The sequence below is a fragment of the Microcebus murinus genome, chromosome 17 (genome assembly GCF_040939455.1).
Source record: "Microcebus murinus isolate Inina chromosome 17, M.murinus_Inina_mat1.0, whole genome shotgun sequence".
In the NCBI taxonomy this organism is placed as follows: Eukaryota; Metazoa; Chordata; class Mammalia; order Primates; family Cheirogaleidae; genus Microcebus; species Microcebus murinus.
In genome coordinates, this window is record NC_134120.1 from 60,209,542 (window position 1) to 60,351,451 (window position 141,910).

The 141,910-nt window shown below is 39.9% G+C and overlaps 1 protein-coding gene across 4 annotated transcripts; it reads left to right on the top strand.

Annotated features, from left to right (window-relative positions):
- Positions 1–25,432: 25,432 nt before the first annotated feature.
- On the top strand, positions 25,433–117,058 carry CNOT6 (CCR4-NOT transcription complex subunit 6). Of its 4 annotated transcripts, XM_075993738.1 has the most exons (12): positions 25,433–25,797; positions 57,084–57,197; positions 82,802–82,988; positions 85,237–85,322; positions 104,267–104,371; positions 104,453–104,521; positions 106,255–106,412; positions 107,205–107,359; positions 108,049–108,203; positions 109,820–110,050; positions 111,672–111,874; positions 114,187–117,058. In XM_075993738.1, the coding sequence occupies exons 2-12, from the start codon at positions 57,086–57,088 to the stop codon at positions 114,397–114,399; spliced, it is 1,674 nt and encodes a 557-aa protein (XP_075849853.1). In that variant the 5' UTR covers positions 25,433–25,797; positions 57,084–57,085; the 3' UTR covers positions 114,400–117,058. The 4 variants fall into 4 exon arrangements, with proteins under 4 accessions (XP_075849853.1, XP_075849854.1, XP_075849852.1 ...); XM_075993739.1 differs by lacking the exon at positions 57,084–57,197 and having other exon boundaries at positions 25,435–25,797; XM_075993737.1 differs by lacking the exon at positions 25,433–25,797 and having other exon boundaries at positions 56,091–57,197; positions 104,267–104,356.
- Positions 117,059–141,910: the final 24,852 nt, after the last annotated feature.

The window sequence follows — 141,910 nt, forward strand, 5'->3', positions numbered from 1 at the left end:
ACTTCCTGAATCTGTCCTCTCCTCCCTTCCTTCTACCACACCTGAGTTCAGGTTCCACCATCTCTAATCTGGACTTTTGCAGCCACCTCTGACACACCTTCCTTTGGTTAACGTTGCTGAAGGGTGTTGCCAGCAGGAGCCAGGTGTCCCATGACAGGTGCCATGTGCCCAGTCGCCTCTCCCCGTGGGCTGCAGGGTCCAGGCTCCCCGGAGGCCGTTCGTGGGGCTGGAGGACGTGCACAGAAGCCGCGTCCTGAGGTACAGCGGAGACCAAAGCCAGGAAATGGACTCGACGGGGCCATTCCATCCATCCCAGGGCTTGTCCAGTGGGGCCCGGAGTGTCCTGGGCCACAGCGAGGACAGCCGGGGGCAGAGAGGGAAGCCAGTGCCCGCTTGGTGCTGAGTCGGCAGCTCTCAGATTTCATAGTCGCTTGTTAAAATGCACATGTTTTAGCCCCAGCCCCAGAGATTCTGTTTCTGTCTCCCTGTGGTGCCATCGTTTTAAAAGAAAAACCACAAACAAAAGCAAGCAGCAGGGGCTGCAGATGCCCGTCGGAGTCGGCGCGGCTCGCCGTCGCTGGTGCCATCGGCGCCGCCTGGCGGCCTTCGCGCGAGTTACAGCGCCGTCCTAGAGGGCGGTCGCCGCGGCCTCTGCCCGACCCAGACGCTCTGCAGACAGGGCCTCATCCCCATTTCACTGACGGGGAAGCCGAGACTCAAAGAGTTAAGGTGACGTCTCCCAAATCACACTTCTGGGAAGTGGAAGAGTCTGAACCCCGGCGTCTGTGTCCATGCCAGTGACCTGTAAATAAACGAGGCTGGCAGTAAATCATCCAGGAGCCCTTGTGAGCTAGGCCTGAGGCCATCAGGGTCACCCCATGCACATGGCTTCTCGCCCCCCCACGAGGGCGACACTTGAAACAAAGTCAAGAAGACTTTGGCCACCCAGGACCAAGACTGGCCCTGGAGCTGGCGGGGTGTGGCGGCCCTTCCCTGCTGAATCGGGCCCAGCCCCCTCAGCTGCCGGACTGTGGATAGTGGGGGCCTCTCCCGCGGGGGCTGTGGGCACCTGGGGCTCGGGACCCAGATATGGCAGCATTTCTTTTCTTTCCTTCCTTTTTCTTTTCTTTTCTTTTCTTTTCTTCTTTTCTCTTCTTTTCTTTTTTGTGAGACAGGGTCTTGCTCTGTTGCCCAGGCTAGAGTGCAGTGACATCATCACAGCTCACTGCAACCTCCAACTCCTGGGCTCAAGCGACCCTCCTGCCTTGGCCTCCCAAACTGCTAGGAATACAGGAGTGAGGCACTGTTCCCAGCATTTTAACAACTGTGTGTGTGTGTGTACACATACACACACACACAAACTTACAAGCATGGGAAGAACAGAAGAGGGAACAACAGCAATATGAACTTGGAAGCTGGAGGGCAGACACTGGAGTGGCAACTGATGTGGCCGTGGCTGCTGCCACATTTGTTGAGATTCCGCTGTTTCCCCAAGATGCTGTTAAAATGAGAGTAAAGGAATGAAGGCCCTGTGAACCCCTAACACAAAGAAAAGGGGATGTTGGCAGGTAAAGGCTTCCACAAAGGAGCAGGGCAGTGGGTGAATCGGCTGGGGCAGCACCCCTGGGGCCCTCAAGGCCACCCCCTTGAGCAAAGAGTTCGGGCACCCTTCCAGCTGCCTGGCCGGGCAGACGGTGCCGGCTCGTCAAGGCTGGGAGAAGAGGGTTTGCCATCAATGGTTCTGGTCTCCAGGGACAAAGTCAGCTGTGGGTTGACAGCTGTCAGTAAACAAGTGCTACCCCAATATTGTAGTTGTTTCTTCCACACACGTGTGAACAGAAAATGAGAGCCCCTTGACACTTGAGGAAAGCCAGCTTCCTGAAAGGGAAAGACCAAGAAAAAGAGACCCAACCTGTGGCTCCCACAGACACAAGAACAATTCTGGGAATGGAAAAGAAATTGCAAAATAAAACTCTAATCAGCATCCTCAGAGAGATCACAGGTGATATTGCATATTTTATCCTCATCTGAAAGATGTCTGCAATTTGCTTTTCTCTCAATGTTGTTTTTGATATTTATTCATCACAGATAAATCAATAATAAATCAGTTAATTTGTTCTACATTCCTTTGTATATATGTTCCACAACTTATTGAATGACATTTGGGTTGATTCCAGGTTCTGGGTTTTTTTGGTTTTGTTTGCAATTACAAATTATGCTTAATAGCCCTGTGGCTTTGGAAAATTACTTTTAACTCACCAGGCTTTTGTTCATGAATACTTATTCTAGGCTGGTGCAGTGGCTCATGCCTATAATCCTAGCACTCTGGGAGGCCAAGGCGGGCAGACCGCTTGAGCTCAGGAGTTCGAGACCAGCCTGAGCAAGAGCGAGACCCCATCTCTACTAAAAATACAAAAATTAGCCGGGCATGGTGGCGCATGCCTGTAGTCCCAGCTACTCGGGAGGCTGAGGCAGGAGGATCGCTTGAGCCCAGGAGTTTGAGGTTGCTGTGAGCCAGGCTGACGCCACGGCACTCACTCTAGCCTGGGCAACAAACTGAGACTCTGTCTCAAAAAAAAAAAGACACATCATTATTAAGCTTCTAAAAACTGAAAACAATGAAAAAAAAGACAACCTTTAAAACAGCTAAGGAGACAGGAGGTACTGCCTGAAGAGCAACAGTGGTTAGAACGACCTGTCTGAACCACGGGGGCAGGAGGGAGCTGCGGCAAGAACTAGCAACTTGGAAGCCCTCTCTGTTAATGGCGAAACTGCCTTCAGCAATGAAGGGGAAATAAAGACATTCTCAAATGAAGGGAAACTAGGAGAACTTGTTGCTAGCAGAAGGAAGGTCTCGAGCAACAAAATGATAACGGAAAAAGGGTGGGACTTTCTTCTTAAAAAAAGAATACCAGAGTGGACAAACAGAAGTAAATATGCTAGACTAAACTCGAGTGCTTTCTTAATCATATTTTATGGTTGAAGCAAAAGTTATAGCACCATCTAACATGGTGCCCAATGTATATAGAACAATTATTTATGAAAATTTTTATTTAAAAGTGTGCCAGGTATAAGGACCTAAATGGAAGTAAATGTTCTACACTTTTCTCCAAGTAGTAAAATGTCACCACTAAGCCGAGGTAAGTTACTTAGGTATATGATAATGCCTGGAACAACCTTTAAGGAAACTTTACAAAGTGATACACTAATAAAACCTTATAAATACATCAGAATGGAGCCCTAAAAATTGTTCAAGTAACCATCAGGAAGGCCACAAAAAGGAAACAGAGGAATGACTCACAGAGGGAACAGGCAGAAAACAAAGTGGCAGACTTTGTCCCAACATATCCACAGTTGATTTAAATGCAAATAGTCTGAATATAGCAATTAAAAGACAGAGATTAGAACAGTGGAGAAAAAAGTCAAGATCCAACCATATGTTTTCTATAAGAAACTCACATGGAACATAATGACATAACTACAATAGTTGAAAGGAAGGGGTAGAAAAAGATAAAGAGCCTCCGAGACAGGATGGTTTCACTGGGGTATTTCACGAAACATCCAAAGAATGAACACCAACTTTACCAAATCTGTTTCAGAAAATGGAGAGGAGGGACACTTCCCAACTCATTTTATGGGCCAGTATCACTCTGATACCAAAACCACACAAAGACAGCACAAAAAAGAAGACTATAGATCAATATCCTTCCTGAACTTAAATGCAAAAATCCTCAAGAAAATCTTAACAAATCAAATCTAAGAATGTATAAAAAGAATTACGCACCAAGTGGGATTTGTCCTAGGTATGTAATGCTGGTTCAGTATTTGAAAATCAAGAGAAAAAGTCATATATGATTATATTGATTTATTCAGGAAAAGCATTTGACTAAATGTGGGAGCTATTTATGTCATAATAAAACACTCATGATAAAAATTTTCAGTACACCTGGAGAAAGGGGGACTTTCCTAAATTTCATAAAGAGCATCTCCAAAGCCTATAGCTGACATCATACTGGATGGTGAGAACTGAATGCTTTCCTTCTGCAGTTGGGAACAGGGAGAATTCTACTCCCACCGCTCTTACTCAACAGAGTGTGGGAAGTCCTAAGCACCGCACAAAGACAAGGGAAAGCTCAAGAAAGCACAGAAACAGTACAAGAAAAAACAAAACTGTTTCTATTTGCAGATGACACCATTGCCTACATAGAAAATTCTGAGGAAGGTACAAAAAAATCACCTAGAACTAATAAGTGAGTTGGGTAAGGTAGTAGTTTATGAGATTGTGATAGAAAAATCGATTATGTTTCCATATTCTGACAACAAACAAGCAGAAACCTAAATCAAAACTACCATTTACAATTTCTCCAAAGAAACAAAATACTTAGGTATAAATCTAAAACACATATACAAGATCTGTATGACAAAATCTATAAAATGCTGATGAAAGAGATCAATACATGCATAAATAATTAGAGAGACATACCCTATTAGAAAGACTCAACATGATAAAGATGTCAGTTTTCCCCAAATTGAGCTATAGGTTTACCAAAATTTCTATTAAAACCTCAACAAGATTTTAGTAATAAATATAGAACAGCTTATTCCAAAATTTCTATGGAAAGGGAAAGGCCCTAGACTAGCCAAAGCAATTTTTAAAAGAAAGAATAAAGTGGGAGTACTCACTCTTCCAGATGTTAAGTCTTCACCATTAGCTACAGTAATTAAACAGTGCAGAGAGACAATCATACAGATCAACAGAGTAGATAGGGGCCCTAGAAATAGATCTATACAAATATATCCAATTAATTTTTGATGAAAGAACAAAAGCCATTCAATGGGGAAAGAGATAACCTTTCCAATAAATGGTTCTGGAGTAATTATACATCCTTAGCAAACAAGCAAACAAACAAAGAAAAAAAAAACACCAAAACACCCTTGACCTAATCTCATCTTCTACAATTTTCAACTCAAAATGGATCATGGACTTACATGTGAAATTATAAAGCTTCTAGAAAAAAATGGGAAAAATCTTTAGGACCTAAGTCTAGGCAAAGAGTTCTTAGACCTGACACCAAAAGCACCATCTGTAAAAGAAAAGATTGACTAATTAGACCTCATCAAAATTAAAATTTTTTGCTCAGTGAAAGACTGTTAGGAATATGAAAAGACAAATTACAGACTGGAAGATAATATTTGCAAATCACATATCTGACAAAGCAATTGTATCTAGAATATATAAAGAACTCTCAAAACTCTGCATTTAAAAAAACCCAAAAAACAAAACTTTTTATCGGGCGGTGGGCAGGCGGGAGGGGGGAGGATGGGAGGGGTGTGTACTTACATAATGTGTGCGGTGCACACCACCTGGGGGTTGGACATGTGTGAATCTCTGGCATGTCGGGGGGAGGGAGGGGGGCAAGGGCAATATGTGTAACCCTAACAATATTTGTACCCCCATAATATGATGAAATAAAAGGGAAAAAAACTCCGCATTTAAAAACCCAAGAATCTTATAGAAAAAGTGCAAAAGACATACATAGGAATTTCTTCAGAGAATATACAGACAGCAAATAAGTAACTGAAAAGATATTCCAACATTGTTCACCATTAGAAAAATACCAGTTAAAACCACAAATGAGGGCCAGGTGCAGTGGCTCACATCTGTAATCTTAGCAGTCTGGGAGGCCAAGGCGGGAAGATTGCGCTGAGGAGTTTGAGACCAGTTTAAGCAAGAGCGAGATCCCATCCCTACTAAAAAATAGAAAAATTATCTGGATGTGGTGGCAGTATCTGTTGTCCCAGCTACTTAGGAGGCTGAGGCAGGAGGATCTCCTGAGTGCAGGAGTTTGAGGTTGCAGTGAACTACGATGATGTCACCGCACTCTACCCAGGGCAATGGACTGAGACTCTTGTCTCAAAAAACATTTTTTAAAATAAGTAAATAAATAAGCAAATAAAACCACAATGAGATGTCACTGGAATGACCAAAATAAAAAATAGTGATAACACTCACTGCTGGTGAGGACGTGGAGAAACTGTTTCATGCATGCATTGCTGGTGGGAATATAAAATGATACAATCTGGAAAATAGTTTGGCAGTTCTTTTTCAAACTAAAAATGTAGTTGCCATACAACCCATCAATTACATTCTTTGGCCTTTATCACAGAGGAATGAAACTTATTTTCATGGAAAAACTTGTACACAAATTTTCATAGTAGTTTTACTCATAGTAGCCCCAAACTAGAAACTACCCGGCTGTATGTCAACAGGCAAATGGTTAAACAAACTGTGATACATCTACACTATGGAACATACTCAGCAAATAAAAAGGATGGAACTGTGATACACATAAAAATGTGGCTAAATCTCAAGGAAATTATGCTGAGCCAGTCTCTAAAAGATACAAGCTGCATGCTTCCATTTATGTAACATTTGTGAACTAACATAATTAAAGAGATAAAATTATTGATTAACAACAACAAAAAAATTATTGATTAACCAGAGGTAGGGATGGGTTGTTCTGGCTATAAAGAGGTAGCACAAGGGAGTCTTGAGGTGATGCTACAGGTAAGTATCTTGATTGTGGTGGTGGATATATGAAGCTACATGTAATAAAGTTGCATAGAGAGTGCGCACACACACACACACACACCAATGACTGCATGCATAACTGGTGAAATCTTAATAGGCTCTATGGTTGTACCAATGTCAGTCTTCTGGGTTTGAGATTGTGCTCTAGTTACACAAGATGTTAATATTAGGTGGATGAAGAGTGTATAGAACCTTTCTTTACCTTTCTTCACAACTTCATGTGAATCTATAATTATTTCAAAATGAAAGATTTTTTTTGAGAGGAAGGGGACTTCTGAGAAGCAAAATAAAACCAAAAAAAAAGAAAAAATTTCAAAATCTTCAAAGATCTCAGAAATTGTCATTACTTATGCCTGCAATTGAGAGTTCAGTTAGGGAAAGGCTAAAAATGAAAGAGACAGAAGAAGCACTCGGAGAGGAAATCAGACCCCCAGGCCCCTCCTCACTCTGCTGGGCCAGGCATCTGCCTTGCTCCATTCTATGAGGGCAAAGCAGAATGCAGTCATTTGTTTCCACTCAGCTCCAAGAACACTGGCAGGTAAAGGGAGACTAGAAACTGCATCTTTGTTCTGGAAGAAGAGTTCTGCAGTCCTGGTACAACCTACCCTTTGGCCTTGTCTATGTCCATGCTCAGCCTTCTATCCACACACCACCCATTCTCATCCTCCCCTACCAGGCCACACAAAGGCCTGTGTCCTAGTATGGCATCTGTGGTCCAGAGCATATGAACTAAAAAACTTTCATCTGCCTGCATCACACACAGTATATGATTAGCAGCAGGAATAGAGAAAACGTAGCAAAAAAAACACACACAATCTCATTCAGAAAGTGAGAAGACGGTAGACACACGATAGTCACTAGTCGCTGCCCATCCAGTTTCTGGGAACACTGCAGTCCCCTTCTCTGGAGTTAGACCAAGTTATTGGTCAGCCCATCTGGGAATTCTTTGTCCGTGGCCTCTGTAGGCTTTGTTCTTGCTTGCTTACAGAAGGTATATTTTCTTTCATGGTCACATTGGATTTGGGAATTAGAGCCCCTGTTTCTTACCGGCATAGGTTTGGGAGATTGGGCATTGCATTTGAGGTTAATAACTGTAGGCCATATTTGTGGTTTCTCTGGCAATACATTTCCCTCCCAAACCTAGTAGGCATCTAGTCTATTCTCAGCGTATCATTAAATAGTTCCATGTGAAAGAACCCATATCCAAAGATCTTGTCTGAGCATAGTTTTTAAACTGTGAGACTCAGATCTTTTATTTATTTGCCTTTGTGTTCTGTTCATTATCCAAATTTACAACTTAATGAATTTGAGACCATTTTTAAAATAATTAACTTGTTTTGGAAGACAACACCTTCAATTTGCTTTCTGCCAGCAAGCTTTATGCATGGCAAGGCATCAGTCATGTCTTCTGCCACATCCACAGCTCGATTCTGGAGGAGTTGGCCTAGAGCTGGAGTGGGGTCTCCACAGCACCGGGTGCTGGCCCCTCCAGTGCCCGCTCTCCTGACACCACGGCCTCATGTTCAGGGGCTGGAGGGCAGCAGGATGGAAGAAAGGCCAAGGTAAAGGGGGTGGAGACAGGAGGTGTTTCCACTGACCACAGGAAGAAAAGGTTCCACTTGTTGGAAAGAGCGTGAATAGGGATATCTGGCAGCCAGATGGGAAGACTGTGGCAAAGATGTTCATCTGTTCAACAAAATTCCTACTGTCCCGTTTATTGTACAGATCTATTGCTGGAAGCAGGTGCTCAAGCAGAATTGAGCAAGTGATTTCCAGACTTGGGGAAATCTTTGTCACATCTTTTTTGCATTTGGTGGGGATATATGCCTAGTTCTTGCTGGTGGTTTTTGAGAGGGAGTGATGTGAGTGACTTCAGGTTGAGCTGGAAGGAAGCACTGTGCTCTCTTCTTATCTCTTCTTTCTTACCCAGCTGGAAACAGAGGGCTCCAGAGCCTAGGACAGAGGGGTTCTTGACATTTTTTTATGCCATGAGCCCTCTTACAAGTCTTGTGAAGCCTATAGACCCCTGCTCAGAATAATGTTTTTACAAAGCACCAAATAAAGTACAGAGGATTATAAATGAAACTAGTTATATTGAAATACAGACTCAGGTACTCAGGAGGCTGAGGTGGGAGGATCACTTGAGCCCAGGAGTTGAAGGCTGTAGTAAGCTATGATCATGCCACTGTACTCCAGCCTGGGTGACAGAGCGAGACCCTGTCTCTAGAAAAAAATGAACACATAAATAAAAGAAAAAGAAAGAAGGCGGGCGTGGTGGCTCACACCTATGATCTTAGCACTCTGGAAGGCCAAGGCGAAAGGATCACTCAAGGTCAAGAGTTCGAGACCAGCCTGAGCAAGAGTGAGACCCCGTCTTTACTGAAAAATAGAAAGAAATCAGGTGGGCAACTAAAAGTATATATAAAAAATTAGCCAGAGGCCGGGCGCGGTGGCTCACGCCTGTAATCCTAGCTCTTGGGAGGCCGAGGCGGGCGGATTGCTCAAAGGTCAGGAGTTCAAAACCAGCCTGAGCAAGAGCAAGACCCCGTCTCTACTATAAAATAGAAAGAAATTAATTGGCCAACTGATATATATATAAAAAATTAGCCGGACATGGTGGCGCATGCCTGTAGTCCCAGCTACTCGGGAGGCTGAGGCAGAAGGATCGCTCGAGCCCAGGAGTTTGAGGTTGCTGTGAGCTAGGCTGACGCCATGGCACTCACTCTAGCCTGGGCAACAAAGTGAGACTCTGTCTCAAAAAAAATAAAAAACATAATAAACATCTTTCAGACTCCCTTCCTAGGTCAGCCTTTTGTGATCACTCCAACACCTCATATCCCACAATAAGTCGCAAGGTAACTCAAAATATTTTCACCCCAGGGGATTATTGGTGATTAATCTGCCTGTTGGTGCCTTGTGATGTCTGAGTGGGAGGAATTGCTAGGCTCTCCTTGGAACCCAGCAAGGCTGAAAGAGAGTTCCACCCCAGCCAGCCGTGCACACAGCTGGTGCCAATTCACCTTCCAGCTGCTGATGCTTTGGTGCCATCCCTAACTCCCACTGCCTCTCATGCCACACACCCAAACTGTCGGGAAATCCTGGAAGTAGTGCAATTGCTGTAATGTAGTGTCCAAAACAGTCTGGAGCTTTGTGTCGTTTTTTTTCCCAGATCAACAATGGGACCCACTGGTTTAAATTTAGAGGTTAATTCATCTGAAATAGCATATAGTAGTTGAAGAAAAAGATACAGAGCATACTATTTGAAATGTGATTAACATACTGTTTAAAAATAAATTTTTCCCATTTCTAGACTTTTTAGAGGCCGGATTAAGCCTTAGGTCAAATAGCCCTAAAGGCTGCCCTACATTTGGACTTGTAGTCATGGGAGTCAGTACAGCAGGGTTGAGGTTTGTTCTGTTTTGTCTATTATTTAAGGCCAAGGCATTGTAATCAATTCGAATGCTTGTCTTTAGTGAGGATGGCTGGGGCAGGGACAGGGATGAGACATTCACTTTCTTTTTCATGCTTTTTAAATTTTAATTTTTTTAAAACCATGACTACAAGTTATTTTTTTTTGTTTAAAAACAATATATCTTTGTATTATATGTCTTTTAAAACATATTCAAGTATCTGTGTATCTGTGCATATATATATATATGTATATATATATATAACAAATATTTTTTTTTTAAGATTATCTATTTTTTTTTTTACAAGTTATTTTTATAACAATAAAAAAGGTGGTTTAGGCCGGGCATGGTGGCTCATTCCTGTAATCCTAGCACTCTGGGAGGTTAAGGCAGGAGGATCCTTTGAGCTCAGGAGTTCAAGACCAGCCTGAGCAAGAGCAGGACCCCTATCTCTACTAAAAAAATAGAAATAAATTAGCTGAACAACTAATATATATATATATATATTAGCCAGGCATTACTCCTGAGGCTGAGGCAGGAGGATGGCTTGAGCCCAGGAGTTTGAGGTTGCTGTGAGCTAGGCTGACACCATGGCACTCTAGCCTGAGGAACAGAGTGAGACTCTGTCTCAAAAAAAAAAAAAAAACAAGAAAAAGATAGTTTAATCTTTTAAAAAGTAACATATACTTAAAAACAGAAAGGGATTTGCTGCCTTTGTCCCTTCCCCAAAATTCTCTAAGATAAATCTTCAGGGAGTGCGTTTGAATTCTGAATGGGAAGACCCCTCTGTCTCCCATGTTCTAAGATGCTTTTGTTAAGATGTCTCCTCCAGACACCACATGCTGGGAGTGAGGCCAGGAGAAGACAGTGCCCAGAGATGCAGCTGGCAGGAGGTCTGTCACATGCAGGTAGAGGCTTGATGGGCATGGAACTCAGGCCTCTGCCTGTCATTCTGTTTCTATTCTTCTTTCTTCCAGTAACAGCAGCCTCAATTTCTCTTCCCCCAGCCCCTACTTTCCATATATGTTTTGAGGTTGAAGACAATCCAGCTGCAGAAGTGGGCATGTGACATCTTCCTGGCCAGGTATGACATTCCCTGAACATTGTGTTAGATTCATGGATGGAAATGAGAGTCAGGCCCAGGAGATTTATTGACTCTTGGGGGAAGCTCTCTCTCTTCCCTGCTGGGCTTGAACATTGAAGGATCTGGTGGCACCTGATAATAAAGTCACCATGGAGGTAAGCAGGCTGAGAGTGGCATTACTGCCCTAATCAAGCCTCACCTGAAGTTGATGGACTCTTCCTGGTCTTTTAAAGCTATTTGAGCCAGTAATAGAGGGAATGGCCTGGAAAAAGTGGCAAAAATATTTTCTGTTTCTTGAAATCATCCTCCACTCCTTTATGAGAACTAAAGCCTGCATCCCTGCCTCAGGCCAGGGGCCGGAGGGGCAGGGTAAGCCTTTTGTTTATTTGTGCAACAAATTGCCAAGTTTATTTGTGCCCAGTGCAACCTGGTAAAGGGAGATCCTGGGCGGAGGTCACGAGATTGTCTTTAGGGGAGATGGGATGATCAGAATCATCAACTGCAGTTGAACAAAAATTGCCTGAAGCTGAGAACTCATCCTTTAAAAGCTCTGTATTTCTGGAAACGTTCAGGAAAATTTGGATTTGGAGATGAGAATGTCTACCATTTTTCCTCCTTTGCCTGCAAAGTAATAAAATTTCTCTTTCCCCCTCCCCAAATTACTTGTCCTCGTTCTTCTGATTTGGCCTCATAGACAAGTGCCAAGTGTTTGGTAATAAGCCAATTAATTCCTTTTTGTTTCCCTTAAAGCTGTTTAAGTGGGGTTTTCAATAAATTGCAGGCTAATACAGTGGAGCCAGAGACAAAGGATAATATAGGGAAGATATGGTTGGGATCTGAAACTTTATCTATTATACCAGAACCTGTCTGAGGAAAACAGACAGGTTTTGTGGTGTGGTGTGAAGCCCAGACAACCAGAAACAGACAGCCAGGACGTGTACATATCTTTGGCAACACACAGGAGTAAGAAACTTTGGTCATCAGCCCTGGTCCTTGGCCACCAAGCCTCCAGCCTTTGAGAGCCTGAATGGCTTATCACAGCTGAATGGCTCCACAAGGCCCATATTTCAGGCTCACCAAACTTCCTCTGGTATAGCTTATCTTTCCGTGCACTTTCCTACTGGAAGAGGATTCACAGATCTTCCACTGCAAGCTTCCTGGTCATGTAGTTGTTCAGATTGTCTTGCAAACAAACCTTGGGACCTGTTTCATCCATCAGTCTCCTGTGAATTTTAGTTATTGAAGTCAGTTTGATCAATACTGCCCATCTCTGGGGACCCTGGCAACTCCAGTTGCTAGACCCATAAAGTTATAGCCCACATCTGTTTAATCTGTTTTCTGTTTCTTATAACAGCATACCTGAAACTGGGTAATTTATAAGTAAAGGAATTTATTTCTTACAGTTATAGAGACTGAGAAGTCTACGGTTGAGGGACGACATCTGGTGAGGGCCTTTTTGCTGATGGGAACTCTTAGCAGAGTCCTGAGGTGACATGGGGCATCACGTGGTGGGGGGCCGAGTGTGCTCATATGCCAGATCAGGTCTCTCTTCCTTTTCTTATAAAGCCACCAGTCCCCCTCCCATGATAACCCATTAATCCATTAACCCAACAATTCATTAATCCATGAATGGATTAACTCATTCATGAGGGCCATGACTCTTCACTTATTTATTTAATTTTTTTATTACCTCATATTATGGGGTTACGGATATTGTTAGGGTTACATATCTTGCCCCTGCCCCTCCTCCCCCACCCCGCTATGCCAGAGCTTCTAGCGTGTCCTGCCTCCAGGTGGTGTGCACCGCACCCACCATGTAAGTGCATACCCTTCCCTTCCTCCCCCCTTCCACCTGCCCACTTCCTGATTACAGATTTTTTTTCAGACATTTTGGTTATAATGTATATCTTTGCCTCTCCCTAAAAAGGGATAGAGGTAATCCCTTCCCCCCCTATAAAGCTCACCATTTCCTTAAGATGTGGGTCTGCCCCCCCCCAACTCCCTGTTGAACACTACCGTTTTTGGGGCACCGTAGTTTTAGTCAGTCAGTACCAATTTGATGGCGAGTAGATGTGTAGCTCATTTTCCAGATCTTGTGTTGTCTCGCTTTGTATTACGGGCTTAAACTTAATCCAGGATAGCATAAACGGTGCTAGCTCACCGTCATTTCTTAGGATTGAGTAATATTCCATTGTGAGCATATACCACATTTTAGTTATCCACTCATGAATTGATGGGCTCTTGGGTTGTTTCCATGATTGTGCAATAGTGAATTGTGCTGCCATAAACATTTGGGTGCAGATGTCTTTATAATAGAGAGACTTATGTTCTTTTGGGTAGATGCCCAACAATGCTATTGCTGGGTCGAATGATACTTCTATTTCTAGCTGTTTGAGGTATCTCCAAATTCTTTTCCACAGAGGTGGCACTAATTTGCAGTCCCACCAGCAGTGTCAGAGTGTCCCTGTCTCTCCACATCCTTGCCAGCATTTGTTGTTTTGGGATTTCTTGATACAGGCCATTCTCACTGGGGTTAGGTGGTATCTCATTGTGGTTTTGATTTGCATTTCTCTAATGATTAGAGATGTTGAACTTTTTTTTATATGTTTGCAGGCCATTATTCTGTCTTCTTTGGAGAAATTTCTGTTCATTTCCAATGCCTATTTCTTGATGGGGTTGTTTGATTTTTTCTTGTTTATTCTTTTAAGTTCTAGATAGATTCTTGTTATTAGACCTTTATCAAAAGTATAGAGAGCGAATATTTTCTCCCACTCTGTGGGTTGTCTATTTGCTCTAATGATCATTTCCTTGGCAGTGCAGAAACTTTTTAATTTGATCAGATCCCATTTGTTTATTTTTGATGCGGCGGTGATTGCCTTGGGCGTCTTCCTCATGAATTCTTTGCCTAGACCAATATCTGATAGGGTTTTCCCAACATCTTCTTCTAGGATTCTTAAAATTTAGTTCATTAGGTTTAGGTCTGTTATCCATCTTGAGTGAATTTTTGTGACAGGCGAGAGGTTGGGATCCTGATTCGCTCTTCTGCATGTTGCTAACCAGTTTTTCCAGCACCATTTATTGAAGAGAGAATCTTTTCTCCATATTATATTTTTGTCTGCTTTATCAAAGATTAGATTACTGTATAAAGATGGTTTCATCTCTGAAATCTCAGTTCTATTCCAGATATCAATGCTTCTATCCTTGTGCCAGTCCAGGCAGATTTAACTATTATTGCTTTATAGTTCAGCTTGAAGTCAGGAAGACTGATGCCTCCTAGTTTGTTCTTTTTACTTAAGATTGCTTTGGCTATATGTGGTTTTCTCTGGTTCCATACAAAGTGAAGAATTCTTTTCTCTAGATCTGTTAAGAATGCTGGTGATATTTTGATGGCGATTGCATTGATTCTGTAGATCACCTTAGGTAATATTGACATTTTAACAATACTGATTCTACCAATTCATTAACATGGTAGATTTTTCCATCTGTTTACATCATCTGCAATTTCCTTTTTTAGTGTTTTGTAGTTCTCCTTGTATAAATCGTTTGTATCTCTCATTAAGTATATTCCTAGGTATTTAATTTTCCTAGGTATTTTTTTTTACTAGGTATTATTTTTCCTAGGTAAATTCCTAGGTATTTTATTTTAATTAATTCCTAGGTATTTAATTTTGGGGCTATAGTAAAGGGTATTGCATTTTTTATTTGAGTTTCTGCTTGATGGTTCTTGGCATATACGAATGCTTCTGATTTGTGTATATTGATTTTATACCCTGAAACTTTACCAAATTCATTTATCAAATCTAGGAGTCTCTTGGATGAGTTGGATGTCTCATGGGTTTTTCTGGATATAATATCATATCATCGGTGAAGAGTGAGAGTTTGATCTCATGTGCTCCAACTTGGATGCCTTTAACACCCCTCTCTTGCCTGATTGCTATAGCTAGGACTTCAAGTACTATGTTGAATAGGAGGAGAAAGTGGGCATCCTTCTCTAGTTCTGGTTCGAAGAGGGAATGATTTCAATTTTTCCCCATTTAGGATGATATTAGCAGTTGGTTTGTCATAAATGGATTTGATAAATTTAAGGTATGGGCCGTCTATGCCTATTTTGTTAAGAGTTTTTATCATAAAGGTATGTTGGATTTTATCAAATGCTTTTTTTGCATCTATTGACAGAATCATATGGTCTTTATTCTTGCTTTTATTTATAAAGTGAATTGCATTTATAGACTTGCATATGTTGAACCAGCCTTGCATCCCAAGAATAAATCCCACTTGGTCATGGTGAATTATTTTTTTGATGTGCTGCTGAATTCTATTTGCTAAAATTGTATTTAGGATTTTTACATCTATATTCATGAGGGATATTGGTCTGTAATTTTCTTTTTTTGTTGCATCCTTTCCTGGCTTTGTTATCAAGGTGATATTGGCTTCATAGAATGAGTTAGGCAGAATACCATCCTTCTCAATGGTGTGGAATAGTTTCTGTAGTATGGGTATGAGTTCATCTTTGTATGTTTGGTAGAACTCTGAAGTATAGCCATTTGGCCTGTGACTTTTCCATTTGGGGAGGTTTTTAATTAATGCTTCAATTTCTGAGCGTGTGATTGGTCTGTTCAAGAACTCAGTTACCTCCTGGGTGAATTTAGGGAGGTTGTTTGAGTCAAGGAATCTGTTCATTTCGTCTTCATTCTGTAGTTTTGGGGCATATAGATTTCTATAGTACTCAAACATAATGTTTTGTATTTCTGTGGAGTCTGTTGTGATCTCTCCTTTTTCATTTCTTAATGAGTTTATTATAGTCCTTTCCCTTTGAATTCTTGTCAGCCTAGCCAGAGGGCTGTCAATTTAGTTGATCTTTTCAAAAAACCAGCTTCTGGTTTTATTGATCTTCCATATAATTCTCTTGTTTTCCATTTCATTTAGTTGAGCTTTGATCTTAGATATCTTTTCTTCTGCTTGGATTGGAATTGGTTTGCTCTTTTTTTTCCCAATTCCTTGAGCCTATTCATTAGGTTGTTGGTGTCTACTCTTTCTGTTTTTTGGATGTGAGCATTTATTGCTATTAGTTTTCCTCTCAGATATCCTTTGCCGTATCCCACAGGTTTTGGTAAGATGTCATTGTCATTTTGTTCGAAGAAATTCTTGATATCCCTCTGAATTTCTTCCTTGACCCAATAGTTATTCAACAGTAGATTGTTTAATTTCCATGACTTAGTGATGTGGTGTGTATTTCTGTTAGAATTGAACTCCAATCTTATACCACTATGGTCAGAGAAGACACATGGTATTATTTTTATTTTCTTGAATTTTTTGAGATCTGCTTTGCGGCCTAGTATATGATCAATTTTGGAGAAGGATCCATGGGCTGCTGAGAAGAATGTAAATTTAGCTTTATTTGGGTGGAATGTTCTGTATAGATCTGTCAGAACTTTTTGGTCAATAGCTTTGTTTAGGTCCCTTATTTCTTTACTTAATTTCTGTTTGAAGGATCTATCCAGTTCATTTAGTGGTGTGTTGAAATCCCCTGCTATTATGGTAGTATTGCTTAAAGTGGTATTTAGTTCAGACAAGGTTTGCTTTATGTAATTGGGTGCTCCTGCATTGGGTGCATATATATTAAGAATTGTTAGATCTTCTTGTTGGATTTTTCCTTTCACCATTATAAAGTGGCCGTCTTTATCCTTTTTTACTTTTGCTAATTTAAATCTAATGTTGTCTGAGAATAATATAGTTACCCCTGCTTTCTTTTGACTTCCATTTGCCTGGATGATAGTTTTCCATCCCTTGATCTTCAGCCGGGTGGCATCTTTATGGTTTAGATGTGTTTCCTGTAGACAGCAAATACTAGGCTTGTGGAATTTTATCCACTTTGCCAGCCTATGTCTCTTCAGAGGACAGTTTAAACCATTCATGTTGAGAGGATTGAAATTGGAGTAAGATTTCCGTGATTGATGTGTGAAGTCCTGTTGCTTTGTCTTAGACCTTGAGCCATCATGAAGTCCAAGGTCTAGACTTTAATTCTTTGAGGATTTTATTTTGAGGAATGTCTATTGCCCTGTTCATCATGGAAGGCAGGTCTGAGAATTTCCTGTACAGCTGGTCTGGTCTTTGCATATTCCTTCAGTGATTGCTTGTCTGAGAAGGATTTTATTTCACCCTCATAGATGAAACTTAATTTTGCTGGATAAAGGATTCTAGGTTGGGCTTTGTTCTGTTTTAGAAGATTAAGGATAGGCACCCACTCCCTCCTGGCTTGTAAGGTTTCAGATGAGAAGTCTGTGGTTAGTCTGATAGGCTTTCCTTTATAAGTTATTTGTTGTTTTGCCTTGCTGTATGGAGGATTGCTTCTTTCACATTTACTTTGGTTAGCTTAATAACCACATGATGAGGCGATTGCCTGCTCACATTGTGTCTCCCAGGAGTTCTGTGCACTTCTTGTATTTGGATATCCAGAATTCTAGCTAGGCTTGGCATATTTTCCTCCAGTATGCCGCAAAATAAGTTTTCCAACCCTTGTGAATGTTCCTCTTCCCCTTCTGGAATCCTGATCAATCTGAGATTTGACTTTTCAACATAATCCCCACTTCCTGTAAACTTTCGCCATGTCTCTTGTTTCTGTGTATCCTTTCTACTTCTGATTTGTTTAGCGTGTAGGTATAATTTTCAAGCTCTGAGATTCTTTCCTCAGCATGATCTATCCTGTTTTTGAGGCTTCCCATGTATTATGGAGTTCCTTGAATGTTTCCTTCATTGCCAAAATTTCTGCTTGGTTTCTCTGAATTACTTCTATATCTTTGGAGAATTTTTCATTCATTTCCTGGATAGTTCTTGTGGTTTCTCTATGTTGGTATTCTATTTTCTCTTCAATTCTGTTGAGCTTTCTAACAATCCATATCTGGAATTCTTCCTCTGTTAGTTTAATCATATCATGTAAGTTGGTCTCAGTTGGTGGAGAATGAATATTTTCTTTTGGAGGTGACTTTTCTCTCTGATCCTTCATGATTCCTGATGTCTTTCGCTGGTTCTTCCTCATCTGAATACTTTGCTGAGGACCAGAGGTGCTGGAACTCAATTATGGGCTATGTTCTTGAGTTCCAAAGGAATGATCCTTGGAAGAGCTGGGGAGTATGTGTTCTGGTCCTGTATCATCTAAGAGGAGTTTTAGCCTGTTGTGTTATCTTTGACCTATCTTCACATTCCGTCCACAGAGTTTAGTGGGTTTGGGTCCCTTGCTTAGACACCCAAGGGATCATTCAGTCTAGTGAGATGGAGACCAGTTTCCATCACTAGGTTGAAATGGGAGGCACTGTGTTAAACACTGGGTTTACTCTTTCTTTTGATCTTTGTGGTTTGTGGGAAGGAGTCAGTTATCAATGTATCCCAAGATCTTTATATTGCATGCTAAGCCGCTAAATAGGATATACAGGTATCTCAGTGTTAAGTGAATGTCTTGCCACTCCCAAGGGCTCCTTGAGTCCTTAGGAATAGCAGCCTCCTTCGCTACTCTGCCTTGCTACGATAGGCTCTGCTCTCTGGGCACATATCGCAAACAGCTAAATGCAGCAAGAAACCATCCAGGTTCTAGCTTGCGAGATAGCCAGTGAACAAAATACCACTCTCGCCTTTCCACCCTTTTAAATTCAGCTTCTGAGTCCACCTACTGGGTTAGGGCAGAGGGTAAGACTGAGCTCACTACCAGAGCAGGCCTCCACAGCATTTCCAATCTACGGGGTGGTGGTGGTGGCACGCTTTGGTGGCGCTGACGCTGTGTGTACCCTGTTCGGCAGAAGACTGGGTTGGGTTTGGCAGGCTGGCTTCAAATGACCACTGTACTCCCTAATTCCCCCGCTCGCAGAGACCCAGTGGTTTATGTGTGGGGAACTCTGTCTACCCAGGGCCAGCCAAAGCTTCAACAGCATCCAAAGGACAAGCCTCCTTTAAGGTAGAGTCCCCACTTCCTGGACCTGAAAGCGTCCAGAGGTGGAATGCCCAATTTGGCACTCGTTTCAGGGGTACGGGGAGGCAGCCACTGAGTTCAGCCCCTGTAGGTTCACCTCCTATGCCTGCTTCAGCAGATCGCTGGGAGCTTGAAAAGCTGCCTTCTCCAGAAGCATGAGCAGTTCAGCTGGCCTAGGGTAGTGGGGGTGCCTGAGAAAACGCCTCTCCCGCTGCCCTCCGCTGCGTCTCCAAACCACGGGGCGGGGTGGTGGGGCTGGGAAGCGGCTGCAGGGCTCGGGCTTTTTCACCACTGACTACCGCTTCAGTGGAACACTGTGAACTCAAAGAGCAGCCTCCTCCAGAAGCGCAAACAGTTCGGCTGGCCTACAGTAGTGGAGGTGCCCAAAAAACGCCTCCCGCGGCTCTCCGCGTCTCCAAGCCATGGGACGCAGCGGGGCTGGGATGGGGCGGCTGGGTTCAGACCCTTCCTGCACCCGCCACTGCTTCAGCAGGACGCTGCTGAGAGTTCAATATGCTGCCTGCTCCAGACCCCCCTCCACACCGCTCGTCTGCCCACGTCGCCACCTCGTACCACCTTCAGGCAATTCCCTGCCTGCGTGGGAGTGGGAATCGGTGGGGAAGGGATCGTCTCCCTGTGTAGGGGGGAAGGAATGCCTCCTCCGGCCAGCCCATGGGGCGGCAGACGTGTGAACGCACTCCCTCCCCATAATTTTTCCGACTCCCAGGGTTTAGTGGAAGAATTTTGGTTCACCTTTGATTATTGTCCACGATTTCTGTATCCCACTATCTCTTTGCAGTCTTGCGAAGCTGATCCAGAGTAGGTGCAGATGACTTGTGTGTGGTTGTCTGTCCTCTTCACCTCTCACCCTGAGAGCCAAGAGCCAAGAGGTCAGCCCTATTCCGCCATTTTTCACAATCAGGTGATGACTCTTCACTTCTTTTTTATTTATTTATTTTTTTTTTTGAGACAGAGTCTCGCTTTCTTGCCTAGGCTAGAGTGAGTGCCATGGCGTCAGCCTAGCTCACAGCAACCTCAAACTCCTGGGCTCAAGCAATCCTCCTGCCTCAGCCTCCCGAGTAGCTGGGACTACAGGCACGAGCCACCATGCCCGGCTGATTTTTATATTATATATATTAGTTGGCCAATTAATTTCTTTCTATTTTTATGGTAGAGACGGGGTCTCGCTCAGGCTGGTTTTGAACTCCTGACCTTGAGCAATCCGCCCGCCTCGGCCTCCCAGAGAGCTAGGATTACAGGCGTGAGCCACCGCGCCCGGCCTACTCTTCACTTCTTAAAGGCCCTACTTCTCAAAGCTGCCACATTGGAGTTTAAATTTCAACATGAATTTTGTAGGGGACAAACATTCAAACCATAGCATTACACCCCAGTCCCCCAAAACACATGTCCTTTTTACATACAAATACATTCATTCCAACCCCATAATCCCAAAGTCTTCACTCGTTCCAGCATCAACTCACAAGTTCAAAGTCTCATCTATGAGCCTGTGAAATCAAAACAAATTATCTACTTTCAAGAAACAATGGTGGGACAAGACTAGGGTACACATTCCCATTCCCAAGGGTAGAAATAGGCAAGAGGAAAGGGGTAATAGGCTCCAAACAGATCCGTTTGTTTCCTTGTTTGTGTGTGTGTGTGCTTTGAGACAGAGTCTCATTATGTCACCCCAGGTAGAGTGCTGTGGTGGAGTGCAGTGGCGTCATGATAGCTCACTGCAACCTCTATCTAATTCCTGGGCTCAAGGATCATCCTGCTTCAGTCTCCCAAGTAGCTGGGACTATAGGTGCATGCCACCATGCTTGGCTAATTTTTCTATTTTCAACAGAGACGGGGTCTTGATCTTGCTTGGGCTGGTCTCAAACTCCTGCCCTAGAGTGATCCTTCTGCCTCAGCCTCCCAAAGTGCTAGGATTACAGGTGTGAGCCATGTGCTGGGCCCCGAAACACATCTGAAACTCAGAGCAGACTCCAGAATTATCTCCTTTGACTCCAGAGGTTGGGCCTCAAAGCCTTGGGCAGCCCCGCACCATGGCCTGGGTGGGCTCAGTCCATCCAGCTCTCCCAGGCTGCATGATTAAGACAGGAAGAATTATTGACTGGATTGTTCACGACTGAATGTCTTCTCATCAGGCAGACCTATTGGCTAAGATCAGAAGTCCGAGAGCTGTAGGCTGGGCTTGGTGGCTCACGCCTGTAATCCTAGCACTTTGGGAGGCCGAGGCAGGAGGATCACTTGAGCTCAGGAGTTTGAGATCAGCCTGAATGAGAGTGAGACCCCATCTCTAAATAAAAACCAAAGAAAAAACAAAAAATAAGTCAGAGAGCTGGTCTGTATGGCCACGTTGCTGACAGGCAAAGGCCTAAGGAAAAGGAAGAGGTGAAACGAAGGGGAGGAAGATAAAGGAAAGAGGAGGAAAGGAGATAACAGTGGGCAACCTGAGGTGAAGAAAGAGCTAGATGAAAATGGAGGAGGGTTAAGAAGAGGAGAAGCTGGGCGCGGTGGCTCACGCCTGTAATCCTAGCACTTTGGGAGGCCGAGGTGGGCGGATTGCTCAAGGTCAGGAGTTCGAAACCAGCCTGAGCGAGACCCCGTCTCTACCAAAAATAGAAAGAAATTAATTGACCAACTAAAATATATATATACAAAAAATTAGCCGGGCATGGTGGCGCATGCCTGTAGTCCCAGCTACTCGGGAGGCTGAGGCAGTAGGATCGCTGAGCCCCGGAGATTGAGGTTGCTGTGAGCCAGGCTGACGCCACGGCACTCACTCTAGCCTGGGCAACAAAGTGAGACTCTGTCTCAGAAAAAAAAAAAAAAAAAAAAGAAGAGGAGAAAATAGAAGTAACAGACACCACAGCTACACCAGTGAGCACAGCTGTCACCTGAGTGCTCATCTTCATTATTCATCTACCCGTCCATCTATGCAACACATTCACTGAATCAAACGAGAATTATTTTGATTGTAAGTGACAGAAGCCCAAGTCAAACTAACGTAAGTAGAATAATAATGATCATTTATCAGTTTATATACCTGGGGTAGGTTCTGGGAAAGGTCACAGGCTTAAAGGAAAAACTACCAAAATCAGGCCGTCAGCAGCCAGCACTGAGACTCCACATCTTCATCACTGTCTCATTAACCCAGATGGTGGGGAAGACAGTGCTGGCTGCCACCACTGTATAAGGTCCTAGCTTAGCACAGATCAATCCCAGGCTGGTCCTGCTTGGGTCACAAGCCCACCTCCGGGGCTGAGGGACAAGATTCTCTTAATAAAGAAGGAACATAAGAAAGCCTGTAAGACTCAAAAGCAAACCCAGTTGGTGCAGAGACAGAAACAGGAGTCAGAGCCAGCAGCCTGGCAGGGGAGGCAGAAAAACAAATGACAACCACGCTGTTTGGTAAGTGTGGTTAGAGGGGAATAGAGCTGGGGAACCTGGAGGAGACTGTGACTAATGTCAGGGAAGCCTTCACAGAGGAGGGCTAGGTGTCCTTGAAGAACATCCCTTCCCCCATACGTAGGTTCACATGGGGTGGCCCTCATGCCCAGCTACAGGAGTAGAGACAACACCCACGCCAGGTCAAGGAGAGCCTGTGCTGGATTTTTTGCTGGAACTATTAGGGAAGAAGTACTCTCTGTACCTAAGTGGAGAAGCTGGTGGAATCCAAGCTTACATCTGCAAAAAGGCCAGTAGAGACGAGAGCAGAGTGGAGGGTGGGGGAGTGAGATTGATTCTTGATGCCATCTTACCATGTTTGAACATTTCAGTTATGTAACACCTGAATAGATAAATTACCTCTTTTTTGCATAAGACTACTGAATTAGAGTTTTATGACTTGCAGTGGGAGGTCTTGCCTAACATGAGGGGCACTTTGATCTGGATCTGAAAAGGTGAGCAGACATTTTGCAGGATTCTCTTCAGATACACAGAAAGAACAGGACATGCCCAGGCAGAGCCACTGTTAGCAAGTTGCTGGTGGCAGCTAATCTACTGAGTTGGCTCCAAACAAGCCCCCTCCCTGTGTGTATGTGCAGCTCCTCCATAGCTATGTCCTTGCCTCTTGAATCTGGATTGAGCTTGTGCCTCTTTTGAGGGAAAGAACACAAGGAAGTAACATTTTTTTTTCTTGAGACAGAGTCTCACTCTGTTGCCTGGGCTAGAGAGCCATGGCGTCAGCCTAGTTCACGGCAACCTTAAACTCCTGGGCTCAAACAATCTTTCTGCTTCAGCCTCTCGAGTAGCTGGGACTACAGGCATGTGCCACCATGCCCGGCTAATATTTTCTATATATTTTTAGTTGGCCAATTAATTTCTTTCTATTTTTAATAGAGATGGGGTCTTGCTCGGGCTGGTTTTGAAATCCTGATCTGGAGCAATCTGCCCGCCTCGGCCTCCCAGAGTGCTGGGATTACGGGTGCGAGCTACTGCACCAGGCCGAAGTAACATTCTTTGAAAGGCCTGGTAGCTTCCACTTCCTACCTCTCGGAGCTCTGCGTTGCCATGTAAGAAGTCCCGGCTAATCTGCAGGAGAGGGAGGCCACACAGAAAGCCTGAAGGATGAGACACCACAAAGAGAGACCTTATGGGGGGCACTGAGGTGCCAGATGTCCAACACCCAGCCATCACTTGAAGCACAGGCATGAGACCCCAAGCGAGATCAGTAGGACTGTCCAGCCAAGCAGCTGTACCATGAGACATAATACAATTATTGTTTATGCTACCAGGCTTTTTGTTATGCAACCAGACTTCTCACATTGTGTCAATCACAGAAAAGTAGCTCTGTCCGGGCAGATGAATTACAAAAAGGCACCTCTTTCTCCAGGTTGGAGCAGAGGCCAGGGCACAGCACTCACATGGGGAGGAGAGGCCTGGCCGGATGTCGGCCCCGGCCCCTAGCCTGGCACGCTCTACAGCACAGGGATGCACGGCTCCAGCAGCCTAGGGCTGGGCTGTGGAGGGAAGCCTAAAGTCTGCACTTGTTCTTACTAAGTGCTGGGCTTTTGTGTAGCCTTGCCTTTGTCCAGTGTCCTATGGCACCAGAGGCCTGGCTGTCATGCTGATGCCATGGCAAATGGCAAGCAATGACCATCCAAGGCCATGCTGGGGAGAGGCAAGCACAGAACTCTTGCCCTGGCTAGAACATCTTGATCTTTGAACAGCTTTGTCCCTTAGATGTTCTTGTCCTTCCAGCTCTCCTCTGTCCCATGCAACAGCTACTTTTCACACCCCCAGCTCCAGACAGCCTTCAGTGAGTGTATGTGTCTCATTTTATTGCTTATTAGTAGTCCCTGAAACCCATTTCGCTCTCATTTTTTCAGGGCTGACTTTCTGGGAAGGAGCCAGTAGCTCATCCTAGTTTGTTACACTAGGTGGTGAGTAGCTATTTCTTTTCCTTCCAGCCATACCCTTTAGTGTAATCCCTAGTGGAGTTTGACAGTCTGTTGGGTGTTACTCTTGCCCCTAGACTGTGAACTTACTCAGGGCGGGGTGGGATCTGATTGATTCTGTGCCCTGACCACCAGTCAACTGATACTTCCTGATGTCAGCATCGGGAATCAGGCCAGTCATTTCTCTGCTCATCTTCGATCACCACAGTTTATCCTGAATAGAACATCTTGATAGTTTTTTATTTTTGTTTGTTCTCCCAATGACAAAATTGGGAAGAACATCTTGATCTATGAACGCGGCCTGTGTAACTCCACCACCAAAATTGTCCATTAGTTTACTGGGCTGAATTACCATTAAGGGACTAAAATGGGCCATTAACTTATTTTTTTCTGTGTAACTGAGGCAGGAAGAATATATATATATAAATTAGCCGGGCATGGTGGCACATGCCTGTAGTCCCAGCTACTGGGGAGGCTGAGGTAGGAGGATCGCTTGAGCCCAGGAGTTTGAAGTTGCTGTGAGCTAGGCTGATGCCACGGCACTCTAGCCCGGGCAACAGAGCGAGACTCTGTCTCAAAAAAAAAAAAAAAAACAAAAAAAAACTGGCTAAGGGCAAAAGTGAGAGCTGGCCTGTGTGTCCAGGTGACTGGCAGGCGGAGGCCTAAGGAAAGAAAAGAGGAGAAAAGAAGGGGAGGAAGATCAAGGAAAGAGGAGATAACCGGGAGCAGCCCGAGGCAAAAAAAGAGCTAAATGAAAATGGAGGAGGGCCAGGAAGAGAAGAAAATAGCAGCGCCCAGGTAGGCGCGGAGCGCGGGAAGCGGGCGCGCGCCGGGCCGTCTCACCGCGGGCGCGGGGGGGAGAGGGCGGGGCCCGGGCCGGATGGTCGCGCCCGGCGGCGGCGGCCAATGGGCGGCCCGGATGTTGGAGCGGCGGCGGCGGTCGGGGCGCTCGCTGGCTGGGGGACGGCGGCCGCCGCCATGATGCTTGTTTGCTTTCAATGAAAACGAAGGGGGCGCGGAGGAGGAGGCGTCGGCGTCGGTGGCGGCGGCGGCGGCGGCGCGGAGGCGAAGGCGGCGGTGGGCGCGGAGAGGAGGGCGAGGCTGGAGGCCGAGAGGGCGGGAGGGCGTAGTGGCAGCCCGTCAAGGCGTCTGAGGCGGGCGGCTGAAGCGGTGGCGCTCGGAGGGGGAACAAAGAGCGGCGGCTGAGGCGGCGGCGGAGCGGCGGCGGCGGCGCTGCGGCAGCGGGCGGGACTGGTATGGTGGTTCCACAGGGCAGACCCCGCTGCACTCAGAGGGAGGAGGCGGCGGCGGCGGCGGCGGCGGAGGAAGGCGGCGCACCCCGAGAGGTGAGCGAGACGGACCTCCCCGCCCAGGCTGCGCGCGGACCACCGGTTGGTCGTGTCCCCGGGACGGCGCGCCGGGCTCGGTCGCAGGCGGCTTTAGTTTTGTGGGTGGCTGTCCCGCTGCTTGGCCGAGCTGGCGGCTGTTGGGGGCCGCCCTCGACGCGCCGCCGTCGCGGCCCCGCGCCCTCCGCGCCCCGCGCCGAGTCGGGGGGCTGGGGCGCTGACTGACGGCGACGGCGGCGCACAGGGGGCGGGGCTGGCGCCTGGCTCTCGGCCCGGGGCGGCCCGAGGTGGCGAGTCCGTGTCCCGGGACTCGCGGCCAGGCTGGGTGGCAACTTTGCGGGAGCGGCTCAGGGGCCTTGCGCGCTGTGGAGTGCGGAGCTTCGCACGCCGTGGTCGCAGTTACCGCCAAGCGGAAAACTGTTTACTCTCTGCCTCCACATGTCTCTAAATTCGTTTAGCACCAGATGAACAGATTTATGGTATTGCAAAGGACTCAGAGATAGAACCAATTTCTTGAAGCAGTTTTCTCAAGTAACCCGAATCACGTCTCTGATTTTTATTTTTCAGCAGCAGTCTTTATTTTATTTGGAAACTTATTTTTCCTTTAAATCTTTTTCTCCTTTACCTTCCCCTAAGAGCCTGCTATCAACACCTGTGACTTTATTTTCTTTAACTGTTACTGCAAAGGACAACATTGTGATTGGTCATCTTGCCTTGACCGTTTTGATTTGTGTTATTCTGTTCAGCTGACGTTGTTTAAATGACCTTCAATTTGAGCCTCCCCCCCCACTCAACCTGTTTTGCAGGTGGCTTGTCTCGTTATTGCTACTGCTGAATCTTCTTACCTATTTGTGTCTGAGAATTTAACTTTGGAGAGGAAGAGAGTGAATATGAATAAGTGAAAAATAAGGTGGTGTGTAATGGCACTTTGTATTTTTCACAGTACGCTAGAATTTATCACTCCAAAACAGTTTTATAGGCTGTGGGATCTCATGTGGCCATTGATCAAAAGATTTTGAAGGCTTTTTTTTTTTTTGGTAGTTGCTGTTAAGACAGTTATTTAAGTCGGTGGTAATCACAGGCTTTAGAATGTGATGACTTTTGGAATAAAATTTAGAGAAATTGCTTGGTACCTTATGACCAGCGATCTATTCCAGTCATCTTGCTTTAAACAAAATATATGAACAGATGCCGATGGGGAAACAGCCTTTTCTAGGTGGAAGTGGCTTGCTGAAGGTGGTACTACAGTTGTGAGGGAAAGTACCGGGTTTCACATGCATGTGACATTGCAGTGCTGAGAGTGTGATGTAATTGCTGCAGATTGGTTGTTTCGGGAGTGTAGGGGATTTTTTTTTTTTTGCTTTGGTATATGTATACAATGGAATGGGGATGTTTTAATGGTAGAAGTTATTTGAGGTAGTTGAATCTGGTCACTTCTCAGGTGAACAAAATGCTTAATGAAATTGTCAAAAAGAGTGACAAAAGTCAGAAATTTTCTTGTGAGACTCTGAAGATTTTTTCTGAAAGTCAGTTCTTACATAATTTTGAAAGTGTCTTGATCAATGGTGATGTAGCCAAGAGGCTCATTTTGAATGCTTGTCCAATTTGTAGGTATTTTTATTAGTTTTCTTAAGTCTTGTTGGCAAAGTAAAACTACGATTATTGGGAAATTTTAGGCTTTTTATTTTAAAGACATGACGTTGGTTTATAGAACTTGGTCCTGACAACAAATATGGAAAGGCATTATGTAAATTTGCCCACTGTACTTATAGTTTATAACTGTGTATTTTGGTGGCTAGGTGGGCAATGCATACACATCCTACTATAACTAAATATTAGCTTAGTCTTTAAAGCATAACCTTTATCATATCAAAGTGTAGCAAAAAGGCTAATATATGTATGGCATGCTGGAATAAATGGTTAAAGCTGCCCGTAGCTGTAGCCTTTGGGCCATGAGAGGTGAACGGTCAGTATCTCCAGCACATTGACAACCTATTCTCATATGCAAGGTCCACTGGTTTGGGAAGCTCTGCTTTAAAGCATTTATCACTTTGAAAAAGTTCTAATAGGTTCATCTAAGAATGTATATTTTATTGGAGAAAAGACTTTGGATTGGGCTGGGTGAGGTGGCTCACGCCTGTAATCCTAGCACTCTGGAAGGCTGAGGCCAGCAGATCACTCAGGAGTTCGAAACCAGCCTGAGCAAGAGTGAGACCCCGTCTCTACTATAAATAGAAAGAAATTAATTGGCCAACTAATATATATAGAAAAAATTAGCCGGGCATGGTGGCACATGCCTGTAGTCCCAGCTACTTGGGAGTCTGAGGCAGCAGGATTGCTTGAGCCCAGGAGTTTGAGGTTGCTGTGAGCTAGGCTGACGCCACAGCACTCACTGTAGCCCGGGCAACAAAGTGAGACTCTGTCTCAAAAAAAAAAAGACTTGGATTTGTGGATATACAGTGCTTATATACACTTTTGTTGTGATTGAAACTTAATGTATTATCTAGAAAAATTCCTGTTTTGGGAGGGGACAGAGTCTCATTCTGTTCCCCGGGCTAGAGTGCCCTGGAGTCAGCTTAGCTCACAGCAACCTCAAACTCCTGGGCTCAAGTGATCCTCCTGCTTCAGCCTCCCAAGTAGCTAGGACTACAAGCGTGTGCCACAACGCCTGGCTAGAAAAGTTCCAATTTTAATTTTTAAATCCCCTAGTTTCTTTTCTTTTTCTTTTTTTCTTTTTCTTTTCTCTTTTCTCTTTTCTTTTCTTTCTCCCTTCCCTTCCCTTCCCCTTCTCCTTTCCCCTTTCCCCTCCCCCCTCCCCTCCCCTCCTCCCCCCTCCCCTCCCCTCCCCTCCTCCCCCCTCCCCTCCCCTCCTCCCCCCTCCCCTCCCCTCCTCCCCCCTCCCCTCCCCTCCTCCCCCCTCCCCTCCCCTCCTCCCCCCTCCCCTCCTCCCCCCTCCCCTCCCCCCTCCCCTCCCCCCTCCCCTCCCCCCTCCCCTCCCCTCCCCTCCCTCAGAATCTCACTCTGTTGCCTGGGCTAGAGTGCTGTGGCGTTAGCCTAGCTCACAGCAACCTCAAACTCCTAGGTTCAAGCGATCCTCCTGCCTCAGCCTCCAGAGTAGGTGGGACCACAGGCATGCTCCACCATGCCCAGCTAATTTTTTTTATTTTTGGTAGAGATGGGTCTCACTCTTGCTCAGGCTGGTCTCGAACTCCTGAGCTCAAATGATCCTCCCACCTTGGCCTCTGGTGTGCTAGGATTACAGGCGTGAGCCACCGTGCCTGGCCCTTAAATTCCCTAGTTTCTACAAAATATTTTACTGATGTCCTTTTTTCTTTAACTTTACTCACTACTCTAGGAAGGTAGCCATTTTATAACAAAATGTGATTAATAAAACAGTATACATGAAGTTAAGAAATGCCGAATAAATTAAACTGTAAATATATTGTGTGCATAGCCTGTGTGCATTAGAGTACAGTGGAATGCACCATGTTTAGATATTTAAACAATACCTAATTTGAGTAATTAATGAGAGGAAGGAGGGTTATTTGGATCCAAGATGAGGACTCATTTAGGCTGCCTTAACTTTACCCTTCTCCGGGCTTTACCTCTCCCTCATTCACTGATATTTTCTTGATAAGTTATGTGTCAAGGAACAGCATATGCTGGCCACATGTAGAACACTGAAGAATTCAAAGACAGTACTCAGTTTCTGCCTTCTCGTTGTGTATATGCTTAATAAGTGCACAAAGTGCTATGGGAGAACAGAACAGAGAGTGATTAAACTTGTGGAGGTTATGGGAGCAATTTACAGAAAATAGCACTGAATAGGAGTTTGCCAAACTGGGGAGAGTGGGTCATTTCAAACAGCAGGAACAGTGGGCGCACGATGGTGTCAAGTGTTGGGGGAAGGCCAGTGAGGAGGTGTTACTGGAACAGTGGGAGTGACTTGAGATGAGCCTGCAAAGGTGTGTCCGGTCTAGATTTTGAAGGCCCATCCGTGCTAAGCTAAAAGTAAAGTTTATATGCCTGTATCTTATAGCAAAAGACAAAGCAGAAATATTTTTGGCAGAGGAGCAAGGTGATTTAGAGATCACTTTGGCATCAGTGTGGAGAACAGAGTGGAGGCCCTAGAAATATTATATAAATAAAGTCACATTTGAGATAGTATAGTGACTCTGAATATGTTTTTAACTTGGATATGGTCTTTCTTGTGTCTGTGGTCACTTTTGTTGGGGGCTTGAGGGCTCTGCCTAATACCTCTGTAATACAGGGTCATTTAAAATCAAAATGTCTATTCTGACCTTTGCCTTTAAAAAAAAAAAAAGAAAAAAAAATCAAAATGTCTATGTTTTGGAAGAGGTTAAAAGCAAACAAAACAGTGAGAGCCATAAAATGGTACACATGAAAATAAAAGTTCAATTGTTGAGAACTTGTCTTTGGAGTTAGGCTTAGGCAAACTACAGAGCTTAAACTGGAAAAATACACCATATTACCAGAAGCCACCAAGCTTAAAAGTTATCAGTATTCTGATGGCCTGCTAAAATGTGGGCTTGTAAACATTTTGTGAAATTTTGGGGCAAGGCGGAGTTTTCTCTCCAGTAAATTATTGTGGTCTGAATATTGAAACTTTTCTAAAGTCTAAGAACTCCTCATACAGCTGTTAAATTATATAGTCATTTCTGTGGTAAAGCAACATACAGATTCCTAAAAATCACTGTACTATGTAGAATTGTACAGTAGAAATGACAGGCCTTAGGGGAAAAATGGGATTGGGGTACCTCATTTAAAAACTTTGTTTGTGGATGGGTACCTGTAATCCTAGCACTCTGGGAGGCCAAGGTGGGCAGATCGCTCAAAGTCAGGAGTTTGAGACCAGCCTGAGCAAGAGTGAAGACCCTGTCTCCAATAAAAATAGAAAGAAATTAATTGGCCAACTAAAAACATGTATAGAAAAAATTAGCCGGGCATGGTGGCACGTGCCTGTAGTCCCAGCTACTCAGGAGCCCAAGAGTTTGAGATTGCTGTGGACTAGGCTGACGCCACGGCACTCTAGCCTGGGCAACAGAGTGAGACTGTGTCTCAAAAAAAAAAAAAAAAATTTAGTGACACATTAAAAAAAGAGCCAGGTAGTTATGGTAGGACAATTTTATTATACATGTTAAATGGTTAAAAATATAAATATGACAATAAAAAGGGTATACCTTGAAAAAGACCTGGTTTGCTTGTGGAAATGTACATTTGGAAGGATTGCAGCTTGTGAATTACTATGAAGTGGTGAAAAGAGAGTTACCTGGAAATGGGTGGAAACTTGTAACACCAGAAGTGAACAGGTGTGGGCCATGACACACAAGGTAACTGACTTAGCTGGTAGGTTTTGAAGTGTATACTTTGTGTATTTCCACATAGCTCAGTTAAGCTGGGTGTAGTTTTTTGCTTTCATCTATCGCATTTTGCAAACAAAATGGCACATAAATAAATGGGAAATTTGCACTATACTCAGTTGTTTCCTAATATATTTATCAGTCATGTTGGAACAAATTCACATTTTCAAAACAAGTGTTATAGCAGAACTGATTATATTTGAATACAGCATTTTAAAATAGTGTTAAAACTCAGTTCCAAAAATACTTGTTGAGTAACTCATGTGTCAGGCACCTTTGCTTCCCTGTGGGACTTACCGTCTTTTGTCCCAGGTGGGTTTATAGGGGTGTAGGAGAAAGACAACCAATAAAACATTCATCAGGTTATATAGTAATTAGGCATACACAAGGCATTTTGGGCATGCTAAAGAAGGAGCACCTCATTCTGTTTGAGAAACCTAAGGGAGTCATCTCAGACATCTTTAAGCTGAGCTTTAAAGGATGTACAGGGATTTGTTGGGTTGAATAAGACATTTCAGGGAGAAAGAACATGTCCAAAATCAAGTTATATACAACTTGGACTTTGAAGCATAGGATGCAAGGATGAGAGGGACAGGAAGAGTGATCAGAAACAGCTTGTGAGTAGTTTTAGGCTTTTTTCCTAAAGTGTTGGGACTTCCACCTGTATATGGTGGGGATCCATTGAGAGTTTAGGTGGATGAGGTGGGCAAATGGTGGGTGTGACACACTTTTCTAGGAAGCATACAGTAAAAATGAGGATGCTAGCTTAAAGGAGTCAAGATACCAGGGTCATAGGGTTCATTTAAATCCTATGAGAGCTCAAGGATATCAGCATAGGAGATAGAAAAGCATAGAATAACATTGAAAGATACCAGAGTTTGGGACGGAGAAGCAATGAGCTATAGAAATAAGAAAGTTAAGTGTGATTCAGAAATTCTTTAGCTTGGGGAACTGTTGGTTTGATTTAAGTTGGGAAACAGAGGTAGAAGAGCAGATTTGGGCAAGGAAAGTGGAACAGTTTTATTTTTTATTCTGTTATGGTTGACTTACCTCTTAGATATTTAGGTGGACATGTCTAATAAATAGGCATCTGGACCAGAGAGTTGTGGGAGATTTGATAGATTTGGTAATTATATAGTTGGCATTAGAAGTTAGGAGAACACTCAGAGTGTATGAATAAATGTTTTTTCACCTTTTTGGCAGAGTTAAGATCCACATTTCAGAATCGGTTGACAATTATGGACACTGCTGAAGAGAATGGAAGTATGCACATACACAAGTTTGACACTCATGGACCAGGTCTGTAGGATAGGAAGGGGAGAGGACCTTAAGGGAACCTTAAGGAACAGCCAACATTTCGTTTTAAACAGGATTGAAGTAAAATAGTTAAGGAAATAGGAGATAGTAACAGTACAGATATAAAGAGAGGTAAGAGTGCCAAGAAAGAAGGGGGCTTTTAGTGGTGATAAGTGGTGCCCAGATTTAGGGTAGGATGAGGAGATCTGAAAATGGGTCAGTAGGATTTGGTAGGTAGGTAAATATAAGCAGAGCAACTTTTATGACACCAGGGAAGTAGAAGTCATGTTGTAGATTGGACTTGGGAGCAAATGGGAGGTTAGGAAAGAAATTTCTAATATATATTACGTGTGTCTTTTTCAAACTTTTTTTTTTTTTTTTTTTTGAGACAGAGTCTCGCTTTGTTGCCCAGGCTAGAGTGAGTGCCGTGGCGTCAGCCTAGCTCACAGCAACCTCAAACTCCTGGCTCAAGCAATCCTCCTGCCTCAGCCTCCCAAGTAGCTGGGACTACAGGCATTCGCCACCATGCCCGGCTAATTTTTTGTATATATTAGTTGGCCAATTAATTTCTTTCTATTTATAGTAGAGACGGGGTCTCGCTCTTGCTCAGGCTGGTTTCGAACTCCTGACCTTGAGCAATCCGCCCGCCTCGGCCTCCCAGAGAGCTAGGATTACAGGCGTGAGCCACCGCGCCCGGCCTCAAACTTTTTATATTGGCTGAAATGATTGTGTTTTGGTCACAAAATTATTTTATTTGAAATTTTATGTGATTTCAAAAACAGTAAAGGAAATTCTTCCTCATTAAAGGTGGAGATTATCTGATGTAAAATCATAATATTATAACTTTCAGTTACTAAAAGAATAAGATTTGCTTTCATACCGTCTTTGCTAGGTTTATACTTAGGCTGTTCTCCATAGCCCAAAGTTCAGTTAAATATTTGACCCAGTTTTAAATGTAGAATAGTAGCAAGGGGGGGAATTGTTAGACATAGTCATTTTCTTTCAAAATTATTTGCTACAAACGTGGAAATGTAACAAAACAGAAATTAGGCAGTGGCTCTTTATATCCAAAAAGAGTGTTACTGGTTATTCTTTTAGGTACATTGAGTGGTTGTGTATGGTTTTACGAGGCAGATTTTGTTTATGAGGAGATGTATTTAGGAGCAAATGGAAATGAAGATACCACTTACTAAAATGAAATAAAAAATTTTATTTGTACTCAGCTTTTTGGGAGGTGAGTTTTTTTCTTCCATAAGATTATGTATAGCAAGTAAACACCACAACATCATAAAGTAGTGTCTGATGAAGCTAACTGCCATGTTTAGACCAGTAGTTTCTTTCATTCATTTTAATCTAAAATTACTGAAAATGAAAACTTGTTTATTTGGCACCAAAGAATTGTCATTTGGTTTCTAGTTTTATGGAACTACAGAAACTCAAAAGATTTAGAGGTTTGCAGTCACGGAGAAAAGGGTATTGAATGTAGTGATGTGGCAAAACCCTGCCGACTATGCCAAACTGCGGGGGAGTAGTCGAGGCAGGCCCTGAGGAGATAGCTGCTTCTCCCCACAGAGCCAAGTTTTTAAGATAGGGGTTGCCACAGAGGATAAGGAAATCGATAGGCAATAGAGAGAAATAAAAGAATATATAGAGACTAAGATATAGTTTATAGTTTTATATATATAAAAAGATCAGATATAATATAGCGAGGTACTTAGGAGACTTGGCGCATCCCCATAAATGCCAGCAATATGGTTATAATCATAGGCATCAATTACCAGTTGTCAGGGCAACATATTTGCATATCAAGGAATGTAGTTGCTAGGGGATATAGGTAGTCGGTTGGGATCAAAAGTCCTCTCAAGAGGCTTTTAGTTTATCTAGGTGAACAAACAGGTACAAAGTCTTTTAGGGGCTAACTTCTAAGTTTTAAGAGGTAGTTGTCAATTAACAAAGGTATAACAAAAGAGGTATAGTGACTCTATATTTCTTTGATTAGTTATGGTGGACTTAAAGGTAGACAGACAGGAGAGAGCAAGAAACCCATCTCTAATAAACAGGTTGTTTATAACTACCGGGGCACATCTCTGGGCAAAGTGCACTCATTGTCTCTGACTCCCATCCTGTGAGCCATATTTGCCGTGCCTTGTCTTTCAAAACACAAAACAACTCACAAATTTTGAGATACCAAAAAGCCTTCCTAAAAAACATCCTTACTGGAGATTTAAGCGCTCTCTCATAATAGCAACCTCTAATAAATAAACCATTGAGTCTACACATTCCTTCAGGGCAAAAAAACCTACAAACTCCTGTGTCTGTCTTTAATATAATATAGGGCAATACAATAAAATAATGGTCTTATGAGCTACATTTCATTCATTCCTCAATCATATTTTCCCAGCAGTGATGTGGTGGGCACATGCTTTATATGTGTTGTCTCATTTAATCCTCACACCAGAATTGTGAGGTAGATATCACCATTTCATAAATGAGGAAACTTAAGCCTTAAAGATGAATGTAAATAAACCCATTGCCAGCTAGGACTTGATATAGGTCTGTCTGACTCCAGTTTGTATTCCTATTGACACTGTGCTCTACTTCTCCTTCTTTCCTCTGAACACTTTTTAATGATATTGTGACTTGGAATGGGCTTTCGATGTTTATTTAATAATATAGGGAGACCCAACTGCTGTCCCAGATTTATAACCACTACACTAGTGGCTGATCATGTTGACATAGTAGAGCGAATTGGCAGAATCTTTTAGTTTTTGTGATTCTCTTTTTGATTATGGATCCAAAAAGTCCTTAGAGTACACATAAGAATATTCTTCATGCTGGTCAAAAATCCAGTTGTCATTTCACTATTTTGGAAAAGAGAGTCATTTATACATTTGTAGTCAAAAAGTAGTGTATAAGCTGATGCAGTGTCGTGTGCCTGTAGTCCTAGCTACTCCAGAGGCTGAGGCTGGAGGATCAAATCCAGCCAGGACAACATGGCGAAAATGGTCAATGGAAGGAAGGAAGAAAGGGAGGGAGGGAACACATACAGATGCTTTAGAATTCTTATCATATGTTATCATGTGGTGGCTTTAGGGTAAGATTCTAGTGTTGTTCAAGGCTTCTTAATGCCCTGTAAGATCAGCATTTCATAAATAATTTTCTTAGTTTTAGGGGGAAAGAGTAGTGGATCAAAACTGATTGCTAGCCTGTTAGGACTTCTCAAATGATTGCATATGTGAATTAGCAGCTAGAATAAACATTGAATGTCTCAAAAGGTTAAAATTCCCACTAGATAGTAGTAGTTAGAATATTACGATTCATCGTGAGGAGGAAGCAAATAGATTTTGGGAAATTTGACAAAAGATAAGAAAATGAAAAGATTTATGTTGGCATAAATCTTTATTAAGGTAGTGGAGCTATAAACAAGATGATTGTTGCTTGTCTTTTTTTTTTTTTTTTTTTTTTTGAGACAGAGTCTCGCTTTGTTTTCCAGGCTAGAGTGAGTGCCGTGGCGTCAGCCTAGCTCACAGCAACCTCAAACTCCTGGGCTCAAGGGATCCTCCTGCCTCAGCCTCCCGAGTAGCTGGGACTACAGGCATGCGCCACCATGCCCGGCTAATTTTTTTTTTTTTTATATATATATCAGTTGGCCAATTAATTTCTTTCTATTTATAGTAGAGACGGGGTCTCGCTCTTGCTCAGGCTGGTTTTGAACTCCTGACCTTGAGCAATCCGCCCGCCTCGGCCTCCCAAGAGCTAGGATTACAGGCGTGAGCCACAGCGCCCGGCCCTTGTTGCTTGTCTTATGCTAAGGGAACAGATTTGGGATTAATGGCCTTCCTCACTTTTAATCTTCCTCACTTTTTAATCTTTGGTGAGATTTTACTACACATCATGGCTTTGATTCAGTACCCTGCATGTTAGTGGGCAGACTTTAAAGATATTTGCAAAAATGTAAGACACTGTCACTATTCTTTAAATTTTACTTAGTTTTTTAAATAGTTTTCATAAAAATGTCATTTGTGATAAGTTTATTTTTATTGAGTTCATAAATGTTTTAAAAATTCTCAGTTTTTCACTCATCACTCTTCCTGAAAAAAAAAAAAAGTTCTCAGTTTTAATTTGATTGTGATTGATTATTGATAGCTAAAACCTAGATAAACAAAAGCTGTTTGAGGTACTGGTTAACTTTTTTTTTTTTTTTTTGAGACAATCTCACCCTGTTGCACAGGCTAGAGTGCCGAGGCGTCAGCCTACCTCACAGCAACCTCAAACTCCTGGGCTCAAGCAATCCTCCTGCCTCAGCCTCCTGAGTAGCTAGGACTGCAAGCATGCACCACCATGCCTGGCTAATTTTTTCTGTATATTTTTAGTTGGCCAATTAATTTCTTTTTCTTTCCTTTTTTTTTTTTTTTGAGACAGAATCTCATTGTGTTGTCTGGGCTAGAGTGCTGTGGCGTCAGCCTAGCTCACTGCAACCTCAAACTCCTGGGCTCAAGCAATCCTTCTGCCTCAGCCTCCCGAGTAGCTGGGACTACAGGCATGCGCCACCATGCCTGGCTAATTTTTTCTATATATATTAGTTGGCCAATTAATTTCTTTCTATTTTTAGTAGAGATGGGGCCTTGCTCTTGCTCAGGCTGGTTTTGAACTCCTGACCTTGAGCTATCTGCCCGCCTCAGCCTCCCAGAGTGCTTGGATTACAGGTGTGAGCCACTGCACCCGGCCACTGGTTAACTTTTAAGTGTGTAAAAGGCTACTGAGATGGTAGTTTGAGATTTGCTGTTTTAGTGTAGTACAGAGGGTTTGGGAGTAGAGAGGATAGGTGAGAAGGTTAATTTGGGGAAAATGATAACATCTGAGACATAAACTAGGGTTCATAGGCCCAGCAACATATTTCAACAATGAAAACGAGATCTTGGATTTGTCAGTGATACAGATTGTAGAGTATGAGGGTAATAGAATAGGAAAACTACAGCTTTGGAGCTAGATTGTCCTAGGTTCAAATCCCAGTTCTATTACTTATTAAAAGTGTGTGATCTTGGACAAATTATTTAAACTTTAAGTTTCAGTTTCCTTATCTATAAAACGAAGGTACTTCAGGGGTTGCTATGGAAAATATATTGGGATAATACAGGTAAATTTTTACACAGTAGTTGAAAGGAAGCACAGACTTGAATCTGACTTCGGTTATTAATACAATAACAATTGTGACATTTAGTATCTCTATAGCCTCAGGCAAGTTATGTTCTCTGAACCTTCCTTTCTTTATGTATGGAGTAAGGAGGATAATAGTGTCTACTTACAAGAATATTGAGAGTTAAATGAGATAATGCATGTAAAGTGCCTGGTAGGCCTGACAGATAGTGTGAATGCTCAAAAAATGCTGGCTGTTATATGCTTAGTGCAGTGCATGGCAGATAGGTGCTCAGCACATTTTTTCCATGACTCCCATCTGTTTGATGTTTGCTCTTATTTTGCCATAGCAGGTCACTAAGATTAAGTTTATACAGTTTAACCTTTAAGTTTGTCCCCTTGCTGCTTATCCCAGGCTATCCTAGAATCAGTATTCTCAGTTCTCTTGGATACTAAGGTCCTTTCTGTCTGTTCTCTCTAGATTTTGCTTTCAAGATTGGAAGCCTAAATGGTAGTTTTTCTTATTCCAAGTAAGATAGTCACTGCTTCTGTCGCTTCTTTTGCACTCTTATGTTTGTTTTTTTACTGTCACAGCTTCTCCTCTTGAGTTGATATAAGCATCCCCTGAGTACTTACTATTTGCCAGATTCTGGAGTTACAAAAATATTTAAAGTATAAGCGCAAGGACTCTGTATGGTAGAAGGTGAGTGAGATATGAAAAAAAAATTAAGATGGGATTAATGAGTACAACAGTTGACGTTTTTCAAGCTTTAGAATAACTCAGAGTGGGCAACAGTAAACTTCTATGTTTGGGAGGGATAGGGAAGAAGGTTGTAATGGCCTTTTTTGAAGTTGCATATCTGAGTTGGCATTCGAAGGATGACTTAGGGGCCTTTTGGTGTCTGGGGCATTTCAGGCAGAAGCAATAACATATGCTTAGGCAGGGAGGTTTGTGAGAGGTGAGTGGGCATTAGTGAAATCCATGATGGTACTGGAGAGGTACACAGGGGCAGGTCATAAATCCACCTTATTTATTTTGTAAATGAGCCTGGGTTTCCTCCATTTCCTTAAAAACATATTTGAGCCCCCGCCCCCCTTTTTTTATCTGAACATTGTTCCAGATTGAGGCTTTTTATATTGGGTTCAGTGCCAGATTCCAAGGGTACTAAGAAGAACGAGATGTAGTTTTAGGACCATGAAGTAATTAAGTACTTGTGTTTTTGGGATAGTCACTTTGGACAGTGTCTAGGGTGGATTAGAGAGACGAGTAGTAAAAGAAAGAACAAGGATCTGAGACTGTTGAAATAGCTGAGGGAGTTGAGTCAGTGTGGATAAGAGATTTAGGAGGTAAAATTGGCTAGAATTAGAGATTGGATGTGAAGGCTGGGATTAGATGGGAAAGAATCAAGGGAAATATTTACACTTTTGGCTTGGAAAACTGGGTAGGGATTATGGGAAGGTGGGCAGGTTTGAAAACCAAGATGATAATTTTGTTTATTTATTTATTTATTGACAGAGTCTCACTCTGTTGCCTAGGCTAGAGTGCCGTGGCTTCAGCCTAGCTCACAGCAACCTCAAACTCCTGGGCTCAAGTGATCCTCTTGCCTCAGCCTCCCGAGTGGCTGGGACTACAGCAACATGCCACTGTGCCTGGCTAATTTTTTTCTATTTTTAGTTGTTTAGCTAATTTCTTTCTATTTATAGTAGGGATGGGGTCTTGCTCTTGCTTAGTTAGGCTGGTCTCAAACTCCTGAGCTCAAGCAAACCTCCCACCTCGGCCTCCCAGAGTCGCTAGGATTACAGGCGTGAGCCACCGTGCCTGGCCGATAATTTTGTTTTTTAATAAGTTCTTTTTGATGCCTTATTTTTTTGCTAGCTTTTCTTTCTTTGTTTCTTTCTTCTTGTTTTTGGAGATGGGGTCTTGCCATATTGCTCAGGCAGGTCCCTGGCTCAAGCAATCCTCTTGCCTCAGTGTCCTTAGTAGCAGGGATTATAGGCATGCACCATCATTCCTGACTCACTAGCTGCTTTTTATTCTGTTTCCCGTCTGTGCAATTCAAATACTTTGCTCTGAGAGATTATCATGGGTTGTAAGAAACCTGCCATAGTTTCATTGGCTATTATGATAATAGTAGTAGTCTCAAAATTTACAGTTAGGATTTAAGTTTTAATTTTAGACAAGAGCAGTCTTCTTTTGGAGAGGTTTTTTGTTACTTTGTTTCCCACAAGGACACTAGTTAGTGAAAGACATTTGCCACTAAGGACAGTGCCTGGATGAGGTTTATCATGTGTAAACTTTTTTTAGAGACAGAGTCTTGCTGTTTTGCCTAGGCTGGAGTGCAGTAGATACTTACAGGTGTGATCATAGTGCTATAGACTCAAGACTCCTGGGTTCAAGCACTTCTTCTGCCTCAGGCTCCTGAGTAGCTGTGACTGCAGGTGCATGCCACCCCATGCCCAACTGTAATTTGTAAACTTTCAATTGTCTCATATGTGGTGGAAACCTGGCTGGAAAGAGAAGGAAACAAATGTGATGACATCGAGAGGCAGGATGCTTTGGGAGTACAAGTACCTTAACTGAACTGAGGCTATGAAAAAGGCATAGGACTGTAGTCCAAGGGAGCCAACTGGTTCTGTTTATACTAGGATCACATCATATTTTTTTTTTTTTGCTTTTTTTTTTTTTTATTTCGGCATATTATGGGGGTACAGATTTTAAGGTTTCAATAAATGCCCTTCCCCCTCCTCCCCCCACAAGTCTGGGTTTCCAGCATGACCATCCCCTAGATGGTGCACATCTCACTCATTATGTATGTATATACCCGCCTCCCTCCCCCCTCCCACCTGCCCAATACCCTATTACTGCAGTACCTATGTGTCCACTTAGGTGCTGCTCAGTTAATACCGGTTTGCTGGTGAGTATATGTGGTGATTGTTTTTTCATTCTTGGGATACTTCACTTAGTAGTATGGGTTCCAGCTCTAACCAGGAAAATATAAGATGTGCTATATCAACGTTGTTTCTTAGAGCTGAATAGTACTCCATGGTATACATATACCACATTTTATTACTCCATTCTTGGATTGATGGGCACTTGGGCTGTTTCCACAGCCTCACAATTATGAATTGTGCTACTATAAACATTCGAGTGCAGGTGTCTTTTTTGTAGACCGTCATTGGATCTTTTGGGTAGATGCCCAGTAATGAGATTGCTGAATCAAATGGTAGATTCACTTGTATCGCTTTAAGGTATCTCCATATTGCTTTCCACAGAGGTTGAACTAGTTTGCAGTCCCACCAGCAGTGTAGGAGTGTTCCTCTCTCTCCGCATCCACGCCAGCATCTATGGTTTGGAGACTTTTTGATAAAGGCCACTCTCACTGGAGTTAAGTGATATCTCATTGTGGTTTTGATTTGCATTTCCCTGATGATTACAGATGTTGAGCATTTTTTCATATGTTTGTTGGCCATTCTTCTGTCTTCTTTAGAAAAATTTCTGTTCAAGTCCTTTGCCCACTTTTTAATAGGGTTATTTGATTTTTTTCTTGCTGATTTTCGTGAGTTCTAAGTATATTCTAGTTATCAGCCCCTTAGCAGATGCGTAGGATGCAAAAATTTTCTCCCATTCTGTAGGCTGTCTGTTTACTTTCATGACTGTTTCTTTGGCTGTGCAGAAGCTTTTTAGTTTGATCATGTCCCATTTATTTATTTTTGTTGCTGCTGTGATTGCCTTTGGGGACTTCTTCATAAACTCTTTGCCTAGGCTGATGTCTAGGAGAGTGTTTCCAACATTTTCCTCTAGAATTCTAATAGTTTCATACCTTAGGTTTAAGTCTGTTATATAGCATGAGTTGATTTTTATGAGAGGTGAAAGGTGTGGGTCCTGTTTTAGCCTTCTACAGGTGGCTATCCAGTTTTCCCAGCATCATTTATTGAAAAGGGATTCTTTTCGCCAGCGTATGTTTTTGTCTGCTTTGTCAAAGATTAGATGGCTATATGAGGATGGTTTTATATCAGGATTCTCACATCTGTTCCACTGGTCAATATTCCTATTTTTGTGCCAATACCAGATTGATTTAATTACTACAGCTTTGTAGTATAGTTTGGTATCTGGCATATTAATACCTCCCATTTTGTTTTTGTTGCCTAGAATTGCTTTTGATATTTGGGGTCTTCTTTGGTTCCATACAAAGCGTAAAATTATTTTCTCTATATCTGTGAAGAATGCTGATGGGATTTTAATAGGTATTGCATTGAATCTGTAGATCAGTTTGGGTAGTATAGACATTTTAATGATGTTGAGTCTGCTGATCCACAAACATGGATTTCCATCTGTTTGCGTCCTCTGCTTTTTCCTTCCTCAGTGTTTCATAGTTCTCCCTGTAGAGGTCTTTTACCTCCTTGGTTAAGTATATTCCTAGGTACTTTAATTTCTTTGTTGCTATTGTGAAGGGAATTGAGTCTTTGATTTGGTTCTCAATTTGATTGTTGTTGGCGTATATGAATGCCTCTGATTTCTGTGTATTGATTTTGTATCCTGAGACTTCACTAAATTCATTGATCAGTTCCAGGAGTTTCTTGGTTTAATCTTTGGAGTTTTCTAAATATAATATCATATCATCAGCAAAGAGTGAAAGTTTGATCTCTTCTGCCCCTATTTGGATACCTTTAATTCCACTTTCCTGTCTGATTGCTGTAGCCAGGACTTCAGCACTATGTTGAATAGAAGTGGAGATAGTGGGCAGCCTTGTCTGGTTCCAGTTCTAAGTGGAAATGCTTTCAGTTTTTCCCCATTCAGTATGATGTTGGCTATGGGTCTGTCATATATGGCTTGTATCATTTTTAGGTATGTCCCTTCTATGCCTATTTTCTTAAGTGTTCGTATCATGAAAGGGTGTTGAATTTTGTCAAAAGCTTTTTGCATCCATTGAAAGAATCATGTGGTCTTTGTTTTTGCTTCTGTTTATGTGGTGAATTGCATTTATAGATTTATGTATGTTGAACCATCCTTGCATCCCTGGGATGAAGCCCACTTGGTCGTGATGGATTATTTTTTCGATAAGCGTCGGGATTCTGTTAGCTAGGATTTTGTTGAAAATTTTTGCATCTGTATTCATTAGGGATATTGGTCTGTAGTTTTCTTTTTTTGTTGCATCCTTTGCTGGTTTTGGTATCAGAGTAATATTTGCTTCATAAAAGGTGTCGGGGAGGTTTCCGTTCTTCTCGATGTTGTGGAATAGTTTCTGCAAGATAGGTACTAGTTCTTCTTTGTAAGTGTGGTAAAATTCGGGTGTAAAACCATCTGGACCAGGACTTTTCTTTTTAGGGAGATTTTTAATTGCTGTTTGTATTTCAGCTCTTGAGATTGGTCTGTTCAGGAAATCTATTTCTTCCTGGTTGAGCCTAGGGAGGCTGAGTGTTTCTAGAAATTTGTCCATTTCTTCCACATTTTCCAGTTTGTATGCATAAAGATTTTTGTAGTATTCATAAATTGTATCTTGTATCTCTTTGGGATCAGTTGTGATATCTCCTTTTTTGTTCCTGATGGAGCTTATTAGAGATTTCTCTTTTCTGCTTTTCGTTAGCTTAGCCAATGGTGTGTCAATTTTGTTTATTTTTTCAAAGAACCAACTTTTTGTTTAATTAATCTCCTGAATAGCTTCCCTGTTTTCAATTTCGTTTAGTTCTGATTTGATCTTGTTGATTTCACTTCTTCTGCTGGGTTTGGGGTTGTTCTTCTTTTTCCAGCTGTTTGAGTCGTTTCATTAGATTGTCTATTTGTGGTCTTTTTGACTTTTGGTTATAGGCATTTATAGAGATAAACTTTCCTCTCAGAACTGCTTTAGCTGTGTCCCAGAGGAGTTGATACCTTTTCTCTCCATTTTCATTTTGTTTATAGAATTTTTTTATTTCCATCTTGATTTCTTCATTTATGAAGTAATCATCTAGTAGGAGGTTGTTTAATTTCCACGTTTTTGTGTAGAAATGTGTTTCTGTTAGGGTTGATTCTACTTTTATTCTACTGTGATCTGAGAAGATACATGGTATGATTTCTATTTTTTTAAATTTCTTGAGGTTTACTTTGTGCCCTAGGATATGGTCAGTCTTAGAGAATGTCCCGTGAGCTGATGAGAAGAACGTATATTCAGTGGATTTTGGGTAGAATGTTCTGTAAATGTCAGTCAGACCCAATTGTTCTAGAGTTTTGTTTAAGTCCATTCTTTCTTTATTAATTTTCTGTTTGGAGGATCTGTTTTGTGCTGTCAATAGGGTGTTGAAATCTCGGGTGATTATGGAGTAGCTATTAATCCATTTGCTTAGATCCAGTAAGGTTTGCTTTATGAATCTGGGTGCACCTAAGTTTGGTGCATATATATTTAAAATTGTTATCTCTTCCTGTTGAACTGAGCCCTTCACTATTATATAATGACCCTCTTTGTCTTTCACTACTTTTGTTGGTTTAAAAACTAAATTGTCTGAAATTAGAACTGCCATGCCAGCCTTCTTTTGGCTTCCACTTGCTGGAATGCTGATCTCCACCCTTTTACTTTTAGTCTATATGCATCCTTGCAGGTTAGATGTGTTTCCTGAAGACAGCATATACTTGGCCTGTATTTTCTTATCCATTCAGCCAGCCTATGTCTCTTGAGTGGAGAGTTTAAGCCATTCACATTTATTGAGAGAACTGATAGATAAAGTAGATTACTGATCATTCTGTTGTGTTGGATGTTGGTAAGGTAGATTACTGATCATTCTCTTGGGTTGGATGTTGTTGCTATGATTTCTGTCTTGAGCCATTGTAATATCTGGCCTTTAATATCTTTGGGTTTTGGTTGTTTTTATATTCGTGAGTTTTTATTATGGTGTTCTGTGCGTAACACTGTTTTCAGTACTTCTTGTAGGGCTGGTCTTGTCTTGGTGAATTCTCTGAGACTTTGCTTATCTGAGAATGTCTTGATTTCTCCTTCATATACAAAACTTAGTTTTGCAGGGAATAAGATTCTAGGCTGGGCATTGTTTTGTTTCAAAAGAGTGATAATGGGGCCCCAGTCTCTCCTTGCTTGTAAAGTCTCATTAGAGAAGTCTGGTGTTATTCGAATTGACTTTCCCTTGTATGTTACTTGCTTCTTTCATCTTACAGCTTTTAGAAGGACCTCTTTAGTTGATATTTTGGTCAGTCTGATGACTGCATGTTGTGATATCTTCCTGTTTGCATTGAATCTTCCAGGGGTCCTCTGAGCTTCTTCAATTTGTATATCGAGATTTTTAGCAAAGCCTGGGAAATTTTCCTCTATTATATCTTCAAATAGCTTGTCCAGCCTTGAGTGTTGTCTTCTTCCCCTTCTGGTAACCCTATGACCCTCACATTAGGTTTCTTCACATAATCCCACAGCTCTTGTAGGCTTTGCTCTTTTCTCTTGTTTCTCTGCTCTATCTCTGTGACTGATTTATTTAATTGTAGGTTGTTATCCTCAATCACTGAGATTCTTTCTTCTGTTTGATCTACCCTGTTTTTGAGACTTTCCACTGTATTTTGTAGTTCCCTGAATTGATTCTTCATTTCCTGGAGTTCAGTTAAACTTTTCTTCATTGTGTCGATTTCTTTAGTGTACTTTTGTTTTAGGTCCTGGAGGCTTTTTGTGGTTTCTTTGTGTTGGTTGTTGAATTGTTCTTGTAGGTTGTTGAATTTTCTTATGATCCACATTCGAAATTCCTCTTCTGTCATTTTGGTTGCCTGATTTTGGTTGGTGTCTGTTTCTAGGGGGCTGGGGCTCCTCTCTGGGGGTGTGTTTTCCGTTTGGTTCTTCATATTTCCGGAGTTCCTTCTCTGATTTCTTCCCATATTGAGCAGTTGTTATTTCTTTCCTTGAGTTTTTGTTTGAGTATTCACACGCCTTGTTTAGTTTCTGAGCCAGTAGGCGGTATCTGTGGGTGAGATTCGACCACTCCCTGTATAATGAGTCAGCAGGTGCCGTGAAAATGGTGTGCAGGGTGTCCTCCTTGTCAGTAGGTGGCGTTTGCTTGGAGGAACAGGCTACGCTGTTGTTTTTTTGTCCTGTTATCAGCTCTTGTTCCTATAGAGAGAACTCTAGTGCCTCAGGTGGTGGATGGGGTCCTGGGGCATCCAGGTGTGCCCTTTTCTACCCCTCAGTGAGGGCTGGTCTGGGAGTGAGTCTGGGCAGAGCTGGGTTGGGTAAGCCTGCCTTTAGGCACCACCAATGCCTTTAGAAGGGGTCAAAGTTCTGTTCTCTGCTTCCAGGAAAAGCTGTCATGGAGGGGCCGGAATGCCCTGCTCAGTTAGAAAGTCTGCGTGTGGGGGTGGGGCTGTCTGAGTCTTGCAGTCTGGAGTGGGCCTCGCTTCTTTCCACCCTCCCCAACTCTGCGGCTACTTCTGGGCCTCTGCCAGCAGGCTAGACCCCACGCCACTGGGCCTCCCCTGGCTGTGATGCCGGCGGGGAGGTTCCCTGTGCAGGAATGCCACAGGGCTGGGCGCACGGCCTCCCTGTGGGAGGAGGGTTGCCCTCTAGGACGCTGATCTGCCCCTGAAGGCACACACACCTCAGTAGGCTGTTCACTGTATCCCTTCTGTGCCCCGGGCAATGTGAGACCTGGGTGCATGGGATCTGGTCTCCAGGTCTGACCTCTGGGCCCCAGAGTTCAAACTATATCCACACCAGGGAGAGGAGTGCCAGTCCCAATTCGCCTACAGGGAACCCAAGCTGGGTCTATGTCTCTCAGCCTCAGGGTCTGCACCGTCCTCCTGGGATCACCGTGCCAGCAGCACCTGGGAGGGCTGGTGGGTGGGGAGCTCACAGTCTGAGTTTCCCTTAGTCAGCTGTAGGGCACCAAAAGGGAAGGTCCCGTTCCCTGGAGGTGCCTCTGGCTGGTGGCTGTATTGTCTGTCTGGGCAGCAGCGGGTAAGGTCGGGGGAGGGGAGAATGAGGCAATATGGCACCTGCCACACGGGTTGGGTCTGTGCACACGGAGGTGCCCCGTGGGATTTGGGAGCCTGGCGCCGTGTCCGCTACTGGCTTACTGCTCACTGGCGGCGGCTGTCTCTGGGCTGGTGTCTGCAGATCTCTCCGCCCGCTGGGGAGCCCACCATAGGTCCGAGATGCAGGGGAGGGGAAACTTGGCCGAATCACCTACCCTTCCCTCTGGTCTCTGGGCTGCTCCGGCGGTCTCAGGTTCCAGTTCTCCCACATCATATTTTTGATTTGTGGAATCCAACTAATACACTTGGCAAAAGCAGAGGGTTTTTTTTGTTTGTTTGTTTCTTTGTTTGTTTTTGTTTTTTATGAGACAGGTTCTTGTTCTGTTGCTCAGGCTGGAGTATAGTGGTGCAATCATATTTCACTATAACCTTGAACTCCTGAGCTCAAGTGATCTTTCCACCTCAGCCTGCCCAATAGCTTGGACTAATTAAAACAAAGTTTTTTTTTTCTTTAGAGACAAGGTCTCAGTATGTTGCTCTGGCTGCTTTGAAACTCCAAGCCTCAAGTGATCCTTTCCACCTTAGTCCCCCAAGTGCTGGAATAATAGGCATAAGCCACTCTGCTGGGCCCAGAAGGTGAATATTTTAAAGAGTGGTAGGCTTGCCATCCCAGCCATAATTTTAATTTAAAATTCCAGAATATTTCTATTCATTATTGTGTTTATATGATATTTCAAATGTCTTACAGGATTGGTAGAGACAGAATACAATAAATTAGTGTTTGTTGTTACCTAAAATTGTTTTAACATATCTGTGAGTGAATTGTCATTTGGATCGTATTCAAAAAGGGAGTAATTTGGACAGGGTGGATTTATTGGCTTGGTTTTTTTTTAATATTGGAAAATGGGGGGATTGGTATATGTAATTTGATTTTTCTCTCTTTGAATATTTCCTTGTCCATTTTAAAATATCACCATTTTCCTGCTTACCTTTCCACCAAAAAGCATGGCTTGGAACTCATTTCTGTTAATCTACTTTGAAATTTGTAGATTTCTTCATTAAGTTCTCTTCTCACTTTAAGGTATGAAAATAATGAGCTGTAATGAAGACATCAGATTATTGGAAACATGAGTTGCATTGTATTTTAGTTTACTACTGAAAGCTGTGGATTTCAGAATGGTCTTTGAAGAACATTCAATAAAACTCATTGTTTTGCCTAATCTTGCTTTGTTCAGGCATTGATGGCTCTAGTGTTTTGGGAAAACTGCTTGTGAGCAGATCCACTATGGGGTGGGTAGGAGACGGATAATATTTAGGCTTAATCTTGAGGTATGAGTAGAATTTCAATGGGAAAATGACATAACTAATGGCTTGGAGTTAGGGCAGTGTGGAGCATATATGAAGATGGCAGTATGTCTGGTATTTGCATCAAAAGGTACAGAGAAGTATTGGGACAAAAGTCCCAAAGGTAGGATATGTTGAGTTCTCAACTATGGAGTTTGAGTTTGTTTTCTAAGCAGGAGAGATCTTAAGGGGAGAATAGGGGATGACATCATTTTAAAGCTGATATATTTTATAATTTTATAGTCAGAAGTCTGCTCTACAAAGGATGGCTCTTCTTACTGAGTTTTGCAGTATAATTAGAACTTGGCCTTAGGAAGAGTAATTTGAGGTAGTATATAGGGTAGTTGTAATCTTAAAAGCAGAAGTACCAAATAAGAGCCCATTTTCATGGCTGAAAAAATGTGAATTAAAGTCCTAAATTAGAGTGGTGGCAGCAAAAATAAGAAAGATTTTAGTATGATTATATGGTTGTGAGATTTTTGTTTGCTCCCCAATAGTTTAAGCTGTAAGGGTATGTATTTCTTATTTATTCTTTATTCATAGCATTTGTCAAAGTGCTGGATACATATAGTAGAAGGTGCTCAGTAAGTATTAATATTTGTTGAATGAACAATTCTGTAAAGAAAGCTCCCTTAAAGCGTAGTTCTGCTTATCAAATTGCTTTGGGATTTTTTTAAATGAAAACCTGATTTTGAGACCCGAAGGAAAGATAGACCCATTCATTAGTGTAAGATGCTAGGTATTATATTACATAAAATACTGGGAGATACAAACTGAGGGTGTTGTGGGGAGGTAATGGATGCTACAGTAAACATGTGGTGTGCGAGAGCAGGGAGTACTGAACCTGTGTCTTCTTTGGAAAAGGTGTATAGAGGCTGTAACATGTTGTCATAGTTCCTGTGAAGGGTGAATAGGAGTTTAGGGTGAAGGTTGTCTTTGGTAAAAGCATTAGCATGTATTGAAAGACTATGTCTTAGAAGAAGATTTACTCTAATTTAGGGCTTTATAAGGTGGCATCTCTGGAAGTGGTTTAAGATGAGTGAGGAAATAGTTAGCTAAGTCCAGGTTGTAAAGGACTTTGAGCTTTGGATTTTATCTAGGCAGCCAGGAAGGGCCATTTTAGGGTTTTCCCAGGACAGTGGCCTACACAAGCGCCAGTCAGGGAGCTAATCTACGGCCCTGCAAAGGAAGTTGTGTGACAGTTGATGTTGAGAGATGAGGAAGAGTGTATGTTACCTTCAATAGCAGTGAAAATGAGGAGACAGGTTAAGAAATCCTGAGGAGGTAAAAATAAATAGAATTTAGTAAAAAATTGGATAAAACTTAGTGAACAATTGTATTAGAAGAAATAAATTGGCACCAAGATTAGTTTCACTACTTTCAGATGTGCCCTAACTTGGTAGCAGTGAGAGGAGCCTAATCAATAGAAGAAAAGGGTCTTTCTGCAATTGACTATTTCTTCCTGCTTCTCTCCCTTCTTTCCTTTGTAGCTCTTCTTTTTTTTTTTTTTTTAAGACAGAATCTCACTCTGTTTCCCAGGCTAGTGTGCCATGGCATTAGCCTAGCTCACAGTAACCTCAAACTCCTGGGCTCACGCAATCCTACTGCCTCAGCCTCTGGAGTAACTGGGACTACAGGCATGTGCCACCATGCCCGGCTAATTTTTTATATATGTATTTTTAGTTGTCCAGCTAATTTCTTTCAATTTTTTTAGTAGAGATGGGGTCTCACTCTTGCTCAGGCTGGTCTCGAACTCCTGAGCTCAAATGATCCGCCCACCTCAGCCTCCCAGTGTGCCAGGATTACAGGCATGAGCCACCACACCCAGCCTAATTTTTTCTATTTTTATTAGAGAGTGGGTCTCACTCTTGCTCACGCTGGTCTTGAACTCCTGACCTGAAGTGATCCTCCCGCCTCGGCCTCCCAGAGTGCTAGTATTACAGGCATGAGCCACCACACCTGGCCGGATGTCTTTTTTATAGAATGTCTTTTTTCTTTTGGGTAAATACCCAGTAGTGGAATGCTGGATCAAATGGTGGTTCTACTTTGAGTTCTTTGAGCTATCTCCATATTAATTTCCATAGAGGTTGTACTAGTTTGCAGTCCCACCAGCATTGTAAGAGTGTTCCCATCTCTCCACATCCATGCCAACATTTGTTGTTTGGGGACTTTTGATAAAGGCCATTCTCTCTGGAGTTAAATGATATTTCATTGTGGCTTGATTTGCATTTCCCTGATGATTAAAAGTGTTGAGCATTTTTCATGTGTTGATTGGCCATTAGTCTGTCTTGGCCAAAGTCTTGTCTTTTGAAAAGGTTCTGTTCTTGTTCTTTGCCTACTTTTAAATGGGGCTGTTTAATTTTTTTCTCGTGGATTTTTCTGCATTCTGTATAGATTCTAGTTACCTTTATTGGGTGTGTAGCTTACAAATGCTTTCTCCCATTCTGTAGGTTGTCTGTTTGCTCTAATAATAGTTTCCTTGGCTGTGCAGAAGCTTCTTTATTTGATCAGGTCTGATTTATTTAGTTTTGTTGATGCCATGATTGTCTTTGGTGTCTTCTTCATAAGTTCTTTGCATAGGCCAATGTCTGTAAGAGTTTTTCCAACATTTTCTTTTAGAATTCTTATGGTTTCATGCGTTAGGTTTAAGTCTGTTATCCATTGTGAGTTGATTTTTGTGAGAGGTGCAGATCGTTTTTCAGTCTTCTACATGTTTCTATCCAATTTTCCCAGTACTATTTATTCAATAAGTATTCTTTTCCCCAGTGTATGTTTTTGTTTGCTTTGTCAAAGATTAGATGGCTATATGAGAATGGTTTTATATCTGGGTTTTCAGTTGTGTTCCATTGGTCTATGTCTCTGTTCTTGTGCCATTTCCATGCTGTTTTGGTTACTATAGCATTGTAGTATGGCTTGAAGTCTGGTAAATTGATGCCTCTCAATTTGTTTTTTTTTTTTTTTTTTTTTTGCTTAAGGTTGCTTTTGCTATACGGGATCTTCTCTGGTTCCATACGAAGTGTATAATTATTTTTTCTAGATCTGTGAAAAATGATTTTATATTTAATAGGGATTGTGTTGAATCTGTGTAGATCACTTTGGGTAGTATAGACAATGTTGATTCTGCTGATCCATGAGCATGGTATGATTTTCCATCTGTTTATATTCTCTGCTATTTTCTTCTTCAGTGTTTTGTAGTTCTCCCTGTAGGTCTTTTACCTCCTTAGTTAAATATATTGCCAGGTATTTTATTTTCTTTGTTGCTATTGTGAAAGGTATTGAGTCTTTGATTTGGTTCTCAGTTTGACCTTTGTTGGCATGTATGAATGCTGCTGATTTGTGTACATTGATTATGTAACCTGAGACTTTGCTGAATTTGTTTATCAATTCCAGTAGTCTCATGGCATAATCTTTGGGGTTTCCTAGATATAAGGTCTTATTGGCAAAGAGATATAGTTTGACTTATTCTGCCCCCCATTTGGATGTCCTTGATTTCCTTCTCTTGTCTGATTGCTCTGGCTAGTACTTCCAGCACTTTGTTGAACTGAAGTGGTGATAGATGGCAACCTTGTGTGGTCCAGTTCTAAGCGGAAATGCTTTCAGTTTTTCCCCGTTCAGTATGATGTTACCTGTGGGTTTGTTGTATATGGCTTTTAACATTTTGAGGTAAGTCCTGTCAATGCCTCTTATCATAAAAGGTGTTGAATTTTGTCAAATGTTTTTTCTGCATCTATTGAGAAGATCATATGGTCTTTGTTTTTACTTGTGTTTATGTGGTGAAGTACATTTTTAGATTTGCATATGTGTAAACCATCTCAGGGTTGAAGCCCACTTGGTCATGATGGATTATTTTTTGATAAGCACCTGAATTCAGTTTGCTAGGATTTTATTGAGAAGTTTTGCATCTATATTCATAGGGGATATTGGTCTATTGTTTTCTTTTTTTGTTGAGTCCTTTTCTGGTTTTGGTATCAGGGTTATGTTGGCTTCATAAAACATGTTGGGGAGGATTCCTTCCTTCTCAGTATTGTGGAATAATTTCTGCAGGATAGGCACCAGTTCTGCTTTGTAGGTCTGGTAAAATTCAGGTGTCAAACCATCTGGTCTGGAACTTTTGTTTTTTAGGAAGCTTTTTCATTGTTGCTTCAATTTTGGTGCTTGATATTGGTCTGTTCAGGAATTCTGATTCTTCCTGATTGAGCCTAGGGAGGTTGTGTGTTTCTAAGAATTCATCCATTTCCTCCACGTTTTCAAATTTATGTTCCTAGAGACTTTCAGTGATTTTTATTGCTGATTTGTGGGTCCAGTGTAGGGACTAGTCATTGCGTCTGGTTATGTCCCTTCATTCTCTTCAAATCTGGGCAGAAGACCAGTTGACCTGCAGAAAGGTCAACTGGTCACATCCTCATTTTGTCCGATTGCTTCTTTGTTATCATCTGGCTGGTTTCCTCTAGTTTTTTAATCAAAGTATAAACATTAGTGATATGTGTTTCATACTCCATCACATTAAGAGATCCAATATCTGATCTGGTTCTCCCACAATTAGTCTTGGTAAGATTGGTGACGGGAATAACAAGTTCTACCTTATGATCAGAAAGTAATGTGTGGTGGTGTTTTCTTAGCGTTTCTGTCAGTGCCAGTGATTCATCTAATGCTTTTAACCTGACTGATAATCCTTGCTTAATGGTTGATTAGAAATTACAAAATGCTTTTAAAAAAATTATTTCATACTTAATTTATTACCTATTGTTCTTTTGTAAAGTAGGGCTTTCCTTCAACTGGGCTGTTTGATTACTCTGAATATAGTTCCTACTGAAAGGGTAACACTTAAATTTTTCTCTTTAGTTACTGATTTTCATAGTCTATTAGCTGCCTCAGATGGTGGCTGGCTTGTAGGCTGTGTGTGTTCCAGGCACTCTCCCTCTCTCCTCCATGCCTTGATTACTGTAGTAGTTTCATCTTTTACATCACTGCCAGCTCTTTCAGCAGCACAGATATGATGATGTTATCCCTCTTTTGTTTTGGCTTTCTTTTTTTCAGGTACTCATAGATTTTTATTGATTCAATGTGTTTCATTCCATTATAATTATGATTCTTTTTGCTCAAGTTGTCCTTGAGGCAACTTGTCACCCTTCTAGCTGATTCCTGTATCATTTTGACATGGTGAGCCCGTTAGACTTAGCTTTGGGGCACTGAAAGATGTCCTAGGCTCATTTTAGGCACTTCCTGCCCCAGACTTGTAATTGGCCATTTAACAAAGTACTTTGCTTTCTTGATTTTTGAGCTCAAAATTGAGGATTAGGAGTGCTGTTATTCCACAGGTAGCATTGCTTCTAGAAGACTTCAGTGAATAACTAGAAATAAATTAAAAATCATGAGTTTATGTTAATAGTCTCAAGTTAATTTTAGTATTTTCATTTAATTTCCTTGATTTATAAACATTCTCTTACCCTGCAAATCTTGGTTCCTAATGTCAACCTGAAATGAACAAAAGAAAGACTGACTCTGCAGAACAAAGAATTTATCTGGGAATTGCAGGGGATCTAAACTCAGCTGAGATTGGTAAATCAGACCAAGAATTCAAATGATTAATAGGACTAAAATACTATTCTCAGTTGGTCAGAACAATTTCTTACCATTGTTAAATTATATTTAGGACAGCTAATGAAGATTACATGGTTGTTTTTTAAGTATTAATAGTATCTGATCAGAATAAGGACATTTGAGTTATCTTAAAGGAATGCTTGTCATCAAGCTCTAGTAGCCTTATACAACATTTTATATTTCCTAGGTGTTTACTGGTATATTTATGTCATTCAGAAAGGGCACTTAACTTTACCATTGTCTTCTAGACAGCATGAACAGTTCTTCACTGTATATGTAGCTTTTTGTGTTGGACATTTTGTATCAGTCTAAAGACTTCAGTTATTGGATTTTTATACTAAATAAATTGATACATAAGAGAATATTTTATCAGTAATACTTAACAAAACCATATTTTAGAAGTATATTTCTTGTGCAGTTTGCCTCACCATTAATATTCTTATTTCAAGCAGCTTCTTAGGATTACTTACCTCCTCCAGTGTTTTGTCAAAGTCCATGTCTGTGTTTGAAGAATAGTTCTACTTTCCATCAGCAGGGAGGCAGCATAGCATAATTAAAGTAACTTTAACTTTTAAGCAGACACATTCAAAGCCTGACTCTGCTATTTCCCAGCCTTGTAATACTAGACAAATTGCTGAAACCTACAATCTTCAACCCCCAGGCCATGGTCTGGTACCTGGTCCATGGCCTGTTAGGAACCAGGCAGCTCATCACCTCTTGAGCTTCCCCTACATACCCCATCCCCTAACAAAAAATTGTCTTCCATGAAACTTAGGAACTGGGCCACATGCAGCATTCGGGTGAGTGAAGCTTCATCTGTATTTACAGACACTCAGCTCAGCTGCCTGAGGTTGGCATCAATGCCTGAGCTCTCTCCCCCGTCCATGGAAAAGTTGTCTTCCATGAATCTTGTCTCTGGTGCCAAAAAGGTTGGGGGCCGCTGGTTTAAGCCTTTTGGAGCTTTAGTTTTCTGGTGGTAAAATGGAGATAATTCTAACTCTGCAAGAAGAACTAGCAAGAGACTAAATCTAGAGAGATAAGAGGAAAACTAAGAGAAAAGATATTCTGGAAGCCAAGTGAAGTTAATGTTTCTAGGAGGTAGTTACCATCTACATCAAACGCTGCTCATAAGACAGGTTAAAAAGAGGTTTGAGAAATGACCATTGGAGATAAGAAGGTGAGGTCACTGGCTTTCTTCTTGACAGTTTTTGGTGGAATGCTTAAAACACTAATTTGAATGGGTTTAGCTGGCAAGAGATGAATAGGAGACAGTGTACACAACTCTTGGGGATTTTTTGCTGCAGAGAGAATGAGAGAAGGGTAGTAGCTGGAGGGAGGAATGGGGTTAAAACTTTTAATAGAGGAGATAATACCATATATATATGTGTGCTAAAGGTTTTTTAGGAAGGTGCAGCCGGGAGGGATAATGTGGTGAGAGAAAGAAGAGAATTGCCAGAGTCATGTGCTTGAATAGACAGAAGGGTGGGAGGCTTTGAGTGCACAGTGGATTAAGTGCTGAGAGTGCAGGCCATTGGTCTTCAGTAAGAACGTGTAGATGGACACAGGTGGCAGTTGATATAAAGGGCTCTGGCTTTCTGTTTCACTGGGAGAATAGAAGTAAGGTTATCAGCCGAGAGGGAAGTTGGAGGAGTAGGTAGGTGTTAGAGGTCCGAAGAGAGAAGTCATATAGGAGAAAGGGATAGGCTAGGAATTTACAGTGTAATTTCTAGTAAATAGTCCATTGAGGTGAGTCAGTGCTGACTGACTCACTTTAAATTCAGTCACAGGTTTTCTTCATCTATGTTTAACTGCATAAGTATACAGAGTAGGTGCAGTATAGGTTAAACTAGGGTTATAGTTTATTTGAAAGAGTAAGATAAAGTGAGATAGGGACAGAGGCTTTGAGAGAATACGCATGGGAGTGATATTTCATTTTAACTAAATATTTCAGAAAGTTATTTATTATATAACAGACAAGGATTAAAAATAAATGTAGCCACAAGCAAAATGAACAAAATACTTTAAAAATATTTACCTTCAAATTTCTCTGGTTTTCAATAGTGTCTTTTTACACTTGATTGGTTCAGATTGGAACCAAATAAGGTCAGTACATCACGTTTAATTGTTGTGTCTTTTAAATCATTTATTCCATGTCAGTTTCCTCTCACTCCCCTTTTTCAAGCCGTTAATTTGTTGAAGAAATTAGATATTTTGTCATCCAGAACTTTCCATATTCTCCAACTGGCTGGCTGTATTTTGTGTTATATTTTTAATTGCAAAATACATGTAACATAAAATTTACCATCATATTCAAAGGTACACTTCTGTACTATTAAGTATATTCACATTATTGTGTCCTGTGAGTATTGTTTTTAACATATTCTTCTAGGCCCCTCCCCTCCCCTCCCCTCCCCTCCCCTCCCCTCCCCTCCCCTCCCCTCCCCTCCCCTCCCCTCCCCTCCCCTCCTCTCTCTCTGTCTCTCTCTGTCTCTCTCTGTCTCTGTCTCTCTCGACAGTCTCACTCTGTTGCCTGGGCTAGCATGCTGTGGTGTCAGCCTGGCTCACAGCAACCTCAAACTCCTGGGTTCAAGCCATCTTTCTGCCTCACACTCCCGAGTAGCTGGGACTACAGGCATGCACCAGCATGCCTGGCTAATTTATATATATTTTTTTCTAGTTGTCCAGCTAATTTCTTTCTAAGTTTTTAGTGGATGGGGTCTCACTCATGCTCAGGCGGGTCTCGAACTCCTGAGCTCGAATGATCCTCCCGCCTCAGCCTCCCAGAGTGCTAGGATTACAGGCATGAGCCACTGTGCCCAGCCCTTACTTTCTGTAATTAACACTGATGCCAGATCTAGAGAGGTTTGATTTGATTCCGCTTCAATTTTTTACTTTTTTGGTGAAGGGCCAAGGGCATAAATAGTGTGTTGGTACTTCATATAGCATCTCCTCAGAAGGCACGTAATGACTTGTTGTCCTAGTGATGAGCTTGATCATTTACTTTAGGTCTTCTAGCCTAACGATCCATTTAAAAATTTTCCATTGATTTTTCTTCTCCTCAGTGGTTTTATTAACCATTGATGATCATTGCTCAGATCCATTATTTTATTAGAGCTTATAAAATAATTATTTTCTAATAGCGTAACTCCTTTTGCATTTATTAGCTAGAATTCTGTTAAGAACATTTACTCATCTAGTTTCTGCCAGAAATGCAGGATAAATGCTTGATTCTTTTCTATTACTTTCAAGTTATCAGGTTACTAAGTTGGTTAATTTTTAGTTAAAATTATGAATTCATGAAGTTCAGAATGACTCAGTGAATTATAGTTATTCTTGTGATGTTCAAATTGTCTTATTATTGGCCAGTGGAAGCTTAAAAGCTAGCTCCTGCCTCCTCCATAACTGGAGCATCCTGGATAGTGCCTAAGGTTGTTTGTGTTTGTCTTGTCCTGAACTTGAAATCATCCATTTCTCCAAGGAGCCCTTAGTTCCTTTCAGTGTGATTCATAATATGGGTGTCTACTTTAAAAGGGTGGTGTTATTTTTATTTGGTTCTTCAGAATACCACTTGGTTTCTTTTCTTGATTCAACAGGCATGCCCAAAGAAAAATACGAGCCCCCTGACCCTCGGAGGATGTACACAATTATGTCTTCTGAGGAAGCAGCAAATGGAAAGAAGTCACATTGGGCAGAGCTTGAAATAAGTGGTAAGACTTGGAAGCATGAATTTATGGTATGGAAATTAAGATATGGCAGAAAATTAAGTTTTCTAATGCCAGTACACAAAAGAAGCAATGATTGTGTTTTACAAAAAAATGCTAGTTTATCTTAGAAGCAGGAGGGTTCAATGAAAAGAACATGATTTGAGTCAAAGTTCAAGACCCACTTGTTGCATATTCTCTCAGTATCCAGGTCCTGTTGTAAAGTAGGGATAATAGTGACAAGGACGAAATGAAAATAACACAAGTGAAATGCTGGTATGTTAGCTAACAAACCAGTGGTTTGTTCTGATACTTAGTTCTCTGATAAAGTAGTATTGAGCTTTTGCTTTATCAAATAATAGATTTTCAGTGGAGTAGGAAATGGCTGGTCTTTATAGATTTTGGAGTAGATTTGTTTCTCCTAATTATTTGCTTTTCAGTTTGTGTGTCTCTGGGGACAACTTTATCAGAAACTCAAAATCTTAAGAGTTTGAATCAGATCTCAAATTTCCCCTTCACCTTGAATGCCATATTCTAAGACATAGACATTTTTATAGAAATACATGAGCCTTCAGACACAAAGACATCCTTTTCCCAGCATCCCTGCCAGTGGGCATATAGTCTCTTTCTAAATATTTCAAAGGTGGTGAAGGGATATTATTACTTTTCAGGGTAAACAGTGCTAAAGAAATTTTGTGTTACTGTTGACCTAATATGCTCCTTCCAGTTTGTCCTGATTTTTGCCTTCCGAAATAGTACAGAACAAATTTTTTCTTCTTTCATCTGACTGCTCTTTATTTTTAAAAATTTAATGCAGCAAACATACTGAGCATATGGTACGTGTAAAATATTTAATCTGGTGCTAGCCCAGGCGTATGGAAGATACATAGATGAAGAAAAACCCCACAATCCCTGTCCTTAGGGAGCTTATGACATATTAGGAAGTGAAAGGCATGTAGTACACAAGTGTAAATAACAGACAAAATAGAACTACCAAGTCTAGGTATAAAAGTGCTATAGGAAGCAGAAAGGAAGTAATGATTCCTCCTTTGTTAACTCAAAATTTCTGGTTAATCTCTTAAGTAAACTTAAATGCCCTCCTTTGTAGCCATAGAAGAAGTCAGTACCCACGTGGGTCTCTCCTGTTTTTCCTCTTCTGATTTCTAGGATGTTGGACTTCATTAAACCAAGTTCAATTCAGTAAAGTAGGTGTGGTAGTAGACAGTGAAATTTCTTTCTGTTTTCCTCTCTCCTGTTAAATTTGGCCTTTTGTGCTAGGAGCCCAAAAAGAAGTACACTCTCTCATTTAGTAGTTACTCTCAAAGCACATGACTCTCACTTTTCCCTTTTAATTTCTGCAGGATTGGTATTTATCTGTATTTTTCTCTATTTTTGTCAGCCTGAATTAGCAGTTTGTGAATTATAAGTCTTTTGCTTGGTAAGAAGTTTCCCCTTTTTTACAGCCTCAGGATAAGCTAGTTTAGGCCATTGAGATTTTGTCTTTGAGGCTAAGGGGATTCTTCTCTCTCCCTCCCTCCACTTCATTCTAGGAACTCCTTGGCGATCTTGAGTCACTGTTCTCTGCTTACTCTGAACTTTGGGAAGAGGTTCTGTAAACAAGATACAAAGGAAAAGAGGAGGTTCCTCTAAAGTAACCTTCTTAACACTTAGTCATCTTTAACAGCTATCCACATGGAGAAAACTATTGGTTGACTAGGTCTATACAGTGGGATCTTGTAATTAACAAAGCCACTTAATACATAAGCTCCTATGTGTAGAAATTGTCTAGGCTGAATTCATTTTATGCTAAAACTATTATTTCATATAGATGATTTAGAATCAATTCCTTAAGATCCTGTGATTTAAAAAGTTATCAGGATCTGAGATCATTGAATCCTAAATCTGCAGTTAGCTCCTGTGCTGTTCTGGTTCCAGAGCTTGGGGGTGAGAGTTCTTTGTGCCATTTGAAGGTAACCAGATAAGCTGGACCACTCTCTATCATTTACTTTTTAAGGAGCGTTTTTCTTTTTTTAACTAAAATGAAACAGAGATAAAGAAAACCAAGCAATATTTTAATTATTATAAGGCCCAAAAGCCTTGTAACCACTATCCAGGTCAAAACTAAAGCTTTTTCACTTTCCCCAGAACCCTCTCCATATGCCACAGCCAGTCACACTACCTACCCTGCTCCCAAAGTAACCATCATCCTGACTTTAAAGTAATTGCTTCCTTATGTTTCCATTACTTGTGCTTCCATTCCTTGTGCAATTATTACCTCTGCTGATACTTAAATTTTTCTGTTGTTGGCTAAGAGAGAACCTCTTTAATTGACTACTGAGTTCTTGGACAGAACCATAGTTGTTTTTGATAGCTCCTTACCATGTGGCAGACAAGGTTTTCTTGGCTCATCTTGTTTATTTCCTGCATCAAAGCTGGAATATGCCATTTTCCCAAGAAGTCTTTTTTTTCCTTTTAATTTGGAAATGTTATTTCAAAACCATAATTCATGTGCCCCAGGGATGCTCTTGCTACTGGGTGAATCTTCCTATCCATGAGCATGGCATATCTCTTCCTTTATTTAGTTCTTTGATATTTTCATCAGCGTTTTGTAGTTTTTTTTCCCCCCAGCATATTATGGGGGTACAAATGTTAAGGTTACATATATTGCCCTTGGGCCCGCCCCCCCCAAGTCAGAGCTTCAAGCATATCCATCTCCCAGTTGGTGCGAATCACACTCATTATGTATATGCCCACCCCTTCCCCCCCACCTGCCCGACACCTGATAAATATTGTCCACTTAGGTGTTGATCAGTTAGTACCAATTTGCTGGTGAGTAACTGTGGTACTTATTTTTCCATTCTTAGGATACTTCACTTAATAGAATGGGTTCCAGCTCTATCCAGGAAAATACAAGAGGTGCTATATCACTGTTGTTTCTTATAGCTAAATAGTACTCTATGGTATATGTATATCACATTTTATTAATCTACTCATGTATTGCTGGGCACTTCGGTTGTTTTCACATCTTTGTAATTGTGAATTGTGCTGCTATAAACTTTCGAGTGAGGGTGTCTTTTTCATAGAGTGTCTTTTGTTCTTTTGGATAGATGCCCAGTAATGGGATTGCAGGATCAGATGGTAGATCCACTTGTATCGCTTTAAGGTATCTCCATATTGCTTTCCAGAGAGGCTGTACTAGTTTGCAGTCCCACCAGCAATGTAGGAGTGTCTCTCTCTCTCTCCCCACATCCATGCCAACATTTATTGTTTGGGGACTTTCTGATAAAGGCCATTCTTACTGGAGATAAGTGATATCTCATTGTGGTTTTGATTTGCATTTCCCTGGTGACTAGAGATGTTGAGCATTTTTTTTTCTTTTTTTTTTTTTATTCCAGCATATTACGGGGGTACAGATTTTATTGTTGAGCATTTTTTGATATGCTTGCTGGCCATTATTCTGACTTCTTTTGGAAAGTTTCTGTTCATATCCTTTGCCCACTTTTTGATAGGGTTGTTTGATTTTTCCTTGCTAATTTTCCTAAATTCTAATTAGATTCTATTTATCAGCCCTTTATCAGATATGTAGCATCCAAAAGTTTTCTCCCATTCTGTGGCTTGTCTGTTTGCTCTCTTGACAGTTTCTTTGGCTGTGTAGAAGCTTTTTAATTTGATCAGGTCCCAATTATTTATTTTTGTTGATGCTGTGATTGCCTTTGGGGTCTTCTTCATAAATTCTTTGCCTAGGCCAATCTCTAGAAGAGTATTTCCAACGTTTTCCTCTAGAATTCTAATAATTTCACACCTAAAGTTCAAGTCTGTTACCCAGCATGAGTTTATTTTTGTGAGAGGTGAAAGGTGTGGGTCCTGTTTCAGTCTTCTGCATGTGGCTATCTAGTTTTCCCAGCACCATTTATTGAATAAGGATTCTTTCCCCCAGTGTATGTTTTTGTCTACTTTGTCAAAGATTAGATGGCTATATGAGGATGGTTTTATATCTGGGTTCTCTGTTCTGTTCTGGTCAATGTCTCTGTTCTTGTGCTAGTCAAAGCTGTTTTAATGACTATAGCCTTGTAGTATAGTTTGAAGTCTGGTAAGTTGATACCTCCCATTTTGTTTTTATTGCCTAGGATTGATTTTGCTATCCGGGGTCTTCTCTGGTTCCACGTGAAGCGTAAAATTATTTTTTCTATATCTGAGAAAAATGATGATGGTATTTTAATAGGGATTGCATTGACTCTGTAGATCACTTTGGGTAGTATAGGCATTTTAACAATGTTGATTTTGCTGACCCAGGAGCATGGTATGGTCTTCCACCTGTTTACATCCTCTGCTATTTCTTTCTTCAGTATTTCATAGTTCTCCCTGTAGAAGTCTTTTAACTCCTTAGTTAAATATATTCCTAGGTTCTTTATTTTCTTTGTTGCTATTTTGAAGGGAATTGAGTCTTTGATTTGGTTCTCACTTGTACTGTTGTTGGTGTATATGAATGCCTCTGATTTGTTTGTATTGATTTTTTATCCTGAGACTTTAGTGAATTCATTTATCAATTCAGGAAGTCTCTGGTAGAATCTTTGGGATTTTCTAGGCATAATATCATATCATCAGCAAAGAGTGAGAGTTTTGATCTCCTCCCATTTGGATGCCCTTAATTCTGCTCTCTTGTCTGATTGTTATAGCAAGGACTTCCAGCACTATGTTGAATAGAAGTGGAGATAGTGGGCAACCTTGTCTTGTTCCAGTTCTGAGTGGGAATGCTTTCAGTTTTTCTCCATTCAGTATAATGTTGGCTATGAGTTTGTCATATATGGCTTGTATCATTTTTAGGTAACCTCCTTCTATGCCTATTTAGTTAAGCGTTCTTATCATGAAAGGGTGTTGAATTTTGTCAAATGCCTTTTCTGTGTCTGTTGAGAGGATCATATGGTCTTTGTTTTTGCTTCTGTTTACATGGTGAATACATTTTAGATTTGCATATATTGAACTATCCCTGCATCTCTGGGATGAAGCCCACTTGGTTGTGATGGATTATTTTCTTCATAAGCACTTGGATTCGATTGGCTAGGATTTTGTTGAGAATTTTTACATCTGTATTCATAAGGGATATTAGTCTGTAGTTTTCTTTTTCTGTTGCATCCTTTCCTGGTTTTGGTATCAGAGTTATGTTCGCTTCATATAAAATTTGTTGGGGAGGATTCCATCCTTCTTGATGTTGTGGAATAATATTTGCAGAATAGGCACCAGTTCTTCTTTGTAAGTGTGGTAAAATTTGGGTGTGAAACCGTTTGGTCTGGGACTTTTCTTTTTAGGAAGGTTTTTTATTGCTGTTTCAGCTTCAGTACTTGATATTGGTCTGTTCAGGAATTCTATTTCTTCCTGGTTGGGCCTAGGGAGGCTGTGTATTTCTAAGAAATTGTCCATTTCCTCCACATTTTCCAGTTTGTGTACATAGAGGTTTTTGTAATATTCATAAATTATATCTTGTATCTCCGTGGCATGCGTTGTAATTTCTCCTTTATTGTTCCTGATGGAGCTTATTAGACATTTTTCTTCTCTATTTTTCATTAGTCTAGCCAAAGGTGTGTCAATTTTGTTTATATTTTCAAAGAACCAACTTTTTGTTTTATTAATCTTCCTTATGGTTTCCCTGTTGTCAATTTTGTTTAGTTCTGATTTGATCTTAATCATTTCACTTTTCTGCTGAGTTTGGTGTTGGTCTATTCTTTTTTTCCAGCTCTTTGAGTCAATTCATTAGGTTGTCTATTTGTGGTATTTTTGACTTTTGGATATAGTCATTTATGGAAATAGACTTTCCTCTCAGGACTGGTTTAACTGTGTCCCACAGATTTTGATAACTTGTGTCTCCTTTGTCATTTAGTTCAAAGAATCTTTTGATTTCCACATTTATGAAGTGATCATTCAGCAGAAGGTTGTTTAGTTTCCATGACTTTGTGTAGAAATGAGAGTTCCTGTTAGAGTTGATTTCTACTTTTATTGCATTGTGATCTGAAAAGATACATGGTATAATTTTATTTTTTAAAATTGTTTGAGACGTGCTTTGTGTCCTAGGATATGGTCGATCTTAGAGAATGACCCATGAGCTGATGAGAAGAATGTATATTCAGTGGTTTTTGGCTAGACTGTCCTGTAAATGTTAGGCCCATTTGTTCTAGAGTTCTGTTTAAGTCCATTATTTCTTTGTTGATTTTCTGTTTGGAGGATCTGTCCTGTGCTGTCAGCGGGGTGTTAAAGTCTCTGACTATTATGGTATTGTTATTTATCCATTTGTTTAGATTGAGTAGAGTTTGCTTTATGAATCTGGGCGCACCTAAGTTGGGTGCATACATATTTAGAATTGTTATGTCTTCTTGTTGAACTGTACCCTTCACCATTATATACTGACCTTTGTCTTTTATTATTTTTGTTGATTTAGAATCTAATTTATCTGAAATCAACACTGTCACGCTAGCTTTCTTTTGGCTTCCGTTTGCTTGAAATATTGTTCTCCACCCCTTTACCTTTAGTCTAACTGCATCATTGCATGTTATATGTGTTTCCTGAAGACAGCAGATAGTTGGCTTGTATTTTTTTATCCATTCAGCCACCCTGTGTCTCTTGAGTGGGGAGTTCAAGCCATTCACATTTATGAAGAGAACTGGTAGGTGGGGCAGATTTCTGTTCATTCTGTTGGGTTGAACTTTGTTGCTTTGTTTTCTCTCTTGAGCCATTGTGGTATCTGGCCTTTGATCTTTAGCTTTTGAGTGGATTTATATTTGTGCATCTTTATTGTGCTAATCCGTAGGTGACACTGTTTTGAGTACTTCTTGAAGGGCTGGTCTTGTCTTGGTGAATACCCTCAGTCTTTGCTTATCTGAGAATGTCTGTATTTCTCCTTCGTGTATAAAACCAGTTTTGCAGGGTAAAAGATTCTAGGCTGGGCATTATTCTGTTTCAGAAGAGTGAGAATGAGGCCCCAGTCTCTACTTGCTTGTAAGGTTTCAGTAGAGAGGTCTGGTGTTATATTGGCTTCCCTTTGTAAGTTACTTGCTTCGTTGGTGTTACAGCTCGTGGAAGCGCCCCTTTAGTTGATACATTGGTCAGTCTGATGACTACATGTCGTGGTGTCTTCCTGTTTGTACTGAATCTTCCAGGAGTCCTTTGAGCTTCTTGAACTTGTATATAGAGATTTTTAGCAAGGCCTGGGGAATTTTCCTCTATTTTATCTTCAAATAGCTTGTCCAACCCTTGCTTGTTTTCTTCTCTCCCTTTTGGAATCCCTATAACCCTTACATTAGGTTTCTTCACACAATCCCACATCTCTTGTAGGCTTTGGTCTGTTCTCTTATTTGTCTGCTCTATCTCTGTGACTGACTTATTTAATGGAAGGTGTTATCTTCAATCTCTGAGATTCTTTTTTCTGTTTGATCTACCCTGTTCTTGAGGCTTTCCACTGTGTTTTGTAGTTCCCTGAATAGATTCATTTCCAGGAGTTTGGTTTGATTTTTCTTAATTTCAATTTCTTCAGGGAATTTTTCTTCCAGGTCCTAGATGTTTTTGTGGTTTCTTTGTCTTGGTTATCCATTTTTTCTTGCAAGTCATTGAATTTTCTTACAATCCATGTTCGAAATTCTTCTTCTGTCATTTTAACGTTCTGATTTTGGTTGATGTCCTTTTCTAAAGGGCTGGTGTTCCTCTTTCAGGGTGTGCTTTCCGTTTGAGTCTTCATATTTCCGGAGTTCTTTTGCTGATTTCTTCCCATCTGGACCAGTTGTTGCTTCTTACCGTTAGGTTTTCGTTTGGATGATTACATGCCCTCTTAAGTCTCTGAGCCAGTAGGTGGTGTTTATGGGTGAGATTCGACCACTCCCTGTATGATGAGTCAGTGGATGTGGTGAAAGGGTGCACAGAATGTCCTCTCTGTCAGTAGGTGACGCCTGCTGGGAGGAGCAGGCTACAGTGTTATTTTGGGGTCCTGTAGCCAGCTCTTCCTCTGGAGAGGCATTCTAGTGCCTCAGGTGGTGGGTGGGGCGCTGGGACTTCCAGGTGTGTCTTTATTCTCCCTCTCAGTGAGGGCTGGTCTGGGAGTGAGTCTGGGTGGAGTTGGGTCGGGTGATTCTGCCTTCAAGCACCACAAATGCTGTTAGCAGGGGTCAAAGGTGTGTTCACTGCTTCTGGGCAAAGCTGTCAGGGAGGGGCTAGAATGGCCCTGCTCAGCCAGAAAGTCTGCGTGTGGGGCTGGGGCTGGGGCTGTCTGAGACCTGCAGTCCAGATTATGCCTCGCTTCTTTCCACCCTCCCCAACTCTGTGGCTTCTCCTGGGTCTCTACTAACAGGCTGGACCTCATGCCAGGGAGTCTCCGCTGGCTGTGATGTGGGTCGGGGAGGTTCCCTGTGCAAGATTGCAGCCTGGGCTGGGCACATGGCCCCCTTTGGGAGGAGGGTTGCCCTCAAGCATGCTGATCCTCCCCTGAAGGTGCACACCCCTTAATAGGCTTGTTCACAAAAATCCCTTCTGTGCCCTTGGGCAATGCGAGACCTGGTGCACGGGATCTGTTCTACTGGTCTGACCTCTGGGCGCCGGAATTCTATCCCTGACCCCACCAGGGAGAGGTGTGCCAGTCCTAATTCCCACGGGGAGCCCAGGCTGGGTCGATGTCTCTCAGCCTCAGAATCTGCCCAGTTCTTCTGGGATCACCGTGCCAGCACCACCCGGGAGGACTGGTGGGTAGAGAGCTCACAGTCTGAGTTCCCCTCAGTAAGCTCTAGGGTCCCAAAAGGGAAGGTCCCATTCCCTGGAGGTGCCTCCGGCTGGTGGCTATATTGTCTCTCTCGGCAGCCAAGGATAGGAAAGGGGGAGGGGAGAATGAGGTGATATGGTGCATGCTGCGAGACTGGGGTCTGTGCAGGGGGAGGTGCCCCTAGGGTGTTGGGAGCCTGGTGCCAGGTCCACAGCAGGCTTACCACTCACTGGTGGTGGCCGTCTCTGGGCTGGTGTCCGCAGGTCTCTCCACCCGCTGGGGAGCCCACCAGCAGTCCTAGATGCAAGGGATGGGAAAGTTAACCACTTCACCTAGTCTTGCCGCTGGTCTCCAAGCTTTTCGGCAGCTTTCTTTTTCCATTTCTTCTCCGCAACTACCTCCCGTGGAGTCTCCCGTGGTCTCAGGTACCCCTCCTTCCGATCCTTGTCCAATGTGTGGTTGTCTGCTTGCTTATTTCTTCTAAAATCTATCTTTTTTTGCAGAGACACTCTGGCTGGTGGTTTTTCTCGTCCGCCATATTGCTCCTCCTCAGAGTTCTGTAGTTTTCCTCATATAGTACTTAACATTTGTTAGATTTATACCTAACTCTTTCTTGTTTGTTTTTTTTTGTTGTTGTTGCTAATGTAAATGATGTTGTGTTTCTAATTTGAAATTCCATTTTTTCATTGCTGGTATATAAGAAAGTGATTGACTTCAAATCTTTTAACTGTTTAATTGTAATTTAAAAAAATGTCCTCTTATTTTTCTAAAAGCATTCTTTTTTTATAGTTATTCATTTTTAAGTTCCTTGTAGTTTTTCTTTAGTGAATTTTTCTAACAGTTTTGTTCTTTTATTGCTTCTATGATTTTCTTAGTATTTTTTACTGCATTTTGAAACAGTAGGTAATAGTTTTGGGGGCATGTTTGTGATATGCTTTTGTCTGTAGGGAGTTATTCTAGTCCGTATGCTGTTCTTTTTATAATAACTTCTTGAAATACAACTTTTATGGATTTGACTTAAGCACTTTTCTGTTGCTCATTTTTATTTGACTTTAGTTTTTCAGAACTTTTAGAAGGAGGCTCCAGGTAGGTTTTCTAATATCTGAGCTCCTTTTTCTGTTGTTTTCATAGACGTGGTCACAACTATGGGAACTTATTACTGAGACTTTGTGGTTCTATTCCCTTTACTCACTTAACATTGACCTTCTTTTTCCTTCATCTCTTTTATCCCTGCCCTACTAATTTTAAATCCATTCTTCAAGCTTTTTTCTCAATGTGGGGCCTTGGCTGATTGGTGCAGGGGTCCTCAAACTTTTAAAACAGGGGGCCAGTTCACTCTCCCTGAGACCATTGGAGGGCCATGGGAGAGTGCAGTGCACATTCCACACATGTGCACTGTGGGCCCGGGACAAGCCAGCTGCTAAGGCAGCTGCGGCAAAAACACCCGGCGGGCCGGATAAATGTTTTTTTTGGTGGGCCACATGTGGCCCTCAGGCCATAGTTTGAGGACCCCTGGGAGATTCCTTGGGGCCCAGACTGATCCACCATTTCATTTCAGAGTTACTATAGACACTGTATATTCACTTGTTACTAACTTGGAGTGAATCCCTCCCAGTTGCAGTGGTGTTTTCAAATTGGTGCTGTCCAGTGTATATCAGTTGCTTTCTCTTTTCAGTTCGTTCCATTAGGCACATTTGTGCTCAGTGTAGTTATTCAGCAGTTCCCAACCTTTTTGGCACCAGAGACCGGTTTCATGGATGACAATTTTTCCACAGATGGGTGATTGGGAGAGTGGGAGGCAGAGCTCAGGCAGTGACCTGAGCCAGCAAACGTTGGGGAGCTGCTATTAAATACAATGAAGCTTTGCTCACCTTCTGTTATGTGGCCGGGTTCCTAAGTTTTACGGCAGACAGTTTTTCCATGGGACGGGGCAGGGGCATGGAGCTCAGGCAGTGATGCATGGTCCAGTTCCTAACAGGCAATGGACTGATACCAGGCAGGGTCTGGGGGTTGGGGACCGCAGTAATTATTGATACGATTAGGTTTAAGTCTGCTGCCTTGTGACTTATTTTGTATTCCTTCTGTCTATTCTTTGTTGCCTTGCCTTTTTCTTTTTTTTTCCCCCTTCTTTTGGATTAAGTTGGCATCTTTTTTTTTTTTTTTTTTTTTTTTTAGACAGAGTCTCGCTTTGTTGCCCAGGCTAGAGTGAGTGCCATGGCGTCAGCCTAGTTCGCAGCAACCTCAAACTCCTGGGCTCAAGCAATCCTGCTGCCTCAGCCTCTCGAGTAGCTGGGACTACAGGCATGCGCCACCATGCCCGGCTAATTTTTTCTATATATATTAGTTGGCCAATTAACTTCTTTCTGTTTATAGTAGAGACGGAATCTCGCTCTTGCTCAGGCTGGTTTTGAACTCCTGACCTGGAACAATCCACCCGCCTCAGCCTCCCAGAGTGCTAGGATTACAGGCGTGAGCCACTGTGCCCGGCCAATTCGGCATCTTTTTTAAAGATTCCAGTTTATCTTCTTAGTTGACAAGCTGTGTTGTTTAATAAGTGGTTGCTTTAGAGTTTTTTTTTTTTTTTTGGAGAGTCAGAGTCTCACTCTGTTGCCCGGGCTAGAGTGCCATGGCGTCAGCCTAGCTCACAGCAACCTCAAACTCTGGGCTCAAGCGATCCTTCTGCCTCAGCCTCCCGAGTAGCTGGGACTACAGGCATGTGCCACCATGCCCAGCTAATATTTTCTATATATTTTTTGTTGACCACTTAATATCTTTCTATTTTTAGTAGAGACGGGGGTCTTGCTCTTGCTCAGGCTGGTCTCGAACTCCCGAGCTCAAACCATCCACCCGTGTCGGCCTCCCAGAATGTGAGGATTTCAGGCGTGAGCCACCATGCCTGGCCTGCTTTAGAGTTTATAGCAGGCGCCCTGAAACTACAGCCCATGGACCACATGTGGTTGTTTTTGCCCATTTGTTTTTTTACTTCCAAATAAGATATGTGCTGTGTGCATAGGAATTTGTTCATAGTTTTGTTTTTTTTTTTAACTATAGTCCGGCCCTCCAGCAGTCTGAGGGACAGTGACCTGGCCCCCTGTTTAAAAAGTTTGAGGACCCCTGGTTTATAGTATAAATCTTTTATCATGTAATATATCATTTCACATATAGTATAAAAGTCTTAAAACAATATACAGACATAACTTATTATGGTTCAACTTAAGATTTTTTTTTTTTTTACTTTACCATGGTACAGAAGCACTACACATTCATTAAAAGCTGTACTTCAGGTATGCATACTACCATATTGTTTTTCACTTTCAGTGCAGTATTCAATAATTATCTAAGATATTGAACACTTTATTAAAAATAGGCCTTGTCGGCTGGGCGCTGTGGCTCACGCCTGTAATCCTAGCTCTTGGGAGGCCGAGGCGGGCGGATTGCTCAAGGTCAGGAGTTCAAAACCAGCCTGAGTAAGAGCGAGACCCTGTCTCTACTATAAATAGAAAGAAATTAATTGGCCAACTGATATATATATATAAAATTAGCCGGGCATGGTGGCGCATGCCTGTAGTCCCAGCTACCCGGGAGGCTGAGGCAGAAGGATCACTCGAGCCCAGGAGTTTGAGGTTGCTGTGAGCTAGGCTGACGCCATGGCACTCACTCTAGCCTGGGCAACAAAGCGAGACTCTGTCTCAAAAAAAAAAAAAAAAAAATTGGCCTTGTGTTATATTATTTTGCCCATTTGTTGGCTAATGTAAATGTTCTTTCCATAGGTTTAAGTTGCTTAAAAAAAAAAAAATAAAAAAAATAAATGTTCTGAGCACATTTAAAGTAAGCTAGGCTGAGCTATGATGTTTGGTAGGTTAATTATATTAAATGCATTTTTGACTTAGGATATTTTCAACTCATGGTGAATTTATTGTGACTAACTCTGTGATAAGTTGAGACGCATCTATACTTATGTTTCTTCTCTGCTGGCCTTTGTACTATCATAGTCATGTGTTTTACTTCTACATATGATATCAGTCTCACAATACATTGTTATTTTTCCTTTAAACAGTTGAATGATGGAAAAAAGTTGTTTTTTATTTCCACTTGTTCTTTATTCCTTTGTGAGTGTAAGTTTCTGTTATTTTCCTTCTGACTGAGGACTTGTAATGGAGGTCTGTTGGTGATTTTTTTCTTTCAGATTTTATGCCTGGAAAAGTCTTTATGTTGTCCTCTTTTGGAAAGATAGTTTAGCTGGGCATTGAGTTTTTAGGTTGGCAGTTTATCTCTTTCAGTACTTTAAAGATGCTACTCCACTGTTTTCTTGCTTGCATTATTTCTGAGAACTCTGCTGTCTTTTATGTGTTCTTTTCTGTGGTTACTTTAAGATTACCTCTTTATCACTGGTTTTAAGCAATGTGATTAAGATGTGCCTTAGTATAGTTTTATTTTTTGATTTTTCTTGTGCTTTGGTTTTGTTGAGCCTTTTAGATCTGAGTTTATAGTTGAGCTCACTATTTTTTTCAAATAATTTTTTCTGCCTCCCTTCCCCTGCCCTTTGGGAAGTACAATTATTTGTATTTTAGGCTACTTGCAGTTGTCTTATAGCTTACTAATGCTATGTTTGCTTTATTCTTATCTTTATTTTTTTTATATCTTACACAAGTTTTATTGCTATGTTTTCCATTTTACTAACATTTTTCTTTACAGTATCTAATTTGCCATTAATCCCATCTAGTAATAGTATAGTTTTCTTTCATCATTATAAGTTAAATATAGGTTTTTCAAAATATCTTACATGTCTTTACCTAACATTTTCCCTCTACTTTTTTGAGAATATATAATACATGTATAATACTTTTTAATGTCCTTATTTACTAATTTTGTCATCTTTTCAATTTCTAGGTTGGTTTTTAATTCATTTCTCTCTCTTTTTGCATGCCTGATAATTTTTGATTGGACACAGTACATTGTGAATTTTACATTTTTGGGGTGCTAGATATTTTTATATTCCTAGAAATACTCTTGACCTTTGATATACAATTAAATTATTTGGAAACAGTTTGATTCATCAAAGCTTACTTTTAAGTATTACTTTCCTGACACAGGTTCTGTGAGTTAAGCGGTTTTTCTGCTTTGAATTGTCAGTACAAACTATTCCTGACCCATGTGATCTCCAAGGATTGTTCCCTCTGCTCTTTTTGATTGTCTCCACTAATTTCTCACATGTATTTTTAAGACTTGGCAGAAGGAGGTTCCATCTTCATATCTCTATATCTTTCTCTCTGTATAGCCCTGTCTTCTTTGGCCCTCATGTGTACATGCATACCCATGGTTTCTTTTGCATCTCTCTGGAGTTCCTCTGTGCATGTACACATACAGATTCTTATTCTGTTCCACACCTCTTATTTTTAGTACAAAAACTAGTATATCGTATATATCCCTACATTGTCCTTTTTTTCACTGAACATTTTATTTTAGAGAGATTCTTAAGTAACTATATAGCTAGCTGCCCTGTACTTTCTAAGCTGCATAATATTTCTGTTACATTTGTACTGTAATTTATTTATATTGTGCTTATTGATGGTCAGTTGTCTATGACAAGCAGTGCTGTAGTGTATATAACTTTATAGATTATTATATCTTTTTTTTTTTTTTTTTTTTTTTGAGACAGAGTCTCACTTTTTGTTGCCCTGGCTAGAGTGAGTGCCGTGGCGTCAGCCTAGCTCACAGCAACCTCAAACTCCTGGGCTCAAGCGATCCTCCTGCCTCAGCCTCCCAAGTAGCTGGGACTACAGGCATGCACCACCATGCCCGGCTAATTTTTTGTATATATATTTTTAGTTGGTCAATTAATTTCTTTCTATTTTTAGTAGAGACGGGGTCTCGCTCAGGATGGTTTCGAACTCCCAACCTCGAGCAATCCGCCCGCCTCAGCCTCCCAGAGTGCTAGGATTACAGGCGTGAGCCACCGCGCCCGGCCTAGATTATTATATCTTTGCTAATATATCTATAGGTAAAAGGCTTATATGCATTTGTGATTTTTTTTTTTATTTTTTTTTTAAGTCAGAGTCTCACTCTGTTCCCTGGGGTAGACTACCATGGCATCAGCCTAGCACACAGCAACCTCAAACTCCAGGGCTTAAGCAATCCTTCTGCCTCAGCCTCCCGAGTAGCTGGGACTATAGGCATGTGCCACCGTGCCTGGCTAATTTTTTATATATATATATATTTAGTTGGCCAGTTAATTTCTTTCTATTTTTATGGTAGAGACGGGGTCTTGCTCTTGCTCAGGCTAGTTTCGAACTCCTGATCTTGATCGATCCGCCCGCCTTGGCCTCCCAGAGTGCTAGGATTACAGGCATGAGCCACCACGCCTGGCCTGCATTTGTGATTTTGACAGATGACACCATGCTATTCTTTTTTATTTATGATGAAATTCAGAATCAGCTTATCTAGTCCATGACACTTTATTATGCTATTTTATAAATTAGGATGATTTATGATTTGTCTTTCCATGTGTTCTTTTATATCCCTCAGTCTAATATACTTACTAGATTTATTCCTAGGTATTTTATCTTTTTGTTCATATTATAAATTGGGTCTTCTGTTATTTTATCTGATGGTTATATATGAAAATTTTTGTCTACTGTATGTGAACATGTTCTGTATGTTAACATGTATGTTCTGTATATAACATAACAAATATGTTTTATTGAGATATAACTCACCATACAATTCACTCATTTAATGCGTACAATCCACAAGTTTTGTATATTCACAAAGTTGTGCGACCATTAGTACTGGCAATCTACTTCATCTATAGATTTGCCTCTTCTGGACATTTCATGTAAGTGGAATCATACATTATATGGTCTTTGAAACTGGCTTCTTTCTTTCAATTTGCATAATATTTTCAAGTTTCATCTGTGTTAATAGTGTGTATCAGTACTCTATCCTTTTAATAGCCAATAGATATTACATTGTATGACTATTCTTATCTTATTTATCCATTTACTAGTTGATAGACATTTGGGCGATTTCTACTTTTGTGCTTTAAAGATCGATGCTGCTATGAACACTCATGTACAAGTATTTGTGTGGACATATATTTTCATTTCTCTTCGGTATACAATTAGGGGTAGAATTGCTGGGTCACATATACACACACACACATATGTAAACTTTTGACAACAAAAAATTAATGAATAGATGAAAGGAAGTATAAAATAATATCTTTTTTTTGAAACAGGTCTTGCTTTGTCACCAGGCTGGAGTGCAGTGGCCCAATCTTAGCTCACTGCAGCCTTGAACTCCTGGGCTCAAGCAATAAAATGAGAGTCTTTTTTTTTTTGAGACAGTTTCACTTCGTTGCCTGGGCAAATGCCGTGACATCAGCCTAGCTCACAGCAACCTCAAACTGCTGGGCTCAGGTGATCCTCCTGCCTCAGCCTCCTGAGTAGCTTGGACTACAGGCATGCACTGTGACACTGGCTAATTTTTCTATTTTTAGTAGAGACAGGGTCTTGTTCTTGCCCAGGCTGGTCTCAAACTGCTGAGCTGTCCTCCTGCCTCAGCAGAGTGCTAGGATTATAGGTATCAGTCCCTGCACCTGACCAATAGTCTTTTTATCTTTCATTGAGGAAGTTATTAAAACTGTGAAGATTGTAACCTTTAATGGATAAGTTTAAAGATAGTTTCATCATTTTTCATCCTTCTGTTACATTAAAGAAACATAGTTTACTGCATTTTTATTCCAATTTAGTTTTTATATTGCTGTATATGTTGTCCCCTAGAATGATGTAGTGGTAATTATATCTAAGTAGTAGAATTTTGGTGCTTTAAACAGTGCTGATCAGGTGCAGTGGCTCATACCTGTAATCTCAGTGACTCAGGAGACTGAGGCAAGGGGATTACTGGAAGCCAGGAGTTCAAGTCCAGCCTGGGCAATATAGCTAGACCCATCTCTAAGGAAAAAAATAAGAAAAATTATCCAAGGGTGGTGGTGTGGAACCTGTAGTCCTAGGTACTCAGGAGGCTGAGGCCCAGGATTGCTTGAGCCTAGGAATTTGAGACACCAGTGAGCTTATGATGGTGTCACTGTACTCTAGCCAGAGTGACAGAGTGAGACCCCATCTCTTAAAAAAACAAAAATCCCACCAGTCCTAGATTATTTAATAAGCATATCCATTTAAAGAATAAGTTCTTTGGACTTTTTAGAAAAGTACAGGATGGTGTAGTGGTTTAGATGTTAGTTGCTCTGCTTTCTAATTTCCTTTTCCCAGGGTCAAACAGTTATTAAATGCTAGAGCTACTTGGTGGTAGAGCACAGACTAAAATGTAAGTTCCCTGATTGAAGTGCATCGTTTTTTTCTTTGCATCACACTGCAGTGTTCATTTATTTTAACATAATATTCTCAGTTTTCTCTTCTTCGTGTACCTTCGCCATTGTTTTTGCCTTTATGGATTGAAACTTCCATTTGTTAACACACATGCTTTGGTGCATTAAGTATGTTTCCTTACCCATCAACTTTACTATTTTTAAGTGAAGCGTTATTGTGGTATATAATTTGCCAAATGGTCTGCAGAGCCACTCAGGAGCTGGCTGGCTGGGGTGGATCTGTCCTCTCAGCATGTGCCAGCCCCGGCTGATAGGCTGACAGGAACGGCTGACAGGAACCGGCAGGGCGAGGGGCAGGCCTGGTGAGGGCGGGGGAAAGTGCTGTGGCCAGTGTGCAAGGGGCCCGGGTTGTGGGCTGCTGCCGGAAGAGCTGGATGGGATCTCCGGGATAGGGGATCTGGGACGGAACCAGTTGGCCTGGGGAGAGTGAAGTGGGGTCCCTGTGGGGTGAGGGCTGCCCAGGGGAAGGGTTTTAGAGGTCTGGAACCACTCCTGGCGTGGTGGTGGTGGTGAAGAGTCGAGGGGGACGAGGCTGCCCAAGGAATGTTTTTAGGGGCCAGGGGACTGAGGAAAGGCTGCTTGAGTCAGGGGCGCAGAGCCCAGGAGCACCAGGCCTGGGAGTGGGGTTTGAGTTGCCCTAGGGAGCGAGTGGGTGAGGGGTGGGCATGGGCTGGGCTTACGTGGGGCCAGGGTGAGCTGGGCCCTGCGTTGGGAGGGATGAGGGTGGCTGCCTGGCGTAGGGGTTCCCTGGCTTTGGGTGCGAGGCCAGCTATGGGCCCTGAAGGTCTAGGTTAGGCACCAGGCAGGTATGGAAGGCGGCCTGGGAAGAAGCTGAGCCTGGTGGAGGGAGCACTGGGCTGAGACTTGGTTGGGGGGATGTTGGTGAGAGGAAAGCAAAGCAGTAATGCTGCAGGGTTTGCGGTCTGAGGCATCCCAGTGAACTGGGTGATTCAGAGATGTGTTCCCCTAACAGCAGGGCAGCTGGGGAGGGACACAGTAATAAGAAGCTAGGTGCAGGTGGGCTGCCATTGCACTGAAATGACTGAGGATAAGATCCGATGTTGAAGGTGAAAATAAAAAAAAGTAATAATCTGCCACATGTTCTCCTTCATGTCCTTCATGTAATTTAATCTGATCTCTCTTTTCTCCCACTTGATCCAATTTGCAGATCTCAGGACACAGTCTTTCCTGAGGTTGTAGTTTCTCTTGCTAGGAGCCTGAAATCAGGAATTGTGACTTAGGAAAAGTTCAAATTGTTGCCTTTTCCAATGATAGTTGATTTACTTATTTGCAGTATTATGTCCTGTAAAGTCACTGTGAACACTGAATTAGTGAAAACTGAACCATTGCTCCCAGGGGAAATACAGGATTAAGTTCTGTAAGCCTCTGGTCATAACATTTTTGTCATCTGATCAATACATGATCTTGTTTTATGATTGTTTCTGTTTACAGACACCCAGTTTAATATGTATCATTGACTTATTAACATTTAACTCATAGCCAACTGCACTGTTACTTGGTCCAGAACACATCTTCTCTCACACTTGTATATTCTGCATAAGGTACATCATAATGTTCTGGTGCTCAGGAAAATAAGATACCACTTCAGCAGTATGCTTGGGGGCCAATTTGAGTATCAACATCACCAACAGAAAGTGCAAAATGCAAAAAACATGGCACTTAATAGACAGTGAAAAGAATACTTGTTTATGATATGAGAGCAGAAACAAGGAGGCAGAGTGTTGCCTTCTTGGACTTCAACTGGGAGCATGTGCATTGGGCATATAAACATTTTTGCCACTTTTCGTGTGTCTGTAAATGACTGATTTTGGAGTTACAAATACATTTTAGGGAGTAGTTTAATTCTGAAGTACCGAATTGGCAAATAATGAGAACAACTGTAATTCCTCTGTTTCTTCTACAATGTCAAGAGTTTTTAGACAGTCTAGATGTTTTCCTTCCTGGTTTTTTCTAAATCTTCAAATGTAGGTAGGTACATCTAGTCCTTTTAGTGTTTGCTAATCACTCCTGTGTAAATGCTAATTGATTCCTCCTGTCTCCTAGTATTTAGCACTAAAGAATTCTGGGTACTTTGAATGAAATCACTTTCAAAACAGGGCTCTTACCTTAGGTCAGGCTAATCCCAGCCCTGCTCAAGCCACTAAACTGCTTAAAAGTGAATGCAAATTTTGGGGTGTTTATGTATATATACAGTTTTATGGGGAAGAAGTAGATAGATACCAACAGATTATTAAAAGGTGGCTTTCTTTTGCTCATTGACCTTTCCCAGAAAATTAGCAACCTTAATTTCTTGTATTGCATAGTTCTACTGATAGAGATTTATCTTTCTTTAGTATGCTATGTTCTTTTACTCCTGTAATTGATCTTTTAGACTGTAATTTGTTTTTTTTTTACAGAGATGGAGCACTTTAATATTTTGAAATTTGCTTTTTTCTACATCTTTCCACATTGGTGTATATAACTATTTCATTCTAAAAGACAATGGCTGGAGAATATTGTGAATGAACCATAATTAATTATGCCATATTAATGAAGATTTATGCTCTAATTTTTCCCTACTACCAACATTACATATCTTGGCATACCTGAACAAGTATTTTCATAGGATAAGTCACCAATTATGAAATTGTTTTGGGGAAAAGAATACTGTGTTTTTTTTTTTTTTTTTTTTTGAGACAGAGTTTCTCTTGTTGCCCAGGCTAGAGTGAGTGCCATGGCGTCAGCCTAGCTCACAGCAACCTCAAACTCCTGGGCTCAAGCAATCCTGCTGCCTCAGCCTCCCAAGTAGCTGGGATTACAGGCATGCGCCACCATGCCCAGCTAGTTTTATATATATATATATATATATTAGTTGGCCAATTAATTTCTTTCTATTTATAGTAGAGACGGGGTCTTGCTCTTGCTCAGGCTGGTTTCGAACTCCTGACCTCGAGCAATCCGCCCGCCTCAGCCTCCCAGAGTGCTAGGATTACAGGCGTGAGCCACCGCGCCCGGCTGAATACTGAGTTTTAAAATTTTAGTAGATATTACCAGTTCGGCTTCAAATATAGTTGTATCTTCTCCATAATGAATGTTTCTTTCCCCTTTAGCCTTGTCAGTATTGGGTATATATCTTTTTATTTTGCTGTTCACATAAGTGAAAATTGATATTTTATTGTTTAAATTTGTGTTTTTCACTACTAAGAATGACCTTTTTTTTTTTTTCATGTGGCTAACCCTTTGTTTTTTAAGTGATCTGTTCTTATCCATTTATTTTCCTGTTGATTTTTTTTGTTTTGTTTACTTTTATCTTTCATTATAGAACTCACATAAAAAATCACATAGGCAGAGTCTTCATGTTATTTACCATTCTATTCCCACGCCAGCATGGTAGATGCTGAAAGTTGACTGGATTAATGGATGTTTTCTCTTTGGCTTCCATACATGTTGCTGGCTCCACCATATAGAAATTTTACTTTTTAATGAATTCAGACCTGGCAGATATTTCCATTTTTTGGGATTCTGGGATTTGAGTTATTACTTTTCTGGTTTTTGGTATTTAGAAATTTACTCCAGTTTTTGTTTGTTTGTTTGTTTATTTTTGGTACATAGTAGGGATCTGAGTCCTCTCTGTCCTCCTCCCTCCTCTACCCCATGTATGATTTATTTATATGTGAATTCTTAGAGTTGATTTTTCCCTTCCTTTCCCTTCTGCACGGACTTTCTGGTTCTCTTTCTGGCTACCCTCTACCTTATCTTCTTGTGGAGATGCTAGCTTGTTCTTCTGGCAGATGGAATTGTGATCATTCTGTATGGGGAAATGTGATATATAAATTTGCAGGTTTTTAAAATGAACCTTCATAAGTCCAGAGAAGTTATGTTTCCATTTAGAGCATCTATTTTGCTTCTGAAGTCATACCCTTCTCCTCTCTTGTGTGGAAAGGGCTGAAACACATACAAAACATGGTAGGCACTTAATAAATAGTTTTTATGTATTAACAGTTTGTACTCGCTTGCTTTTTTCTTGATTCCTTTATTCTACTCGGGATTTAATTTTTTAAATGCCCCAGATTTTACAAAGCACTGCAGTAGAATAAAAAACTGGAGTTTCTTCTCATGCAAACTTATTTATTTGGATTTTTTAATATTTCAAATTATTGATACATTCAAAGAATAATTTTAATCTCTAATTTTTCATGGTGTGATTTTTTGAAACATTCACCCACATGAAAACCTGGTTTACATTCAAATGTTTCACAAATATAAATAATCTCTCTTCTTCCTCCTTTGATTTTTCTGTTAGAACAAACAACACGGTCTTTGTGTTTTTTGTTAGGGTGAGGTGTGATTATATGGAGCTTTCCATCTAAACGTTGCTCTAAGTTAGTGGATAATAATCTACTCCTGGAAGTTAGTGTACCATCTCTGCATTTACATTTTACTTCTCCTGTCATGCTAATGAAAACAAGAAAAGATACTGGAAAAATAGACAAAAACCCCCCATTCACCCGTGAAAAGAATACATATTCCGCTATTATTGGGTAGAGTATTCTAATAAAAATTAGGTCTGGTTTATTGGTAGTGGTGTTCAAGTCATCTTATATCTTTTCTGATTTTTTTTTCTTATTGTGCATTGAGGAAAGGGTTCTGAAATCTCTTAACTGTATGGATTTGTCTGTTTCTCCTGTTAGATTTTGCTCAAGTATTTTGAGGCTTTATTTATTTATTTTGAGACAGGGTCTCACTTTGTTGCCCAGGCTAGAGTGAGTGCCATGGCGTCAGCGTAGTTCACAGCAACCTCAAACTGCTGGGCTCAAGTGATCCTCCTGCCTCAGGCTCCTGAGTAGCTGGGACTACAGGCATGCACCACCATGCCTGGCTAATTTTTTCTATGTATATTAGTTGGCCAATTAATTTCTTTTTTATTTATAATAGAGATGAGGTCTCGCTCTTGCTCAGGCTGGTTTCGAACACCTCACCTTGAGCAATCCACCTGCCTCGGCCTCCCAGAGTGCTAGGATTACAGGCGTGAGCTACCGCGCCAGGCCTGATGCTTTATTATTAATTGCTACAGAAACATTTAAGATTTAGGATTGTATATCCTCTTGATGAGTTGACTCCTTTATCAGTATGAAATTACTTTCTTTATTCCTTTATTCTTTGCTGTGGAATCTACTTTGTCAGGTATTAATGAAGCTATTTCTGTCTTTTGATTAGTATTGGCATAATTTATCTTTTTTCATACTCTTATTCTACTTGTCTTTATATTTGAAGTACATTTTCTGTAGGCATTGTATAATTGGGTTTTGCTCCTTTTTAAATGCAAATTGTCAATCTATTCATTTTAGTTGGATTGTTTACACCATTTAATTTTAATGTAATTATTCTTATGGTTGGATTTTAAATCCACCATCTTGCTATTTGGGGTTTTGTTTATTTGTTTTACTGAAGTCCCTTTATCTTCTTCTTCTTCTTTTTTTTTTTTTGAGACAGAGTCTCACTCTGTTGCTCAGGCTAGCGTGCTGTGGCATCGGCCTTGCTGACAGCAACCTCAAACTCTTGGGCTCAAGCGATCCTTCCTCAGTTTCCCTAGTAGCTGCGACTACAGGCATGTGCCACCATGCCCGACTAATTTTTTTCTATATATTTTTAGTTGTTTGGCTAATTTCTTTCTATTTTTAGTAGAGATGGGGTCTCACTCTTGTTCAAGCTGGTCCTGAACTCCTGACATCGAGGAATCAGGCCTCGGCCTCCCAGAGTGCTAGGATTACAGGCGTGAGCCACCGCGCCTGGCCTAGTATTTGTTTTTTGTTCATACCATTTATTCTTCTGTTTTTTCCCCTGCCTTGTTTCAAAAAAATTGAGTGTTGTATCTTTTCATCATTCTGTTTTACCTCATTTGTTGGCTTTTTTTTTGCTATAATTCTTTGTTTCATTAGTTGATTCAGTGTACTTTCAAGGAATGTTACATCACTTCACATACAGTATAAGCACCCAATACGCTTTTGTTTTCTCCTCCCATCCTTTATTCTTTTATCGTGTCACTTCTGCATGTTTATACTTGACACTATTTTGTTGCTAATTTTTTAAAATAGTGAATTATCTTTTAAAGAGATTTAAAATATGTAAGAAAGTATCTCTTATATTTACCCACATAATTTACTATTTCTGGTGTTCTTCATTCCTTTCTATTAATGTAGATTTCCCATCTGGCATTCTGTTTCTTCTGCCTCAAGAATATTCTTTAATTTCGTGTCATGTAGGTCTGCTCGCAACAAAATCTTTAAGCTTTCCTATGTAGGTTGAGTATCCCTTATCTGAAATGCTTCGGACCAGAGGTGTTTCATATTTTGGAATTTTTAAATTTTGAAATATTTTCATATACATAATGAGATATCTTGGGGAGGGGACCTAAGTCTAAACATGAAATTCATTTATGTTCCATGTATACCTTATACACATAACCTGAAGGCAATTTTATACAGTATTATTAATAATTTTATGCATGAAACAAGAGTTTGTGTACATTAAGCCATCAGAAAGCAAAGGTGTGGTCACCATCTCATGTCAGCACTTAAGCTTTCAGATTTTGGAGATTTTGGATTTTGGATTAGGGATGCTCAACCTGTATCAGAAAAAATATTTAACTTGCCTTCATTATTGAAAGATATTTTTGTTGAGTTGCTAGGTTGGCATGATTTTTTTTCCCTTTGAGTACATTAAAGATTTTGATCCACTGTCATCTCTCCTGCGTTGTTTACAACGAGAAGTCGGTTGGCATCTTAACTTTGCTCCTCTGTGTAAAATGCAGTTCCCCCGCTCCCGGCTGCTTTTTAGATTTTCTCTTTTTAATTTGTTTTAAGCCATTTAATTAAGACATGCCTTTGTGTAATTTTCTTTTTATGGAATTTTCAAATGTTTGATGGATTCATTGAGCTTTTTGTACCTGTGGATTTATAGTTTTCATTAAATAAGGACACTTTTCTGTCTTTCTCTCTTTTTTTGTAACAGCTTGAGATAGAATTCACCCAATTAAAGGGCACATTTAGTGTTTTCTGTATATTCACAGGGTTGTGCAACATTTACCACAATCAGTTTGAGAACATTTTCATCATCCCAAGAAGGAACCATTAGCAGTCCTCTCTGTGGTAGATGGGAATACATCTAGCCTTGGTTCTTTGTGAACTTGGGGATTATTGCCCAGCAGTCCTTTTGGGTGTTTCTTCCTCTGTCTCAGGCAGTTTCTCATATGCATGTGCTGATTATTATTACTCAGTTGAAAACTTGAGGAGGACCATCATCAGACATCTCTGTCTATCCATTTCTCTCTCTGCTACTGTGCCTCTTGAACTCCAGTTACCTTGATTTCCCTGGACTTTCTCTGTCTCACATCTCCGTGGGGAGATCACGTGCTCAACCTGGGCTGCCTCCTGCAAATGCTGTCTAGGAAGTAAGGTAGGCAAATGTAGGGCCCACCTTGTTTGTTTCCCACCCTTTAGGGATCACTCTCCTCCAATGGTTGGTGTCTGATCTCTGAAATTTGTTGATTCGTTTTTATTGTCTAGTATTATAGTTGTTGCAGGTGGGATAGTAAATTTTGTTCCTGTTACTCCATCATGATCAGAAGTAAAAGTCTCCAAGGGATGCTTTTTTCAGCCAATAGAAAATCAGTTTTCAAAGACTGGCATATTTTTATTACATCTGTTTATTTTATTGTTTCAGATTAGTTCCTGAACTATTAGGGGACTATGGGGAAAGTTCTTAAATGGATTGTAGAAACATCTTATCAAAAAGTGCCAAAGTACAGATTGAATATTGCATTCACGAGTTATTACCATTCTATTCTTAGTCACTGAATCCTGTGCCTACTACTGTTTGATTATAAAGTTATGACAATATCTGAAATATTTCTTGGCAAGTATTTTTACTTGTATAATGCATATACAGTACAGATTTTATTCAGTTACATGGTTCTTGGTACAGTTATCCCTTGGGTACTCTGGTCATAAAATGCAACTAAACAGAATATCTTGTTTCCTTTTTGCTTTAAGGCAAAATTCTTATTTTCTGGTGTACAGATATGAACAGCCTCTGAGATACTAGAATTTGTTTTTGTTTTGCATAAATCCAAATGAATCATAATGTTCAAATATTGGATTTATCATTACTATAAATTACTCTTACCTTTTCTCTCATATTTGAGGTCCCTTAAAGGTTAAATTCTTTCCCATTGTGCTCTTAAAAATAAAGATGCAATCTAAATATTGATATATTAACTTAAATTTTTGGTTTAATCTGCTAAGAGTTTATAACTTAATTGTAGCAGTGAATTGTTCAAGAATAGGTAAGATGTCCCCCATTTGCGCCTTCCCACAAGTTTGTGGATAATAATTTAAGTTACTCATCAAAACATCTGAGTCTTACGTAATCCACAAAACAAATTGTACAGAACACTATATAATCCTTCCCCATTTTTATCTTATTTTACAGGAAAAGTAAGAAGCTTAAGCTCATCTTTATGGTCACTAACTCACTTGACAGCTTTGCATTTGAGTGACAATTCCCTGTCCCGCATTCCTTCAGACATTGCGAAGCTTCACAATCTGGTGTATCTGGACCTGTCATCTAATAAAATCCGTAGTTTACCGGCAGAACTCGGAAACATGGTATCACTCAGGTATGTAGATTCAACTTAGTCCATACTATCTATATACCTCCTAAAAAAAAATTATAGCCTTTGTTTTGTTAGGAAACAGCACTGTTTGTTTAATAGTATTTAATAAAAGTAAACATAACTATATGCTTTATGAAAGGTTTTTGGGAAAATCGAATGTCAACTAATAAATAATAAATTAAGTAGATCCACTGCCTGAAATTTTTATTGCTATGTTTTGTGTAATGTACTTATTCTTGAACCAAAATTTTTGGACAAAGTAGGGATAAACAAATATAAAGCACTTGTGTTATCCCACATACTCACCTGTAACAGACAGTTGGGGTACCATACCATCCTTCATAGCACTGTGTGGTCCAGGAAACCATTGCCAATTGGTGAAACCTTTTTTGCCATCCAGGGCTTGTATGTATGATAGCACAGCTTGGACCTGAAAGAAGCCAAGTTATTAAATTTGGAGGATTATAGGGCTATGTATAGGATTTAGAGTCACATGGAGTTCAGGTTGGAATCTTGACTTTGCCATTTACAAGTTGTGTGAGCTTTTTTTTTTTCTTTTTTTTTGAGACAGAGGCTCACTGTGTTGCCCGGGCTAGAGTGCAGTGGCGTCAGCCTAGCAACCTCAGACTCCTGGGCTCAGGCAATCCTGCCTCAGCCTCCTGAGTAGCTGGGACTACAGGCACATGACACTATGCCTGGCTAATTTGTTTTTCTATATATTTTTAGTTGGCTAATTAATTCCTTTCTATTTTTAGTAGAGATGGGGTCTTGCTCTTGCTCAGGCTGGTTTTTGAACTCCTGACCTTGAGCGATCCTCCCACCTTGGCCTCTCAGAATGCTATAATTACAGGCATGAGCCACCGCACCTGGCCAAGTTGTGTGATCTTGGGCAAGCTTCTTAACCCAGGATTAGGGATATTTGAAATAATGAGTAAAAAGCCACTAGCACCCTGTCTAGCAAGTGATAATTACTTTACCTCTGTTTTATAAGGTGAATAATATCTATTCAAGTTAAATACAAATCCAAATTCCAGCTCTTATGTTAATCACGAAGGAATATCTTACCAATTTTATAGTACCTGCCTTTTCTCCATGGTTCCACTGGGTTTTCTCCTGCCTTCTGCCATGAGCTATGTAGTAAAAATGAATAAAGACTTTGTGAAAGTTCCTTTGACTTTATTGCTCCCAATCCAGCCTTTTGACATTTTTCTAGGATTAACTATTGAGGATATAATATAATCACTTTTAGTCCTTTGAAGCAAATTTACTTGAAGACCTTTCTTTCCATGTACATATTTGGAGATTAAACAGGATTCCCAGTTATTCAGAACTAGTTTTTCTTGTTCATTTTATGGCCTTACAGACTTTTGGTTTTCTCAGTAGTGACCAAGATTGACTTAAATTTCAAGAACCAAAGATTACAGAAATAGTTTTCCTTTGTACTTAAAAATTGATAAATAAAACTTAATTTAAGAAATTGCGAGTATCTCATTGTTGGCCCCCCGGCCCCATTGAATATTTCTTTGATATTTATATTATGGTTATCTATATAAAACAAATTACTAAAATGATCATGAGTAGTTAATACAGCTGCTGTTTTTTCTAAAGTGAAACTTTAGTAAATACTAATTATAAAGTTAATTGTACAGCTATCATGAGCTCTTTTGAGTTGTTACTACATGATCATTTTAGTTCCTTTTTTTTGAGATGGAATCTCACTCTGTCACCCAGGCTAGATTGCAGGGGCATCATCAGAGCTCACTGCAGCCTCACACTCCTGGCCTTAAGCAATCCTCCCAACCTCAGACTCTTGTGAAGTGCTAGGATTATAGGCATGAGCCACCAGGCCCAGCCTCTCTTTATACAGTTCACATGTTAGGCTGTTTTATCTATTGAATCTAATACTTTTTTTTTTTTTTTTGTTATAAACTCTACTCGTGTGGACTAATACTTTTTAAATAGAGGTTTATATTTAGTCTTTCATCCCCTTGTTTCATTTTTCTAGTAATTCTTTTTTTTCTGTATTTTACAAAAGTATTGCTCTATAGCAGTTGGTTTTTCCCCCCACCTCCCACCATATAGCAGTTGGTTTTATTTTAACGTAGAGTTCATGAAGCATTATACTAGACATTGGAATACAATATGAAATTTTGTCATTCTTAGTTGCTTGTATTCCTAGAAATTACATTGTTGACTTTAACAGTCAAAGGTTAATATGTTTTCTGAATTCCTGGAATTTTTACATCAACAGGGAGCTCCATTTAAATAACAACCTGTTACGAGTTCTACCTTTTGAACTGGGAAAACTGTTTCAGTTGCAGACTTTAGGCCTGAAAGGTATGACTTCCATATTTGTGCTGCTTATGGTTTGTATGCATGTCTTTGGATCTAAAGAAGCTTTAAGGATCCTTTTGCCAGGGGAGTTTTTTTTTTTTTTTTTTGCAGGCTCACTTTTCCTTAGACTTTATCAGTTTCTTAGATTCATTGCAACAGTTTCCTCTCATTTGTTCACGTGTAGACTGTCTGCTAGTTTTTGAATTATGTTTTGCCCCTGGCCCAGCCTTGTTTTTCTGGCCTCTGTTTTAATCAACCTTATATTCTAATGATACATTCCTGAGGATATATTTTCTTTATTTCATTATGTTATAAGCAGGTTTTTTTTCCTTATGCTCAAATCTCAAAAAATGGAGATTCTTTATAAAGTACAGAAATCCATTTGAGACTGCTGATTAATAAAGATCAGGATTTCAAGTTTAATTTATGAGGACTTAGTTAATATGTTAGCAATTGGGGGCATAATTGATCCAGCAAGAACTATTGGAAATATATATTATTTAAGCCAGCAAGATTAAAAGTCACATTTTAACAATATGTTAATGCCTGTAAATTTTTTATCACACTAAGTGATCCTTCATCAGTCTTGGGCAGGTGTGTCCTGGCTACTGTATAGCTGCTTCCTTCACAAAAGGTTACTGAGTAAAGAGATCAAGAATTGCACTCATATTTCTTAAAAATATAGTTATAAAATTACGTTTTATTCCTATAAATCCATTTCATTAATCAAAAAAATATTTAAAAATAAAAATACAAACATATGTTTACAAATGTAAAATCATATTGAATAAACATCAGCTGTATAAATAAATGATTCTTTTTGGAAAGTTTTTTTATATGTGGGCTGGACTGGCTGATGCTTATTAAAATAAAGGCCAGTGAAATGTAAAATGAAGAGATTTTTTTTCTGTTGTATCTCACAGCCTAGTCCTTTTTCTTTGTATTCTGTTTTTAAATTTGAAGAACAGAAAAGTACTGTATAGCAAAGTGTGTCCATATGCTTAACTACCAGAATTAACGATGAATATTTTGTCACTTTTCTGTTAATTTTTAAATGTAAAGTAAATAAAACATTACAAAATGTTGAGGCTTTTTTATTCCTCTTTCAGTTCTTCTCATGGCAGAGGCAGCTACTGTTGTATGTTCTTCCAGTTCAGAGTTTTATAATTTTATAGAATATATTTTACAAACCGTAATTTGTATTCACTAAGAATTTTCACTAACTTTATTTGAAGATAGGGTCATTAGTCACAAATTTTCATACTGATTTAATGTGCATAAAAGCCTCTAAAATGTACACATTTGCAGGGGTAGGGCAGTCTTTATGGCACCTACATTTTTGATGATCTTTTGCTCTTCCATTTCAAAAAGTTCCTTTATTCTTTTACACCGAGACTTTTATGATTCTTCCTTGGAAGTATAGTTTCAAAGAGACATTTGTTTATCTCAGATATCCTATTAGACAATAGTACACATCTGTCTGTAATAGCAGTCTTCTTTTCACTGATTTTACCTTTTTTGGATAAATTCTGTTTTTCTGAGCTTTTATAGCTTATACTTTAATTGTAATGTTGTGCCATCTACTTCTTAAAGTCATTATATTGTCTTTGCTCTCTCTGAAAACTTCTATCATTGATTTGTCATGGTACCTCTTAAATATTTGGAAGAGAGAAAAATGTGTCACTTCATAGTCATGTCTGTTTGCTACAAAATACATTCATACAGAGCCAGTTTTTCTGCCTCATGATTCACTTCAGACAATTTTCTTTAAAGTTGATTGTATAAGGCTTGCATGCTTTGCTTCCCCTCTCCCAACATTTTTTCCACATTCTTCAAAATTGTGCTACGTTAAAAGACAGAACTGTGACTTAGATGCTCACTTTTTTTTACTTAAACTTTTTATTTTGAGATGCTTGTAGATTCACATGCATTTGTGAGAAATAGTGCAGAATAGTCCTTGTCCCCTTTACCCATTTTCCCTCAATGATACTATCTTTCAAAACTGTGGTTTCACAGTATCATAAGCAGAATAGTCAAGATACAGAACATTTTGTGAAGTAAGCTAGGCACAGAGAGACACATACTGCATGATCTCATTTTCATGTGGAATCTTAAAATGTCAAACTCATGGAAGTGGAGAGCAGAAATGGCTGTTACCAGAGGCTAGGGATTGTCAATGGCTGTAAAGGAGAGATGTTGGTCAAAGGGTACAAAGTTTCAGTTAGATAATAATGAAGTGTATTTCGACATGGCTAAAAGAATGGATTTAAATGTTCTCACCACAAATAAGTATTTGAGGTGATGGATATGTTAATTAGCCTGATGTGATCATTCCACAATATATACATGTATCATAACACTGCATCATACCTCATAAATACATACAATTATTTGCCACTTTTACAAAGATACAGGACATTTCCATCACCAAAGGATCCCCTTGTTTCCCTTTTATAGCCACACCTACTTTATTCCTGCCCCAGCTGTCTCCTGACAACCACTGTTTCGTTCTCTACTTCTGTAATTTTACTGTTTCAGGAATATTATTAAGTAGAATCATACCGTATGTATTGGTTTTTTCCACTCAGGTTAATTCTTTGTATATTCATCCAGGTTGTTGCATGTATTGATAGTTTGTTCCTTTATATTGATGAGTAGTAGTCCGTAGTATGAATGTGTCATGATTTGTTTGACCATTCTCCGCTGAAGGATATCTGGGTTGCTTCCAATTTGGGGCTGTTAATGAGTAAAGTTGCTATGAGCATTCCATGTGCAGGTTACTGTGTGAATGTAAGTCCTCATTTCTTTAGGATAAATGCCCAAGAGTGCAATTGCTGGGTCATTTGAGGGTTGTGTGTTTAATTTTTTAAGAAATTGAAAAACTGTTTTCAGTTTGCAAGAAATTCAAATTGCAAGAAATTGCAAAACAGTAGTGACTGTACTGTTTTACATTCATTCCTACCAGCAGTGTATGAGTGATCCATTTCCTTGCATCCTCACCAGCATTTGGTGTTGTCACTATTTTTATTTTAGCCATTCTGATAGATGTGTGGTCATATCTCATGGTTTTGATTTCTATTTCTCTGATGGCTGAAAGTATTGAATATCTTTGCATGTGCTATTTGTCATCTGTATTATTTTTCTTTTGTTAAATATTTCTTCATGTCTTTGTCTATGTTCTAATTGGATTGTTTGCTTGTTTATTGGAGTCCTTTATGTATTCTGGTTACTTATCCTTTGTCGGATATGTGGTTTGGCACATATTTTCTCCCAGTATGTATCCTGTCTTTTCATCCTTTTAACAGGGCCTTTTGCATAGTAAAAGTTTTAAATTTTGATGGAGTTCATTCATCAGTTTTTTCCTTTTATGGATCCTGCTGAATCTGAGAACTCTTTAATAGATCTAAATCCCAACGACTTTCTCCTATGTTTTGTTCGAAAGTTTTGTTTTCCATTTTAGTCTGTGATCCACTTTGATTTAAAACTGAGTTAAAATATGTGAGGATTAGTTTAAGCTTTATTTTTTTTTGCTATGGATGTTCCAATGGCTCTAGCACAGTTTTTGGATAGACTGTCTTACCTCCATTGAATTGTTTTTGCACCTTTGTCAAAAATCAGTTGGACATATCTGTGTGGATCTGTTTCTGGGTTCTCTGTTCTGTTCCATTGATCTATGTGTCTATCCTTCCAACAAACACACAGTTAATTGTAGCTCTGTAAGTAGCTCTGTACATCTTAATAGGGTAGACTGATTTCTCAACTTTAGTCTTCTTTTTCAAAATTGTTTTAGCTCTTCTAGTTGCTTTGCCTTTCTTTATAAACTTTAATCTTGTCTATTGTTGCAAAAAAAATATTGCTGGGGGTATGATAGGAATTATGTTAAACCTGTGTATCCGATTGGGAGAATTGACATCTTTACTGTGTTGAGTCACTCAATCTACAAACATGCTATATGTCTCTGTTTAGGTCCTCATTCACTTTTTTCGTCAATGTTCTGTAGTTTTGGGCATATAAGGCTTGTACTTATTTTGTTAGGTTTATACCTAAGTCTTTTTGTTTTTGGTTTGAGTGATTGTAAATGTTACTGTATTGTAAAATTTGCTTCCATGCATGTTATTCCAAGTATATAGAAGTAGTCATCTGTTGCTTAACCACAGGGATAGTTCTGAAAATGCATCATTAGATGGTTTCATCATTGTGCAAACATCACAGAGCATACTTTCACAAACATAGATGGTATAGCCTATTACACACCTAGAATATATAGGCTAGCCTGTTGCTCCTAGGCTACAAACCATATTACTATACTGAATACTGTAGGCAGCCATAAGTATGTGTGTATCTAAACATAGAATGATACAGTAAAATACAATATTATAGTCTTACAGGACGTGGTCCATTGTTGACCAAAGCATTATGTGGTACATGACTGTACAATGGATTTTTTAATGTTTATCTTATATCCTGCCATTTAGTTGAACTCACTTCCAGGAATTCTAGAAGGTTTTTGGTTTTTTGGTAGATTTTTGGGGCTTTTCTACATAGAAAATCTTGTCATCTTAAGAATTTTTGTCTGTGTATGCATGAGGATTGTTTGTCTATAGTTTTGGTTTGTTTTATATTAATGCTCTGTTTTTGGTAGAAGAGTAATATCAGCGTCATGTAATGAATTTGAAAGTATTCCCTTCCGTCTTCTGGAAGATATTCTGTAGAATTGATGTTAATTTTTCTTTAAGTGTTTGCTAGAATTTTCCAGTGATAACATTTGGGCCTGGAGATTTCTTTTTAGATTATTTTAAAATTACAAATTCATTTTCTTAATAGCTGTAGGACTATTCAAATTATCTATTTCTCATAATGAGTTAGTTGTGACAGTTGTGTTTTTTTGAGGAAGTGGTCCATATATATGTATATGTATACACACACACACACACGGTTGTTCATGGTGTTCTCTTATCCTTTTGCTGTCTGCCTGGTCTATAGTGATACCTTGTTTCATTACTGATATTGGTAATTTTTGTCTTTTCTCTTTGTTAGTCTTGCTTACAAGTATGTCAGTTTTACTGATATTTTCAAAGAAATAGCTTTTTAAAAAATGTCTTTTATTTTTCAGTTTTCAATTTCATGAATTTCTGCTCTTTGGTATTTCCTTCCTTCTTGCTTTTGGGTTTATTTTGTTCTTTTTCTCTAGATTCTTGAGGCGGTAGTTTAAATTATTGAATTGAGACTTTGCCTCTTTTCTGATGTATCTCTTGGCCCTGCTTTAGTTATGCCCAGCCACAAATTTTGAAATGGTTATATTTTCATTTTCACTTGCTCAGTACATTTAAAAATTTCCCTTGAGATTTGACCTGAGGATAATTTACAATTTTCCAGTGCTTAGAGATTCTCCTATTGTCTTTCAGTTATGTTTGTTTTGTTTTGTTTTGTTTTTAAGAGTTGGGTTCTCACTGTCCTAGGACTCCAGCCATCTTCCTGCCCCAGCCTCCTGAATATAGCTGGGATTACAGGCATTCACCACCACACCACACATTATAAATCAGTCTGTGATTTCATTGTGGTCAGAGTATACATTCTTTTTGTTTGAGGGGGGGTGGGGGCAGAGTCTCACTTTGTTGTCCAGGCTAGAGTGAGTGCCATGGCATCAGCCTAGCTCACAGCAACCTCAATCTCCTGGGCTCAAACAATCCTACTGCCTCAGCCTCCTGAGTAGCTGGGACTATAGGCATGTGCCACCATGCCCGGTTAATTTTTTCTATATATATTTTTAGTTGGTCAATTAATTTCTTTCTATTTTTAGTAGAGATGGGGTCTCGATCAGGCTGGCTTCGAACTCCTGACCTTGAGCAATCCGCCTGCCTAGGCCTCCCAGAGTGCTAGTATATATTCTATATGATTTCAGTTCTTTTAAATTTGTTCAAGTTTGTTTTATGGCCTAGGATTTATCCTATCCTGGTATATGTTCCTTGAGCACTGGAAAAGAATATGTATTTTGTTATTAGGCAAGATGTTCTATGAATGTTTATTGAATCCTATGTATTAAGCTAATGTCTATTAGATTGATAGTGTTGAGGTTTTTATCAAGTTTTATCAATAGTTAAAAGAGAGATGTTAAAGTCTCCAACTATAATTGTAGCTTTATCTATTTTCCTTTCAGTTCTATCAGTTTTTGCTGAAAATATTTGGCAGTTCTGTTGCTTGGAAACACATTTAAAATTACAGTGTGTCTTGGGGGATTGACACTTTCTGATTACATAGTATCATTTTCTGTCTCTGGCAATTGTATTTCTTCTGAAGTCCTCTTTATTTTATATTAATATAGCCACAGCTGCTTACCTTTGTTCAAATTATATGTGATACAGATGTATTTCCATTCCTTTCTTGCCTGCGTTGTTATATTTGAAGTGAGTTTCTGTGGACAGCATGTAGTTAGTTGGGTCATGGTTTTTAATCTACTCTGCCAATCTGTCTCTTAATTTGGTATATTTAGAGCATTTATGTTTAAGGTAGTTATTGATAAGTTAGGGCATAAGTCTGACATTTTATTTTTGTGTTCTCTTTGTTCATCCCATTTTCTGTTATTCTGTTTTCTTTTTCCTGCCTTCCTAAACATGTTTTTTGACATTTGTTTTGATTTATCTGTAGTATTTTGAGTATATCTGCATAGATTCTTAGTTGGTTGCTCCAGGTAATACATTGTGTATGTGTAACTTAATCACAGTCTAGTGGTGTTATTTTATCAGTTCAAGTGAAATACAGAAACCTTAACTCTCTTTATTTCCATCCTTCTATTTGCCCCCATTTATAATGTAATTGTTTAAAACACTTCCTCTGCATACATTTAGAATCACATCAGTGTTACATAATTATTTTTTTAACTACCAAACATGATTTAGAAAATGTGACAGAAGGTGGCCAGGAGTGGTGGCTTACAAAGCGCCTGTAATCCTAGCATACTGGGTGGGAGGTTGAGACGGGAGGATCGGATCGCTTGAGCTCAGGAGTTCGAGAGTAGCCTCAGCAAGATTGAGACCTCATCTCTATTAAAAATAGAAAGAAATTAGCTGGACAACTAAAAATAGAAGAAAAGAAAAATTAGCCAGGCATGGTGGTGCATGCCTGTAGTCCCAGCTACTGGGGAGGCTGAGGCAGGAATTTGAGATTGCTGTGAGCTAGGCTGATGCCATGGCACTCTAGCCCATGCTGTGTCTCAAGAAAAAGAAAAAAGAAAGTATAAGAGAAGGAAAGCACATATTTACCTGTTTTTTTTGTTTATTATCTTTTTTGTTCTTTCCTAATGTTCCAAGGTTCGTTCTTTTATCATTTCCTTTCTATTTAGAGAACTTTTTTTTTTTTTTTTTTTTTTGAGACAGAGTCTCGCTTTGTTGCTCAGGTTAGAGTGAATGCCGTGGCGTCAGCCTAATTCACAGCAACCTCAATTTCCTGGGCTCAGGTGATCCCGCTGCCTCAGCCTCCCGAGTGGCTGGGACTACAGGCATGCGCCACCATGCCTGGCTAATTTTTTTTTTTTTTTTTTTGAGACAGAGTCTCACTTTGTTGCCCAGGCTAGAGTGAGTGCCGTGGCGTCAGCCTAGCTCACAGCAACCTCAAACTCCTGGCTCAAGCAATCCTCCTGCCTCAGCCTCCCGAGTAGCTGGGACTACAGGCATGCGCCACCATGCCCGGCTAATTTTTTCTCTATATATTTTTAGTTGGTCAATTAATTTATTTCTATTTATACTAGAGACGGGGTCTCGCTCAGGCTGGTTTCGAACTCCTGACCTTAAGCAATCCGCCCGCCTCGGCCTCCCAAAGTGCTAGGATTACAAGCATGAGCCACCACGCCCGGCCTAATTTTTTTTTTTGTATATATATTTTTAGTTGGTCAATTAATTTCTTTCTATTTTTAGTAGAGACGGGGTCTCGCTCAGGCTGGTTTCGAACTCTTGACCTTCAGCGATCCTCCCGCCTAGGCCTCCCAGAGTGCTAGGATTACAGGTGTGAGCCACTGCACCTGGCTTAGAGAACTTCTTTTATTGGTTTCCTTAGGACAGGTCTACTGACAGCAGATTTCTCTTAGTTCTTCCTCATCTGAGAATGTCTTTATTTCTCTTTCATCCCTGAAGGATAATTTCACTGAATATAAGATTCTGGGTTTGATAGGTTTTTTTCTTTCAGCACTTGAAAAATATTGTGTCACTTCCTTAAGGCCTCTATGGTTTGTGATGAGAAATCAGCTATGATTTTTTTTTTCCCCTACAGATAAGCTGTCATTTTTCTCTAGCTGCTTTTAAGATTTGTTTCTTTGTCTTTTTGTTTTTAGAAGTTTAATTATGATACATCTTAACTTGCTGTGGGCTCCTTTGTTTTTTTTCCTGATTGGGAGTTCACTCAGTGTCTTGAATCTATAGGTTTATGTGTCTTGCCACGGTTTTGAGAGTTCTCAGCAGTTATTTATTTATTTATTGAAGGCTTTTTCAGTACTATCTTCATTCTCCTTTGCTTCCAAGCCCCTGATAACATAAACATTAAATCTTTTGTTATAATCCCACCAGTCAGGGAGGCCCTGTTCTTTTTTGGGGGAGGGGGTCTGTTTTCTTCTGTCTTTCAGATGGGGTCATTATTTATATTGTTCTGTCTTCTAGTTCACTGATTCCTTTCTGTCTCTGCTGTTGAGCACATCTACTGAGCTTTTTAATTTTTGGTTTTGATATTTCCATTTGGTTTTTTTTTTTTTTTCATGTTTTTTTCCATTTTTTTTTTTATTTCGGCTTATTATGGGGGTACAGATTTTAAGGTTCCAATAAATGCCCATTTCCCCCCCTCCCCCCAAAAGTCTGAGTCTCCATCATGACCATCCCCCAGATGGTGCACATCTCACTCATTATGTATGTATATACCTGCCCCCCGCTCCCCTCCCCCCTGCCCAATACCCTATTACTGTAGTACCTGTGTGTCCACTTAGGTGCTACTCAGTTAATACCAGTTTGCTGGAGAATATATCTGGTGCTTGTTTTTCCATTCTTCACTTAGTAGTATGGGTTCCAGCTCTAACCAGGAAAATATAAGATGTGCTATATCACCGTTGTTTCTTAGAGCTGAATAGTACTCCATGGTATACATATACCACATTTTATTAATCCATTCTTGGATTGATGGGCACTTGTACTGTTTCCACAGACTTGCAATTATGAATTGTGCTGCAATAAACATTCGATTGCAGGTGTCTTTTTTGTAGAGTGTCATTGGATCATTTGGGTAGATGTCCAGCAATGGGATTGCAGGATCAAATGGTAGATTCACTTGTATCGCTTTAAGGTATCTCTATATTGCTTTCCACAGAGGTGGAACTAGTTTGCAGTCCCACCAGCAGTGTAAGAGTGTTCCTCTCTCTCCGCAACCACGCCAGCATTTATTGTTTGGAGATTTTTTGATAAAGGCCATTCTCACTAGAGTTAAGTGATATCTCATTGTGGTTTTCATTTGCATTTTCCTGATGATTAGAGATGTTGAGCATTTTTTCATATGTTTGTTGGCCATTCTTCTGTCTTCTTTAGAAAAATTTCTGTTCAAGTCCTTTGCCCACTTTTTAATAGGGTTATTTGATTTTTTCTTGCTGATTTTCGTGAGTTCTAAGTATATTCTAGTTATCAGTCCCTTATCGGATGCATAGGATGCAAAAATTGTCTCCCATTCTATAGGCTGTCTGTTTACTTTCATGACTATTTCTTTGGCTGTGCAGAAGCTTTGTAGTTTGATCATGTCCCATTTATTTATTTTTGTTGCTGCTGTGATTGCCTTTGGGGACTTCTTCATAAACTCTTTGCCCAGGCCAATGTCTAGGAGAGTGTTTCCAAGTTTTTCCTCTAGAGTTCTAATAGTTTCATACCTTAGGTTTAAGTCTGTTATCCAGCGTGAGTTGGTTTTTGTGAGAGGTGAAAGGTGTGGGTCCTGTTTTAGCCTTCTACAGGTGGCTATCCAGTTTTCCCAGCACCATTTATTGAAAAGGGATTCTTTTCCCCAGCGTATGTTTTTGTCTGCTTTGTCAAAGATTAGATGGCTATATGAGGATGGTTTTATATCAGGATTCTCACATCTGTTCCACTGGTCAATATTCCTATTTTTGTGCCAATACCATATTGATTTAATTACTACAGCTTTGTAGTATAGTTTGATATCTGGCATATTAATGCCTCCCATTTTGTTTTTGTTGCCTAGAATTGCTCTTGATATTCGGGGTCTTCTTTGGTTCCATACGAAGCGTAAAATTATTTTTTCTATATCTGTGAAGAATGCTGATGGGATTTTCATAGGTATTGCATTGAATCTGTAGATCAGTTGGGTAGTATAGACATTTTGATGATATTGAGTCTGCCGATCCATGAGCATGGTATGGATTTCCATCTGTTTACATCCTCTGCTATTTCCTTCCTCACTGTTTCATAGTTCTCCCTGTAGAGGTCTTTTACCTCCTTGGTTAAGTATATTCCTAGGTACTTTAATTTCTTTGTTGCTATTGTGAAAGGGAATTGAGTCTTTGATTTGGTTCTCAATTAGATTGTTGTTGGCGTATATGAATGCCTCTGATTTCTGTGTATTGATTTTGTATCCTGAGACTTTACTAAATTCATTGATCAGTTCCAGTAGTTTCTTGGTTGAATCCTTGGGGTTTTCTAGATACAATATCATATCATCAGCAAAGAGTGAAAGTTTGATCTCTTCTGCCCCTATTTGGATACCTTTGATTCCATTTTCCTGTCTGATTGCTATAGCCAAGACTTCCAGCACTATGTTGAACAGAAGTGGAGATAGTGGGCAGCCTTGTCTGGTTCCAGTTCTAAGTGGGAATGATTTCAATTTTTCCCCATTCAGTATGATGTTGGCTATGGGTCTGTCATATATGGCTTGTATCATTTTTAGGTATGTCCCTTCTATGCCTATTTTCTTAAGTGTTCGTATCATGAAAGGGTGTTGAATTTTGTCAAAAGCTTTTTCTGCATCTATTGAAAGAATCATGTGGTCTTTGTTTTTGCTTCTGTTTATGTGGTGAATTGCATTTATAGATTTACGTATGTTGAACCATCCCTGCATCCCTGGGATGAAGCCCACTTGGTCGTGGTGGATTATCTTTTTGATAAGTGTCTGGATTCGGTTAGCTAAGATTTTGTTGAAAATTTTTGCATCTATATTCATTAGGGATATTGGTCTGTAGTTTTCTTTTTTTGTTGCATCCTTTGCTGGTTTTGGTATCAGAGTAATATTCGCTTCATAAAAAGTGTCGGGGAGGTTTCCATTCTTCTCGATGTTGTGGAATAGTTTCTGCAAGATAGGTACTAGTTCTTCTTTGTAAGTATGGTGAAATTCGGGTGTGAAGCCCTCTGGACCCGGACTTTTCTTTTTAGGGAGATTTTTAATTGCTGTTTCTATTTCAGCTGTTGAGAGTAGTCTGTTTAGGGAATCTATTTCTTCCTGGTTGAGCCTAGGGAGGCTGTGTGTTTCTAGAAATTTGTCCACTTCCTCCACATTTTCTAGTTTGTGTGCATAAAGATTTTTGTAGTATTCGTAAATTATATCTTGTATCTCTTTGGGATCAGTTGTGATATCTCCTTTTTTGTTCCTGATGGAGCTTATTAGAGATTTCTCTTTTCTGCTTTTCGTTAGCTTAGCCAATGGTGTGTCAATTTTGTTTATTTTTTCAAAGAACCAACTTTTTGTTTAATTAATCTCCTGAATAGCTTCCCTGTTTTCAATTTCGTTTAGTTCTGATTTGATCTTGTTGATTTCACTTCTTCTGCTGGGTTTGGGGTTGGTCTGTTCTTCTTTTTCCAGCTGTTTGAGTCGTTTCATTAGATTGTCTATTTGTGATCTTCTTGACTTTTGGTTATAGGCATTTATGGAGATAAACTTTCCTCTCAGAACTGCTTTAGCTGTGTCCCAGAGGAGTTGATAACTTGTCTCTCCATTGTCGTTTTCTTCATAGAATTTTTCTATTTCCGTCTTGATTTCTTCATTTATGAAGTAATCATTTAGTAGGAGGTTGTTTAATTTCCACGTTTTTGTGTAGAAATGTGAGTTTCTGTTAGGGTTGATTTCTAGTTTTATTCCACTGTGATCTGAGAAGGTACATGGTATGATTTCTATTTTTTTAAATTTCTTGAGATTGTCTTTGTGTCCTAGGATATGGTCAATCTTAGAGAATGTCCCGTGAGCTGATGAGAAGAACGTATATTCAGTGGATTTTGGGTAGAATGTTCTGTAAATGTCAGTCAGACCCAATTGTTCTAGAGTTTTGTTTAAGTCCATTGTTTCTTTATTAATTTTCTGTTTGGAGGATCTGTCTCGTGCCGTCAGTGGGGTGTTGAAATCTCCGGCGATTATGGAGTTGCTATTAATCCATTTGCTTAGCTCCAGTAAGGTTTGCTTTATCAATCTGGGTGCACCTAAGTTTGGTGCATATATATTGAAAATTGTTATCTCTTCTTGTTGGACTGTGCCCTTCACCATTATATAATGACCCTCTTTGTCTTTCACTACTTTTGTTGGTTTAAAAACTAAATCGTCTGAAATTAGAACTGCCACACCAGCCTTCTTTGGCTTCTATTTGCTTGGAATATTGATCTCCACCCTTTGACTGTTAGTCTATATGCATCCTTGCAGGTTAGATGTGTTTCCTGAAGACAGCATAGACTTGGCCTGTATTTTCTTATCCATTCAGCCAGCCTATGTCTCTTGAGTGGAGAGTTTAAGCCATTCACATTTATTGAGAGAACTGATAGATAAAGTAGATTACTGATCATTCTGTTGTGTTGGATGTTGGTAAGGTAGATTACTGATCATTCTCTTGGGTTGGATGTTGTTGCTATGATTTCTGTCTTGAGCCATTGTAATATCTGGCCTTTAATATCTTTGGGTTTTGGTTGTTTTTATATTCGTGGGTTATTATTATGATGTTCTTTGCGTAACACTGTTTTAAGTACTTTTTGTAGGGCTGGTGTTGTCTTCGTGAATTTTCTGAGCCTTTGCTTGTCCGAGAATGTTTTTATTTCTCTTTCATATACGAAGCTTAGTTTTGCAGGGAATAATACTCTAGGCTGGGCATTGTTTTGTTTCAAAAGAGTGAGAATGGGGCCCCAGTCTCTCCTTGCTTGTAAAGTCTCATTAGAGAAGTCTGATGTTATTCGAGTTGGCTTTCCCTTGTATGTTACTTGCTTCTTTTGTCTTACAGCTCTTAGAAGGGCCTCTTTAGTTGATACTTTGTGGTCAGTCTGATGACTGCATGTCATGACGTCTTCCTGTTTGCATTGAATCTCCCAGGGGTCCTCTGAGCTTCTTGAACTTGTATATCAAGATTTTGAGCAAGGCCTGGGAAATTTTCCTCTATTATATCTTCAAACAGCTTGTCCAAGCCTTGAGTGTTGTCTTCTTCCCCTTCTGGTAACCCTATGACCCTCACATTAGGTTTCTTCACATAATCCCACAGCTCTTGTAGGCTTTGCTCTTTTCTCTTGTTTCTCTGCTCTATTTCTGTGACTGATTTATTTAATTGGAGGGTGTTATCTTCAAGCTCTGTGATTCTTTCTTTTGTTTGATCTACCCTGTTCTTGAGACTTTCCACTGTATTTTGTAGTTCCTTGAATTGATTCTTCATTTCCAGGAGTTCGGTTACACTTTTCTTCATTGTGTCTATTTCTTTTTCCATATTCTGGAGGCTTTTGTGGTTTCTTTATGTTGGTTATTGGGTTGTTGTTTCAGCTCGGTGAGTGTTCTTATGATCCACATATGAAATTCCTCTTCTGTCATATTAGTTGCCTGATTTTGGTTGGTGTCCGTTTCTAGGGGGCTGGTGCTCCTCTTTGGGGTTGTGTTTTCCGTTTGGTTCTTCATATTTCCTGAGTTCTTTCGCTGATTTCTTCCCATGTCCATCAGTTGTTGTTTCTTTCCTTAAGTTATTGTTTGGGTATTCACCACCTTGTTTAGTTTCTGAGGCGTTAGTTGGTGTCTGTGGGTGAAATTGTTTTGTGTCCTGTTATCAGCTCTTGTTCTGGGCAGAGCTGGGTTGGGTAAGCCTGCCCTGAGGCCGTTACCAGGGGTCAAAGTTCTGTTCTCTGCTTCCAGGGAAAGCTGTCAGGGCGGGGCTCGAATGGTCCTGCTCAGCCAGAAAGTCTGCGTGTGGGGGTGGGGCTGTCTGAGTCCCGCAGTCTGGAGCGAGCCTCCCTTCTATCCACCCTCTGCAAGTCCGCAGCTACTCCTGGGCCTCTGCCAGCAGGCCAGACCACAAGCCACCAGGCCTCCCGGGACTGTGATGCTGGCGGGGAGGTTCCCTGCACTGGAACGCCACCTGGGTTGGGCGCACGGCCTCCTCGGAGGAGGAGGGTTGCTCTCTAGGACGCCAATCCGCCCCTAGAGGCACACACACCTCAGTAGGCTGTTCACGTATAACCCTTCTGTGCCCCGGGCAATGCTAGCCCTTGGTGCAGGGGATCTGGTCTGCAGGTCCGACCTCTGGGTCCCAGAGTTCAAACTGTATCCCCACCAGGGAGACGATTTCCGGTCCGAATTCACCCACAGGGAGCCCAAGCTGGGTTTATGTCTCTCAGCCTGTGAGTCGGCACCGTTCTCCTGGGAACACCGTGCCAGCAGCACCTGGGAGGGCGGGCGGGTAGGGAGCTCACGGTCTGAGTTCCCCTGAGTCAGCTGTAGGGTCCCAAACGGGAAGGTCCCGTTCCCTGGAGGTGCCTCCGGCTGGTGGCTGTATTGTCTCTCTGGGCAGCCGCGGGTAGGGTCAGCGGAGTGGAGGAGGAGGCAATATGGCACCTGCCACATGGCTCGGGTCTGTGCACACGGAGGTGCCCGGAGGAAGTTGAGAACCTGGTGCCACGTCTGCTACAGGCTCACTGCTGGCTGGCGGCGGCGGTCTCTGGGCTGGTGTCCGCAGGTCTCTCCACCCGCTGGGGAGCCCACCAGCAGTCCCAAATGCAGGGGAGGGGAAACAGCAAATCCACCTACCCTTGCCACTGGTCTCCGGGCTGCTCTGGTGGTCTCAGCCTCCAGTTCTCCTCCGCAGCCTCGTCCCGTGGAGTCTCCCGGGGTCTCAGGTACTCCTCCTTCTGGCCCTCTCCGCTGTATGCTCATCTTCTTGCTTCTTTCCTCTAATTTCTGCTAGAATCTGTCTTTTCTGCAGAGACACTCTGTCTGGCAGTGTTATTCGTCTGACATCTTGCTCCACCTCTCTAAAAACAATTCGTCCATTTGGTTTTTAATGTATTTTTTTTTTTATTTGCCAGAACTTTCTTTTTCTTTGCTGAGTCTTCCTCTTTTTCATTTATTTCAAGCATGTTTGTAATTTGTCATTGAAACATTTTTATCATGACTGCTTTATCTTGGTCATCTAATTCTAATGTTTCTGTCCTCTGAGTATTAGAATCTATTGTTCATCTCTTTGCATTTGAAATCTTCCTGGTTCTTGGTGTGATGAGCATTTTTCACTTGAAACTGGACTTATTCGTATTATGTTATGAGACTTTATTTTATTTAAACTTTAGTTTAGCTGGCTTCTAGCACTGCTCTGGCAAGAGGAGAGGGCACTGTCTCCTTACTGCCAGCAGAGGTGGTTCATGTTCCACGTAGCCTCTGTTGACACCTGTCAGTGCTGCTGGGCAGCAGTAACAACTTCGGCTCCCCACATGGTCTCCGCAGACACCGCATGGATGTGGCCTCATTACCCAGGAGATGTGAGAGGCTTGACTGTTTGGCCACCTCAGAGGAGGTGAGGGAAGCCTCAGTGCTCACTGAGGAGGAGGAGTTTGTTGTTGCCTGGAGGGGATTGAAGTTGGCTGTGACACTGCCCCAGTAGGGCACTGGAGCACCTTCTAGCTTTCCTGTGAGGGTGGAGGTCTAGACTCCCCACTTGGTCTTTGCTGTCATGGATGGAGGTGGGCCACATTTTTTCTTTGGTGTTTAGCTTGAGTAGAGTGGTTCTTATTTAAAGCTTTTATCTTTTTAGGCAGCCCTTTCCTGATCCTTTGGCTTTTGTTGGGTGGTTTTTGGTCTGCACCAATTGGTGTTTTTGTGTTGCTGGTTTTAGCTCCATGCCTGGCATAAACGAGGCAAGAAGTAAACTCAGGAAATTCACCACTTTGTCATTCCTCAGATTCTGAGTTCTCTAGCTATTCTGCCTTCTCTCTTCTTTCAGATTCTTATGTTTGCTTTACACATAATATACAGGATTTTTAGTTGTACTTAGTCGGAGGAATAGAGAAAAATTTGTTTATTCCATCTGCCCTGAAGCAACTTCTCTCATTTACTTTTTTTTTTTTAATTTTACTTCTTTATTGAATGTAAAAGTACACAGTATACATACAGCTCAAAGAATCATCGCAAAATGAACACACTTGTATAATTTGGTTAACTACTTCCGAATCAGAACATTATCAGCTCTCCAGGAACCTTCCTCATAGTCAGTGCCAGTCACTACCTCCTTCCTCAAAGGTAATCACTATTCTGACTTCTAAAGTCAAAGACTGGTCATGCCTATTTTTCAATTTTATATAAATAGAATCACATTATGTGTTGTTTTGCTTCTACTGTCAGTATAGTAAGACTCATTTTCAGTGTTACACATAGCTTGTAGTTCATTATTGCTACACTGTAACTTATTTATACTTAAAATGTATCTAAGCCATTTGACACTCAATTGGGCTGTTTACACTTTAAGACAATCACAAATAATGTTGCCATAAATGCACATGTCTTTTTGATATATATGTACAAGCATTTTTATTGCACATTTATATACCAAGATTTTAAATTTCACATGTACAACCCTAGTATCTCATTTACTTTTGTTGCTTACTTCTGAGGACTCAGTGCCATGTTTTAATTCCAGAATTTTGTTGTTGTTAACTTTACCCTATGTATAATATTTTCTTTTTCTAGGTAGGGAAGAGCAGATTAATTTTAAATTTAAGGGAATTTCCAAAAGCAAGCAGACATGGAATATACCATTGGGATTCATATGCATTTATTAGAAAATCTTAAATGTCTTTGGGGACGGTTTTTAGTTTAATAAGAAAGATCTTAAAAGGGAGGATCATATAGTTACAGTACTCAGCAGTCACCTCTAAGTATCTCTTGCACTAGAAAGTGACAAAAAGGCAGCATCAGTGTAGGTCTGGTTTGAATAGGTGCTTGTCTGGTGTTGAGAAGTTTTTGGTTGGCTTCATTTTCTCAAGATATGCTTAACCAAAGGGTCCCGATAACTTTCAGGTTATGACTGTGCCTATGTTGTAGTATTTTTTTTTTTTTTTTTTTTTTTTTGTTTTTTTTTTTTTGAGACAGAGTCTCGCTTTGTTGCCCAGGCTAGAGTGAGTGCCGTGGCGTCCTAGCTCACAGCAACCTCAAACTCCTGGGCTCGAGTGATCCTTCTGCCTCAGCCTCCCGGGTAGCTGGGACTACAGGCATGCGCCACCATGCCCGGCTAATTTTTTATATATATATCAGTTGGCCAATTAATTTCTTTCTATTTATAGTAGAGACGGGGTCTCGCTCTTGCTCAGGCTGGTTTTGAACTCCTGACCTTGAGCAATCCGCCCGCCTCGGCCTCCCAAGAGCTAGGATTACAGGCGTGAGCCACAGCGCCCGGCCTGTTGTAGTATTTTGATTAAATGAAAATTTGAAAAGCTTCTGGTAGCTGTAAAAAACTGTACACATGTGAGGGAATGATGTCTTTGTAATTTATCTTCCTACAAGAAATACTTTGCACTTAGAAGCAGCACATTTTTACTTTTATAATTCTTGGAATCCTAGAATCTTAAAATTGAAAGAGATTTTAAAGGTAAACATACCTCGCTGTTTTTCCCATGCATGTAACCCAACTTATTTGAAGGATACTCCACTACCTCGTAGCACAGGACATTTCACCTTAAATAGTTTTGCTGTTTGCCAACCTCCTCTCCCCTGAGTTGGCTTTTCCTGTTAGATTTTATCCCTTGGTCCTCATTCTGCCTCTGAGTCTACTCTTCAGGAAAGAATAGGGGGAAAACACTTTTTTCTTTAGGTTGCAATTATTCTTATAGACCATATCCTTTCATTTTCTTCATTTGGTATGCTTAAGATCTTTCACCATTTTACCTGCCTTCTTCAGTATGCAGAATTTATCTAGTAGTCTTTGTTAAAGTGAAACTGTGGCATCCAGAATAATACACACCACTTGTGTAGCATGGATAGAAACTTTGCTCTTTGAAGCACACTGCACTGTGCTGTTATTTCTCATATGTATATAAGAAATCCTGAGAGGATTTGAGGCTTTTTTTTTTTTTATAGATAATGTAACTCTTTGCTTTCGTTTTTGAATTTACAAATGGCTCATGGCCCCAGGATTTTCCTTAACTCACTAAGGAAGTGAGTTAACTCTTAAACTAAGTCTACCGCATCTTGTTACTTTATTTAGTATAATTTTTAAAAATCGAAAGTACAAGACTACATTTGCCATTAGGATGTTTTCTTGTTACTTTGTGGCATTCTAGACCTTTGATTCTCTGATTCATTAGTACTAGCTTTCAACTTTCCCTTCTCTAATTCCTCTTCCCACCACTGCAACCCCAGTTTTGCACACTTTTGGTCATTATAGCGAAAGTTTTGGTGAGGCAAGGTCACATACAGAGCACTACTAGAGTATTTCTAAGTTGACAGCATTTCATTAATAATCATTTTTGAGTACCTCAAACTTCCCATATAGAAAGATTTTGGTGTATTTTTTGAGAACATGGTATGAATCATTTTTACTCTTCAAACACTTTTTTAAAAACCCAGTATTTTCTATAGTTTGATATTTTGCTAGTAACTATTGTTTTATAATATATGATCTGATAATTTGGGTACATTTTTAAATTTTGAAATATTTATTATTTGTCTTGGCTTCATTTTACCTATTTAAAAAATATTTCCAGGAAATCCACTTACCCAGGATATATTGAACCTCTATCAGGAACCAGATGGAACAAGAAGGCTATTGAGCTATTTGCTTGATAATTTGTCAGGTACTGCAAAAAGAAGTAAGTGGTCATTTGCTTAAACCTTTTTATTAGGAATATATGTAAGAGTATTATTTAATTCTGTGTTTTCTGTTCAACTAGTTTCAACAGAACAACCACCTCCAAGATCTTGGATTATGTTACAAGAACCAGACAGAACAAGGCCAACTGGTTGGTAGACTTACTTTTTTTCACTCTTATTTTCACTTGGTCTCTGTAAGCCTAATAGTATTGTTGGCATGCTTTAGATTATGGGCAACGTTAAGATAGAAAGTTTAAAGTTGATTTGCTTTGGGAGGTAATAATAAAGACTTAATTACCTTGACATGTATTATGCTATAGAAAGCATCCTATAAAGCAATGCTTCTCAAATGGGTTAATTTTATCCCTCAGAGACATTTGGCAATGTCTGGAGATGGCCGAAACTGGGGAAGGTGCTGCTGGCATGTAGTGGGTGGGGCCAGGGATGCTGGTGAGCACCCAGCAGAGCACAGCGCAGTCCCTGACTGCGAAGACTTTACCTCCCGAAATGTTGATGGTGCCACTGTTGAGAAAGCCTGCTCAAATTGATCAAATTCATTGATCAAATTCATTCATAATAAATACATCAAAGTCTTTCTATATTGGAAGTTTACAAATCCTAGCATATTTCAAATGTATTTGACATTACAAAGTTGTAAAACAGCTAAAACTCGAGAGAAAAATTGAACTAATGGCCTCTAATCACTTTTTAACCTAAATTCTATGAAAATAGTTAGGAAGCTTCCATGGCATATGTATCAGAATTTAGTCTGTGAAACCCCTTACATGAATTATTAACAGTTGCTATTTAGAAGAAAACTAGACCTGCCTGTTAAGGAAACTTTCTGTAAAGTTTCCACATCCTACGGTCACGATTGATATATGGAAGGGGGACTGTAAAAATGAGGAACTTTGGTCTTCCGAGGCTGAAGGGCTCAAGATCTTAGTCTTTTAGCTTCCAAACCTTCCATACATCCCTCTGCAGGGGTACCGTGTTTCCCCAAAAATAAGACAGGGTCTTATATTTATTTTTCCTCAAGAAGACACCATAGGGCTTATTTTCAGGGAATGTGTTATATTTTTAGGTAGAGTACAACAATCTACATTTATTCAAATATAGTTAAACATCTCCTTCTGGAACATCATCATAACTTTCCAAACCCCGAATTCCATCCTGAATGTCTTACGACTCTGTTTCCTTTAGAACCATTAGTCCCAATCTCTCATGTCGAGCAATAGAGCTCTCATTAAATGAGCAGCTCTTATCCATGTGACCTGCTCGGAGTGCATTGGTAACAACATTGTCAGTGATTTTATCCCATGAATTTTTCACTGAGAAGACTTTCCCCCTCAAAGCCTCAGCTTGCACCATGCACAGGATGGCCAGGACCTGACAGGGGGAGCCGACCTTGGTGGGGCTGCCCACACCTTTCCAGTCACCTCTGGGATAGGAGCTGTCACGATGGGGCAGATGAAAAGGGCTGCTTGTCTTCTTTACTGCTCCAAGATGAAATGCTTGGGTTTTGCAGATACTATGTGTAGCCACGCCCATCACTAGGTCTTATTTTCGGGGTAGGGCGTATATTGTGCAAATGCTTAGAAATCCTACTAGGGCTTATTTTATGAGTAGGTCTTATTTTGGGGGAAACACAGTAATACACTGTGTTCTAACTTGTTCACATATCCGTCTTCCTTTCGTTATCCATGTTTATTTCTACACCCTCCCCACCCCCCCACCCCCCAGTCTGGCATATAGTAGCTTTTCAGTGAATATAGATTGAATGAATAAAGTCAAACTTAACATTTAAATGTAAACTATTACTCAGATTAATATAGTTTTTTTCTGCCATGTGTGTGAATAAGTAAAGTTATTTTTCCTACAGCCTTGTTTTCTGTCATGTGCTATAATGTTCTTTGTGATAAATATGCGACCCGGCAGTTATATGGCTACTGTCCATCATGGGCACTAAATTGGGACTACAGGAAAAAGGCCATTATTCAAGAAATCTTAAGCTGCAATGCTGATATCATAAGTCTTCAGGTAAGTCATACAGAAGAGTATTTAGATTGCATAACTTCCCTAGCACTGATAAAGCAAGGAGCAAACTAAGAATACATTACACTGACACATTTGAAGTTTCAGCTTCTGTAGTTCTTAAAATACTGGCTTTTTCTGTTTTTAGTGAATCTTTGGAGCACTACCTGCTTTGCAGCACTGTGCTGCCAAATAAGCAAATGGAGCAGGCTAGGTTTTGAACATTTGCTGTGACAGCTAAATATTCACCTTCTTTCCCCCCTCCAGTGTCCCTGCACACTGTTTTTTATTGGGTGGTAAAGTTTCTGAAATTCTGGCATTGTCAGGTATAATTTTGCTTTACTACCAGGGCTACTAGAATAATTAGGACATAGTGGAAAACAGGCTGGACTGTTTTGGGGTTGTCAGTCTTACTCTTAATAATGTAAATGATCTTGGTCAAGTCGCTTTCTTCCTGTAAGTCTCAAATTATGATTGTGAAGTTCCTTCTACCTCTGTGATTCTTGTTCCACGTCAATTCTAAGACATAAGGCAATGTATAAGCATAGGGGTATGTGTCTTTCCATTCATCATTCCTAGACAACAAAGGATTGACCTTGGCAGCTAGTACCTGTAAAATGACAGTAGGTGTTATGATGATTGGTTTCAGATGGGTAACCTTGAAAAGATGTTACATTCTTCAGTCTGCAGATCACTTCTTTGAAATTATTTTAAGCTCTCAAACTGCATATACAGAGTTAATACATAGGACTGATTTTTTTGTCTTATGAAATAACTTTGCCATTTATAATTTTTCAGGAGGTTGAAACGGAACAGTATTACAGTTTTTTTCTGGTAGAACTGAAAGAACGTGGCTACAATGGATTCTTTAGTCCTAAGTCTAGAGCTAGGACAATGTCAGAACAAGAAAGAAAACATGTTGATGGCTGTGCAATATTCTTCAAGACAGAAAAGTAAGTGATTTTTTAAATTTTCTTTTATTAAAATTTGATAATTTCCTATATTTTCTTTTGTTTTATTGCCTTCTTCTGAGGCATCATCTTATTTTTAACAAAGAAAATTTTCTCAGAATTTGCAGGGTGAGGGTCAAGGATGTGGAAATTAATTGGTAAATAAGAAAATGAGGCACTATATGTTTTCCAAGAAAACAGTGCTGATGACTTGGGGGTTTTTTGTTTGTTTTTAGTCATCAGAAATAACCTTGTTTTGGAGACATACTGAAAGTGCTGCTGTTTCTTCAGGTGTTTACTAGGGATTAACTCCAATTGTTAATTGAAACACCTTGTAGTAATTAACATTCCCTCTAAGATGGTGGAGGGATTCTTTAAGGTCATACTTGGGAACCAAAGAATCGTTTAAAAATTACAAGATGGAATATTCCAACATGAAACCTAAACAGAAGATGACTGCATTTTCCTAAGTCACAAATGTATTTTGAATTGTTATTTGTGTCAGTAACAAACTGAGAACAACTTTATATGGATGTGGGAAGCTTGGTGCTAAATGTGGAGGATTTTCCATAATGTGATTTAAGTGCCATCATATCTGTTAAGGAAGTTTCGGAAAACTACATTTCCCACACAGTTAACATGTTGGTATTCCCAATTCTATGTTTGTGTGTGTGTTTTTGTTTTTGTTTTAGATTTACTTTGGTTCAGAAACACACTGTTGAATTTAATCAGCTAGCAATGGCAAATTCAGAAGGGTCTGAAGCTATGCTGAACAGAGTCATGACAAAAGATAACATTGGAGTTGCAGTACTGCTAGAACTTCGAAAGGAATTGATTGAAATGTCATGTGAGTGACCATTTTCACTTTCTGTAAAATTGATTTCCAAAATTTAATAGTTCCGGCCGGGTGTGGTGGCTCACGCCTGTAATCCTAGCACTCTGGGAGGCCGAGACGGGCGGATTGCTTGAGGTCAGGAGTTCGAAACCAGCCTGAGCAAGAGCGAGACCCCATCTCTACTATAAATAGAAAGAAATTAATTGGCCAACTTTTATATATATAAAAATTAGCCAGGCATGGTGGCACATGCCTGTAGTCCCAGCTACTGGGGAGGCTGAGGCAGTAGGATTGCTTGAGCCCAGGAGTTTGAGGTTACTGTGAGCTAGGCTGACGCCACGGCACTCACTCTAGCCTGGGCAACAGAGCAAGGTTCTGTCTCAAAAAAAAAAAAAAAAAAAATTAATAGTTTCTACTAGATATCTTCAAAAAAATAGAAAGCAGAAATTTCACTGTGTATTAATGGTCTTGTCTAACACCTGAAGAAACTCAGTGAGAATTTGTCTTTTATAAAATAGCATGTCTTTTTTTCTCTACCACAAAGATTAAGATGAGAAAGCATTGCCCAGAAATGTATTAAAAACCTTGAAAGGCATACAGCAAAAAAAAATTTTTTTTTTTACTCTTAAGAATTTTTCACATAAAAGAAATGTTGAAATAAATAATCATTAAAATAACTGCTCAAGGGTAAGAACTCCATATATTCCCATAATTTCTTGGCACCAACGTTATTATGTAAGTTAACTTCTCTTCCTGATCTACTTAAAATAGTTATTTCAAAGTTCTTTAGTTTTGGATAAATGGACAACTTATTTAAAATTGAAAATATATTTAGAAGTGACCATTATGCTGAGAACTGAAATTTCTTTCACTTGTGCAGTTTGGAACTGGGAATAGTTAATGTGGATAGAAAAGATGAAAGAGAACTTAATGACTGTCTTAAATACATCTGAGAAAGAGGGTTTAGATTTAATTTTGTGGAGCTCGATTTAGGACATCCACACTAAGACCAAAAGTTTCAAGGAGAAAACTTTAAATATCAAGCTGTCCCAACCAGGCAGGACTGAATGCCCTGTACTGAAAGTGTCAGCCAGAGGTTCAGATGTCCATTTCTTAGATTTGTTGTAGGGCATGTTCAGTCATCAGGTGGGAAATTGTCAGATGAATTTTAGGTATCTTTCCTATTCTGAGACTCTGAGATATTATTTGTTTTCAGACTCTGTAAAAACATATGGACTGGACTGGGCGATGGTGGCTTACGCCTGTAATCTTAGCACTCTGGGAGGCCGAGGTGGGAGGATAGCTCAAGGTCAGGAGTTCGAAACCAGCCTGAGCAAGAGTGAGAACCCATCTCTACTATAAATAGAAAGAAATTAATTGGCCAACTAATATAGAGAGAGAAAGAATTAGCTGGGCATGGTGGCGCATGCCTGTGGTCCCAGCTACTTGGGAGGCTGAGGCAGGAGGATTGCTTGAGCCCAGGAGTTTGAAGTTGCTATGAGCTAGGCTGATGCCATGGCACTCTACCCTGGGCAAATAGACTCTGTCTCAGAAAAAAACCAAAAAAAACCATATGGGCTTATGGGTGGGTTTTGTCTGTTTGTTTGTTTTCTTTTTATCTAATGTAGCTGGAAAGCCACATCTTATAACAGAAAAACAGCTTATTCTTGTGGCGAATGCTCACATGCATTGGGACCCTGAATACTCTGATGTGAAGTTGGTGCAAACTATGATGTTCCTCTCAGAAGTGAAGAACATTATTGATAAAGCCTCTCGAAACCTCAAATCCAGTGTATTGGGAGAATTTGGAACTATTCCACTTGTGTTATGTGCAGATCTTAATTCTTTGCCAGACTCTGGTAAGAAAAGAATGTTAATTTATATAGAATGCTTTTTGACTTAAAACATTTTTGTAATGTATTATGTCTGACCATTCCAAATTTAGTCAAAATGAAAATTCAGTTTGTAGTGGCAGCCATGAGCAGGTTTAAAAAATTTTTTGTGTGGGGTGGGTGAAGCTGTTTTGAAAATGAAATAGATTATGGAACCCTAAGGAGGAAGGATATTATTATCATCTTCAGTAAACATGTAGGTAATGTATTTTATTATCTCCAAGTCATGTATAATCTAGACTCTGAAAAGGTTTATTAAGACAGCTGCTTTGGGATTCAAGCATATGATAATATAATTACAGTTTAAATTTGAACTATGTATTATAGGATCTCAATTTTGTGTATGTGTGATTCGATCAGGAAAAGACAACTCCAGGTGGAAATTGAGCTCCTTAACACAAATCAGTTAAGTGATTTTAACAAAGAGCAAGGATCCTGATTTTTATCACAATGTAGAATACAAAAAGGTTGATCTGAATACTTTTCCACAGATAGGAGACATAATAAACCTTTGTACTATCAAACTAAATATTTCTTCCTTTTTTATACTTTTACACAAGAATACTTTTTCTTTGACTTTTCCTTGGACTTGCATGAATGAACACACGTTTGGAATAGGTAAATTTGGTAGCACATTATTGCCATCACAATTGATAAGATCCATTAAGAAAGAAACTGTTAAATTTGTTTTCAGGGAAAATAAAGGTATCTGTAATTCTGAATGAAGAACTGTAATTCTTCATTCCATTTTATCAAGCTGTCTGGAGATTACTGCAATTGAAGTAGTTGAGGATTATTTTCTGGCAAATTGCCTGCATGCGTTCTATCTTTGTAGCTACAAAGCATCTGGGGGGGAAGGAGAGAATCTAGTCAAATAAGACGCATCTGGCACCCATTTCAGAGTTGAAAAATATAGTATTTTAATAGCAAACACATGAGGAAATGTCCAACCTTGCTAACTAATTAAATGAAAGTTAAAATATATTTTCAGAGCCCATCTTATGCTTAAGAAATTGAGAAAACATGGCAGGAGGGGGCAAAAAAAGAAATTGGGAAAACTGTCCAGGGATGGTGAAGTTGCTCTGGAACTAACTGGTGGCATGTTCTTCCATAGTTGGCAGTATTCTAAAATGGCACATTCAGTCCTAATCTTGGGATTTTATGCCAACTAAATAATTTAGCATAAGCAGAAATCTGCATACTAAGATATTTATTATGGTGTTATCTTTAATTCTTTTTAAAAAGTGGAAACATCCTTAATTTTTAAAAATAAGTAGTTTAGCAAATATTGTACACCAGCCCAGTTGTATTATGCTGCCATTAAAGAAAGATAATTGGGAAGGCACATATGTTCACATGGTATAGTATTAAATTAAAAAAGCAAATTGCAGAATATTCAGTATACAGTGATTACACATAAAAATAGATGTGGACAAGTTCTGGCAAGTGTACAAAAATGAAACATTTTAGAAAGTAGGAATATGTGTGGTTTAAAACTATTTACTATTTGCATGACCTTTTAAAATGACCTTTTGTACAGTGTATCTCATATTTGACAATGAAAAAAGTACCTTTCTCTTCATTATAGGTGTTGTAGAATATTTGAGCACTGGTGGAGTAGAAACAAATCATAAAGACTTTAAGGAACTGAGATATAATGAAAGTCTTACAAATTTCAGCTGCAATGGGAAGAATGGAACAACCAATGGAAGGATCACTCATGGTTTCAAGTTAAAGAGTGCCTATGATAGTGGCCTGATGCCTTACACAAATTACACATTTGATTTCAAGGTGTGTCTTCAGATTATTGATATGCTTTTAAAAAATTCATTTTACTGGCAAGTCTTGTAACTTCAGTATGTCTTTCAAATGTGGAATGTGGATATTTGTTCAGACTGCAATTAAGCAATCATGAAATTTTTGACAGTTTCTTTTTTCTTTTCTTTTCTTTTTTTTTACCTTTTCTGAGAGAGAGTCTCACTCTGTCACCCAGGCTGGAATGCAGTGGCATAGTCATAATTCACTACAGCCTTAGACTTTTGGGTTTGAGCGATCTTCTTGCCTCAGCCTCCTGAGTAGCTGGGAACTACAGGCACATGCCACTATATATATACCTGGCCCAAAAAAGTTTTTTTTAAATTTTTTGTAGAGATGGGGGTCTCACTTTTATATTTTAATTTAACTGAAACTGTACTCTTTTGTGTGCCAAACTGTGGTTTATATTAGCCATTTTTAAATGTTTCTAAATGTGGATGGAAAAATCCAAATTCTAAAATAATTTAAAGAGGTTTATTCTGAGCAGAGTATGAGTGACCGTGGCCTAGAGCTATGCCCAAGAAGCCGTGAGCACGTGGTCTGGCCATGGTTGAACTACAGTTTGGTTTTATACATTTTAGGGAGGCAAGAATTACACATAAAGTCATAAATCAATACATGGAAGCCATACATTGGTTTGGCCAGAAAAGGTGGGGCATCTCAAAGGTGGGGGCTTACAAGTCATAGGTGGGTTTTAGGGATTCTTTAGTTGATAGGTGGCTTAGAGAGTTAAGCTTTGTCTAAAGACCTGGAGTCAGTGGAAAGGAATACTTCAATCAAGATAGGGGTCTGCTAGGCTGCTTGGCTTAAGACTAAGGGGATCTTCTGTCTTTCATGTGGCTATACCAGAATCAGGTTGGGAAGTAAACCACATTATATCAGATTAACAAAACCTGTTTAGTTAGATTTTATTGTTTGTAGGCATGACTCACTAGGCCTCTTAGAAAGAAATTTGGGCCAAAGAAAAAGACCAGAGTTCGCTTCTCATAAGATATATATCTTACCTCTGTGTGCCTTCTTACACAGTCAACAGCTTACAATATGGAGCTTTTCTTAGTGACTCTCATTGTTGTGTTTTGTTTTATCTTAGAGAGAGAGACAGAGAGAGAGTGTGCGTATCACCCTGTTTCCCTGAGGGTGGCCCTTTCCCTAGGCCAAAGCACCAGCCTAGCTCACAGCAACCTCAAACTCCTGTGCTCAATTGATCCTCCTGCCTGAGCCTCACGAGTAGCTGGGACTACAGGAGCGCACCACCACGCTTGGCGGATTTTTCTATTTTTAGCAGAAAGGGGGTCTCTCTCTTGCTCAGGCTAGTCTTGAACTCCTGAGCTCAAGCATTCCTCCTGCCTCAGCCTCCCAGAGTGCGAGGATTATAGGCGTGAGCCACCATGCCTGGCCAGCTCATCATTTTTAATATCAGTGATTGTTTAGAGCTGTGTCACTTTCATATGTACTGGATCCCACAGCTAGGTGCTGCTGAGGAGATGCAGGGCAGGTGGAGACAGCCTTCCCTCATGCAGCGATGGTCTGGTCGGAGAGACAGGTCTTGGCCATACAAATGAGTATGTAATTGGGATGAGCATTAGCAAGAGAAGACAATTGGTCATAAACAGTATTAAGTGTGTGGGAGCAGAATTCAGGAAGGTCTTTAGAAAGTGGCTGGACCTGACATTTAATGGTTGGGAAAGAATTCACCAGATGACAAGTAGAAGAGAGTGTTGCAGGCAGAAGGGACAACATAGGGAAGAGTCTGGTAGTACAGACTCCTCCACCCCCAAAGGCTAGTAATGGCAGCAGGGTAGAGAGCAAGGGACAGTGGCACAAATTAGGTTAGGACAGAAACAAAGGCTGTGTCCTAAAGCAGCAGTCCCAATTTTTTTGGCACCAGGGACCAGTTTCTTAGAAGATAGTTTTTCCACTGACGGGGAAGGGGTTGGTGTTAAGTTGGGAGGCAGAGCTCAGGCAGTCATGCTTGGCCCTTTTTTCCTAATAGGCCACTGACCAGTACCATGCATTGGCCCAAGGGTTGGGGACTGAAGTCCTAAAGGGTCTTTTAGGTCTCATTAAAGATTTGGTAAAGATAGGAGGAAGAATGCTTTATTCTGCTAGATTTGACATTTGGGGAACCATTTGGTTTATGTAGTACAGAACAGACCTCTTCCACAAGCTAGGAAATTTCATTTGTTTTGTTTACCCTCACATTACTGTAAGGGTATATGTCTTGATAGCACTCAGTATTTTAGTGTTATCTTATGTGGGGCCTTGTCTTTTTCCCCCCTGTTTTTCAGGGTATTATTGACTACATCTTCTATTCCAAACCTCAGCTGAACACGTTAGGCATCCTGGGACCTCTGGACCACCACTGGCTGGTTGAGAATAACATCAGCGGCTGCCCACATCCACTCATCCCCTCTGACCACTTCTCACTTTTTGCACAACTGGAGCTCTTACTGCCTTTCCTGCCCCAAGTTAATGGCATTCATCTTCCTGGCAGGAGGTAGTTAAGTTCCTTCAGAGGACAACCTTGATTTACTTGTAAACTCGTGAAAATCTGAATATAGGGGAGTGAGGTATGGCCACTAGGGATTTTTTTCCAAATGATGATTTGAATTTTCAATCTGATTATTTGATAAGGATACAGTATGAAAGCCAGGTGCTAGCAACAGACAAATTCTGAGCCCAGTATACTTTATATACTGTTAGACAGGGATTGGTGTGTTTGCACCTATCTTTAATTTGTCACAAGAAATTTTCCTGTTTCTTCAATATAGTATTTTCATGCCTTGAAACAGGAAAATGTTTGAGCAGCATGTTCTCTCTGCACAGAGATCTGCAGCACTACTCTTTCGAGGCCAGTAGTAGCATCCAGAGACCGTTCTTCCACACTTTACTCTCTCCTTTTTCAGACTTGTTTGTAAAATATAGAATTTGAATTTAGCCTTTATGATTGTATATGATCCACAGAAGACCTGATTTATGAAATTTTGTACTAAAAAAAATCAGATTTGGAAATGATTGTATTGTAAACTAAGGCTAATTTTTATTTTACCTGTTTCATGTGTTATAAAGGCCAGCTTGTAAAAGAAGCTGCAACAGACTTTCTCTGCTCATGATTTGCACTGTTAGGGTTTTGTTAGCCCTTTTGTACTACTTTATTTTTAAATTGAGAACATTGTTCTTTAAATCTAAATCTGCTTAAACTTCAGAACGTTTTCTTGGACCAGAGGCAACTTATTCATGAATTTCTGAATTTTTATGAAAACTATCTACCAGGTCAGATAAACTGAACAGTGTAGGCATTTATGGCTTGAATGTAATGGTTGGTATATGTACATTCTGATATTTTTAAATCTTTAACTTTTTTAAGTTAAAAAATTACAGCTGCTTAGGTACAGCCTCTTAACTCCTTTTTGAGACACTTCCTGTCCTATCTCCACTGTGCCTGCCTAAATTTGTTCTCACCAAGCACTGCCTGTGCATGCAGAGAAAATCTGTGCATCCTCTTTTATATTTTTAAAATCCTGTTTAACATTTTTGAGAATTTTATGAAAATGCTTTTGTATGAGCTGTGGCTTTTTCCTGTTGTGAAGCATTGAATATCCCATTTTGGAACATGTTCATAGGGTGGGTCCCTGGATCTTTGCTCACCAGACCCAAGCACTGCTTCTTGGTGTCATTGCACAGTGCTGCTTGTGACCCAGAATACTACTATCATGTGAATTCTTTTTGTTATCCATGTATTCCTTAGTCTCTTTTTTTTAAATCATTCCCTTTTTAAAGAAAAAGTAATTTTCCGTTTATGAAGCAGTATAAATTAGATGCATTTTCAAATGGGTCCCTAAGACAATTCTTCAGATCATTTTTAAAGTGACTAAGTCATTTTAGTATGTCAACCAAAATAAAAGTTATATTGTACCCTGTATTTTGCCCATAGTGCCCTTTAGTAGATTAGAGATTAAAGCCAGCTTTGACTTTGCAAAGTTAACTTGTATATGTTCTGTTCTCATTCATTCATTCTTCTCTCGAAAATCAAATGAATTCAGAGGGAGCTTGGTCTAACTGCTTTTGTTTCAACTGCAGGCAGGGGAGCAAAAGGACACCATGGTGAGCATTAAGAAAAAAAATTGTTATTAGCAATTTTTATACAGAGAATGAGTCATTTTGGATAATGACTTAAAATTTTATGAAAAAATGTTCAGCACTTAAATGTGCTTATTCTGTTTTTAAGAAAAAATAAAATTACATACTGTTTAAATAAGTGATTCTTTTTCCCCCCCTTCCTATTCAGAAAATTCTCCAAAAGCTTTTATTCTTGAATCTTTGTCTTGGACCTGTTTTTTCCTTTGAGGTTTCTTTTCTTTTCTTTTTTAAGATTTTGTTGTGATGTTGTATTTTTTTATATTTTGCTTTTTGTTTGAGTTGTGCTGACACCAAACACATCCAGTTTTATAATCAGTACATTGGAAAGCTGGTGTTGATGTAGAACCAGTGCATAACTTTTTATGGGGTTTTTTTTGGTGAAGTGTGTTTACTCATTTTTCCTAAACACTGTGTTGGTAATGTGCATCATGACAATTTCCAGTGAGGGTGAGCAGGAGCTGGTTGGACTGATACTGAGGAAGCCACTTTTCCTGTGATCTGCATTATGTAATCACAAGTCCAGAGAGCTTTATGGAAGAGGGAGGGACAGAGCACTTACTCGTTTTGTATTTGTTAATGGAGGATGTAATCTTTTCATAGATGCTGGAACTAGAGTGCACTTGTTAGATGGTTAAGGTTTGAGCTTTACACAAAATGCTTTCATCTGTATTATTGTCTATAATATATTTGAATTTTAGGGCAGCATATTAAGATACAGTGGCGTGTTATGTATTGAAAATACTTGTTTTTGCCTCTTCCAGTCATACTGCATTCTGTGGGTCATCTTGAACAGCTTCTCCACCTTATTTGGATAGTGATAAATTGAGCCAAGAGCGTAGATTTACAACTGTAACCTTCAAAAGAGAAAGAAATATTTGGGGTCTATAGAAAATAGTCATACCAAAATAGACTATGATACTTTTGTTAAGCAAGGTTTTGTGTTTTAAATATTTTCTGTGTCCTGAACAATTTCCAGCGATCCACATTTCTTATAATGCAATAAAAACTAGTGTATTTTCACAGTGTAGATTTTTCTCAAAAATCTTTAACAAATACATTCAATGTATTGCCATAATGTAATTTCAGTGTTTTTGCTGGATAAATTCATCTTAGGAATATTTTACAGAAAATTTGGGGCATGTTTTCTGTTTTAAAGATCAGAAATTTAGAGGCACTCAATTCCTTTTTGCAAATCTCTCAAAGTACACTTTATTGATGGTAATTATTTATGCCTTGAGAATTTAAATAATGTTCATCAAAATTAATTTATGGCATAATTTATGCTAAAGTTGTAGATTGCAACTTTTATAGTCCTAGAAGATGGGCAAGGAACATCTCCAAGAAATGTGTTTTGGGTTTTTTATTTGATTTGATGACAACCGGGAAGACTTAAACTTGGGGTTTAGCCCTTTGAAACCTAGGGACATTATTAAATTGGATGGAATGCAATTTAATTGCATTCTAATTGTTGAAATTAAAACTTCAAAGCTCTTCTAAGATTCAGGTTTTCTGTAATAACATTCAAGTTTCAGAGTTCCACTTTTATTACTAAAACTTAATACTAAACTTCTGGAATTAGTTTCCATAGTGACTTTTAAGATTTTGGAGTCATATCTTATAAGGACAAAAGCCAACCTAGGTAAAACAATTACAGAAGTTTGTTCTTTTAATGAAACAATCAGAACATCCAGTAAAATGTTGCAGATAATTCAAAGAACAACTTTAGCAAGTGTTTCTCCCCCACTCATATACAATGTTTGAAGATGTTCACTTTGCTCTTCTTTTTGGTTATGTAAATTTTGATATCTGATAGGTTGACATAATGTCTAAAGTATCTAGTCTTTATTCACAGTACATTGTATTGTGTAATGCACTGGACTAACTCTTGTTTACCATTCATGTAACAAAACCCAGCACATTTATCTGCACTAAGCTCAAAGAATGTCATATTTACCCAGGCGGCTCTTTGATAAGGGTGATGGGAAACTGAATATATACCATATGGACTGGTGGTAACAAGGGCTTTTACTGTTCTTTCAGTGGAACCTTCTTGATCAAATTGTAACTAGCTAGTATTATATTTATATACAGGGTCTCATTCTTTACTGATGTATTTTCCTACTCATAGCCAACCAATAAATTCAATATCTGTTTCAAATATTTTAAAAGTGTAATTTGTATAGCTATAGTACTGAGGTTTGAGAAAACCAAATGTTAATCAGCAGGCCACACATTTAAAATTCTGAGTCATCTGGGACAGGGTTATAACTCACCCTTCCAAAGAGAAGAGTGAACCGGGACAGGGTGGTGATAAGGGGAAATAGTGTAAACTAATGTATTTCCTTATTGGCTGTGTTACTCTGTATAACACTCATATCTTTGCCAAAGGTCAATTTTATATTTAGGCAACTGATGGTTCTTTTGCATTTAGGATTTTTGTTGTTACCATATACCTCATAATATAAGAAATGGGCTCATGTGTCTTCTGTCTTTGGAAGGAGGTTGACGTATTTTAAATAAATACTTTTAAATACAGTAGCAAACAATGTGTTGGGATTATGCTGATTCATTAAATGTTTTACTTGTTACATGAATATTTGTTGTATATGTAAACTTGAAAAATATGTGACTTTGTACGTCTTCATATGTTGGCTTACAGTTGAGAAACAAACATTAAATCCACTTGCTTTTTAAAAACTACTTCTATAACAAATGTAAAGTTTTATGTGGATGCTAGAAAAAAATAACTTAAAATCAGAAGACAATTTAGGTCAAATGAATGCTGAGATGCTCAGTTTTTAAAGCAGACATGTTCTACTTAATGTATAATACAGTCAAAAGAGATACTTTCTGGGAAATTCATAGTTAGGTGATTTTGTCATTGTGTGAACATCATAGAGTGTACTTACACAAACCTAGATGGTATGGCCTGTACGCTTAGGCTGTATGGTATGGCCTGTTGCTCCTAGGCTATAAGCCTGTACAGCATGTTACTGAACTGAATACTGTAGGCAGTTTTAACACAATGATAAGAATTTGTTTATATAAGCAGAGGAAAAGTACACTAAAAATACAGTATAAAAAATTATACACCTGTATAGGCAGTTGCGTTATAATCTTATGGGACCCACCATTGTATATGCAGTTTCTCCTTGACTGAAATGTTGTTATGCAGCACATGACTGTATAATTTTACCTGTATAATGGGTCTTGTTCTTCTAGATAATTGTCAAAAAATAAATTTAAAAAGTTAATTGAAGTATGCCATGTTACTTTATAAGTTCTAGTTAGTGTTCTTTAAAAGAACAAGTACCTAAAGAAACACGAACTGAAATCTATTTAGAATAAAGTTTTTAGGTTTTAGGTGACAACATTATATATTTGAGACTTCCCTTTTTAGACTATAATTTAGGTATTCAAATTTTAAAATAAGCTTTCACAAGTATTACTGAGACAATTTTAACATAATAGGTAATATTTCTAAGAGTTTTATAGAAGATAGTTTTTTACTAGAATTTTAGTAGAATTTGAGAGATACTTGTGTAAGTAAATTTTCCTCAAATAATATTTTAAGTAGCTTATTCTCCAAATGAGTCTAACTATTTAGTCTATAACTAGGAATTGTGAAAACTGCTGGATTACATGATAGTTTGAAACCTGGTTTCTACAGTTGCCTTAGCACATTTAACCTTTTTTTTAATCAAATGAATAAGATGTCAATTTTCTTTTTCTTTTTTTTTTGAACTGCAAACTTCAAATCACTTTAATTTACCCAAAGGCTATTATTTGGGGCCTGTCACAAGAAATTTCTCTTATTTTATTAGCATGACCTGAGGCAGGCTTTAAGAGCTTTTATTGCTGGATACTTTTCAGTTTAACCAGCAAAGTGAATCTAAGCTGCTGGGCTTGCAAAATTACCACTAGAAAGCTGCCTAAGCTTACGTAAAACTGAGACACATTTGAGGGAAATAGAAATTTACAGGTATGATTCCTGACTTAAAGTTGCTCGTTGACCATTATAATCTAGTGCAATAGGCACTAAAGTTGTACCAGGTATGGAGGAAGCAACTGTATACATGGGCTTACAAAATCTTTCAGTGATGACCTTTGGGCTGGATTTTGAAGGAATAAGAACTTGTTTTCAGGGTGAATACTAGCTATAGTAAGACCTTTTATGAAATGTGTAAATATGAGTAGCCTTTTGAACTACATGCTAAAGTTTGAACTTCATCGTCTAGGTGGTAGAGGAGCTGTACAAGGTTTTTGTTAGGAGTAGAATTCCCAGATTTTTGTGTTAGAACGTTTGCTGTAGCAGCACTGTGGAAGATGAGTGAAAAGAATAAGACTAAATTGTCATCAGACTAGTTAGCTGGCTTCTGGTAAGATTCAGTTGACAGATGATAAGCTGAGGAGAGCTTGCAGATCAGTAAGCATAGAAAGGAAGGGGAATTTGAAGTGTTTGCAAAAGAGAAGTGAGCTCATGCCTCACACATGGGTGAAAAGATAGGTAAGTGAGTTTTGTAGTCACGTTTTCATTTTGTAAGCCCTGACTCAACATCTCCTGTGTCTACCACCAAGGCCCTCATTTTTACTTTACTGATTTGACAAAGTATTCAGTGAAAAAGTTTTCTCAAGCTGCATTTTACTTCATTTCTCATTATCTTTCTCCCATCCAAGTACTAACCAGGCCTTACCCTGCTTAGCTTCCGAGATCAGATAAGATCGGGCATAGACCATTTCTCATTGTCTGTCTTTCAGATTTTGGTCTACAAAAGAGATCCAGCGTGCTCCCACTAAGCAGCTGAGTAATTAAAAACAATAATAGATAGCATTTGATGCTAACTTGTTCTTTTAGCCTGTTTCCTTTAGGCTTTTTATGTTACTGAAAATGGTTTAGGTGCAAAAATATTGCTTTTCAGAGGTTACTGGTAAGATAAAGCATTAGAAGACAGTAAATAGAGCAGCACATAACAGATTGAAGGTGTCCAAGAATTTCTAAACTCAGCTAAGTTTAACCTTTATGGAAAGGATTAGCTCTGTGTTCTTCAATATGGTGGCCTCTAGCCATGTATTGCATTTGAGCACTTGAAATATGGCTAATGGGACTGGTATTGTAAAAATTTTTTTGTTGCTAAACAAAACTTGATTATTTTCATAGGACCATATTTTCCTTTAACTGTTGCAGTATTTAAGATGAGGAACTCTTACATTGTTTGTCTGTATTGCACATAAACACACCATCGGTTGATGTCAAAGAATTGATTCCATTCTATGTTTTACTACTAACCAAAGCAACATTTTAATGTGTTTATCTGGATACTTTATGCAGACAGCAAGAATTACTGTACCCATGTAAATAATTATTAGTAATTAAGGCACCTATGTTCATATTAAATTATTTTCCTAGTTTATAGAATAAATAAGTATGGAAAAATCATTAAATTTAAATTTAAGATCAGTTTTGATACAGAATTGAGCGGAAATGCAGAGCAAGTTGTACAGCTGGAATAGTAAAAACTAGATCTAGCAGATTTCAGGATGAATGACAGTTGCAATTTGCTACACCAGAGCAAAAAAAAGAAAATCTATTTTGTGGAAAAAGATAAAGGTAATAAAACAATTTTAAGACATCTTCTTAAAGTACATATTGGATTTAATGTTTCCTCTCAATGGTCGAAAAATAGATGAAATTAGTCACCTGAAATCAGAATTAAATGTCCAACAGAAAGTTTTGAAACAATTTTGTAACAGGATCTGAGATTATTGATTTGGCCAGCTATAAAAGGGCTTGTACTTTTGCACAGAAAAAAATTTTTTCTAATAGAAGACACAAAAGTTAATCATACGGAAATTTTGTTAGAAAACTATAGAGGAAGCATGCCTTACAAAAATGAAGGATCTTCAAGTAAGCCAACAGTTACCTATAGAATACAACACCTTTCTAATATTATTAAAGATCAGTTGATTCAAAATTTGAAAAATTTAAGGTATTTGTTTAGACGAGTGTGCAGTATAAAACATTCTTCCCAGTTATTACTTTGTGTACAATGTGTCTTACAGGATTTCCAAATTTACAAAGAAATGTGAATTCTTAGCCTAAAATCAGACTTGTGGCATAGATATTTTTGCATCTTTTCCATCTACTAAAGAAAAACTTCAGCTAGATATGAAAAAAAGAGAGAGAGGGTTTGTCATATCACTGCAAATAGTGCTCCTGCTATGTCAGGTGAAAAGTCTGGATTTACTGGAATTTTAAAAGGAACCTGAGTTTCTCTTTCTGTTTCACCATATGGTATTTATTGGAAATAAAGTTGTGTTCAGTTTTCTGAAACATTCTGCCTCAAAGGGTGTCCTAGATACCTGGTTGCTAAAATTGTTTAATATATAGGTTGAAATCAACAAGTCATCATCAGTTTGTGCACCATTCAAAGAAATAGAAGATAATTTAATCTTGTCTTTTGCTAATTGGTTTAATTATGAAGGAGTTCTAATGATTTACTGTTCTGTTGATTCCAATTTAAGATTATCTTGCAACAGAAAGAATGCTTGCACATCTTCTTAACCAATATTGCACTAAGTAAGAATGAACCAAAGTGAAGCTCCAAGGAAAGGAAAAACTTATTTGTGGCCTTCATGTACAGGTAAAAGAATTTATGTTGAAAGTAAAACTTCATAATACAAATCAAGAATATGGATTTTACCTATTTTCTAACATTGTAAAGTTTGATTGTAATCCACAGTTTGTAAATTGTAAAAAATATAAGTAAAACTTGAAGGACACTTTGTTATGTTGATAAGTTTAGAGTTGTTTTGCAAATTATGCAATACTCCTTTGAATTTGATGTTAAACTATAGAGTAAACAGAATAATTTCTGAGTACTTGGAGAGAAACATATAAAATTTTGCTACAAGGTTCAATAGCTTCTTCTAAAAAGGAAGCATCGGTTTTGTTGATGTGGATCCAAAGTTTTTAAAAATAATTTTGGGGGATTTGATTCAGTTATGAGAAAATTTTAATATGTTTGGTACAGCTTTGTTATGTGAATCAACTTTTTCAACAATGTTTTATGAAATCGAGTGCAAAAAAAGTATTAAAGGAATTAAAATGTCACCATAGAAAATAATTAACTCTGGTCGGGTGTGGTGGCTCACACCTATACTCCTAGCAATCTGGAGGATCATTTGAGCTCAGGAGGTTGAGACCAGCCTGAGCAAGAGTGAGACCCCGTCTGTCCTCAAGAATCAGAAAGAAATTAGCTGGACAACTAAAAATATATATAGAAAAAATTAGCTGGGCATGGTGGCGCGTGCCTGTAGTTCCAGCTACTTTGGAGGCTGAGGCAGGAGAATTGTTTGAGCCCAGGAGTTTGAGGTTGCTGTGAGCTAGGGTGATGCCATGGCACTCTAGCCTGGGCAACAGAGTGAGACTCTGTCTCAAAAGAAAAGAAAAGAAAAAACTCAATGCAAAGAAAAAGTAAAGGAGGAATAGAGGAATAAAAAAGACATGAGACATAGAAAACAAAAGGTAAAATGTCAGTCATAAAGCCAACAGTATCAATAACAACATTGAATATGAGTAGAATAAACAATCACAGGACAGACTGGATGAAAATAAACAAAATCCAAGCATATGTACTCTGCAAGAGATGCACTTTAGAGAAAAAAATACAAACAGGCTGACAGTAGAAGGATGGAAAAAGATGTCAGACAAGTTAGAAGAAAGTTGGAGTGGCTATACTAATATTAGACAAAATAGCCTGGAGAAAATAAATGATACTAGAAATAAAGATGAATATTTTATAATGATAAGTAATACCAGTGTCCTCAACTACATGAAGCACAAACTGATGGAATGGAAGGGAGAAGTACACAATTCAGGAATAATAGTTGGAGACACTTCAATACCTTGTTCTCAGTGGGTGGAACAAGTAGGCAGTAGAGCTATAAGAAGACCTATAAGCTAATGGGAGACTTGAACAACACTGTAAACCAACTGAACCTAACACATTAAAAAATAAAGATCTCAAATCCTATATTTTAAGACACAGAAAAAGCAAACCAAACCCAAAGCAAGCCGAAATAAGATAGAGGCGGAGCAAGATGACAGATGAGAAACACGGCCAGAGTGTCTCTGCAAAAAAGACAGTTTCTAGAAGAAAGAGGCAGAAGAGCATACATCAGCCGAGGGTCGGAAGGAGGGGTACCGAAGACTACGGGAGACTCCATGGGAGGAGGTTGTGGAGGAGAACTGGAAGCAGAGACCTCCCAAGTAGCCTGGAGACCAGCGGCAAGGGTAGGTGGAGCGATTAACTTTCCCCTCCCTTGCATCTCGGACTGCCAGTGGGTTCCCCACCGGTTGGAGAGACCTGCAGACACCAGGCCAGAGATGGCCACTACCAATGCGTGTTAAGGCTATTGCAGATGCGGCACCAGGCTCCCAACTCCCTCAGGGCACCTCTGCATGCAAAGACCCGAGCCGTGTGGCAGGTGCCATATTGCTCCATTCTCCTCTCCCCCGACCCTAACTACAGCTGCCAAGAGAGACAATTTATCCACCAGCCAGAGGCATCGCCAAGGAATAGGACCTTCCATTTTGGGGCCCTTCAGCTGACTGAGGGGTACTCAGATGGTGAGCTCCCTACCCACCGGTCCTCCTGGGTGGTGCTGGCACAGTGATCCCAGGAGAACTGGGCAGACCCTGAGGCTGAGAGACATAGCTTGGACTCCCCGTGGGTGAATTGGGACTGGCACTCCTCTCCCTGGTGAGAGAAGGGATTGAATTCCGGGGCCCAGAGGTCAGACCAGTAGACCACATCCCGTGCACCCAGGTCTTGCATTGCCTGGGGCACAGAAGGGACATTTGTGAACAGCTTACTGAGGTGTGTGTGCCTTTAAGGGCAGATCAGTGTCTTTGAGGGCAAACCTCTTCCCAAGGAGGGGCAGTGTGCCCAGCCCAGGGGAGACTCCCTGGCTTGAGGTCCAGCCTGCTGGTAGAGGCCCAGAAGTAGCCGTGGAGTTGGGGAGGGTAGAAAGAAGCGAGGCCTGCTCCAGACTGCGGGTCTCAGACAGCCCCACCCCCACACGCAGACTTTCTGACTGAGTGGGGCCTTTCTAACTCCTCCCTGATAGATTTACTCAAGAGCAGAGATGAAAACTTTGACCCCTGCTAACAGCGTTTGTGGTGCCTGAGGGCAGGCTTACTCAACCGAGCTCCGCCCAGACTCACTCCTAGACCAGCCCTCACTGAGGGGGAGAAAAAGACACACCTGGAAGTCCCAGGGCCCTGCCGACCATCTGAGGCACTAGAGTGAGCGAACACGCATTGGCAGTGGCCGTCTCTGGCCTGGTGTCCGCAGGTCTCTCCACCCACTGGCAGTCCAAGCGAACAAGAACTGGTTACAGGACACAAAAACAACAGTGTAGCCTACTCCTCCCAGCAAGTGCCACCTACTGACAGGGAGGACATTCTACACACCTTTTACACGGCATCTACTGACTCATCATACAGGGAGTGGTCGAATCTCACCCACAAACACCACCTACTGGATCAGAGACTAAATAGAGTGTATCATTACCCAAACCTAAATCTAAAGGCAAGTAGCAACAACTGATCCAGATGGGAAGAAATCAGCGAAGGAACTCCGGAAATATGAAAACTCAAACAGAAAGAATATCCACTAAGAGGAACACCAGCCCCGTGGAAATGAATACTAACCAAAACAAGACCACTAAAATGACAGAAGAAGAATTTCGAGTTTGGATCATAAGAAAATTCAACGCGTGCAAGAAAAACTGGATAATCAACACTAAGAAACCACAAAAATACTACAAGACCTGGAACAAAAATTCACTAAAGAAATTGAAACTATGAAGAAAAGTCTAACCGAACTCCTAGAAATGACGACTCAATTCAGGGAACTACAAAACACAGTGGAAAGCCTCAAGAACAGGGTAGATCAAACAGAAGAAAGAATCTCAGAAATTGAAGATAACACCTTCCAATTAAATGAATCAGTCACAGAGATAGAGCAGAGAAATAAGAGAAAAGAGCAAAGCCTACAAGAGATGTACGATTATGTGAAGAAACCTAATGTGAGGGTTATAGGGTTGCCCAAAGGGGAAGAAGAAAACACTCAGGGTTAGATAAGCTATTCGAAGATATAATAGAGCAAAATTCCCCAGGCCTTGCTAAAAATCTCGATATACAAGTTCAAGAAGCTCAGAGGAACCCTGGGAGATTCAATGCAAACAGGAAGACATAACGACATGCAGTCATCAGACTGACCAAAATATCAAAGAGGCCCTTCTACGAGCTGTGAGACGAAAGAAGCAAGTTAAATACAAAGTAAAGCTGATCCAAATAACGCCAGACTTCTTTACTGAAACATTACAAGCAAGGAGAGACTGGGCCCCCATTCTTACTCTTCTGAAACAGAACAATGCCCAGCCTAGAATCTCATTCCCTGCGAAATTAAGTTTTGCATACGAAGGAGAAATGAAGACATTCTCAGATAAGCAACGTCTGAGGGAATTCACCAAGACAAGACCAGCCCTCCAAGAAGTACTCAAAACAGTGTTACCCATGGATCAGAACAATAAACACTCACAAATGTAAATCTACTCAAAAGCTAAAGATCAAAGCCCAGAAACCATAGTGGCTCAAGAGAGAAAACAAAGCAACAAAGTTCAAGCCAACAGAATCAACAGAAATCTGCCCCACCTATCAGTTATCTCAATAAATGTGAATGGCTTGAACTCTCCACTCAAGAGACATAGGCTGGTCGAATGGATAAAAAAATATGAGCCACGTGTCTGCTGTCTTCCGGAAACACATCTACCCTGCAAGGATGCATATAGACTAAGGGTAAAGGGGTGGAGAACAATATTTCAAGCAAACGGAAGCCAAAAGAAAGCTGGCTTGGCAGTGCTGATTACAGATAACTTAGTTTTTAAATCAACAAAAGTAATAAAAGACAAAGAGGTCAGTATATAATGGTGAAGGGTTCAACAAGAAGATATAACAATTCTAAATATATATGCACCCAATGTAGGTGCACCCAGATTCATAAAGCAAACTACTTGACCTAAACAAATGCATAAACAACACCACTATAATAGTCTGAGACTTTTACACCCCACTGACAGCACAGGACAGATCCTCTAAACAAAAAATCAATAAAGAAATAATGGACTTAAGAGGAACTCTAGAACAAATGGGCTTGACTGACATTTACAGGGCATTCTACACCAAAACCATTGAATATACATTCTTCTCATCAGCTCTCTAAGATTGACCATATCCTAGGACACAAAGCATGTCTTAAACAATTTTAAAAAAAAAATTATACCATGTATCTTTTCAGATCACAATGGAATAAATGTGGAAATCAACCCTAACAGGAACTCTCATATCTATACAAAATCATGGAAACTAAACAACCTTCTGCTGAATGATCACATCATAAACGAGGAAATCAAGATGGAAATCAAAAGATTCTTTGAGCTAAATGACAAAGTTATCATTTTATCAAAACCTGTGGGACACAGCTAAAGGAATCCTGAGAGGAAAGTTTATTTCCATGAATGCCTATATCCAAAAGTCTAAAAGATCACAAATAGACAACTTAATCAGTCATCTCCAAGAGCTATAAAAAGAATAGACCAACCCAGCAGAAGTGAAATCATTAAGATCAAATCAGAACTAAGTAAAATTGACAACAGGGAAACCATACAGAAAATTAACAAAACAAAAAGTTGGTTCTTTGAAAAAATAAGCAAAATAGACATACCTTTGGCTAGACTAACGAAAAGCAGTAAAGAAAAATCTCTAATAAGCTCCATTGGGAAGAATAAAGGAGAAATTACAATCAATGCCACAGAGATACAAGATATAATTCATGAATACTACAAAAACCTCTGTACAAACAAACTGGAAAATGTGGAGGAAATGGATAATTTCTTAGAAACACACAACCTCCCTAGGCTCAACCAGGAAGAAATAGAATTCCTGAACAGACCAATATCAAGTACTGAAATGAAAACAGCAATATAGAAACCTTCCAAATAAGAAACGTCTTGGACCAGATGGTTTCACACCCAAATTTTACCACACCTACAAGGAAGAACTGGTGCCTTTCCTGCAGAAATTATTCCACAACATCGAGAAGGATGGAAAATTCCCGAACATATTTTTATGAAGCGAATATAACCCTGATACTAAAACCAGGAAAGGATGCAACAAAAAAAGAAAACTACAGACCTGTATCCCTTATGAATATAGATGCAAAAATTCTCAACAAAATCCTAGCCAGTCGAATCCAGGTGCTTGTCACAACCACGTGGGCTTCATCCTAGGAATGCATGGATGGTTCAACGTACGCAAATCTATAAATGTGATTCACCATATAAACAGAAGCAAAAATGATCCTCTCACCAGATGCAGAGACAGCATTTGACAATATTCAACACCCTTTCATGATAAGAACACTCAACAAATAGGCATAGATAGGGCTTACTTAAAAATGATACAAGCCATATATGACAAACCCACAGCCAGTATCATACTGAATGGGGAAAAATTGAAAGCATTCCCACTTAGAACTGGAACAAGACAAGGATGCCCACTATCTCCACTTCTGTTCAACATAGTGCTGGAAGTCCTCGCTACAGCAATCAAACAACACAGTGGAATTAAGGGCGTCCAAATGGGAGCAGAAGAGATCAAACTTTCACTCTTTGCTGATGACATGATATTATACCTAGAAAACCCCAAGGATTCAACCAAGAGACTCCTTGATCTGATAAATTAATTTGGTAAAGTCTCAGGATACAAAATCAATACAAAGAAATCAGGGGCATTCATATACGCCAACAACAGTAAAAGTGAGAACCAAATCAAAGACTCAATTCCCTTCAAAATAGCAACAAAGAAAATAAAGTACCTTGGAATATATTTAACTAAGGAGGTAAAAGAACTCTACAGGGAGAACTATGAAACACTGAAGTAGAAATTATCAGAGGATGTAAACAGATGGAAGAATATACCATGCTCATGGGTTGGCAGAATCAACATTGTTAAAATGTCTATACTATCCAAAGTGACCTACAGAGTCAACGCAATCTCTATCAAAATACCATCATCATTTTTCACAGATATAGGAAAAATAGTTTTACGCTTCACGTGGAACCAGAGAAGACCCCAGATAGCAAAGTCAGTCCTAGGCAATAAAAACAAAATAGGAGGTTATCAATTTACCAGACTTCAAACTATACTACAAGGCTATAGTAATTAAAACAGCTTGTGAATGGCACAAGAACAGGGACATTGACTAGTGGAAAAGAACAGAGAACCCAGATATAAAACCATCCTCATATAGCCAACTAATCTTTGACAAAGCAGACAAAAACATACACTGGGGAAAAGAATCCCTATCAATAAATAGTGCTGGGAAAACTAGATATTCACATGTAGAAGACTGAAACAAGACCCACACCTTTCACCTGTCACAAAAATCAACTCATGCTGGGTAATAGACTTGAACCTTAGGTGTGAAACTATTAGAATCCTAGAGGAAAATGTTGGAAATAGTCTTCTAGACATTGGCCTAGGCACCGAATTTATGAAGAAGACCCCAAAGGCAATCACAACAGCAACAAAAATAAACAGATGGGACCTAATGAAATTTAAAAGCTTCTGCACAGCCAAAGAAACTGTCAAGAGACCAAACAGACAACCCACGGAATGGGAGAAAATTTTCACAAGCTACATATCTGATAAAGGGCTGATAACTAGAATCTATTTAGAACTCAGGAAAATCAGTCAGAAAAAATCAAACAACTCCATCAACAAATGGGCAAAGGACATGAACAGAAAGTTCTCAAAAAAGACAGAATTAAGGCTAACAAACATATCAAAAAATGCTCAATATCTCTATCAGGGAAATACAAATCAAAACCACAATGAGATATCACTTAACTCCAGTGAGAATGACCTGTATCAAAAGTCCCCAAACAATAAATGCTGGCATGGATGCGGAGAGATAGGCACACTCCTACACTGCTGGTGGGACTGCAAACTAGTTCAACCTCTGTGGAAATCAATATGGAGAATACCTCAAAGCGATACAAGTAGGTCTACCATTTGATCCAGCAATTCCACCACCATCTATCCAAAAGATCAAAAGTCACTTTATGAAAAAGACACCCGCACTGGAATGTTTATAGCAGCACAATTCACAATTGCAAAGCTCAGGAAACAACCCAAGTGCCTATCAATTCATGAGTGGATAAATAAAATGTGGTATATGTACACAATGGAGTACTACTCAGCTATAAGAAACAACGGTGATAATAGCACCTCTTCTGTATTCTGGGATAGAGCTGGAACCCATTCTACTAAGAGAAGTATCTCACGAATGGAAAAACCAGCACCACATGTACTCACCAGCAAATTGGTATTAACGGATCAACACCTCAGTGGACATAGGAATAACATTTATCGGGTGTTGGGCACGTGGGAGGGGGGAAGAGGGGATGGGTATATACAAACCCAACGAGTAAGATGTGCAACGTTTGGGGGATGGACATTCTTGAAGCTTTGCGTCGAGGGGGAACGGGGGGGGGGCATGGGCAGTATACGTAACCTTAACACTTGTACCCCATAATTCGCTAAAATTTAAAAATGAAGGTAAAAAATTATTAAATAGGGAATAGAAAAGCAATAGAGAAAAATCAAAACCAAAAGTTGATTCTTTGGACAGGTTTCAAAATTGATGAGCCTTTAAGTAAATGGAACAGAAAAAAGGAACACTGAAATTAATCAAAAATTAAGGCATTACTACCAACTGTATATAATAAAAAAATATTATTGTGGAATACTATGGACAATTGTATACCAATGAATTAGAATAATGCAGATGAAATGTACAGATTCGTAAAAAGACACAAACTACCAAACTCAATCAAGAAGAAATAGAAATCTTAATGGACATAACAGTAAAGAGACTGAATTAGTAAACAAAAAAAACTACATGGAAAGAAAAGCTCAGACCCTGATGGCTTCACTGGTGAAATCTACCAGACATTTAAGAATTGATAACAATTCTTCAAATACTTCAAACTTTAACTCATTCCATGAGGCCAGTATTACCCTGATATCAAAACCAGAGTTCTCAAAGAAAGAAAACTACAGACCAGTATAACTTAGAAATATAGACCACCACCACCACCCCACTCTACCCCACCCCCCGCCCCTAAATCCTCAAAAGCACAGTAGCCAAACTGGATCCAGAAATATATTAAGAAATGATTATACACCATAACCAAGTGGGATTTATCCTAAGAATGCAAGTTTGGCTTAATATCCTTCAATTAATGTAATGCATTGTCAGTAGAATAAAGGACAAAAACACAGGATGATTTGGCAAAATTTTAAGCCCCTTAGTTGAAAAGGAGAGAGAAATGTCCTCAACCTGTTAAAGGGCATTTACAAATAACCCATAGTTAACATCATACTTAATGGTGAAAGATTACCCCTAAGATCAGAAAAAAGATACTGATGTCCTTCTATATTTGCAGAATATGTGATCTTGTACATAGAAAATCCTAACTAATCCACACCAAAACAAAGTAAAAAAAAAAAAAATACAAAACATTAGAGCTAATGAATGAGTTAGCAAGGTTGTGGCAGAGTACAAGATCCATATACAAAAATCAATTGTGGGCCTGACGACGTGGCTCACGCCTGTAATCCTAGCACTCTGGTGCTAGGATTGGAGCTGAGGCTGCCTGGGAGGCTGAGGCTGGAGTATCGTTTGAGCTCAGGAATTTGAGGACCAGCCTGAGCAAGAGCGAGACCCTGTCTTTACTAAAAAATAGAAATTAGCTGGACAACTAAAAAAATGTATATATATATATAAAAATTAGCTGGGCATGGTGGCGCATGCCTGTAGTCCCAGCTATTCGGGAGGCTGAGGCAGAAGCATTGCATGAGCCCAGGAGTTTGAGGTTGCTGTGAGCCGACGCCACAGCACTCTAGCTGGGGCAACAGTGTGAGATTCTGTCTCGAAAAGAAAAAAGAGGAAAAAAAAATTTTTGTTTCTACTCACTAGCAATGAACAAAGATGAGATTAAGAAAATAATTCCATTTTACTGTATTAATAAAACAAATTTAATGAAAGAAGCACAGGACTCATATACTGAAAACTACCAAATATCATTGAGAGAAGACCTAAATGAAAGATATTTCATGTTCATGGATTGAAAAACTTAATATTGTTAAGATGGCAGTACTCCCCAAATTGATCTGCAGAGTCAATGCAATCCCTATTTTGTGTGTTGCAGAAATAGACCCCAAATAACCGAACAATCTTAAAAAAGAAAGTTGGAGGACTCAAACTTCTTGATTTCACAACTGATTACAACATTACAGTAATCAAGACAGTGTTGTACTAGCATAAGGATAGCATATGGATAATGGCATTGAACTGAGAGTCCAGAAATAAACCCTTAATGTTTATGGCCAATTGATTTGTGACACAGATGCCAAGACACCAAACTAGGGGAAAGCATAATCTCTTCAAAAAATAGTGCTGGGACAACTTAATTCATGTTTTGATTAATTTTTTAGACACATTTTTTATTTTTTATATCTCATTGCAGATTTGGTTCCAGGCCACTGCAATAAAGCAAATATTGCAAGGAAGTGAGTCACATAATATTGTGGTTTCCCAGTGCATATTACAGTTATATTTACATTGTAGTCTATTAAGTGTGCAATAGTATTATGTCCAAAAAACCCCAATTGGGTTTTTTTTACATGCTTTCATTAGAAAATATTACTAAAAGTGCTAATGATTATCTTAGCCTTCAGCGAGTCGTAATCTTTTACTGATAGAAGTTCTTGCCTCAATATTGATGGCTGCTGACTGATGAGGGTAGTGTTTGCTGAAGATTGGAGTTGCTGTGATAATTTTTTATAAGACAACAATTTTGCCACACCAATTGACTCTTCCTTTCACAAGATACCTGTAACGTACAATGCTGTTTGATAGCATTTTATCCACAGTAGAACTTCTTTAAAAATTGGAGTCAATCTCAAAACTTGTAGTTGCGATATCAACTAAATCTATGCAGTATTCTAAATCCTTTGTTGTCATTTCAACAATGTTCACAACATCTTCTCCAGGAACAGAGTCCATCTCCAAAAAACCACTCTTCCCTCATCCATAAGAAGCAACTCCTCATCCATTCAAGTTTTATCATGAGATTGTAGCAATTCAGTCACATCTTCAGGCTCTACTTCTAATTCTAGTTCTCTTGCTATTTCTACCACATCTACAATTCCTTCCTCTACTGAAGTCTTGAACCCCTCAAAGTCATCCATGAGGGTTGGAATCAATTTCTTCTAAATTCCTGTTAATGGTATTTTTACCTCCTCCCATGAGTCACAAATGTTCTTAATGGCATCTAGAATCGTGACTACTTTCCAAGAGATTTTCAATTGACTTTGCCCAGATCCATCAGAGGAATCACTATCTATGGCAGCTATAGTCTTACAAAATATGTTTCTTACTTGAAAATTTGGTTTAATCGTTGATCCACAGGCTGCAGAGGAGATGTTAGCAGGCATGAAAACCAGAGTAATCTACATTTCCATCGAAGCTCTTGGGTGATTAGTTTCACTGTCAATGAGCGGTAATATGGAAAGGAATCTTTTTTTTTTTTTCCCTTTGGTAAACCATGCTGTGAACAGATGCACTGTCACCCAGACTTTGTTGTCTTATTTATGGAGCACTGACAAAGAAGATTTAACAATTTTTAAGGACTTTGGAAATGGTAAATGAGCATTGGCTTTAATGTAAAGTCACAGCTGCATTAGCCCCTAACAAGCGAGTCAGCCTGTCCTTTGAAATTTTGAAGCCAGACATTGACTTGTCTCTAGCTGTGAAAGTCCTAAATGGCGTAGTCTTCCAATATAAGGCTATTTCATCCCTGTTGAGAATCAGTTTTTTTAGTATAACCACCTGAATCCGTTATCTTAGCTAGATACTCTGGATAACTTATTGCAGTTTCTCCATCAGCACCTGCTATTTTACCTCACACTTTCATGTTATGCAGACATTAATAACGTCTTTCCTTAAACTTCATGAACCAACTTCTGCTAGCTTCTAACTTTTCTTCTGTAGCTTTCTTATCTCTTTCAGCCTTCATAAATTGAAGAGAATTAGGTAGGGCCTTGCTCTGGATTAGGTTTTGGTTTAAGAGAATGTTACAGCTGGTTTGAACTTCTATGCAGACCACTCACTTTCTCCATATCAGCAATAAGGAGGTTTCATTTTCTTATTATTCAAGTGTTCGCTGGAGTAGTGGATTCAGTTTCCTTCAAGAACTCTGTATTCACAGGCCGGGAGCCTGTAATCCTAACACTCTGGGAGGCTGAGGCAGGTGGATCGTTTGAGTTCGAGACCAGCCTGAGCAAGAGTGAGACCCTGTCTCTAGTATAAATGGAAATAAATTAGCTGGACAACTAAAAATATATAGAAAAAATTAGCCGGGCATGGTGGTGCTTGCCTGTAGTCCCAGCTACTAGGGAGGCTGAAGCAGTAGGATCGCTTGAGCCCAGGAGTTTGAGGTTGCTGTGAGCTAGGCTGACGCCACGGCACTCTGGCCCAGGCAACAGAGTGAGACTCTCTCAAAACAAAACAAAACAAAAAAAACCCTCTGTATTCACAACTCGGCTAACTGGTGCAAGAGGCCTGTCTCAGCTTTCAACATGCCTTCTTTGCTAAGATTAATCATTTCTAGCTTTTGATGTAATGTGAAAGACATGCAATTCTTCATTTCACTTGAACACTCAGAGGCCACTGTAGGGTTATTAACTGGCCTAATTTGAATGTTGTGTCTCAGGGAATAGTGCAGCCTGAGGAGACGGAGAGAGACGGGGAACAGCCCGTCAGTGGAGCAGTCAGGCCGCACACATTCATCGATTAAGTTTGCTGTTTTGCATGCGCACAGTTTGTGGCTCCCCAAAACAACTGTTAATACAGTAGTAACATCAAAGATCACAGATCATTGTAACAGATACAATAACAATGAAAAAATTTGAAATATTGTGAGAATTACCAAAATATGACACACAAGGTGAGCACATGCTGTTGGAAAAATGGCACCAATTGACTTGTTTAACCACTTCGGTACGGCGCTCGCTGGCCATGAAACCTCGCCCACAGCCGGCACTCAGAGTCCGCCCGATAGTCTGTGCTGTGCATTGATGACGGATCCGTTTTGTTCTTGTGTGATGAGGAAAGCTTTAAAGCACTGAAAGCTTGTTTTACTTTACAGGCAGCTTTACTTGTCATGTAAATCAGAATAGGTAACATATACATATATGTTTTTATTACGTTATTTTTAAATGTTCACAGTTTTATTTTGATAAATGAAAAATTAGAAAAGTCAATTCAGAATTATAGTTTTATTTCATTTTTATCATAAATAAGGCAGGTTTTTGAATATTACAATAAATTTTATTCTTTGGTATGATAAATTTTGAAGCATGGGGCTACACATAGGCCAACATTACATTGTCTACAATAATATCTAGTACTATGCCTTTTATTATTTTTTGAGCATACAATACATCTTAATGGCTTTTTCCTTTTTGTTTTATCACTATTATAAGGTGCTGGAAAATGTCTTTCTGTAAAACGCATGACATTTTCTGATGCAGTACAAGGGTTGTATTGCCTTGATTCAGAATACTGTTGTAGAAATTTTGTTATTAACACTAAAGTCGATGCTTGGCTGTGCGTGTTCATCTGTGGCTGTTGACTGTAGTCGACGCTCGTACCAAAGTGGTTAATGCAGGGTTGCCACAATCTTCAATTTGTAAAAACCACAGTGTCTGCAAAGCACATTAAAGTGAAGCACAGTAAAACAAGGTATGCCTGTATTCACAAGCAAGAAAATAAAGATCGACCTCCACCTTACATCATACTATAATAATTCAAAATGAATAAAAAATATAAATGTAAGAATCAGAACTATAGAACCCCTAGGGGAGAAAAACCCATAAGTGTAAATCTTTGTGGCCTTGTAGTAGGCAGTAGTAACTTAGATATGTGCCTTACAGCACAAGCATCCAAAGAAAAAATAATTGAACTTCATCAAAATTAAAAACTTTGGTGCTTTAAAGGAAAAGAAAGTGAAACAACAGCCCATAGAATGGGAAAAAATAGTTGAAATATTTGCAAATCATATATCTGATGAATCTAATCTTTAGAACTCTTATAGGCCGGGCGCGGTGGCTCACGCCTGTAATCCTAGCACTCTGGGAGGCCGAGGGGGGGGGGGAATCACTCGAGCCCAGGAGTTGGGTTTGAAGGAAGCTATGGTGACGCCACTGCTCTCCAGCCCAGGCAACAGAGTGAGACCTTATCTAAAAAAAAAAAAAAAAAAAGGACAAAGGATTTGAATTGACATTTCTCCAAAGAAGAGTGTCTCCAAAGAAGAGTGACTGATAATGGATATGGGGGATTTGAGGTGCAGTTGAAAAATCTTTGAGCTGTTTCTAGTTTTCTTCTCCTAGCTCCCGCCCTCTACTTATAAAATGTTCTTCTCTAAACCTTCTGATAGATACAGATATGTAAGATTTTCTCTGGAGTAAAAACCTTAGGGTTGGAATTGCTAGGTGGTAGGGCATGCATGTGTAGTCATATGCTGCATAATGACATTTCAGTCACTGACAGACTGTATAGACAACAGTGGTCCATAGCATTTTTTTTTAAATTTTTTGAGACAGTCTGTTGCTTTGTTGCCCAGGCTAGAGTGAGTGCCGTGGCGTCAGCAACCTCAAACTCCTGGGCTCAAGCAATCCTGCTGCCTCAGCCTCCCGAGTAGCTGGGACTACAGGCATGCGCCACTATACCCGGCTCATTTTTTCTATATATATCAGTTGGCCAATTAATTTCTTTCTATTTATAGTAGAGACGGGGTCTCACTCTTGCTCAGGCTGGATTTTAACTCCTGACCTCAAGCAATCCGCCCACCTCGGCCTCCCAGAGTGCTAGGATTACAGGCATGAACCATAGGATTTTTATACTTATTTTAACTGTGCCTTTTCTATGTTCAGACTTATTTAGATACACAAATACCATTGTGTTGCAGTTACCTATAGTATTCAGTACAGTAACATGCGATACAGACTTGTAGCCGGTTAGTAATAGGCCATACCATACAGCCTATGTGTACTCTTTGCGGCCTATATTTGTGTGCAAACTTTATGATGTTTGCAGAATGATGAAATTGCCTAGCGATGCATTTCTCAGAATGTATCCCCATCGTAAGTGACACGACTGTATTTGACTTTGCCAGATCTGCTTAACCCTTTCCAAAGTGTTTGTTCCAGTCTACTCTTCCACCAGCAGTTCATGAAATTTTTTTCATTGTTCCACAATTTTACCAAGGCTTATTTTTATCAGGCTTTTAAATTTTGACAGCCTGGTGGATGTGAAATGATATTTCATTGTGGTTTTAATTTCTATTTTCCTTATTAAAAACAGGCATACTTGATGCTATTGCAGAATCCTCTTGTGGTTTTATGTCTACTGGGGATTTTGTCCTTTTGTTGATTCATAGTTCTTTATGTATTCAGGATAGTTGTACTATATCGGTTACGTGTGTTGCATGTATTCTCTCAGTTGACTTTTAATCATATTTTAACTTTGTATTTTGAAACGTTTGTAACATACACTGAAGTAGATTTAATCTACTCTCTCCACTCATCACCGAGTTTCAGTTGCCCTTACATGGCCAATCTTGTTTTGACTAGGCCCCCACCTAGCATGCACACCCTGTGTCATTTTGAAGCAAAGTCCAGATACCATGTCATTTCATCTGTAAATATTTCAGTATATATTTGAAAGTGATAAGCATTCTGTCTAAAAAATGAAAGCATTAGTCAATGCTCACATTTCCCCAGTTTTGTTTTTTAAAATTTACATTTTGCTTAAATCAAGATGGAATTTAAATGTATATGTTGCAATTCTTTGATATGTTCCTAAGTCTCTTTTGTGATCTATAATTTCATTCCCGATTTCTCCTCTTTTTTGTTGTTGCCGTTAAAGAAACTGGTTGTTTGTCCTGTACAGTTTTGCCCGAATCTGGATTTCGTTGGTTGCTCCTCATTGTGACCTTTAGCATGTTCCTCTAGCCTCCAGATTTCCTGTCATTTTATTGGTGGATCTAGAAGCTTGTCAAATTCAAGTTTGATTTGGGGGATAGAAGACAGAAATGCTTCAAAGGTTGTGTTATGTGCTTCCATCAGGTGTATGTTTGTTGTTGTTTTTTGTGGACCTAGCAGCCTTTGATTAACATCCCTGTACCCGTCAATTCATCACAGGCTGCAACCAGTTCTCACCATTTCTTTGCTTATCTTTTGTAAAAAGACATTTCCCTCATCTACTGTGGCACAGATTATATAGAAAAGACAGGATATATTCTTGATTATCTCTTTTATTAACAGAATGAGGTAGTTTCCTTGTGTCTTCCAAAGGTTACCAAACAGGGTATGTTTTCCATATATCAAGAGCAGATGGGGGCCGGACATGGTGGCTCATGCCTGTAATCCTAGCACTCTGGGAGGCCGAGGCGGGCGGGGATTGCTCAAAGTCAGGAGTTTGAAACCAGCCTGAGCAAGAGCGAGACCCTGTCTCTACTATAAATAGGGAGAAATTAATTGGCCAACTAATATATATAGAAAAAATTAGCCGAGCATGGTGGCGCATGCCTGTAGTCCCAGCTACTCGGGAGGCTGAGGCAGGAGGATCACTTGAGCCAGGAGTCTGAGGTTGCTGTGAGCCCGGCTGATGCCACGGCACTCACTCTAGCCCGGGCAACAGAGTGAGACTCTGTCTCAAAAAAAAAAAAAAAAAGAGCAGATGGGCCAGGTGTGATGGCTCACGCCTGTAATCCTAGCACTCTGGGAGTCCGAGGCGGGCGGATTGCTTGAGGTCAGGAGTTCAAAACCAGCCTGAGCAAGAGCGAGACCCCCGTCTCTACTATAAATAGAAAGAAATTAATTGGCCAACTAATATATATAGAGAAAGAATTAGCCAGGCATGGTGGCGCATGCCTGTAGGCCCAGCTACTTGGGAGGCTGAGGCAGGAGGATCGCTTTAGCCCAGGAGTTTGAGGTTGCTGTGAGGTTGCTGACGCCACGGCACTCACTCTAGCCTGGGCAACAAAGCGGACTCTGTCTAAAAAAGCAGGTGGATTAAAACAAATTTAGTGAGTCTCATTCATTGCCGACTGCTACCATTATGTGTTGTCGGGCCATGGGAGCTTTATTCAGATTGGGCCTTGTGTCTTTTTGGCCCAATCCTGATAGTCTTTGGTAGTCTCCTTCTATTCTAGTATCTTTTTTCATAAAAAGATGTTCAGGTTTATCTTTTATGTTTCCAGCTCCAGACCTGGAATCAACCATTTCTCCAAAGTTTCCTGGTTTCTTCTGGATGTAAGCATTCTTGCTGCTACTGGGTGGGTCAGTTTGTAGGTCATTTCAGGAGTAGAGATAAGAGACATTTTTTCCCAAGGATAAAATACATCAGGCATGTATAATTATGCTTCCAATTCTAATCTTGAGCCCTGAGGTTTTTATTTAACATTAATGATCTTACATTATCAGCATCCTAATGATCTTATCAGCATCTCCTTTTAACTTTACCAGGAATCTCAGGCTTCAATGACACTGACATAATTACTCATTTGACTTGTCACAGGATCTACAGAGAACAGCCTCAATATAGCAACACCACCAATAAGAAAAGTTTAATACCACTTGGTTGAGTTTGTGAAGAAAAAAAAAAGTTCAAGATTGTTTTTGCAGTTCTTGTCCTTAGGGTGTATCCTCCCACCTCCTAGGATGTAGAGTTAAATTACTATGTGTTCACATTACTTGTAATAATAATTCCTTTATGGTTATGCCACCATTAGAAATCAAATTTATTTTGTTTTGTTTTAATTTTAATTTTTAGAGGCTATTTTAAAATTTTTTTATTTGGTCTTTTATGGTAATGTAAAATATTTTTTAAATGTTCTAAAATATTTTATCCTACACATAGACACCTTTCTTAGATAAACAGTAATGTACTATCTTGCATTGGGAAGCATTCTTTGTGACAGACATTTGTGTGTAGGGATTTTATTGGAGAAGATACAGCAATGGAATAGCCTTTAAAGCCAGCAGCTCCAGGACACACACTAAATTAACTCCCATTATGTGCTGGTGTGGGGATCTGAGGAACTAACACTGACCAAGGGGAGGTTGAACTGCAGTGCGGTCACAAAGGTCTTGGGCCAGTGGGTGGCTCCGGGGCTGTGTGCACCTGCAGCTTCCTCTGCCTTGAGGCAAGGAGACCCAGTCTTCGTAACCTGCCTCAAGCTAGCAGTGGCGCAGACTGCCTCTGGGGTAGGAGGGGACCCTGGGTGAGGTGGATGTCTTTGAGGGCAATTTCCAGAAAGCAGTTTAGCTGATTTCTACCAGCTGCCAATGCTATCAAGAGTCATGGGAATGTGCGGCTTGTGGAGGAGAACTGCCGTGTACTATAGCCCACACTCGGCATGTTCACTCCCACAGTGCTCATGTCACAGGTTTGGGACCAGGCTCTCCAGGACTGTGCTGCTGACACTCAGGGCTCTCTGCAAGCACTGTGCTCCCCTTCATTGTTTTCTTGGGGAGATCCCATGGTAGAGAGAGAGCAGAGCTATCTCCTGTAGCATGTAGTATTTCCCGAGAGATTTACTTGGACATTTTAATCCAGTTAATGAAGGAATTGTCAGACAACCTGCAGAGGGCCTGGACATGTGACACTGGGAGAGGCTGGCCTAGGGTCACGCCGGGGTCTGAGTCCCCAGTGCCTTCCTCACCAGAGATGCAGAATGATTCCTCTCACTCTGGGTTCATTGTTGTCCAGACCAAAGCCTTCCAGAGTCACAACCCTTGGCAATCTTAGGGGCACTATGTTGATACTGATATTTACATGTAATCTTGATCCAGGTGGCTTCTTTCCTGTTCTGATTGGGCTGTAAATTTATCAAAATGGCCAAAAAACAGGAAGTTTAACTCCCTAAATATACTTGTCAAAATAGGAGCAGAGGAAGGCCAGAGCCATGTTTTAATTATAAAGTAGGCGAAAATGGGTTCCGTGTGTCTGGACTGGGGGCACGGAACAGTTATTTATGCTTTAGCAAGGTGTTGACTGGGCGGTGGCCCTGACATGCAGGCAGTATGTGGGCTCTGTGTCACCGCCCTGTCAGCACAGGGGTCAGTCCAGAAACAGTGGCCCCCTCTGGTACAGCAGAGAAATGCTAGGTTATTTCGATAAAGCCACCAGAAACCACAGGGAAACAAACATCAGCAAATTTTCTGTAGCCCCCAATTCTGCCCATTCTAAGGGAGAAATCTGTAAGTCAAGGGAAAAAATTAAAACTTTCAAATATTAGCAACAAATGGCTTGGGTTGTTAGGTGTGTTCTCAACCAATCTTTTTTTTTTTTTTTTTTTTTTTGTTCTCACCAATCTTCAACAATTAGATAATTTCCATGTTTCATGGAAATTACAGAGCAATTTAGTTTCCAAATTCAGTTTAACTCTGATACCTGCCTGATCTCTGTCACCTTTCATTACTGGCTTTAGGCTACCTGCAAATGTCAGCAATCTCTCTATCTCTCTCCTCTCTCTCCTCTCCCTCTCTCCTCTCCCTCTCTCCTCTCCCCTCTCTCGCTCGCTCTCTCCTCTCTCCCTTCTCTCTCTTTCCTCCCTTTCTCTCCTCTCTCTCTCCTCTCTTTCCTTCCTCCTCTCTCTCATCTCTTTCCTCTC

Coding starts and splice junctions, on each gene's coding strand:
- CNOT6 (XM_075993736.1), top strand. CDS start 57,002: ATGGGTGTCTACTTTAAAAGGGTGGTGTTATTTTTATTTGGTTCTTCA. Junction 108,204..109,819: donor GGAATTGATTGAAATGTCAT/GTGAGTGACCAT, acceptor TATCTAATGTAG/CTGGAAAGCCACATCTTATA. Junction 110,051..111,671: donor TAATTCTTTGCCAGACTCTG/GTAAGAAAAGAA, acceptor TCTTCATTATAG/GTGTTGTAGAATATTTGAGC.